The sequence below is a fragment of the Rhipicephalus microplus genome, chromosome 2, assembly GCF_043290135.1.
Source record: "Rhipicephalus microplus isolate Deutch F79 chromosome 2, USDA_Rmic, whole genome shotgun sequence".
In the NCBI taxonomy this organism is placed as follows: Eukaryota; Metazoa; Arthropoda; class Arachnida; order Ixodida; family Ixodidae; genus Rhipicephalus; species Rhipicephalus microplus.
The window spans coordinates 158,721,101-158,840,555 of NC_134701.1; the positions used below are offsets into that span (position 1 = coordinate 158,721,101).

At 45.6% G+C, this 119,455-nt stretch overlaps 2 protein-coding genes, 1 non-coding gene and 1 pseudogene across 3 annotated transcripts; 1 reads left to right on the plus strand and 3 right to left on the minus strand.

Moving 5' to 3' along the window:
- Window positions 1-24,578: 24,578 nt before the first annotated feature.
- On the minus strand, window positions 24,579-24,660 carry TRNAL-UAG (transfer RNA leucine (anticodon UAG)). Its single transcript has one exon. It is a non-coding gene; the product is annotated as a tRNA-Leu (tRNA).
- A 13,613-nt stretch (window positions 24,661-38,273) lies between these two features.
- Window positions 38,274-43,304, plus strand: LOC119185541 (sperm-specific sodium:proton exchanger). The gene is made up of 2 exons (XM_037434518.2): window positions 38,274-41,390; window positions 42,951-43,304. The coding sequence occupies exons 1-2, from the start codon at window positions 38,274-38,276 to the stop codon at window positions 43,302-43,304; spliced, it is 3,471 nt and encodes a 1,156-aa protein (XP_037290415.2).
- An 18,155-nt stretch (window positions 43,305-61,459) lies between these two features.
- On the minus strand, window positions 61,460-77,291 carry LOC142792393 (glutamate receptor-like). Its single transcript, XM_075885635.1, has 5 exons — window positions 77,172-77,291; window positions 66,610-66,771; window positions 65,837-65,978; window positions 64,158-64,381; window positions 61,460-63,520 (listed from the first exon to the last, which is right to left on the minus strand). Exons 1-5 carry the CDS (start codon window positions 77,289-77,291, stop codon window positions 63,233-63,235), a joined length of 936 nt encoding a protein of 311 aa, XP_075741750.1. The 3' UTR covers window positions 61,460-63,232.
- A 319-nt stretch (window positions 77,292-77,610) lies between these two features.
- On the minus strand, window positions 77,611-80,575 carry LOC142786513 (uncharacterized; annotated as a pseudogene).
- Window positions 80,576-119,455: the final 38,880 nt, after the last annotated feature.

Genomic DNA, 119,455 nt, shown 5'->3' on the forward strand with positions numbered 1-119,455 from the left:
TAACGCGCACACTGCGATCCTCATTAGCAGCCATTGGCATGTACTTGAGCACTATCTGAGAGGAAAAGGTTGCTACGTTATACTCTCTGGCATAAACTCCTTGGTTTTAGAAAGGTTTAGCGAGCGTTGGGCCGCAGCGCCATGAATACAGCAAACTAGTATGTACCATGAACTCGAGAGGGCTAAAGGTGGGAAGTAGACCCGAAGCGCAAGCCGTAAGAAAGTGTGCGTGTGCCACCTCTCGTTTAGTCCTTGGAATGTCCGCTGGATGGTGGTGCTTCTATATGGGAAATATATAATGGAAAGATTCGAGATGGTGGTACCTGGAGTGTTCAACAGAGATGGACGAACGGACATACAGACTGATGCATGAATGGACGCATGAACGGACGCAGGGGCGGATGCATGGATGAACGAAGGGACGGACGCCCAAACAGACGCATGCATAGACGGGCGGATAGACGCATGGACGGTCACACAAACGGACGCATGGACGGACGGACGCAAGAACGAATGGATGGACGAATGCTTCGCCCCACTCTCCATCATTCACTCCGTGGATATGCTGCCATTTTTTTTTACTTCTGTATTCATATGACAGGCTTTGGGTCTCAGAGAGCAGGGTGCTCTCCTGAAAGCCAGAAAAATAAGAAACGATTGTTTTTTGATAGCGTTTATCAGTGTTGATTGATTGATTTGTGGGGTTTAACGTCCCAAAACCACCATATGATTATGAGAGACGCCGTAGTGGAGGGCTCCGGAAATTTTGACCACCTGGGGTTCTTTAACGTGCACCCAAATCTTAGCGTTTATCAGTGTACTGCCTCAATTCCTCTAGCATGCTATAGGAAATATGTACTGAATATGACTAAATATTGTGAGCATTATTCATGCGCGTCATCTTGTCATATGTACATACTCATTTTCATCAGTCTGACCTGTGTTGTGGGGCAGAGGCTCGGCTAGTAAAAGAAGTGTCTTGCAGCAAAAACGTTGTCGCAGACGTACGCTTATACAAGTCTTTAAAGGTTCAGCACTAACAAACTCTACAGAATATCGCCATTTATTATATCCCTGGCGAAGAGACTTTTGCCGCACTCGAAAACAAGAAGTAGCTATCACAAGGCTGCATTGCCGGGTACCAAATCTAAATTTCTATAAACACAGGTCTGCTCAGGCACCTTCGCCACTGTGTGCATTCTCTGATGAACTGGAAACAATAGACCATTTTTTTTTACCTGAAGGCGGTTTAACACATTACGAAAAACCGTATTAGAAATACCTTTACGTGGTATTGGTGTGGACTTATCTCTGCCTGTCATTTTGTCTTTTGGAGCTTCCATTTCTGGTTTCTCTAATGCGACAGTATGCGCGGCCGTCCGGAACTATATTGATGAAACTATATTGATGGTTGACTAATTAACCAGTTTCATTATCCTAACAGGTCCACATAATTATATACGTATAAAATCAAATAATTGCTCTATTCTAAGAATAAATTCGTTTATGTAAACATTTGTACCCATTACATTTAGCACCACACTATCCTAGGCTATCGGTAATGTTTCTGTTAAACCTCCATCATTTCAAATCTGAACAGTAAATTTTGAAACCACTCGATTCTTGGCCCATCCCCTACAGTGGGTATGCGCCATTAACAATAGGAGAACAACAACAACAACAACAACGTTGTCTTAAACCTCCATCAATCCGAATCTCAACAGTAAATTTTGAAACCACTCGATTCTTCGCCAATCCCCCACAGTGGATATGCGCCACTAACAATAGGAGAACAACAACAACAACAACAACGTTGTCTTACAAGTGGTGGAGAGTGCTTTCCGGTCCCCTCGTCCTCTCCCTGCAGCGATTTTTCGTTATCTTCGACTACCAACCATCCCTGGAGCTCCGGTCGGGTCGCCGTTGGCACAGTCAGCCCACGGTCATGTCGCAAGACAAGCACAACAACAACACGGCTCCATCCACCCCACCTACACCCCTGGGCACGCCTTCATGGACTGTCACCGCCCCTCAAAAAAATCCCCCGATGTTCGCTGGCCTTCGCGGTGAAGGCCAGCGAACATCGGGGGAACATCGGAAGACTGGTTGGATGAGTACGACCGTGTGAGTGCGCTTAACTATTGGCATGATTCTGTGAAGCTGTCCCGCGTGCCGTTCTATCTGACGGCGGTCGCTAAGACATGGTTTCTCAACCATCAGCTGGATTTCCCAGACTGGCCTACCTTTAAGCAGCAGCTCCGTCAGATATTTTCCAACCCTTCTGTGCGTGCAGACATCGCCAAACTGAAACTTGCTGAACGTGTCCAGCACTCCCGCGAGTCCTATACTTCGTACATTGAAGATGTCCTCGCCCTATGCCGTCACGTCGACAGCTCGATGGCGGAACATGACCGCGTTCGTTACCTGCTCAAGGGCATAGGCGCCGTCGCATTTAACGCTTCGGCAGCAAAGAACCCCACCACGGTCGCGGATTGCATCAGTACGTGTCAGCGACTCGACGACCTTCAACCTATACGTTTACAACCTGACATAGGAGATCTCAGGCCAACGCATGACAATGAGCTCCGTGCGTTGATACGGTCTATGACTCGCGAGGAGCTGCAACTCCAGGCCACCTCGTCATCTTATGAGCTTCTGCAGTCAGCCTCAGCAACATCGTGAGGGAGGAACTGGCATCCATGACGTGTGAGCAAGTCCCGAGCTCGCATACCACTCCAAAGCCGACATACGCTCAGGTGGTTGCAGCGTCACCTTCTCAGCAATCACCGCAGTACGTGTCAACTACGCAGCCCTCCCTAAATGTCCTCGCCCCAAGGGCACCGCCTCCTTCTTTCCATGCCTGGCGTCCATCTCGACCGATTTGCTATTATTGCGGAATACGTGGCCACATCTCACGGTTCTGTCGTCGACGTCAACAAGACGAAAGGCGGGGCTATGGTGACTACGAGAAGGATGAGTTTGCCCCTGCTCCACAACATCGCCACCCATACCAACTGTACCAACGCCGCTCACCATCTCCGCAGCACTTCGATGCAGCCAGTACCTTCCGCTCCTCGCGCCGTCGTTCCCCGTCACCTATGCGCCGTTCCTCGTCACCACTTTGTCCGGCTACCACGGCGTCTGATCATCACCCGGAAAACTAAACAGTGCAGCTTCAGTAGGGAAAGCTGCATTTGGCGGACTGCATCGAACTCCTCCGGAACGCCCTTCAAATGTACTTTCAGTGTGTGTTGAGGGTATATGGACTGAAGCCTTGGTGGACACAGGTGCATCGTTCTCAGTTATTAGTGTGGACTTGTGTTCCCGTTTGCGCAAAGTGAAGACACCGTATGATGGCCCTCCCCTTCACTGTGCTAATGCGGTTTTCGTTCAGCCTTCTGGTGTTTGCACAGCACGAGTTTTTATTGAGGGCATCCTTCACCATATACAGTACCTCGTTCTGTCATAGTGTACTAATGCACTCATTTTAGGATGGGCCTTTCTCTCTTCAGCTTCAGCCGTGATATCTTGCCGTCAGAGGGTCATTCGAATGTCAGATAATGCGCTTTCGTCCGATAAAGATGCTCATAGCCAGAGTTTCGTCACCGCTAATGACTGTTTTATTCCTCCAGGTAATGAGCATATTCTGACCCTGACATCAGACTCAGTACTGGTGATGTGTTCCTGGCACCGTGTGGACGCTACATCTCTGGTAGGCTTACCATCGCTCCTAGCCTGGTGCGCTTTTATGATGGCAGAGCATTAGTTACGGCAGCTTTTTGCACTGCCCCAGGGCACCAGTGTAGCTTGCTTCTTAGATACCAAACCACTTTCTTTGGTGCCCCTTCACGCGGACGCGTCATCTTTCTCTACGAGTAATGGTGACGATGCTACAACGGCTGCTTTAACAGCCACAATAAATCCCGATCTTACGTCAGCGCAAAAACAAGAACTTTTAGGTATCCTTCAAAAACACAGTGCTTCATTTCATGTGAATTGCAAGCTTTTGGGTCGCACTTCCGTCGCCGTACATAGAATTGAAACGGAAGGCAATACAATTGCACGCCGCCGCCCATATCGAATGCCATTCGCAGAGCGGAAAACAATTGAGAACAACGTTGCTGATATGCTCAAATGAGATGTTATCCGGCCTTCGTCAAGCCTGTGGTCATCATCTGTAGTGCTCGTCCGAAAGAAGGATGGTTCGGTGCGATTCTGCGTCGATTATCGAGCACTTAATAAGATCACGCGCAAAGACGTGTACCCGATCCCACGAATCGACGATGCACTTGACTCTCTGCATGGTGCTGAATTTTTATCCAGCCTCGATCTACGGTCTGGTTATTGGCAAATACCTGTGCACGAAACAGACAAAGAAAAAACTGCCTTTGCAACACCAGACGACACCTTTGCTTGATACAGCCCGCAAGACGACACCTTTGCTGATCGCTCGAACACGCAAGTAGCTGGTCGTGCTTGCTCTAGGGTTTTGGCCTAAGTTTGTGTAGTGGCTGTGGTTTCTTTGTCTTTATTAGGTGTTCCTATAGTGCGTTTACAGCTAAGTAAGCGCTTTTAGGGCTAGAAAGTTCACTTAGATGCAGTTTTCTTCACCTGGACCAGGGGCTTGCCTCTGGTCTGCTTCACTTCCGCCACAGGAAATACCAGTGGATCAGTTTCTACGCAACGGCATTCCCGCAGTTCCTGTGGCCCTCGTCCCTAGCAATGAAGGCTTCATTCGGATGAAGAATCCGAAAGTGATCCAGGCGGAGCTTAGAGCTGCGACGTTTCACTTTCACAGCATCACAGAGGTCCACCAGTTCGGCAGAGGTGGTATTCTATGTTTTTCATCTGATCAGCTCTGTGTCCAAGACCTATTGAAGTGCTCGAGTTTCGCGACCAATCCGGTGAGCGCCTTTATTCCCCCGCATCTGGCATGTGTGAAAGGTATTGTTCGCGGTGTCGATGTTAACTTGACCCCGTCTGAGGTATTAGAGATGTTTGCCGTGACTGGCGCTATTTCCGTTTATAGGTGTTCACGACTAGTAGAGAAGCAGAAGACGCCGACGGAGTCAGTAATTGTAACCTTTGCTGGAGCGAATCTCCCAAGCGAAATCAAGGCATGGCCACTAATATACAGAGTGGAACCGCTATCACCGCGACCACTCCAGTGTACGAAGTGCTGGCGATACGGTCACACTATTAAAGGATGCAGGTCAGAACTCAGATGCCGAGTGTGTGGTGACAACCACGAAACAAATTACTGCAAAGCTAAAGAAGAGAAATGTTGTCTCTGCAACGAACAACACTGTGCAGATAATCCTGATTGTTCTGCAAAGGCTCGAGAAATGCAAATTCTTGAAATTATAGGGCGTAGGCGCTGTTCTCGACGAGAAGCCCTAGCGGAAATACAGACTAGAACTCAGGGGTATGCCAGTGTTGCATCACGACATCTCTCGGAAATAAATGGGTCGATTTCCCTGAATATAGCGGAGGCCATAGAAAAGGCTCTAGAAATAGCCATGGAACGACTGACTGCTAACATTTGCGATTCTCTATCTCAAATTTTGGCTAACCAGATGACTCGCATATTTGGTACAGCGGGAGAGTCAGGCCTAGTATCCCAACATGTTGAGAGTTCACGACCAATAGCTGATGGTGAATCTGAAACTGCGCCATCGTATTATCAGCCCGCAGGAGCCTCTGCAATAGGCGTCCACAGCCGAAATGAGGAATTTGAAACCGCACCATCGTATTCTCCGTCTACAGCACCCTCTGCAGTAGATATACAGAGTGTAAGTGAGGACAAAGCTGCATATACAATAGATTCTGATGACATGGATTTGGACCCTAGGTCCCTGAAGAGATCTAGATCCCCTGTGTCAAAGAAAACTAACTCACCGAAACAAACAAAGAACAAAAAATATCTGAAAGACAAGGAGAGCCTTTCAAAGAGGGATTTCTTGAAAGAAAACATTCTATAGAAAGCTATAGCGGAAGCAGCTCTTTCGAAACCATAGGGTCGCTTAACATTCTCCATTGGAATTGCCGATCAATCCATTCTGCATCTACGGATTTGGTATACTTGACCTCTAAATTCGCTCCTGATATTATAGCATTACAAGAGACATGGCTATCTGTACATAATTTGTTCCATTTAAATAACTTCCAATCTTTTCGATTAGACCGTTCATCGAGAGGTGGGGGTCTAGCTCTCTTTATTAATAATAGCATTAGTATGAAAGTCAAATGCTCATACAAACATATGTCGCCAGAATGCGAAATTTTGGCAGTAGACATTACACTGCCCAACTGCACTCCTTTCACTTTAGTTAATATGTATTTTCCGGATGGAGTTCAAGACACACGAAGTTTGGATCTAGCTACAAAATCGTGGTGCAAAGACAAAGTTTTAGTTGGAGACTTTAAATCCCACCACACGAGTTGGGGTTTTAGAACTGATCTTAGCGGGAAACGCTTGTGGGAGTGGACAATGGCTAATGACCTGACGTGCCTCAACGTCAGAACCCCCACATTTATTCGTAATCACTCCAGGTCGGCCTTAGATTTAAGTTTTGTCAGTTCAGCCATTACTACTTCTTCTTGGAAAGCGCTGGACTGTGCCGCCAACAGTGACCACTTACCGATAAGTTTTGAAATTTCTTGTCCGATAATTCTATCTTGTTCAAATGTAAGAGTATTTGTAATTACACTAAATTTAGGAATGACCTGAAGTCAGCACTGGCTGTTCACTCGGAAGAGAGCGATGATAAGAAAGCACTGAAAATAAACGCAGTCATTAAACGATCCTACAAAAGAGCCGAATTTACTATTGAATCCACAAAAAGAGTATATAGCCGTTGGTGGAATGATGAATGTACAAGAGAGCACCGACGACGTCAGGCAGCTTGGAAGCAGCTCTTACATAATCAATCCCCACAAAACTGGGCCGATTATAAATTCATTGCTGCGGGCTTTAAAAGAACGGTAGCTCAAGCTAAACAAGATTATGACAGAAGGCATTATGAATACCTGTCGAAGCCTAAACATATGAAAGCACTGTTCTGATATATGAGAGCTCGGAAAATCTTGCCATCACTAGTTAATGTAGCTTGTGATAATCTGTCGGCACAAGAAATGACCACTACCTTAGAGGCAATCGGTAAAGGTCTGGAAAGCAGATTCACTTCAGTAGTGCCAAACCAGCACTACCAGCGCCGTAGACTACCTTTTTTTTCTTTATTGCCTTCTTGACTACAGGTCAAGCTAATATGACAATCACTATCACACGTGTTTCATGCGTGATAACGCGTCAAACAAAGATATTACATATTCAACACAGTCGGTAGTCTTATACACATCTCGCACTTTTATAACAGCTTCCACGAAACACTCATTAACGGATAGAACTCTCACATCACAGTGTCTGTACTATAGCATACTACGCCAAACCGAATGAAGACCAAGTAAAAATATAACATCCAAATTTTGCACAGAACTATCACAAGGCAAAAAACGAATTCCATATGAAGTAAGAGGTAAATCTTTTTTTAAAGTCCTCTGTAAAACGTGCCAAAAGAAAATAGCATTCTAACAATCAATAAATACATGTTAAATGGTCTCAGGTTTGTTACACAGGAGACAGCTGCTTCCCCATGGTACATACATCCCTCTCTCTTCAAGCCACGTTTTTACTGGCAAGGTTCCCGTATGAAGTTTAAAAAAGAAGGTTTTCACATTGGGTGGTATACACATGTTTTTCACTCGCTTCAGTACGTCATGACCATATGATTTTTCATACCTTGAACGGTACAGGGGCACAGGAAAAACATTCTGTGTTAGGTCTTTCATAAGGCGCTTTCTTTTCACATTAGTTAGGTAGTCTATCGAAAACCTCGCCCTTAAGAAACGATATGAGAACACAACTTCGCGCAAGAACGGTGACAAGGTGTGTCGTTCTCGCCTGTCTGAAGATACAAAGAAGTCTGCCATGTGGTGTAACAGCGTTGTTTGAAATAAAGAACGTAAAAAAGAGTCTCTCTGGTCTCTAATGAGCAGGAAACGTGATATTACTTGGTTAAGAAATGGATGGCACAGAGACAGCCCTCCTTGCTTAACTCGCCGAAACAAGTTCGTTCTGGATGTTCTCTCCCACGTAGAGCTCCAGATGAACGTGGCGAATATCCTGTGGACTTTGTGAATGCTTTTACGCTTGCAACTAAGTACTTGCGAAAGGTACATAATTTTAGCAGCCAGAAACACGTTGCATACAGCTGACCGAGAGAAAATTGATAAGTCTCGACTGCCCCATCCTTCGGCGGTCGCGCGCAGTTCTTCAGTCTTTTCAAGCCAAAATAATTCACTGTCTTGATACATGTCCAATGGTACCCCTAGGTAACGACTAGGCGTCGTGAGCCACTGAATATTTCCAAAGGAACTGGGCGTAAGGTCCCAATCACCATGCCATAAACCAAAGCTTTTTTCTTTGTTCATTAAACTTTCACTCGTGTCACAACACCTTTGACTGATTTTTAATAACGAAGTGACACTCTCTCTATCAACAGCAAAAAAAGCAATATCGTCGGCGTATGCCAAAACACGCACTTTACTTGACTGCAACCTGAAACCATTAATCCCTGCATGGTGAATCACTTTCTGACACAATGGTTCCAAAAATAGAGCGAAGAGAAAAGGACTTAAAGGACACCCCTGGCGCACGGAGGAAAGTACTTGTAGGCGCTGTAAGAGTTCTCTATTTACAAATAAATTTGTGGTTGAACTTTTGTATGCAAATTTAATACCTTTACATATGATCGCACCAAGACCAACGTACTCAGCTAGCATGAAGAGTATATTGTGTGGAACCATGTCGAAAGCCTTGGCTAGATCAATTTGCAACATAGCTACTTTTAGAAGCGCAGCATCACAATACTCCAAAATGCTCCTGACAACATGAATATTCGTGAATATTCTCCTACGCTTGATGCCACAAATCTGATGTAACCCGACCAACTTGTATATAACTCCTTGCACCCTCCTAGCCAGAACATTCATAAACACTTTATAATCTACGTTTGTTAGCGTGATTGGCCTGTATCCTGTCACTTTGCGTAAAACATGTTGCTCTTTCCCTTTAGGAATCAGCACGGTGTGTGCTCGATTAAACGATGGAGGCAGAGTTCCGCAATCTAAAGACTCTGAAAAAACCTCATGCAATGCGGCGGCCTATCCTCCTTGAACGCCTTGTAAAAGGCGGCATTAATGCCATCTGGACCAGGTGATTTGCCCATGCCGAGATCATCGATAGCCTTCTCGATTTCCCCTATACTAATAAACATTTCCAATAAATTTGTGTCCTCAGCATTAAGTGTCGGCATTTCTATCAAGAACTCATCTACAAAACCCGGCTCCTTTGGTTCGCGATAAGAAAACAAGTCCTGATAATAGTTTTCAAAAACTTTCATATTATCTTTATGTTCTTTCAATATTTTACCATTCCATTCTATCTCTAGTATGTCGTGAGCTCGCGCATATGCCTTTTGATCTGACAAGGCTCGCTTTGTCGGGGCTTCACCCACGAGGTATCTCTCAGCTCTTGCTCGTATAATTGCGCCTTTATATTTATCTTCTTCAAGACATTCAATTTTTTTTGACAACCTGTAGTTGATGTGTGAATAAGCCCGGGTTTTCTGCTTCAATATTCACGAAATCATTTAGCTCTGCCCGTAGCTCACGTTCCTGTTTTCGAGCTTGATACTGCATGTAGCAACCACGCTCTATTGCGTTCATTTTTTTCTTTTGCTTAAATAATTCCCATCTTTCCGTGGCACTCCTTTCTGCGTTTTTGAAAAATTCTCGATTTCCTTCTTTGTCTTATGTACAAACCCTTCGTGCGTAATTATCTTAGTATTCAGTTTTCATGTTTCCCATACAACCTTCTTTTTGCACTTTCAACCTATCTCAAACGAAACTAAGCAATGATCACTTAAGGAAACAGCATAAACGTCATAGTTCTGACATAAAGGTACTATCTCAGAACAGACATATGCTCGATCTAGTCGTGCGTGGCTCGAACCTTGAAAATGTGTGAAGTGTTGGCGACTGCCACCCATCACAAACAGAGCTACGTCATGTAAAAAGTACTTATTAAGGCTGTCTCTAAGCAAACCAACGCTTTCATTACCTAATTTAGCAGTATACGTGCAATCTTCTTAGGTCAAAACACAATTGAAGTCACCCAACAGATTCACACATTTCTGGCATTCAAAGTACGCTTGCATTTCCCGAAAAAACAAACACCTGTCTCTCGAATTTGTATGTGCGTATACACAGACAACTCTAAATTGAGTGTTCCCGTAACAAAAGTCACACAAAACAAAACGCCCATGTAGGCAACTTTTGACCTCTTCCACTACAATACCAAGAGAGTTCTTGACAAAAATAATACATCCGGCTGATGCTCCCACTGCATAGCTCACACACGCATTGTACCGCAATGAAAATTCTGCTACCAAGCTATCAGTCGCGTCCTCAGTACTAACTTTAGTCTCCTGGATCGCGAGCAAGTCAAGGTCTTTTAGATGCGGAGCATCTCATACTCGCGCCTTGTAGTGCGCCGTCCGCACCGTCCGCACCGCTTCTCGAACATTCGACAGCTGACGCGCGCGCATGCGCCGTCGCGCCGTCGCCCACTCTTCCACCATCTGTGCATCCCTTCCTCCTCTACACACCGCGCGCGCTTCACTCCTCCACCATCTGTGCACCCTTCCTCCTCTACACACCACGTTCGACATCTACAATTCTCCTGATTCTCCAGTGGACGCGCATGTGGCGTCGCGCTTCGAGAACATTCAACAGCTGACAGTGCATGCGCCGTCGTGCTGTATATATACTCAAGGTCGGCGCTCGCTCGCTCAGTTGCCGCTCGTCGGTTGGTTTGTGCGGCGCGTCGACGTCCAAGGTCGCGGTGAAATGAATTCCAACGAATCCACAAACACAATGATCGACGTCCCTTCGACCAGCGCCGCCCTTTCGCATACGTGTGTACGTGTTCACTCATTTAACACCCCCTCCTACAACCACGTTAACCAATTTAGCCATCGACCCAAGTAAGTCGCAATTTAACACCCCATTTCACAACCACGTTAACCAATTTAGCCATCGACCCAAGTAAGTCGCACTTTAACACCCCGTTAACCAATTATATGGTCCGCATCCTCCTCAGTGTTCCCCCGAGGGAAGCTGCGGGCAATTTTTTTCTTGCATCAAGCGTTTCAACTGGTACTGTTTGCGACGTGTTCCTAGACCACGTACATTCAGCGTACCAATGCGTAAAGGCGCAGTCATGCTAGCCATGTTGATGACAAAGATGAAAACTACAATGCTGCACTTACCGTGTCTCGTATACCTTGCAGTGGGAAAACCGGGGTCTTACGCGTCTAGATCCTGTCCCCGAACCGACGACGATGACGCCGACCGGGTTTCGAGGGCATCTTTTTTACTCTAAGCGCCCGTGACGCGATGCCACAGACGCTCCGGGTGTTTCAGGTTGCGTTCCGTGCTCTCCACTCGATAATGCTTGCCGCGTCCCGTGGTCGCTTCCGGAGACTTTGTGCTGGCTTCTGGCGTAGCGATCTCGCCACTGGTACCCATGTCTTCCTCCATCGATTCTTGAATGTCCTGCTGGCCGCCTGTTGCGGCCAACTCCTCGGATTCTTTCGTTGAGTCTTTGCTATCTTGCGTTGTCGCGTCGGCTGTCTCTTCTCCAGTTGCCTGAACCGTGCCGTCGTGAAGTGTGGCAGCTTGGGCTAGTTGGTATGGCATGACGATAGTTATAGCGCGAGAACAAAACGACGACACAGAGACAAGAAGGACACGAAAGACACGGCATTGCTGCCAGAGGCTAACTTCTCAGCCTCTTCGGCGTCCATTAGATTATCTTGGGCGTCGTCTGTTGGCAGCACGGTCTTCGTAACTCTGGCATAACTCCTGACGCAATCTTGACTTTCAATGCCAAACGCTCGGCATACACCATAGCGGGGAGTCTGGCAGTCTCGTCGTATATGTCCTTGCATGTGACACCTTAGGCAAAGCGGTGCCCAACCCGGGGCCACAAGAAAGACGGTGCTCCCTCCAATCTTAAAAAGGTGCGGCAAGTCTTCTAGCACCACGCCTTCCTTCAGTTTCAGTCGCACCACCCTCGTCGTCGATATCGCGTGTTCAAAGCCCGCGACGGTCCAGTTGTCGTTGGAAACCTCCAGAACTTCACCAAACTCATCTAACGTTTGTCTAATGCTCTCATTCGAGACCGCAAAGTCAACCCAGTGGATTTTCACGGTTACATCATGTTGGATAGGGTCGATGATAGCACAAAAGCCACCCTTGACTCGGAGTCCACCTGTCTTGAGTAATGCATCTTTGTCATCCTTGCTTCGCATCTTCACCAGCCAGACGTGATTCATCTGGAAGGCTCCAATGCCAGTGATCGCCTTGATGAGTCCCACTTCTTCCAACGGGGCCCGAAAGTCTTCCAAGCGGTATGGTCTTTTTTCCAAATCCCCGTGCAGAAACACACACTCTTCCATACTGTCACCCGACGGCAATGTAGTCAACAAAAACCGGTAATCTGATGGTGCAGAAGGAAACCTAACACCGCGGCCAGCAGCGGCCGCCGAAGCACCTCGCACGGAGCGAGCCATCACACGTCCGTCTCCCACCGAAGCCGAAAGTGGAGACTACTCGGCCACGCTACCAGGTGTGCCAGCGACACGGCTTTGCGGATAAAAAACACAACACTGCAGCCAAAGCATGGGCACTGTTTCTTTCCTAATTCAAATGCTCATGGCATATTTTTTCTTAGAATGCCATACAATAAGAGCACTTTAATTTATACTTCACGGGGCCGTGAAAAGGGCCTAATCAAAAAAATAAAGCCGAATCATCCAAAGTATTATGAAAACAATAAACAGATATCTGTTGAATCAATGCGCATTTCTTTTCTTGAGGTATATATAAATGCAGTATTTACATTGCATAAAAGCAGCGTGTAAAGGTCGCGATTTCCTCAGTTGTACCTTTGTTTATTATATAAACGGAGCGAGATTCCTGTGTCTAAATTTGAAGCATGCTCTGAATGCACACCTCAATGCGTACCAAACTTATCACGACGGCGCCCTTTCTGAAATCCCAGGGCGTTTCGGCTGTCCGCAAACAGCCTTTCTTTCCTCTGTGCCGCACATTTGCGGCGCTTCTCAGCTTCGACAGTTCAAAATACGTAAGTCGCGGCCAAATATGACCTGTTAACTGGATGTGGTAAAACCGTTCTATCTTGAAGCATAAAGCAGCTTGCCCTGCTACAAGCATTATTAAACTGCGCGAGGGTCTGATATCACTGAGCAATGTATATACGTTGGAATTATCACATTTTATGAACTAGCGAGTGTCAAACGAACACGCTTTTACTGCATATACATTTAAGCGAAAAGCAATTCATAGCTTCCCATTCTCGTGATCAGATCAGGGACGTAGCGAGAATTTTTTTTGAGGAGTGGAGAAGGGGGAGAGGGTGTTTAATTATACTTTATTCCATGAACGCACGTGCGTTTGTATTAGTGCGTTTATATATACGCAAGCAAGCAAAATTTAAAACCTTCAACATGGCTCGTGTCACGTCGAGCAGCACAGGAAAACTCTCATGTGCGTTCGTTTCACGTCAAACAATTCTAGTAGCACCACTCACTGAACTGAGTGTGTGATATTTATCACTGCAGCAGAAAAGACCACTGCGATGGAGCAGCTCCTCCTTAGCGATTAAGAGTTTGACATCACTATATCTAACATACAGTCGCATGAGCCCGGGTGAAACGATTGCAATAAGGAAAGTAATTCGAGTTTTTCTACTGAGCGAGGAGAACAATACTTCGTGCTCCATGAGAAGCATTATATATTAAAGTTATTTTTTTTAATAATCGTGAAGTGGCGAGCTAGCACTCTCGTTGTTCGGTTTGTTCTTCGTCCAGCCCCGCCGCGGTGGTCTAGTGGCTAAGGTACTCCGCTGCTGACCCGCAGGGCGCGGGTTCGAATCCCGGCTGTGGCGGCTGCATTTACGATGGAGGCGGAAATGTTGTAGGCCCGTGTACTCAGATTTGGGTGCACGTTAAAGAACCCCAGGTGGTCTAAATTTCCGGAGCCCTCCCCTACGGCGTCTCTCATAATCATATAGTGGTTTTGGGACGTTAAACCCCACATATCAATCAATTGTTCTTCGTCCATATTTTTCTGAGCACCTATTTTCCACCAAGATAAGTACCGACTATCCCAAACGTCCCTCTTCTTGATGATAAGTTGTAATGGCGAAATTATGACACTGCAGATTCTTACTTTGGTTCCTGGCCAAAACGATAAAGAAACGCATGCGTGTTGGGCACGCACTATTTAGCACTCGCAGCGGCCGCCACAGCTCCGGAGCTATATTTAGCGTCACGTCACACAATAGGCCGATGTACGCGACGAATGCCTAGTGCGGGTGAATGTTTCCTGATTTGTGGAAAGTTCATCGCTACCCAGACAACAGCCACATGCTTGTAAGTGTTCCTGTAGTCCCCGGTATTATACCCTTCAGCCAGTAGTCCTTCTTGGAGATGGGACGCACTATTTGCCAAAATTGAAAACTTCTAAGGAACAGTAAAGCGGGAGAACATCTTTTGCATAGCGATTATTGAGTCAAGCTGTAAGGGTGGTGAAGAAGCGTGTTATTTTTTTTTCGTATTGGGCAGCTGTGAATAACGTAATAAGCGAACTTCAAAATCAATCACAATAGTTGCCTCTATTATTTTATAACCGTTTTCCTAATAAATTGACACGACGTCATTGCTTTTTCTACCAAAGAAATCCTCTTTTTAATTGAGCTTCATAGCCCAGTGCTCTCTTTTATAACACTGGTTAACATCGGCTGTGGCTTGTATAACGCTACCCTAAATCTTAAAACTTACGTTTGCAGCAAAAAAAAAGTCACAGCTTAGTCGGAAAGGCGAAGCATTGAACACTATAGCAACAAATTGGAAGGTCACGCGCAGAATGGCAAGCAGATTTAAACGTGCCCCGCGTTTCTTCTGCACAAATAACGCACAAAACGTACTCACAGGTAAAGATTAACGCGAATAAGCGTCTCTGTTGTGACTTCGCTGTGTCTTAAAAGCGCGCCCTTTTCGCAAACGGAGGCTGTTAAACAATTGCAGCGACCTTTTTTGCACCCCGTAACTACCACATATACGTTCCAGTGCAAGCCCAACGCCAGCAGAGACGCATTATCCTCCGCACCGGTAAATAAGGGCGCGCGAGAGGTCGTTTACTCCTTTCCTCTGCGCGGGCCAAAGCATACGCATGAGAGATGAGAGCCGCCGCCCGCTCATTGCGCCATCTTGCTGATAATGCTGAAAACATGATAGTTCCCCCACACCCCTCAAGATGCCCGCCAACAGCGGAAGTAGTAGATATAAATAGCTCTCCGTTCGATCTTTGAAGGAGGTACTCCTCGGTGGCTCAGTGGTTAACGCCTCGCGTTCACGACGCGGAGGTGTCACGTTTGAAACCGCGCAATGAAGCCTTGTTTCTTGATTTTTTAGGAGCGAAGCTCCTTAAGGCGTGCGCTGTGCGTCCCCTGTATGTAGCCACCTCTCGTTCAGTTCTAAGTATTACGCTAGCCACCGCCCGATCTAAAGGGTACAGCCATATCCATCCGTCCATCCGTCCGTCCATCCATTCATCCATCCGTCCGTCCGTCTGTCCGTCCGCCCGTCCATCCGTCCATCCGTCCGTCCGTCCAAAAATGCAAGATGTTATAAACTAGACGGCGGTACGTGTAGTTGATTATGAAAGATGCGAGGTGTTATAAAATAGGAATGATGCCACATATGGCGCGTGTCATCGTTCGATATAGTGCGGCGACGTACGCTAGGGGGAGCGTTGCAATAAAATCGAGTGGGCAAAATGTACGAAGGATTCATGGTTTACCAGGTTTACCTCCGGAGCTTCGCCCACTCATCATCATTCACTTCGTGGATATGGCGACATTTTTTTCTTTCTTGCATTTATATATATATAAATACGTACACATATACGGTGCACGACATCGATGCGTACGCCGACAACAGCGGCGAAATCCAACCGAGAGTGTCCCTATAAAACTATCACATTAAAATAACAACTCTGGCAGTTGTGGGATATGAAGCCACGCCCCCGATAAGACTAGTGCCTGAAACCAGCGCCTTAGACCGCTCGGCCATGCTACCCACACAACGATCAGCTCTGCCGCTTCCATTGTCACTCGACGGCGCTTCGCGTAAAATTTATACAATACCAAAAAAAACAGGCGCTCTGTCAGTTTCCTGATCAGGCGCTGAGTGGATAAGTTCTCTTGCTATACTATATAAACAGCGAAGCAAAAAGCAGTTCACAGTTTTCTAGTATCGGATAAATATGTGCGTGGAATCGAAAGACATCGCGCTTAAGAGGTTTTCGCAGACGCAACTGCATATCTCGTAGTATGTAACAGTAACAATCATAAATAAATAGATGAAAAGAAGGGAAGCGATGTGTCTTCTATGATGACCACCAATGATCTTTCACTAGTGCATCTTGTTTGAGAGGGAGGTAGAAAGAGCTTCAATGAAAGGAGGTTTTTCAGTTAATGCATTTTGGCAGCACCTTTCGTTCAGACCCATGTTTTCCCAGTACATTGGCGTATACAATAATCGTTTCGTCATACAGACTTTACGGTTAACTGATATTAAATTTTTAACTGGATAAGGGCCCATGGATTTATAAATTTTATTTTAGACACATGTGACAGAGGTCTTTTCAAAAACGTACTCTTGTCATGTTATTCATGTTTGTATGCGTGCGGGCGTGCATGAGTGCATGCGTGTGTTCATCCGTGGGCGCGCAATACGTTTTCTGGTTGCACCACTATGTGTAGGATAATGATTATCAATTAAGCATATGAAATATGCTGCGATGTAGTGTCTCCTTCGTGTTATTCTTAATGCTCCCCATTCACTCTCCTGTACTGTGGAAGAAACAAGTGTAAATGCAAAAGCTCGTTGTTATTTGACAGACACAATATTATTCAGAACAAACAGACCATTATTTCAAATAAAATATAGGGATGTTGTGAAAAGTACTTCAAATTTAAATGTGAAAACGAAAAAGGGATAGAAAGGTAACCCTGGAAACTAATTCACGTTTTTGTCTTGGGCGAAAAAAACTACACCATGTGTTTCATGAAGAACCGAACGTTTTTTTCAATAACCGTAACGTTAATGAAAAAAAAAGCGAGCTAGACTCAGCATTTTTCCGAGTATCATTTTTCCCCAAGGTAAGTAAGTACCAGCCACCCCAAACGTCCGTCTTCTTCATGATTAGGCATTGCTCATTCGACAACTGAAAAATGTACCAGTTTACTAATTTATTTTGTCTATGTTAACCTGTACAATTTTACGTGTATGTCTTTTTCAGTTTTTTTATTTTTACAGCACATATTTCAGGTATCGCAGTCGCCTTATATGTAATAAGATGCATACATTCTTCCACTCCATAAATTTATTATTAGTATATATAGTATAATGGTTACAGTGTAGTTGTGTACTGCTGTGAATATCGATATAACTGATGATAATATAGTTGTTGAAGAATACTTACCCCCGTATTCAAGAACGGCCCTTCACTCAACGCTCCAACTCCACTTGAGAAAGCCGATGGGAGCACCATCTCTAGGCAAGGCAAGTCACTGCATATGTGTGGTAATATGCAGCTATTCTAGAGTAGCGCACCGCCATTTTGAGCCGACCAGCGGCGCCGTGCTCAACTCTTTCAAGTGAAGGGTTAAATTCGAGTCAAAGAGCGTTTGTGAATACGAAGGTTAAAGTGTGGCATGCCGTTATCGCTTTCGTTGTCGCTTTATTTTGCGTAGTATACGTATCTCTTCATATCGGCGTGCAAAAAAAGCAGTTGCAGCGTTGCATCGCCTGATGGATTTCGGGGAAAAATAATCTGATAATCATGTGGCGATTCATCTACGTCCTTGGTACTACAGTGTCTAGAGATATACTGCCTAGTGTGCTGAGCGCGTGCATTCCGTACGAGAGAGAGTGGCCCCACATGGGATGACTGCACTCAGATGCCACAAGCGGCGCTGCCACATTCAGCGTCACCGCGTGATCATTGCTCCAGGTCACTTCAGCCTCGTCGCTATTCGTCACCCCACCCTACTGGACGCCTTTACTCGGAAGTCTGGGCGACGCAACTCCCGGAAGTGACACCGCATTGAACTTCCGACCGGAAAACCCTCTGCTGACCCTGACTACGGACCAGAACATGCTTTTGGAGAAGCGGGTTGCCTGCCTAGTACAGCCCTCACTGTCACCGGTGCGCCTATTTCAATTATAGGCTCCGATTTCTTCGCGCGGCTAAATAAAGTCCTTACGCCACCCGAGTCCCTATTTGTGCGTGTCGCTAGTGGAGCAACTCCGGCTGTGCTCCGAATGTGCTCCGCATGTGCGAGATTCGCCGACTACCAGAGGTCTATTCTATTTCATGTTCTCACTCATTGTCCTCATGACGTCAACCTTGGACTCAATTTCTTGTCTGACCACTCTGCTGCAATTGACTGCTCTGCCAGCGTCGTGCAACTTGACTTGCCTACGGCCGCCGACACGTTGTAGATGGCTCAGAACAAGCTTTCATGAGCTGAGTTTGTTCGCCTCCCACCACAAGCCCTAACTTGTGTCACTGTTGAACCATATTCCACTGTGCTGAATGAGGATTAAGCTGTCTTTCCGTCGCCCGTCGTTTTACTGGCCCGCAACGTCTCCTCTCCGTACACCGTCTTAACTGTTACAGCGAACAAGATGCGTCTTTTAGGAGCGAAGCTCCTTAAGGCGTGGGCTGTGCGTTCCCTGTATGTAGCCACCTCTCGTTCAGTTCTATGTATTACGCTAGCCACCGCCCGATCTAAAGGGTACAGCCATATCCATCCGTCCATCCGTCCATCCGTCCATCCGTCCATCCATCCATCCATCCGTCCATCCGTCCGTCCGTCCATCCATCCATCCGTCCGTCCATCCATCCGTCCATCCGTCCGTCCGTCCGTCCGTCCATCCATCCATCCATCCATCCATCCGTCCGTCCGTCCGTCCGTTCGTCCGTCCGTCCATCCATCCATCCGTCCGTCCGTCCATCCATCCATCCATCCATCCGTCCGTCCATCCGTCCGTCCGTCCGTCCGTCCGTCCGCCTGTCCGTCCATCCGTCCGTCCGTCCGTCCGTCCATCCGTCCATCCGTCCGTCCGTCCACCCGCCCGTCTGTCCGTCCGTCCGTCCAAAAGATGCAAGATGTTATAAACTAGACGGCGGTACGTGTAGTTGATTATGAAAGATGCGAGGTGTTATAAAATAGGAATGATGCCACATATGGCGCGTGTCATCGTTCGATATAGTGCGGCGACGTACGCTAGGGGGAGCGTTGCAATAAAATCGAGTGGGCAAAATGTACGGAGGATTCATGGTTTACCAGGTTTACCTCCGGAGCTTCGCCCACTCATAATCATTCACTTCGTGGATATGGCGGCATTTTTTTTCTTCTGAACTTGGGACTCAAAGCTTAAGTCCTACCACGAGGCATTGTTATCGCCACTCTGTCGCCATCGAACAAGCGCAAGATCTCATCGGTGTCACCTAAACTGTCCGCAGTCGTGTATCAAAGCCACATAGTTCTGACGCAGCAATATATTCTACACTGCCCAACAACGTAACTAAGGTGATTGCCTCAGAGCTATCGCCGTCTGAAGTCAAAAACCTCAGTGATATTTTTACGACCTACTCAGACATATTTGACTTGGACGTTAGGCCCTCAGGTCAAACCTCGCAAGTCAATCAATACATAAATACACTTAATGCATCTCCGATTCACAAGCATTTCTACCGAGTGTCACCACCAGAGCGCCTAGTTATCCAACAGAACACGATGCTCCCAAAAGGCATCCGTGAGCCTTTTTCGGGTAAGTGGGCGTCCCCTGTGGTCTTAGTTAAAAATAAAGACAATACCTGGCGTTTCTGTGTGGACTATTGACGTTTAAACATGGTCTCCAAAAGGGAGGTCTACCCGATTCGTCGTATCGATGGTGTCATGGACTGTATTTATGATGCAAACTACTTTTCTGCAATATAACTACGCTATGGCCACAGTAAAATCTTCGTATATGACTTTGACCGCGAGTATACTGCCTTCGTAACGCCTGATGGTTTCTAACCAATTCAAACTCAAGCCGTTCAGGTTAAGCGATGCGCCGGCCACATACGACCGGATGATGGATGCACTTTTGCACAGCTTTTATTGATCTATCGGTCCTTGTTATCTGGACGACGTCACTGTGTTTGCCCCAGCCTGTGAATCTCACCTCAAGTGACTTTCATGCATTCTTTCAGCGTTTCGTATGGCCGAGCTACAACTTTGAAATGTCACTTTGGGCATCGCCAAGTTGCTATGCGATGGCATCTAGTGTACGTATCTGGCACCCACCCTGATGCCGACAGAGTTCCTGCTGTCCTCCAATTTGCCTAACCAGCTTGTACCATGGGCGTTTGACGTTTTGTGGACGATTGCTCATATTTCTCAAGATTCATAAGAAACTTCGCAGAGGTTACACGCCCCTTCCCTAATCCCCTAAGGAACGATGTGCCATTTGAGTAAGGTTCTCATCAAGCCACGGATTTTTGCCAGCTTATAACACTTTTGGCCATACCACCCATTCTCATCCATTTCGACCCATCCACTAACACTGAGGTCCGCAATGATGCTATTTGATGCGGTATTGGCGCGTTGTTTGTCCAGCGTCAATACGGTCATAATCGATTTCTTCCATATGCCGGTCGGCTTCTTCTCTCGCCGAACGCAAATACACAAGTGTCTAACACTCGTATGGACCATTGGTAAGTTGCACCCCTATTAATTGGCCGAGCTTTAACTGTTACCACAAACCATCCCGCTCTACGCTGGCTTCCAGCCCTCAAGGATCCTTATTCGTGGGGATCTGTGCCTCCAGGAATACACGTACGCTGTGGTTTACCAGTCCAGCCGTTTACACCAAGAACCCGACTGCCTCTCTCGGTACCTGGTTGGCACTCCCGATCTCGTAACGGTTGACACGTCTATCTATTTCTTCACTCTCCGCTTTCGGTAACATAGGCGGTGAGTACTGGCGTGACGCGTCCCTACGAAATTATTTCAACCGCCTGAATACTGGATCAAATGAGAGTTTGCTTCGACGTTGTCATTGACGGTACCTTATATCACAGGAACATACACACCGGGGGACAGGAACTACTCGTAGCACCCACTGATGTGCACTCAACCATACTTGAGCAACTACATGATGTCCCAACAGCCGACCACCTTGGTGCTGCAGAACGTACGATCGTGTCCACCAACGCATTTTCTGGCCCGGCCTCTGCCGTTCCGTATAATGTTATGTTGCTTCTTGTCAATCGTGCCAACACCGCGAAATGCCAGCTGCACACACTGCCGGGTTCCTTACTGATCGACATACCTGCTGATCTTTCTTTCGTGTCCGCCTCGACCTGCTGGGCCCTTTTCTCTCTTTCTAACAGTAGTAACAGGTGGGTCGCCATCGCTGCAGATCGTTCCACCCATTTTGTCATTACGAGGCCTCTCCCGAGCAGCTGAGCTACAGACGTCGCCGACTTTTTGATACACGATGTCATCTTACAACGCTGCGCTCCTCATCAACTTGTCACGGACCGTGGTCACTACTTTTTATCTAAGGTGATCGATGACCTACGTTGTTCTTTTGCAAACAAGCACAAGCTTACGTCGGCCTATCGGTCCTAAACGAACGGCCTCACAGAACGTTTGAATCGCACGCCCATTGACGTGCTCGCCATGTACATCCCGACTAATCAACGTGGATAGACTATTGCGCTATATACCCTTTGTCACTTTCGCTTAGAATAGCTTGCGCAGCGACACTGCGGGATATTCTGCTTTCTACCTTTTGTATGGAAGAGAACTGACCTTGCCGTTCAACCCGCTTTTACCAAACCCTGCCCACCTGTCCATCCACGGCATATGCTAGCCACACTATTAGCACAGCCCACTGGGCCGTCAGATTGCCCGTCGGTGCCTTTCGGGCACGCAGCTCCGTCAGAAACCTAGTCTTGACAGTCTCTACCGGATCGACCGCTTCAATCCGGTTCACCTCGTTTTTCAGTGGTCTCTGTCTCGGCGTGTCGGCCTGGCCTAAAAGCTTCTGTCAAAGCACTCAGGGTCTTCTCATGTGCTGCGGCAGGTGACTGATGTTACCTACGATAAAGATCCTCTAAACCCTTCAGTGCTCTCCTCATCTTCACACATCATCCACGTCACTCGCCTGAAGCTGTACCTTTTGTCCAACACTTGCCAAGGAGTGCCGCGTCGGCGCGTTTGCCGCTGGAGGTCAATGTTGCGGTGTTGGCGCTATGACAATGCTGTGGTGTGCGAAGAGGACGACGACATGTTGGTGTTCGAAAAATGCAACAGTCGCCATCTTGATTTATGAACTATTTTCATACCGCAAAGTAGTAAATATATGGACAACATTACATACGCAAGCAAAATTTTAAAATTTCAGGTTGGGTTGGAACTCCCAAATGCCCCCCACTCTCCCTAGGGCTATGTCACTGAAGCCCAGATATGTGAAATCAAAAAAGTATCACACTTGAAATGTTCGAGATGACAATTTTACGCCTTATTTCGTAGCATGAAGCATTGCTGAGGAGTAACAAAGAAAAGGAAGTAATGCGGAGTGATAGGAATTTTATGATGACAACGAATTGTCACATTCAGATAATCTTTTACTGAAAATTCCAATCTTACGTTGTGACTGCTTGAAGAAATTGGCAGTGTGCCCCACAATATATAGTTTCTAGACACTCTATGCCACGATTGGCGTTTTCGGCAGGGTCTCCAGCACACGCCTATGGTGTTCATATAGGGTGGCCCCCTCTGTCCCAATAGTGAGCACACCGGTGTGTTTCAACTATATCGAGTACAAAGATGTCAAAAAATAGGAGGGGGGGGCAGTAAGCGTTTGTAACATGGTGCAAAATGTTTCCCGTACATTGTTGTAGTGTCCAGTCACGTGCTTCTCTTTGCTTAGATTTTACTATAAATTCATATTAAATTTCGTCATTCGAGAATTACCCCCATACTTACCAAAGTTTAAATGAGAAATCTCTAGGCATATTTCTGAGAGATGTAACCAAACTGTATACAACAACGTGTGCGTGTGTGTGCGCGCGCGCGCGTGCGTGCGTGCGTGCGTGCGTGCGTGTGTGTGTGTGTGTGTGTGTGTGTGTGTGTGTGTGTGTGTGTGTGTGTGTGTGTGTGTGTGTGTGTGTGTGTGTGTGTGTGTGTGTGTGTGTGTGTGTGTGTGTGTGTGTGTGTGTGTGAACACGTAAAAGAATTACTGGCTGCACCGCTGGCCGTGTGTGAGATAATATTTTTTTCATTTCTTCATTACAACAGAAAATACCGCTGCGATTCACCAGTGTTCCATGCTATTTATAACTATGATATGACTGTTTCTAGACCTTAGTCGCATGAACCCCAGTCAAGGTTTTGCGCAATGAAACGTAATTTCAGTTTTCTTGTCTTGGTCGAGAACGATACCACGTGCTTCATAAAAAAAACTTTATATTTCTTTTCTTTTTTCATCAACCATGAAGCGGCAAGCCAGCATCAGTATTGTCTTTTTCCTCTTTCATTCATATTTGTCTTAGCACCTTTTTCCGTTAAGATAAGTAAGTACCCTCTATCGCAAACGTGCATCTTCTTTATAATAGGTTATAATGGCGAGATTATATAGACACCACAGATTCCTACGTTGGTTCCTGGCTGAAACAATAGGAACACACTTGCGTGATGTGCATGCTCTTTTCATGACCTGACATCTATTTACCACTCGCATACATGTGCAGCTGCAGCTGTGGAGCTATTTCGATTTACGCCACACTAGGCCTGTGTGGGCAGCAAATATCTTGCACGGGCAAATATTCTTTCATTCGTGGAAAGTTGTTCGCAACTCAGGCAACCGCTACATGTCTGTGGGTGTCCTCGTAGTACTCGAAAATATTTAACTACTGACTTCAGCCAGTAGTCACTCCTGGAGAATCAATGACTCACTAACTGCCAAGGTTGATAATTTCTAGTGAAAAGTAAAGTGAGGGAAAATTTTTACATACCTATGATCGATTCAATAGATTGGGGAGGCGAAAAAGCGTGTTCCCTTTGGTAATGGGCACCTGCGAATAACGTAGTAAGCTAACCTTGCAATCAAAGTATATGCGTCTAATATTTAAAAACAGTGTGGCTAGTAAGCTTACCAGACATCATATTCTACCAAATATTGTTTTCATTGGGCTTTGTACCGGATTGCTATCTTTCATACCACTGGCCACCAACGGATGTTGCTTCATTGCATTAAGATAAATAATAAAACCCTTCAACGCAATCAAGAAAAAATATATCCTGGCAGCGGTGGGATTCGAACCCACGCCCCCGAAGAGACTGGTGCCTAAAACCAGCGCCTTAGACCACTCGGCCACGCTACCTTTTTTTTTTTTGCTTTATTGCCTGTTTACAGGCGCATACATCAAACCACAAGCAGAACAAAAACAAGCAGCAACAGTCCGACAGAAACTTAAAATTCCCTAAGTGCTGCCAAGGGCTCGACCCTCGACAACCACTCAGGTACAATCTCCTGAGTTTTCTGCAGTTCAACATACTTGGCCATACATTCACGGAAATACATTCGTGCAGGCCGTGCATCCTGATCGCGATAGAAACCCGCCATACGGGCCCGCCATAAACAGTGAAGTCCACATAGCATAATCAAATCAAAAGGCATTCCCTCTTCGTCCACTATTGGCAGAAATCTTATACCATATGAATTTAAAGGTAATTCTTTTTGTAACGTCCTTTGAAGTACATCCCAAAAATATACTCCTTCCCAACAATGTAAGAAAACATGGTCAATATTTTCCGGTTTTTTACAGATAAGGCAATTTGTCCCCCATGGTAAGTAAAAACCACGGTCTGCTTGAAATGTCCTGACTGATAGTGTACCTGTGTGCAGCTTGAAAAAGAAAGACTTCGCGCCAGGAGCCACTTGCATTCTCTTCACTCTTTTAAGCACATCTTTCCCTTCACCTCCAGCGTACATGGCACGGTACAGCGGTTCAGGTAAAACAACATCGCATACATCTTTGTACAACTTCTTTCGAGTCACTGAAAACAAATATTCGTTGGAAAATCTAACAGATAAAAACCGTACACTTAGAATAACCTCTTTAAGATACCCGCGCACAGCACCGGTCATGTCATGCGTGCTAACCACATATCCAGGTAAAGCCCGCGTCAGTCTCATTTGGCACACTGTACGTAAGAAAGGGTCCCTTGTGTAGCGAAAAAAAAAGAACCTATTTACAACTTGGCGTATGAAAAGATGTGTTAAACCAAGCCCTCCGTGTTTCACTTTTCGAAACAGATTAGTTCGACTGCATCTCTCCCAGTTCGAAGCCCACACGAACACTGCGAAGATACGATGGAACTTCTGTATGTTTGCCCTTGAACAATGCAATACTTGCATCACATACCAAAGTTTTGAGGCAAAGAAAAGATTACAGACAGTCGCCCTAGCAAACACTGACAGATGATTACCGTTGCATCTATTAGCTTTCGTCCGGATTTCTTTCGCTTGTTCTTGCCAGTAGTTCTCATTATCTTTATAAAATTCCAGTGGCACCCCTAAGTACTTGACAGGTGTGGTCACCCATTTAACATTGGCAAAATAGTCTGGTTTTGATGACCACTCTCCATGCCAGAAACCCAGACACTTTCCCCAGTTTACTAGACTGCCAGTTGCCTTGCCGAACCTTTTAACCACACTCATGGTAGTGGTAACACTATCTTGATCGATGCAACAAACAGCCACATCGTCGGCATATGCCAAAATTTTAACTTCGGATTCTTGTAATCTATAGCCACGAATGCAACTGTTTTGAACTATTGCTAAGCACAACGATTCTATATATAAACTGAAAAGTAGGGGGCTCAGCGGGCAGCCCTGACGAACAGAACGCTTTATGTTAATTGTATCTCCTAGCGTCTTATTGATTACCAGTCGGGTTGTGCAGTTCCGGTATGCCATAGATACTCCATCTCTGATTACAAAACCAACGTTGACATGGTCAAGAATGGCAAGCAGAAGGTTGTGGGAAACACAATAAAAAGCTTTCTCGAGATCAATCTGTAGAATGGCTACCCCTACTTGATTGGCATCGCTGCACTCGAGCACACAGCGCATCTTGTGTATATTAGTCACAATGGAGCGTCCCATAATCCCACATGTTTGGTGAGGCCCTACTAATTCTTTGATTACCCCTTGAAGTCGCCGTGCTAGTACTTTCATTAAAATTTTGTAATCACAATTAGTTAGTGATATCGGTCTATACGAAAAACTAATTTTAACTTCTCCGAGTGTTCTGTCTTAGGTATCAACACTGTATGTGCTTCACTAAAGGACCTAGGGAGGACATTAAGTTTATAAGCTTGATTGAAGACATCTGCAAGTACTTGGGATAATTCATTTTTGAACTCCTTATAAAACGAAGCACTAAGCCCGTCCGGCCCTGGAGATTTACCAGGATTCATTTTATCTATAGCCCTTTCTACTTCCGTCGGCGTTATAGATAGCTCTAAAGCTGATTTGGTGTTATCTGACAACTTCGGCATTCTGCTGAGGAACTCCTGCTTAAATTCCTCTGAATCAATGGGCGTGGCAGCGAAGAGTCCTTCGTAGTGTTTGCCAAACGCTCGTCCTATGCTCTCATTGTCCGAAACTTCGATACTGTTGACTTCAATGGCATCTATGTGATTTCGTCTGGCATGACTCTTCTCTAATCCAAGCGCTCGCTTCGTCGGGCGATCATCCACAGTCATTGATGCTGCTCTGGCTCGCACTAGCGCTCCGCGATAGCGTTCCTCCTCATATACCTCTATCCTCTGTTTACTACTCCGCAAATCGTCACCATATACTCCAGGTTTTTCACATTCAAGAGCTGTTAGTCTCTCAAGTGTTCGTCTAAGCTCTTTCTCATTCTTCTTAGATTCAAAAGATAAAACGCTAGATCTCTCTATTGCTTTTATTTTGATTCGCTGCTTGAATAGCTCCCATTCTTCTCCTATTTTGTCCCTACACTCTTTGTTAATATTACTTATTTCTTTATTAACTGATGCGCTAAACGACTCATCCTTTAAGAGGTTAGAGTTCATTTTCCACTGTTCCCAAGAAAAGGCGTTCCTTTCTTTTTTTGACCCGATATTGCATTTTACAAGACAGTGATCGGAAAAGGAAACAGGGACAACATTATAACTGCTACACTGGGTTATCGCATCTGCCGTAAGGTAAAGTCGATCCAATCAGGCATTACTTGTGCCTTGAAAGTGGGTATACTTCACATCTCGGGAGCTATGCAAACACTCCGCAACATCTACTAATTCGTGTTCAATAATCACCTGTGCCAGGACATCACTGCTTCTATCTTTAACGTTGCGCCTGCTTGATCTATCACTTTCATTCAAGACACAGTTGAAATCACCCACCAATAAGAGTTTCCTACCAGTACACATATGTTGTCGTAAATTGGAAAAAAAAAACCCGATCTTTCCTGGCCAATAGTTGGAGCATAAACACATATAATGCGCCATTCAGTGTCACAATAAACAATATCACACCATACTACTCGGCCTGAAGAGCAAGAAAAGACTTTTTCTATGACTAATCCTGGCAGTTTTCTAACAAAAAGAACACATCCCCCTGATGTGCCTATGGCCTGGCTCACAGTGGCAAAATACCGTGATGTAAACTTAAGCACCATGCTCCCAGTCTCCTCCTCGCCTTCAACTTTCGTCTCCTGCACTGCAAGCACATCCAGATTTTCTTCCAATAACAACCGGTAGACTTGGCTTTGCTTCTTCTTTGAAGCCAAGCCTCTAACATTCAGCGTGGCGAAGCTAAATGATACTTGAGGCGCCATTACAACCATGTGGAGGAGTGAGGCCCGGAGCATGGCGCTTACATCGCACGTCTAGCGCTACGCTAGACGCCTCCAGGCCCATCCGACCGCCCGGTTTCACTGCACAGTAGAAGAGAATTGTTTACAGCTTTTTTGTCCGTGGTGCCACCAGCTCTTGCTCTCATGCTGGTGCGTCTGCCAGTCGGCGTCTTTGCCGGTGGTTCTTCCACGCTACTTGCACTGTTCTTGTCTGCCGTCTTCACAGGGTCTTCCACTCGGCCACGCTACCGTCACGTCGCGCTGCACGGCTGCTTCTAATGGGACTCCGTGGCGCTTCGCGGAAAATGTATACAATGCCTACGAAAACAGACGCTCTGTTGGTTTCCTGATTAGGCGTCGTTGGACACGTGTTTGATATGAACATTAAAGCGAAAAGCAGTTGACAGCTTCCCAATCTCGTAATTATATGTGCATGCAATCACAAAGCATGATGCTTACGAGGTTTTCATTGACGTTACGTCATATCTCGTAGCATGACACAGGGAAAGAGATAGAAACAGAAGAAAAAAATGGTGAAGAGACGGGTCTCTTATGATGGCAACAATATGACTCTTCTCGATAACATTTTGTTTGATAGGGACAGAAAAACAAGTTTAATAAAATTAGGCTTCTCGGTTAATGTGGGTGAAACCACTTGCCCACTGCCGTCGGCAAGTAATCTTTTCGTCAGTCAGATCTTATTATTAGTTTATATTAATCATTTGAAATATATGAGTACCAATTGATTTATAAAATGTACAGTAAAAGAATTTGACGGCAACCTATGAATTTCATGTTTGTTTGTGACTGAGTGAGTGAGTTTGTGTGTGTGTGTGTGTGTGTGTGTGTGTGTGTGTGTGTGCGTGTGTGTGTGTGTGTGTGTGCGTGCGTGTGTGCGTGCGTGTGTGCGTGTGTGCGTGCGTGCGTGTGTGTGTGTGTGTGTGTGCGTGCGTGCGTGCGTGCGTGCGTGTGTGTGTGTGTGTGTGTGTGTGTGTGTGTGTGTGTGTGTGTGTGTGAATTACCAAATAAGGCACTCTTTACAAAGGTACACCTAGCAACTAAAACCAGGGACCCTAGGCTTAAAGTTTTTCAGCCTTTAATATCTTACGTCACTTGCATGACCATAATTTTGTTATTAAAGTGAAACAGCCATGCTTTCATACGTTATGAACATTCACAATAGCTCTAGAACTCTCCCTCGTAAGTTTTCATGGCTGGTGTGTATTAAAAATACAGGCGTGATCAAAAGCTCCCGGAGCTGTGTCCCATCTAATACTGTGCAAGGGCGACCTGGGAAGGTTTAAAGAAATTTTGAAGTTTTTGTGTTATTTTGGAATGTAGCTTTCGTGTGTGACTGGAAAGAGGGAACGATGTGGCCAGGAGCAGCCCAGTATGAAGGATCAGAAGAGTGAAGATGATGTTTAAAAGTACTGTTCACAGCTCCTCAAAAAAAGGGCTACGAAAACTACCCACCAAGCTTCTTCCCTTCCCCTCTTTCAATATTCTCATTCCTCTTTTTTCATATTATAATTTTTCTGCCTGGTGGCCTAGTGCATGACAAGCTTTTAATTACATATATTTAAGACGTCAGGGAAACAGCACCTGCTCCGAATCGTTCGTAAAGCTGATAAGGCACAATGGCGAGATTACGGACTCTGTAGTTCTTGCGTTGGATATTTGTCAAGACGTTCAAACGTGCACGTGCGTGTGTTCGAACCCGGCCGCGGCGATTACATTTCAATATAGCAGAAATGTATAGGCTCGTGTAGTGTCCTATGGTGTTCTAGTACACTGTGACGGTGCAATATTAGTGCCCTTGAAAGAACACCAGAAGGTCGAAATTTGCAGAGCCCTAAACAACAACGTCCCCTCATAATCGCGGCGCCGTTTTGTGAATTAAAACCCCGAATATTATCTGAATGCACTCACATATAGTGCATTCACACTCATTTTGTCTCCACGCCATGACAGTTTACCACTCGCAGCCGCAGCTCTACAGCTGCGTAGGCATACTCGCGTCACTTCCACATCGTTAAACACCTGCACTCCCGCTTGTGCACGACATTTTGTGTGTGCGACGAATGCCGGGCATGCACGGGTGACAATATGGTTATTCCTTGAGTTCTGCCAAACAAAAGAGGCAAAAGCTATACATGTCTGACAGTGTTGCTGTGGTCCCCGAAAACATGGGCAGTCAATATTGAGACCATGTACTCATTTCTGGAAAAGCCGCGATGCAATAGTTGAGAACATTGACAACTCCGAGCAAAAAAAAAAAAGTAGCACGCTTAGGCAAAATAGTTACATCTTTACATCACATCTACGCACAATAGCAATTTTTTCCTTTTTGGATGTAGCGCGAAATCGGTGACAACGTAATGGCATAATAATTTGACGCAATTTTTAATCTAAAATATAATTCCTCTTTTTTGTTCATTTTTCCAGTAAGTTGCTCTCTTTGTGCACAAAACTCAACCAGCTTAGGCTTGCTTGCGCAGCGCTACATTTATTATAGAAAGGCAAGTTTGTAGCTAAGAATGTTGCTCTAGCAGCGGTGGGACTCGAGCCCATGCCTCCGACGAGACTGGTGCCTAAAAGCAGCGCCTTAAACCACTCGGCCACGCTACCGACACAAAGTGACACTCAGCCGACCTTGTGCGTCGCGTAGTGCTGCGCTGTAGATTTACACTGTCAATGTAAACAGGCGCACTGTTTCTCATTATATATTCGTCCCACACGTTGCCTTATAGAATGCTATATATACATCCAAGCGGAAAGCATTTCTCAGCTTCATATTTGTGTAATGCAACGTGGAATCAAAAGGCACTTTAAAGATTCCGACAGGCGTTGCTAGAGGCATTGGCCCTATGGTGATAACATGATTTCTTTTAACCTGAAGAACTCAGAACAAGAAGAAAGGATAACAAAAGAAGAGGGGCAGAGGGTTCCTCATGATGTGAACCAATTGCACTGGCTTTCAGTGCGATTGCGTCAACAAATATACACAGAGCGACGTCACACTAAGCAATCCCGGTACTTATTATTGTCAGTACACTCTAGTGCAGCAGTTTCCTTCAGGGTCAATTTTTGTGCATTTACATTAAATTTTGTAACTGAACAAGAACCTATCTATATACATCAAATTCTCATCTCTTCTAGTCAACTTTCAGATGCATATATCCTTGCTATTTTAGTGATATACAAATTGTGCGATAAATTTGTGTGTGCCTTTGTGGCTGAAGAAAGCCCTTCGAATGTGAAAACACCCCGCAAATGAAATGCTACATGCATCAGAGAGTGCCTCTGTCAGACATTCTTGCTAAAGAAACAGGCTGTATTCAGGCAAAAAACGGGGAAAGAAGACGCGATCACGCGAGTGTACTTTGTATGCCACGCCACCGCAATACCACAGAGTCGCTTTGGTGTAAGAGTGAAATAAGCTTTGACAGCTCTTGTAGTGGTGTGTCGATAGAGTGCTAGAACGATTACGCCTTTTTTTAACCACCAGACATTTCACCTCAAAGCCAAATAGACAAAGTGTTTGTCATAACAGCACCGCGGTATTACGTTATCATTTGGATCAGTTTGCTGAAAAACATATAGTGATAATGGCGTAGAATGGAGTTAAATGAATTCTGCCTCGAGCGGTGAACAACAGGCAAAGTCATTCCATATCACACTTTTCGTGCTTAACAAAACTTACATGAACCATGCCGCAGAATGTTAAAGTAGCGGACACACTCCCTGTCTGTTGGATCATATGTTCTGGTCGTGCCCAAACCAAGGCCCTTCGGATGTAAACAGTTAGAAAGACTGGAGTCGGCGCATATCGAACAATAGGCTTCAAGGGAGACTCCCTTCCGTCCAGAGTGCTTCTGGAATCATGTAAGCGTTTGACCAACCGGTGCCTACGCGGGCGGAGCTACCGACCTCACCTGGAGCTTCGCCCTTGGGATAAGTTGGGCTCATGTCGGGGCAACGCCAGTGTTAGTTACGGTTTTGGCTATATATTTACTGTTACAAGAATCTGAAAAGCATATGCTTGGTATATGTTCCTGTGACTCAGCAAGATATAGTCAAGAGTTGCTCGAATACGGCGTAAACCACAAACGTAAATTTCCATCGGACATAATAACTTGAGATTATCCTAATAACCTCATTCCTACTACAAAAGTCACACACGCTGCTGCACCCTTAAGGCCACGTAGTGGGTGCCTAGCGAATTCGGAAAGATTACACCAAGTGTTTGAAGTACGCACAAGGCAAAGAACATCGCTATCGCGTTCAACTCCTGAAGTAGAAACTTAAGGGTCTACCAATTTTCCATATGCGCATCACCGCACAGTAACATGCACTTCAGATTGATAAAACTGACATCTGTTTTCTAAGGTGAGTATCGACGCTACGTCGTATGATAAGATACCTTTGGGCCTCACTAAATTCGACGTGCTTGGTAAGCCAATGATCAATCTCATAGCCTGAGGAGTCGACAGCAGGAGGGTCCTATGAATCTCTCTGAGCTCCAAATAGTTCCTTTTTCAAATATTTGCAGCAAAATGAAGAGCGGGTATAGTTGGGCTCGTGCTGTTCAGATATTCTTTGTGATTCGTCTCTGCGCTGTTCTGCTACGAATTGCTCAAATAGGCACATTTCTCAAATACTTCTCCCCCTTCCGAAAAAGTTCCCCGCTACACACGTGCCCCCGACATACGCATGGCCATTCAAAATGCACAAAGAAGTCGGTCCAACTCACAAACTTAACTCAATAAGTAAAAATACTGCACAATTCTCTAGGAAGAGAGAGAGAATAGATTGAGAGAAAATGAGGAACGTCAATCAGGATTGCAGCATTCGGTGCGCCACCCTGCTCAAAGAGGAGGGGGATTGGGGAAGAAAGATGGGGAGAAAAGGCCACTACTTGTCCATTGCTCCGCGTGACACCGACCACCAAAATGGGTATATGAACTTCTTTTTCAAGGGCGAAGCTCCTTATGGCGTGGTTTGTGCGTCCCCCGTATGTTGTGCGTAACCGCCGGTGGCGCATACGTGAGAGAGCTGGTATTTGCCATAGGGTATAGATGGGTGGTATGTGCCACCGGGGAAGGAGAGAGGCGATCGCGCGACTACGATCGCGATGAAAATGTGCGAGATGGCGGTACTTAGAGTGTTTACCAGATGGACGAATGGACGGATGCATGGACGACAGCCAGGCAAGCAGATGGAGAGACGAATGGACGCACGGACGGACGCATGGACGGACGGATGAACGGCTGGAAGCATGGATACGCTGACGGACGGATGAACGCACGGATGGACGCAAGAACAGACGGACTGATGCAGGATGAACGCACTAACGGACGGAACCAAGAACGAACAGACAGATGGAAGCACAGACGGACTGACGGACGCTTCGCCTCACTCATCATCATTCACTCCATGGATATGCTGCGATTTTTTACATACATTTCCTGGGATTTTTTTTACCAGCTGAAAAGAGTACTCATCTCGCACGTTCCTAAAAAAAGCTCAGCCTGAAGTTTCTAACCATTCCTGTTATTTCTCATTTATACTTTTGCAAATAATTAGTGAGCCCAAGAGATGAATAATTCAAGCTGAAATAACCGTGAATCGGAGGTGGAGCAGAGCAAAAGGGCGCACAAAAATAAACTAGCTACATTATAACAACTTGAAGTTTGTATGCGCAAGGTTTATTCCAGCATTATACTACCGATTAGAATAAATTTAGCTCCACTGATAATGTTTGGTAAGGTGTGTGTCCAGGCGAATAACTATCACTCTCTCAACGGGTTCATGTTGGCGGCGCTTCAGGTTTCCTTTAACTTTAATAACGCTGGCCGCTTTTTTTTCATTTGTACTCGATAACAATTTCTAAACCTTCCGTGATATATTCTTCTTTCATCTGAGAATTCTAGAACATCAGCTTTTGAATGACAAGTAGTTTTACTAGTTCCACTACTATTAAGTGTCGTGGGTCCTCACTAAAAGCACAAATATCATTTTTGTAGACAAACATTAGGCCTTGTACATGCCAGAACTAAAAATACGGCTCTTGAAAGAGTCTGTACACACTTAGGCCAGCAATAGCAACACAGAAGGTATCATGATGATGATGATGCGCCTTCAGCTTTGCTGGCACTCGCCCACAATGTGGGATCGGCAAGAACGGGGCGGCAGGATCATCAAGCGTAATAGTTATAAGTCAGGCATTCACACTCAGGTAGTCTCGTAGCCATAAATAATAATAACAATAGACTAACAAGGTAATCATTTTCTTGCCATTATGAACGCACACACGGCAGAGTAAACCTCCCTGTGGGTATAACCTAATGTAATCCCTCCGAAGGATAAAATTACTTCCACGTTTATTTTTAAACCTAGCTTCTCAATCGGTTCGACCAGGTATCTTTTCCATTGATAAGAATATCGTTGACAGGATAAAAAGAAATGATCTATTGATTCTGATTCCTTGCAAAAGAGACATAGCGGAGATGCTGGGAGTCCAGCCTGGGGTTTTAAAACAGATTTAAGCGGAAAACGATTATGGGAATTGGCTATTGACAAGAATTTATCTTGTTTAAATTCGCAATCTGCTACTTTTATCCGAGGTCTGTCTAAATCTGTAATTGACTAGACATTTTCAAGCTCATCTCTAAATATATGTTCGTGGCAAACTTTAGACTGTGCTACTAACAGTGACCACTTGCCTATTAGTTTTGTACTGAACTTTCCAAAACTACATGTCGCCGAGAAGGCCCGCTCATTCCTCAACTATAGAAAATTAGAAAAAGACTTGAGGGCTACTTTTGATCACCGCAAGGACATACAAAGGGACATTGGGGCTATGTGTCTGTGTGCAGTGTTAAAAAGATCAGTAAAAGACGCAACGTTTAAATTAGACTCGGCCACAAGAGGTTCTTTTAGTCCATGGTGGACTGAAGAGTGCACGAGGAGCTATAGAAAACAGAAATCTGCATGGAAACAACTGCTGGTCAACCAATGTCCAAAAAATTAGTGTGATTATAAATTCGCAGCAGCAGACTTCAAACGCACAGTAAGTACAGCAAAAGATGGTTATAATATGAAACTACATGAGTATCCTTCTAGGGCTAAAAACAAAAAAGCGCTCTTCAGATTTTTAAGATCTCAAAAGATGTTACCACCCGCTGAAAATATTGACTCTTCTGTTCTTTCTCCCCGTGAGCTCTCTGATTTAGTATAAAATATTGCGAAAGGGCTCCAAGATAGATTTATGTCAACTCTAACACTGCACATTGTGAAGCCAATGGCTGGCGAGGATTTCGAGGAGGTTACTTTAGATGAGCTGGCAGAGATAATAAGGCACTTATCTCCTTCGGCACCTGGACCAGACGGGGTAACAAATTCAATGATAAAAGTAATATTCGAGATTTGTCCAACTGAAGTACTTAATCTGGTGAATTTTTCTTTGGCAAAAGCTTGGATACCTGCGGAATGGAAGCTGTCTAAAGTGATTCCACTTCTTAAAAAGCAGGAAAAAGGATTCGCCTTGGACAATGTAAGGCCGATATCAATCACGTCAAATCTGGTTAAGCTAATTGAAAGAGTTTTGAATGCCCGGGTAATGAAATATATTAATAATAACGCAATATTAAACCCAAGTCAAATTGGTTTTAGATCCGGTTGCTCAATATGGTGTGCGCATGTTGATTTAGAGAGCCGAATACAACTGGCTTGGCGTCAGCGCCAATACTGTGCTTTAGTTACTTTAGATTTGGCTAAAGCGTACGATAGAGTTGAGCATTCAATTTTATTAAAACAGATGGAATATCACCACTTTCCCAACTGCATCACTGCGTGGGTGTCGGAGTTTTTAAGAGGGAGAGAATATTACTGCTTTAAAGATGGGTACTCGTCGAATAGATATAAGCAGACACGTGGCGTACCACAGGGGGCTGTCCTGTCGCCAGCTTTATTTAACATTTTCTTAAGCTCCATTCCATCAACTAAGGATATTCAGTTATATGTGTACGCGGACGATATTGCTCTCTTCGCAAGTAATACCGACCTTCAATCATTATACCAGAGTCTACTAAATTATCTCAATATGATAGAAAGATGCCTTAAAATATTCATATGACCCTGAACGTAAAGAAAAGTGTGCTCCTTGCATACTCTTTTCTGCAGCCTATCAACATCTCGTTAATGTACAGTAATGAGCTCATTCCGCAGGCGAATTCCCTTAAATATTTGGGCATCATATATAATGACACATTAAATTGGAGAAGTCACATTGATGATGTGTACTCCAAGGCAACACGGGCCATGGGGTGGCTACGGAAGCTTGCAAACCGTAAAGCGGGTTTAAGAAGAGATGTGCTAATAATGATATATAAACTTTATGTGCGGCCCATCATGGAATTCGGATGTGTATTATTTTCTGGCAGCGCAGCCTATAAAATGAGACCCCTAATACTGCTGGAAAGAGAAGCGTTGCGTTTGTGTCTGGGTCTACCGAAGTTTGTTGCAAATAACGTGTTGTATATGGAAGCTCGCCTACCTTGTCTGCTAAATAGGTTAAAAATTCTTACTGTGCAAGCATTCTTAAAGATATACAGTTCTCCCAAAGACTCTCATTTTACGCTCTCATTCAAGAACCGACTTTATTTTTTGAAACCCATTGGTCGCGACTACACACCCCGCAAATAGTATTTGCACAAGCACTACTAAAGCAACTGAATGTAAAAATTAGACATATTGGTCCAATACACAACCTAAAGTCAATGCTTAGCATACAATTCAATTATATATTTTCTCATAACGCGAAACAATTGGCATATAGGTATTTAAATGACCAGTTAGCAGATTATCAAGCCCACCTAGAGATAAGCAATATCATAGCGACTGATGCATCTGTGTCAAAAGAAAAGGTTGGGGTTGGCATCTTCTCTCCTTTTTTGCACTGGTCCTTTTCGATTCGACTCCCAGATTATACCCCGGTATTCATGGCAGAATTATTGGCCATTGTCTTGCCCTACGCAAACTACCCTCAAGCGAATCATTAGCAGTTATGATTACAGATTCGTTATCAGTTTGTAATGCACTTTCTGCGGCAGTAAATTCAGAGCTGATGAATACGTTTCGGCATTTAGTACCGAAAAACGTAAAAAAACTGCATTTGCTATGGGTACCAGGCCACCGCGGATTATATTTGAACGAAATGGTGGACTCTTTAGCAGCAGTATCCCTGGGTGGGCCCACCATCCCAGTTTTGCCAGATACGGCTTACGTAACCACACTAAGGTTCCGAAATACTTGCCTGCAATGGGGAAAATGTAATTTGGATAAATTCAAAGATTTCAAGCATTTGAGCTATTGCTGGAATAAACAGTGGTGTGTATCTCGCCAGTTAGAGATCACTTATACCAGATTGTGCTGTGCAGTTCCACAACTAAATTATTACCTTAATAAAGCTCAGCTCAAGGCGTCACCGCTATACATTTGGTGCAACAAAATTGAAACAATTGAACATTTCTTTTTATTCTGTCATCGTTATTCTTATCAGAGAAAAAGATTTTTAGTAGCCCCATTACAAAAGCTAGGAATACAAGTAAATTTACCAGTAATTTTATCACTTGGCGGGAACTTCATTTGGTTACTGCCACAGGGATGTATGCTCCGCTGTGTTTGATTACATCAACGCAACTAAAAGATTACCATGCTAGTGAACCACTACCTTTTCAGATCTTTAGTTTATAATTCATAGTTATGTCTTTCAAAAACAAAAGATGGTTTGACCGCTTGCTCAGCACACATTTTTGTTTTTTGGTAGTATTATTTTAAACTACTTTTTCAGATTGGCTTCATTTTCAGTTTAGTTTCATTTAGGTATCCTGCCGCCCGGTTCTTGGCCCATCCCCCTTTGTGGGTAAGCGCCATCCATCAGAGGTCTTCAGCATCAGCATCGTATGTCAGTACACGACATTGCAGAGAATGAAGAAGACACCCTCGGACGCACGGGTCACGCGAGCACGGTTCACGCGGAGGCCTTCATCGCGATCTCCAGGCCTCATTCTTCGTCGTAGCCAGTCTACAGACGCAGATGTGCAGAGATGAATTCGATGATCGGCAAGCAAGGCGACGTCGAGTTCAACCTGCGCGACAGGCAGGTGAGCGTGATCATCCTCCTGCTTGTGGCCATCGTAGCCGGCGTGTGTCGCGCGCTGCGACGCTTCTTCAACATACCCGTCGTTGCCGTGGTTGCGGCGCTGGGCTTCGGTGCAGGCCGCCTCGTCAGTGGCTACGACGCGAAAGAGAAAGTCCTTCCGGTTACTGACCAGCAAATTCGCGAGCTGCTGTTCCTCTACCTGCCCGTGCTCACGTTTACCGGCTCGATCAACCTGCGCAGCCACCTGTTCAGGCAGTGCTTCTGGCAGTGCGTGCTGCTTGGTTTCGGTGGTCTGCTCTTGAGCACCATGCTCTTCATGCTGTACATGTCGGGTATGCGCGACGCCGAAAAACAGCACCTGGCCGAGACGGGGCTCATCAGCTTGCTCACGTGCTGTCCAGAGCTTATGTTCGTGTCCGACATGAACGCGCTGTCGTTGGCGCGCTCGCACATACTCGAGACCATCATCATGGGAGAGCCGCTCATTGGAGCCACCGTTCTCTGGATGGCCTACCGGTTCAGCACGCTGCCGGAGAAGTTGACTATTTACGCTTTCCTGAGGACAGTCACGTCTACGCTGTTCATCGGGCCGTTGATGGGCAGGGCGCTGGGACAAGCACTCGCGATGGTTATGATAGCGTTGGCACAGGACCTTCCCGTCTGCTTCATGGTGAGTGCTATCAGTGTTATAGCAACGTGGGCCTTCGCCGAGCAGTTTATGTACGGTGCTGGCATCAGCACCATCCTCTCGATGGGTCTCGCCGCTAGCTCCCATGCAGATGCCACTGTGTACAATCCGATATCGATCAGAAAGTTCTGGATGCTCATCAGGTACGGCTACGAAATCGTCATCATCTTCCTGTCTGCTTTTTGGATAGGCCGAGACTCGCGAGAGTTTCTGTCGTGGCACGAGATAATGAGCCCAGTCAACGCGTACGTTGCCAAGATCGGTGTCCGGTTTGTCACCATAATCGTGTTGTATCCGCTGTTGGCATCAGTGGGTTATAGCCTGAGTTGGCAGCAGTGCTTGATTGTGGCCTGGGCGAACTTCAAGGGCGCCATAATGATCGCCCTGGACTTGACCAGAGCTTTTCCGACCATCAACCTCAAGCACGCCCTCCAGGAACAATTTGTTCGCCTGGGCACGCTCTTCCTTGTGCAAGTCCTGAATACCACTACACTGCCAAAGCTAATGTCGATCCTCGGGCTACTGGCACTGACGGACGTGGAAAGGGCCAACATGAACATGGTTATAATCGCGCTTCGAAACACAGCGAGTTCATCAACTAACTTTCAGCGACGAGACAAGAAGTTCTCGGGTGCCGACTGGAAGTGGGTTCAGATGCACACGTGTATTGAAAACCCTTATGAAGACGTCGACGAAGACGACCACGCTGAGCAGACAGACTTGCCGGCACTTGCCTACAGGAATGCTGCTGCAAGGAAGGCCAGTTGTTTCATCCTTCGGCTTCAGAAGGTTTGTTGCAACAAGCAATACGAGGATGGCATGATTCACAGCAAAACTAAGAGCAAGATACTGGCCGCCCTGCAGTATGCTATGGAGATGGAAGTCTCCCTGGATTACACCATGATGAAGCCTTTCGTGACCGTCCCCAGTTGGATCTATGGGCTTAAGGACTTGGTGCAAAGATTCGCCGGTAACGAAGCCATCAAAAAGCGCCAATACAATACAAGACGTTCCACCCACTTACGTACGGAAGATGACGAAGAGGACATAGAGCACATTAGCCTCCTGTCAGCCATGCTCAAGGAAGGCTGGTACCATGCGCTAGTCGGATTCGTTGCTTTGGGCTTCGTCTTGCTGCTCAGTGGCCTGGCTTTGTTTATAATCAAAAAGCGCTCGGATCCGTCCCAGTACGAGCTACTCCTGTCGATCACCACGTCAGTGCAAGCAGCTTACATTCTGCTCTACTCGATAGAGATGGTCATCCTGGTGTACACCCTTGGCATGCTGCGCATGGGTAAGAATCTTTGGAAGCAGCTTGATGTTATCATGTACTTCCTGGTCGTGATCGAGTTCTTTCTCATCAGCATGACCTCCGTGAGCGGCGGCACCAAGCCTGACGCCACTTACACCAGCGTCCTGCAGATAAGCTTCATCACAGTAATCTCGTGTCGGATCGTGAAGATGCTGCAGAAACGCGTCGTGCTATTCCTGTGGATATGGGACATGCTGAATTGGCTGCTGAACCGCAAACTGTTCTACGCGTATGACCTTAGCTGGGCCTACATCACAGCTGAAGACGAGGCGATGAACAAGGTATCCCGTTTCGTCGCCATACCCCAGTTGGCGGCTTCCATACGCGAGAATAGTGGCTTGAACAAGCTGCACACGCTCAAAAACGTTGTGGACATCCAGCAGCGCTACCCCAATATCGAAGTGGCAACCAAGACTCGCCAGGCAGCTCGAAAGATCCTTAACAAGGCGTTCGACGGCCTCAGGGAGCTGCACAAAGGGGGTTTACTGGACGACAAGCAGTTCAGCCTGCTCTTCTCCAACCTGTCGTGGATGATCCAGCGCGCCGATGGCATGCCCGCCAACGTGACCGTGGGCAACACAGCATTCAACACGATGCTCAGCGTGCCGTGGCTCTCGTGCGACGTCGTGCCGCAGCTGCTCAATTGCTTCTACCAATATCTGAAGGAAGGTGAGCTAGTGGTGGAAAAGAACAACATGCATGACTGTGTCTTCATCATCTGCTCGGGTATCGTCCGGGTGAGCGGCTGCAACGAGGAGCCCTGGGCGAACCCCGTGCAGCTCGCCAACTCGGACTCTACGCGCTTCTACTTCTGCGAAGGAGCCTTCCAGGACTACCTCGTGGCGCCCGACAGTCTCGGCCTGTTGGGCTTCCTGACGTCGAGGCCGTCGGTGTGCCAGTGTGCGTGCGAGACGGACGTCGAAATGTGCTGCATCCCTATGGAGGAGATGACAACGCTGGTCGAGCAGCTCCCGGAGGCACCGAACCTCGTCTACCGCATGTGGTTCAGCGTCGCCATTCGCATCGGGCTTGCCGTGCTCGTGAAGCAGAAGCGGTACCAGGTAGGTCTGTAGCTTTGATAGATTCAAAATTTCCAAATTCATAATAACGCCTTAGAACTAACAACAGCGTGCGCTGTTCTTCAGGCGCATTTTTCGGTACGAGAAATCACCTGGCGTTAAACGCAACAAGAGATAGACGTTGCCTGCACTGTTGTGTAACCGATTTTAAGAACAACGCAGGTATCGGAAGTGATGTACTGGCAATAAGTCAAAGTCGCGTTGCTAGTTGGGTGAGAACACTACCGTGTCAACTTGGCACGATTCGGTGTAGTGAAAAACAAACGTTTGCACTACCGATCTCGCCTCTATGTTCTTCAATAAAGTGTTCTTGCCTATCCGCTTTCCACACTTATGACCTACTTAAAGAGTGCACCACTAATAAGATGTTAGTTTCTAACTCTTGTACAGTCTATCATGAAGTTAACGGAATATCTGGAGGTTCTGAAAAGTGTTATTAGACTGTAAAAGCTAACAACTGTCAGCAAATAAGTTCAATTATGTATTGTAGGAACGTATTACGTATCTGTGTTCAATGATTGCGGCAGCGCTCCACTGACGACCGTTTAAAGGGCCGTGCGACAATTTTGAGACAGCTTTATATAATAAGAGAACGCGAGTAGCAATGAATGCCGAGACGAGTTCGAGAATAATGGTACAAATTTCCGCCCGAGAAATTGTCGTGAAGACATCACGTCATGATGTCAAAATAACGTCACAAGTTCTTACGATTTGTGACGTAATAAGGACGTCTTCACATTGCGTTGGCTTTTTGCATCACAACATTTTGACGCCGAAGACGACTTCACGTTTGTGAGCGCTCCAAGGCTAATAACGCATGTCGCACGTCGGCCTTTTTAGGATCTCAAACATGCAGCTCACAGACATATCGAAAACGCCCCCGCACCTTCATGACTGCCTTTTATTGGCATGCTTTAAATTTCCTAATAAGTAAGTTCATGAGCTACACAAATATGACTTGTCTCAAGCAGCTTCTGGAGGAACCCCATTCGACCGATATGCTTTGGAACATAACTGTACAACGGAAACTCTGTATTTCATAACTGGGGTTGACATTTAAGGTGTTGTGGGCATCGATATCCACTTGTTTCTGATGTCGAACCCCTTAAAATAAACCATATATCGTATGTGAGAAATACTTTCGAATGGCAACGTTAGCTGACATTTTGTTCAAAATGTGAGCTTAACGGTACCTTCGAGAGCTTCATACAACTAACGATGTTTTACATTGCCTCCATAATCAGCATACCTTAAACCAAGTGACGATAGTATGTGATTACGTCATCAGGTAACGTCCCGTCATGCGACTTCATAGTGACTACATCATTAAGTCATGAGTATTGTCAATCTGCGACTTTTTCGACGACGTATATGTTGACGTCATGAACAGATAGCGAGTACTTGTTGACGCTGCCACTCGTGTTGACGCCGCCAGTACAGATGGTGAGTTTTTGCGTTTCATGACGCATCGAAGGATTTCGACAGTTAAAAAACAAACTGGTGGCACTGCGGACTCACGCATGTGCTTCTCCCGCTCGGCAGGAGTGGACGCACGACAAGCTGAAGCGCTTCCTGGAGAACGGCATCATGCCCAACTTGTATTACGCCATCGACTTCTCGCTCGACGAGGCCGTGCTGGACGTGATCCTGGTCCAGGGCGTTGTCCAGTGCTCAAAAACGCACGAGCTCTACACGGGGCCCTCGTACATCCCCAGCACGGTGCGCGAGATGACGCTACCGGGCATCCCTTCCAACAGGGCCCGGCCCATAATGCTCATCACCACCATGATGCGCTACCACCTGCCGAGCGACCTGGACTGGTTCCACCAGCCGCTCACGCACTACGACTACAAGAAGCAGCGCACCCTCTCCATGGCGGTCGTCAGAACCGGCTGAACAATGTGGCCCGCTCGAAGGCACGACTTATGTGCCGCCTTCTCGCCATCGGAACAACCACCACATGGCGATGCAATATTCTTTGAAACTAGCTACACAGACTGTTGTGCCATTTAACTTCAGTATAGTTAAGTAGTTTTTGTTTTGCACACTAACCTTTTTTCGAAGATTGATTCTCTCTTCACCAAGTTACATTTACAATTTTTATATATTTATTTCGTTGATATAATTATTTCGTCGTAGTTTTCATAATCATCCACCTTGTGTAGAATTTGCTATCAAAACGTATTCGCCACGGAGACTTGCTGTTACAGCAGCATCTTACCGATTACGATTGGACTCGAAATGCTTGCTACTTATGAAGTGAAGGACGCTGAACTGAAGCACTTAGAGTTTCTTTTAAATTTGCTTCTGAATCGCTCATTTAGCGCTTTGTTCGTCTTCCCATCGTACGGCGACGACACTCAGGCCTGCTTTAGGGCTCGTGAAGGTGCCGTGTAGTTAGGGAACGGTGTCGCTACAGAACGTGATGACAGTATGCAGTCAGTGCAGTAGACTGCTCTGGCTCATTGCTCGAGGCGGATGCACTGAAGTTCGTGCTCTTCAGTGGTGGTTGCAAAGCCAGCTGTAGCGTACTTTGCCATCAGAAATTTGAAGTCGTATTACTGTGAATAATTGTACGAAAGATAACTTTTGCCACATATGACATTTCGATGCTCCTGATCTGCCTTTGATCAGCACATGCGATCACTTGGCCGTTTCTTGTTCTTCATGTACTATATACAAGAGCTTGGATGTGGGTCTCTCGTGTAATGTGAACCGACACAAGGAGACTTGGCAACTTCATTACAGAGCTGTAACTCATTCCTCACGCTCATTCTGAGCCGCGACCAATGACGTTCATATAAAGCGCATGTGATCTCCACCGTGGTGTATCGCGTGCGTAAACTTGAGAAACGCGGCTGTGGCGGTTCATCGCTGAGCACACCCGCTTGCTTACAATTGATCTCCCAAAACAGCCCAGCGAATTATTATATTTATTTGTGCCTGGAAAGCTACATCGCTTTCGGGGTATAAGGGGATAAAGATCGCAGCGATCCGAGCAAGGCGCAAACTGTCTTATAACCGTAAGAGTTGTGCGCATCGCTTAACAATTAATGCGTCTCGTGTCGCACGTGCTAAGGTGCCCTACTTATTTCTGCCACGCAGTATAGGCTGGTGGGCTGGTCTTCTAGAGTCGCAGGCGCCTGTATCCTCATCTATGCCTGGCTTTCCCATTCCCATTCGGGATCAGCGAAGTGTGTTAGATATGCCGCGACGGCCTGGCACCCATACTGACACCACTCTACGTGAATTTTAAGAGCGAGAGCGGTCTGTCCGACCTCGCACCTCTACCCAGATATATGCGACAAATGCAAAAACTGGGATTCTTGAACCACTTTCTAGAATCGCCTCCGCGAGTGCTTGTTGCACAGCTCTGCCCTTGCGACAAACTTGGGCTGTCCAGGCGCGGGCCGAGTAAGCCGCGAGGAGCCGAAAACTCCTAATAACGGCTGTAATCTAGATGAGACCTTTTGCACATACCACTAACATTAGGGACATTCCAGTAAAGTTGCTTTTGTGTATATACTAATGTGAATGCATCCCACAAGACTCGGCACGAGTAATCGAAAAACAAGATGTAGTACCGTCCACCATGAAAAAAGTGGACGGTACTACATGTGGTTATGAAAAACTGCATGCATATTACCTGCAGTGTGTCAAGAAAAGCCAGAACTTTCAACCACCAGAATGGAGGCGGAAATGTTGTAGGCCCGTGTGCTCAGATTTGGGTGCACGTTAAAGAACCCCAGGTGGTCTAAATTTCCGGAGCCCTCCACTACGGCGTCTCTCATAATCATATAGTGGTTTTGGGACGTTAAACCCCAGATATCAAATCAACCACCAGTGCCCTTATGTATATACAAGCCACCATGATTCCGTAAGATATTGAAACATCTGTGCACTCGGGAAGTGGAGGAGACTTTACCTACTGCCAATCCCCCCGTTGGGTATGAGCCATACATATAGACCTTCAAGATCATCATTCTCCCATACAGACCGCGAATCACTCAATATAACAGCCGAAATATTTACTGAAATTTTTTTAAGGGATAGCAACTTTGCGAAGAGCTCTGCTATACGAACATGGCAGTATACGTGCAGTCCACGATGCGATGCGCACGTCACAAGGATACGGTCTCTCAAAAAATAACCACTGCCCTTCTACCCGCATGGATGCATCAGCGGCAATTACAGTGTCACTTCCGTATTGAAGTAAGTGGTCTTCAAACAAGCCTCTTAAATATCAACAAGGTGGGAGTTAGGCAGTAGAAGTTAATATATAACCCATTTCATTTTTCATACTGGTCAATTCTTTATCTGTTAAATTATTATCACTCATCTTAACCCTTGAGGATTGTAAATGATCCTGGAGAAACAAAACTTCAGGATCATATGTGCGTGAGAGCAAGGCACCATAAAAAAAATGCTCTCGATTCACAAATTGAAACAAACTGCGTTCGCTTTTGTGAGAATATGTACATTCTAAAGAGTGTTTTACTGTGACAATCTGGAATCTGGAGATTCGGGCTTCTTGCCATTAAATATTGTTCGCAGTAAATTTTGGTACCTCATCAAAACTTAGAACATCCTCTCACTCTAGAGGAACCAGACAATCCGTATTGCGTGCCACCCACAATTGAGAGCATGAAAACGTAGCCAAATCTTATAAAACCGACAAGCAAACATACAATAATTCATAAGCAGATTGTCTCTACGTACCCTGGAGGGTTGTTGACCAAGTTTACATAACAGCCACAGTGCGTGTTGCCTACAGCGCGCGTGCCTTCTTCTTGCACAGTGTGGTTTTGCCAACTTGGCTTTGCATCGTAAAGTACCCCAGATGTTCAGTGCAACCACCTTGGGCAAATATTCATATTTATCATTGCCTATACTGAAAACAGATGCTAACATCAGCCGTCAAAGTAGAAATCATCATGGATCTCTTGAAGCCTGCTTACCAATCCCGAGTCCTAGGAGCAGCGTCAGCTTTTCCAACGGTCACGTGACCTGGCGAGCAGTCACGCTTATAAACACGCTCTATGGGGAATTAAAAGGACTCACACTTCTGCAAAGAAAAGGCCGTTCTATCTTTCTCTGCAACCGGGGCGTCTGGCATTATATATTATTTCATACCTTGAGCATATATTACACGATCGTTGTATATATCTATCCATTGGCAAACAAAGCTAATTCTGTCTGATTGTTAACGTAACGCTTGAAATAATTGCGGTGAATGTCTGAAAAAAAGACAATTTTTCAAGATTGTACACGAAATATAAATTTAAGGTACCTTTATTCACATGATTTGTTTCGATTATTGCTATTTAAACTAACTCCCTATTCGTCGTAGAAGAAGGAGGAGGAGGAGGAGGGATAAAAATTGGGGGATCGCCGAGTGTTGAACGTGGTAGCGATATTTTATTCCTAGCTCGTACTTTAGTACATGAATTTTTTTCCAACTTGCTATGCACCCACTCTATGCACCCACTACGAGGCCTTAAGAGTGAAGTAGCGTGTGTGCCTTTTATAGTGCATGACTGGCTTAAAACGCTGAAGTCATTGTGATAATCCCGTGTTCTAATGGCAATGCACGCTTGTACTACGCATAATTACGTCAATATTTCATGCTGCATTGCGAAGTATGCATACATAACGCGTGGTTTTAGGGGCGAAGCTCCTTATGGCGTGGCTTGTGCATCCTTTGTAATACGTAACCACCAGTGGCACATACCCGAAACAGGTATAACATTTGACCTCCAAGGTGATGCCGGTGAGAGATTTCTTCTGTGCGTTGTTTAACAATGAAAAATAGTGCTCAATGTACATGCCAATGGCTGCTAATGGGGAATGAGAGACAGGAGCATTCGGCTTTTAGTCAACGCGCACGCTGCGATCCCCATTAGCAGCCATTGGCATGTACATTGAGCACTATCGGACAAGAAAGGGTTGCTACATTATACTCGCTGGGTGTAACCTCCTTAGTTTTAGAAAGGTTTAGCGAGCGTTGAGCCGCAGGGCCATGAATACAATGAACTAATATATACCATGAATGAATTCGAGGTGGTTAAAGGGGGGAAGCAGATACGAAGCGCAAGCCGTAAGAAATTAGAAGCTGAATCCTCCTGTCTCTCATTTCTCATTAGCAGCCATTGGCATGTACTTGAGCACTATCTGAGAGGAAAAGGTTGCTACGTTATACTCTCTGGCATAAACTCCTTGGTTTTAGAAAGGTTTAGCGAGCATTGGGCCGCAGTGCCATGAATACAGTGAACTAGTATATACCATAAACTCAAGGTGGTTGAAATGGGAAGTAGACCCGAAGCGCAAGCCGTAAGAAAGTGTGTTTGTGCCACCTCTCGTTTAGTCCTTGGAATGTCAACTGAATGGCGGTGCTTCTATATGGGGAATATATGATAAAAAGATGCGAGATTGTGGGACTTGGAGTGTTGAATAGATGGACGAACGGACACACAGACAGATGCATGGATGGACGCATGAACGGACGAAGGGGCGGATGCATGAACAAACGCAGGGACGGGCGCACGAACAGACGCATAGACGGTCACACAGACAAACGCATTGACGGACGAGTGCTTCGCCCCACTCTCCATCATTCACTCCGTGGATATGCTGCCATGTTTTTTAAAGCATGTGTCACTTCAACGACATTCTCAAGCAGAGGAAGTTAATTTCAGTGTAGTTGAAAGCAGAGGTGTGGCTGTGTGATAGAACGCCTGGTTTTAACGCGAACGACTCAGGTTCAATCCCCACTCATACCCAGAATTCTTATTATTTATACGTCTGCATTTTTCAGGAATTTTTGGTCACGCAAGAATGATATTTCGCTTACAATCAACGACGTGGACACAGACGCCGGAATTTAAAATTATTCAGAAAAAAAGGATACAATGCAATGGATGGAAGGGTGGGCTAGTTGGTAGTTCATGTTGGTTCAGCGAACTCGGAGCGCGGGGGTAAACACAGACACAAAGCAAATAGGAGGCACACAGCACGAGCGCTCAACTGACAACTGGTTTATTCTCCCGTTCGAAGCCCATATAAGTACACAAGGGTGCGCATGTCAACAGGAATAAGATGATAGTGTGAGCAGCAAGCGTGGCGTTCATTCGAAGCACTTGTCTACGAATCATCAATATAGTTAAACTCACAGTAAAGCAGTGATAATGACGGATGGCTGATACACTGATTCGTATTTCTAGAAATGTGATAGGCTTCGGAAATTTCACGCGTGGTTTGAAGCGGATGCCGGAAAAGTACACTTGTCTTTTCCAAACAACCGTTGACAACTGCAGGAATTGCAATGTGAAGCTAAAACGGAAAACGGGTACCCGTCGTATCTAATCGCATCGGTGTGTGAGAGACTTCTGCGGATGGTGAGAAACGGGGATAAACGTGCGTGTGTTTCTGCAGAATGCAATAAAGGAAACAAACGCGTGGCCGTCATCCCTTACACTCATAAATTGACGCATGGACTGAAAAGTGTGTGGAACCGGTTCGGTGTGCACGTAGTTTTTTCTGCACCCAATAAATTGGGCCGTATATGCGCCATGGTGCATAGATGGGCGCAGGGTGCGTCAAAAAGCAGAGGATGTTTGCAGAAACATACAAAACAATTTGTTAAGTGTTCTTTAGTAGTGGGGTATAGCATACCGCTAACGTGCGGTCGCATGTACGTCTGCCAGACTGGGCCATGTTTGAATATACGCCTCAGGGAGCTTTTGAGTTTCTTAAAAGGTAGTCCTTTTTCCGTTTTAGCTTCACATTGCAATTCCTGCAAGTGTCAATCGTTGTTTGCAAAAACAAGTGTAATTTTCCGGCATCCGCTTCAAACCACGCGTGAAATTTCCGAAGCATATCACATTTCTAGAAATAAGAATCAGTGTATCAGCCATCCGTCATTATCACTACTTGACTGTGAGTTTAACAATATTGATAATTCATAGACAAGTGCTTCGAATGAACGCCACGCTTGCTGCTCACACTATCATCTTATTCCATGCGCACATGTTCACGTGCGCACCCTTGTGTTTTATATGTGCTTCGAACGTTAGAATAAACCAGTTGTTAGTTGAGCGCTCGTGCTGTGTGCCTCATCTTTGCTTTGTGTCTGTGTTTACCCCCGCGCTCCCAGTTCACTGAACCATCATGAAAAAAGGATAAATGCAGGTAGTTGTGGTTGGGCCTTCAGTCCAGGGCTCCGCTGGCATGAGTGGCTCGCTGGGCCTGGCCAAGCAAAACTGTTTGGCTCTCCTAGGATAGCCGTCCACCAGATAATTCCATGAAGTCTTCTCTCTCTCTCTCTCTCACTCTGCTTGGCCTCATTCGCAAGCCGTGCCTCCGACTTCCTGGGCGATGTGCGGATGGTTAGTAACGTTCGCTGTACATATACACGTGGTGTCAAACAACTATGAAACTCTTTGTGAATTTAAATACAATCATGTCACAAGTCACTTCTACGACGTCAACGAAAATGACGATACGTCTGTTGATTATTTTTCACGTTCTGGGCTGGGACAAGGAAACGAGAAAGAAGAAGAGCACGAGCGAGGGACGCGGGGACGCTCAAGTGACAGCAGAGCGCTTCCGAACGCAGTTAAATAAACAAGTATTTTTTGCCTTATACCTTAAAGATGGAGTTTTGAGTCTAATCGCAGTGTCTGGAACGCCATCGTCTAAACACGTCAGTTCTCCGCCTTCATTTCACCTCTTTTTCCTCCTCTCTCTGTCTCCATTTTTATTTCTCTTTTTTTCCTATATTCTACTGCCGCACACTTCGCTGCTGATCCCATGTTCTGGGTTGTGCCATTCTTCCGAAAATCATCATCATCGTTGCCCAATTAGCTCCCTTCCCCCTTTCTGCATTTGTAGATTGTTATAGATGGCTGTCTCAAGGACAAGAAGATAAAAAAGGTACCTCACGCCAATTTGCGCATCCGCTCGAAGTTCATACGTCGCTTCAATATATTAGCTCAATTTAGCTTCCACAGCCAATGCTGCAAGGATAATTCCTGAAAAGTTCTCTTAGTACTCGGTGAATCCCTGTATTGGGTACGGGCCTTGCTTTAGGGAGGAGAAGCAGAAGAAGAAAAAGGCTGATTCATTCTTTGGTTCTGAGTTCGAGACGCCTGAACCACATAGAGGTGAGCCAGTGGACCTTCAGCTGTCCTGCATGCTGTCACGTAAACCCTGGTAGCTGAATGCAGCGTTGACGTGAGAGACACCACTGGTGCTATCAGAAGTGGCGGCTGAACATCCAAGAATACCTGTGAAGCCTACCGCCAACGACCTGTGGGGATGCGAGGCTTTTACTGAAAGCATGCGCCTACCTCCGGCAACGATACCTTGAGATGAACTGGGCTCTTTACGGGACCCGCTTCAGACGCGGCAGCAGCTCCGCGCGAAAATTTGCCAATAATGAGGGAACTGCATTGTGTTGGCATGGTGGCGACAATGGCCGAATTTACGCAGTCTCTCTTGCGCATCAGAACCAGCAGCCCTGATGTTAGCACTGACGCTAGAGAGGTTCATTTCTCAATCAATGAACGCGAATCGCCTCACAATGTCAGCAGCGTAACAGCGGGTGAGAAGTCGCAGGCTAGACACGGCATACATTGCCGCAGCAGCAATAGCATCTGCAGCAACAACAACTGCTACAAGAGAACCAACCCCTTTGAAGTGCCCTCAGAACAGCTCAGTCAACGACTCTGTTCACCATCAATGTTTCGTTCCAGAAGCCCTGAACAGCCGTCATCATCACGCTCGTTCAAATGGTCAATCGAACAGATGGCCGAGCTTTTCCCGGTTAACATTGACGAAGAAGAGCTAAGTTCTGTCCAGCCAGAAGAAAGCTACGACCCGTTTGAGGAGCAGTTGCAGCAGGCCATCGACCTGTTCTTCTCTTCCCAGCAAATCGTTCCGTCACCATCGGAGCCTTTATTGCGGGTGTGGAGTGCAACTCAAGCGGTCGTTCGTGAAAACAGTGGCATGCAAACGGGACGAGAGCTTCACACAGCCACAGTGTGGAGCCGAAGGACACCTTCAGAGCTCCCAGAGGTTGACCTTTGTGCAGTTTTGAAGGACACGGCTGAAAACAGACAAACAGACCGCGAAGAGATCACTAGCCGCAGATCCGTTAAGCGTAGGCTGTTCTCTAACGCTTTTGAAGAAGAAATAAACAACGAGAGTTGGAGCTGTCAGCCACTAAGCCCAACGACCGACGGCTCCATGGAAGGGCCCTCTTCCACGATGCCTCTTCACATGGTCCTGCAGTCGACTCCTATCAGGGATGGCGGTTTCATGCGCAGTAGTTGGAATCGGCCTTGTGATCTAGAAGACAGAATCACACGGCTGTCCCCCATATGCGCCATACGTGGTTCAAGGTCACTGCATGCGGTGACACCATCGGACCACTAAAGCCTGAAGCTACTCGAGCTTGACGAGCATTTGCGGTTTGCTTGTGGGCTTGTTAGCCTGACGGTCCTTGATAGCCACCTCGACGTGCTGGAGCTCAAGGACGGATGTCCTTGCACCTTACCTCAGGTGACAACGCCCTTGCTCTAGTGCACCGTGGCAGGGCGAGCCTGAGGCTGTTTTAACCTCATTAAAAAATTTCTTCGTCCTCGCCGATAGCGACAAGCGCACTGACACCTTCTTGCTAGTGGTCGAATTTAGTATTTATATTAGAATGTGGCTGATTACTGGGAAGTTCTCGCGCTTGTTTACAAAAGCGAATAAAACGTAAATATAAGCGTTAAAGAAAAAAATGCGTGAAAGCACTAGAAGCGCTGTGCTTTAGAGACAGCCGAACTGGTCGACACTTAAGCAATTCTGGCTGTAGCTGTTTAGCCGAGTTAGGATATCATTTTCCTCCCTCTATTGCTTAGTGTTTAAATGCAAGAGGAACGTCTAAAATTACATATGTTTTAAAGGGAATGCCATGATAGCCTTATATTTGCTCATAGCTGAGTAAAATATCTGTCTTATTGCTAACATAGGTCTTGAAATGATAGTAATGAAGTCGGCTGTTAATAATATTGTAACAGCGAGCTGTGATAAAATGGTCTTATTTACAGGAGGTGAACGATGGTCGTTTGCGGCAGCACACTGCGATCGTGCCAAGACTCTTCGTCTTCTTATGCTTCTCTTCTCCACCTCCTTCTAGTCTGTTACATTCCCCCGCAAGCAGACGAAGCTCGTAGGGCGAGTTATGTTGCACAAGGAGGGTGGAAAGGTTTCAGGCGAGCCACGTGAGTGAGCTGCGTTCTGCTCGATCGTCGGCCATTCGACAAAAGACGAGCTATTACGTAAGTGAGCTGGCTTAGACGCTCCAAAACTACAAATGGGCCTGAATATCATGACAGAAGCTTTTGACACAATCCACGCTTGCGTTGCGGTGTCCAAAGTAACACCAAGTCACCTCTTTCGAATAAAACTGGTTCGTGACGGTCGTCGTATCGTTCCTTCGAACGACGTTGAGAGGCCAGAGTACGAAGACGAGCGATTCGACGGGCTTCTTCCGCGAGGCACAGGGTGTTTGATACAGAGTCGTCATTGTGTAGAATGAAGGGTAAGAAAGTGTCTAGAGGGCTTAGTGGCAACCTTGCGTACAACAGATAAAATGGGCTGAAGTTCGTTGTTCCATGTTTTGCCGTGTTGTACGCGTACGTGATAAAAGGCAGCACTTCATCCCAGTTCTTATGATTGGAAGAAACGTACATGGCAAGCATGTTGGTCAGCGTTCTGTTTGTCCGTTCAACGAGGCCATTCGTCTGTGGGTGATACGGGGTGGAATGACGGAACTGTGTCGTGCACATCCGTAGTAATTCTTCAACAGCATCGACAGTGAACTGGCGGCCACGTCGCTGATAATAACACGCGGTGGGCCATGGCGAAGGACCACGGAGTGAATCAAGAAGTCCGCCACGGATGCAGCGGTAGAAGAGGGAATAGCTGCGGTTTCGGCATACCGCGTAAGATGATCTACGCAGACGATTATCCAACGCTTCTTATTGTTAGATAACGAAAATGGACCCATAATGTCAATTCCTACTTGTTCAAAAGGTGTGCTGGGTGGTGTTAACGGCTGAAGGGGACCTGGTGTAGCGGTGGCTGGGCGCTTGTGACGTTGGCACGTCTCGCAGCTAGCGACGTAACGCTTCGTCCTTTCGTACATCTTGGGCCAGTATAAGCGTTCCTACGTGCGGTTTAGCGTTCGTATGAAGCCGAAATGACCGGACGTCGCATCGTCATGCATGGCACGTAGGACATCGGAGCGAAGGCTCTCGGGGACAACTAGAAGAAAACATGCTCCAGGTCTGGAGTAGTTAGTTTTATAGAGCAACTTGTTTCGGATAGTAAAGCGACCGCTGTGTTGGGAGGCACTTGCGCGGCAAAAAGAGGATCCAAGTTGAGATCATTGCGTTGTTCTCTCTGGAAATCAGCCGCGTTGGGGAACCTGCTTGTAACAGCAGCAAGGCAGTCGTCAAAATTCTCAGCATCGCAGTCAGTATTCGCAAGAGGAATCCGGGAGAGGCAGTCTGCGTCAGCGTGACGACGGCCGCTCTTGTACGACACCGTAAAGTCGTATTCCTGAAGTCGCAGCGCCCAACGTGCGAGGCGGCCAGAGGGGTCACGCAAACCGACCAGCCAGCATAACGAATGGTGATCGGTAATTATCTTAAATGGCCTCCCGTAAAGATAACAACGAAACTTCTATACGGCGAAAACAGCTGCCAGACATTCCTGTTCCGTAACTGTGTAATTGCGTTCTGATTTGCTCAGGCAACGGCTGGCATATGCCACGACATGCTCTGCGCCATCGTGACGTTGTACAAGCACCGCGCCTACACCGATACCACTAGTGTCCGTGTGGAGCTCAGTCGGGCAAGATGGATCGAAGTGACGCAACAGTGGTGCTGACGTTAGTACAAACTTAAGTTGTGAGAATGCGGCGTCACACTCTGGTGTCCAGTTGAAGGTTGCATCCTGTCGCAAGACGTCAGCGGATACACGATCTCCGCAAATCGTGGAACAAAACGACGAAAATATGAGCATAGGCCGACAAATGAGCGAAGTTCTCGTGCGGACTGCGGTGATTTAAAAGAGCTCACTGCTTCTACCTTGCGAGGATCGGGTATGACGCCATCCTTGTCGACCAAGTGCCCCAGCACGAGAGTTTGACGTTCGCCAAAGCGACATTTTTTAGAATTCAGAACCAGCCCGGCTTTTTCGATGCAGTCGAGAACAAGACTGAGACGGTTGTTATGTTCCTCAAACGTACGGCCAAAGATCAGAACATCGTCAAGGTAGCATATGCATATCTTCCATTTTAAACCAGGTATTACAGTGTCCATAAATCTTTCAAAGGTGGCTGGAGCATTACAAAGGCCAAAAGGCATGACATTAAATTCAAATAAGCCATCCGGAGTTATGAAAGCAGTCTTTTCTTTGTCGCCGGGTTCCATAGGTATTTGCCAATAACCTGACCGCAAATCAAGCGTTGAAAAATAGGAAGCGGCATGCAAGCAATCTATGACGTCATAAATCCGTGGTAAGGGATATACATCTTTCTTCGTCACAGTGTTTAGACGCCTGTAATCTACGCAGAGTCTCCAGGAACCATCCTTTTTCCTGACAAAAATTACCGGGGCTGCCCACAGGCTGGACGACTCCTGCACGACCCCTTTGTTCAGCATTTCCTCTACTTGTTCGGCGATAACTTTGCGCTCAGAGGATGACACTCGGTAGGTCTTTTGGCGGATGAGGTGTGCAGAGCCAGTGTCTATTCTGTGACGAGCGTGGGAAGAGGGTAACTGAAGGGGTGCATCTCTATGTTTGAAGTCGAAAGCAGCAAAATGCCGGGAAAGGACCTCCACCAGCGCTTGCCGTTCCGTCGTACTGAGAGTCTTGCTGATCATAGCGAGCATTAGATCTTCATTTTGGCGAATGTCACAAGCAGAGGAAGAGGGGGGGAGGTCCGTATCTATTGCTGCTATCGAGTTGCATGAGGCTTCATCAAAGAGAGCTATCTTCATCCCGCGAGGAAGCACAACCGCAGTGGCAGAACAGTTCAGCGCCCACAATGTTGCTACTCCTTTCGTCATGCACACAACAGAACAAGGCACAAGTATGTCCTTAAAACAGTTCTTGCGCAGAGGCCCCACTACGAGGTCAACACAAGCATCATCAACCGCTGTGGAAGAGACTCGAACGGGTGTCAGTCACCAAGATGGTGCTATAACTTCATCAATCACACTAAGTGTGTTCCTGTCTTCGCCACGGTAGTCTTCTTCGGAAAGCGACGGTAGAAACAAATTGTTTAGTGATATTTCCCTACTACCACAGTCAACGGAAGCACCGCATTGCTCCAGGAAATCGATACCAAGAATGACATCGTGCGAACAACGAGATAGAACCAGAAATTCCGATACAAATACTTTTCCAGCCAATGAAACACTGACAGCACATACACCAAGAGGATTAAGCCACTCGCCGCCTACACCACGAAAGGTGATTGTATCGTCCCATAAAAACATAACTTTGCCACCTAAGCGGTTTCTGAAGGCGAGGCTCATCACAGACACAGTCGCCCCAGTGTCAACTAATGCCATCGTCGGTATTCCACAATCAACACATTCACTTTGTTTTTGATCATAACAATAGGCAGAAGTATATCTTGAAAAGACCGTCCGGTGAACTAACCTCCATTGGCCGCGGATGCTAGTTTCCCGGCGGCGGCGAAGAACGACGCAGAGGAGACGGCGAGCGACGAGAACGGTTGGATGGTGGTGTCAAACTCCGCTCGGATGCTGGCGAATGACTGCGTCTGGTCTCGTGCAAAACACGGTCCCTTGGAAACAAGTCGGTTGTCCGCAGGTCATATGAAGCACTGGGTCTTAGTGGCGAAGACATGGCTGGCGTCTTTCGTGATTGGCGGCGTTGTTGGCGGCAATACCGAGCAATATGCCCAGTAAAACCACAGTTGTAGCACACGGGAGGGTCACGGTTTATACTGTATTCATCGGAACGAATCCTGGGCCGCTGCTGTCGGCGAGGAAATTCGTTATCAGGCGAAGAACGGGTTTCTGCCATTCTGGAATCCACTGTATTCGCCGTAAGGCGCATCTTGGTAGTAGGGTCGGTACTTTCCTTGCCGCAGCGGGACGTAGTCCGGCTGAGAACCCTGAGTATAAGAATGTGGCTGTGCTCGTCGTGATCGCGCGTCATAGGCAGGGCTTCTATCGTATAGACGTGGCTGATACTGAGGTGTGGCATCAGAATCCTCAAAGCCCTCGCCACTCGGTGCGAGGAGAATGAAGCAACGTTTCGCTCGAACTCTGGTGGCTGATAGGGAGGATGAGTGCTTGGGCGGTTTGCCACTTGCGCGTACAGGCCGAGTTCTTCACGTACGATCTGCCGGATCGTTGTTGCAAGATCAAGCGCCTGGTTGCTGTCTATGCTCGCAATGGTCGTCACATTGGGCAGCCTGCCGAACTTTGGCGTGACGCGCCTCATCTTTAGTTGCTCAAAATTGCGGCAACGACGAATGACATCGGTGACAGATGTCAAGGTGTCTTTCGCGATGAAGAAACTGTGAACATCCTCGGCGATTCCTTTTAGAATTTGCCCGACTTTGTCTTCCTCAGACATTCCGGAGTCAATGGTCCTACATAGCTTTATGACTTCCTCAATGTAGGTCGTGCAAGTTTCACCTGGTATTTGAGCGCGTTGCATTAGCGTCTGTTCTGCTCTTTCCTTTATCGTTGTTGGGTCGCCGAAACGCTCTTTGATTTCAGAAACAAATGAGTCCCACGTCGTTAGCGTTTCCTCCCGATTCTCGTACCACATTAATGCAGTATCGGTCAGAAAGAGCACGACGTACAAAAGCTGAGAAGCGGCATCCCATTTGTTATCGGCACTCACCCGTTTGTAATGGATGAGCCAAGCCTCGACGTCTTCATCTGGTCTGCCGGCAAAGGGACGAGCATCTCTCAGTTGTGGAGCCAAACTGGTCGGCGCAGAAGTTGAGAGGGGTCGGTGTTCATGTGCGTTGTGGGACATGTCCAGCCCAGATGCATTCGGTGGAAGTCCAGCAATGCGATGGCTCCGTCGAAGAACTTGCGGTTCACCTTCCGTCTTCGGGTGTCGATTACCCAGCACGTCCACCACAACTGTAACAGCGAGCTGTAATAAGATGGTTTTATTTACAGGAGGTGAACGATGGTCGTTTGCGGCAGCACACTGCCATCGTGCCATGACTCTTCGTCTTCCTCTGCTTCTCTTCTCCACCTCCTTCTAGTCTGTTACAATATATATGTGTGTGTGTGTGTGTGTGTGTGTGTGTGTGTGTGTGTGTGTGTGTGTGTGTGTGTGTGTGTGTGTGTGTGTGTGTGTGTGTGTGTGTGTGTGTGTGTGTGTGTGTGTGTGTGTGTGTGTGTGTGTGTGTGTGTGTGTGTGTGTGTGTGTGTGTGTGTGTGTGTGTGTGTGTGTGTGTGTGTGACGTAGAAAGGCAGTGACTTGTAGTAGACGCCGAGAAGGAAGAATCAGAATGAAATAAACATGGCGTATGAGCCAGGCCACTTCACCCGTTCATCATAGCGTCATACGAGTCGACAGGATGGAGACCTGTCGATGATGAGTGACTGAATAAGGGGCAGACAGGTCTCCATCCTGTCGACTCCTGTGACGCTATGATGAAAGGGTGACGTGGCCTAGCTCATAACCCATGTTTATTCCATTCTGCTTCTTCCTTCTTCGGCTTCTACTACAAGTCACTGCCTTTCTACGTCAGATATATAGATATATAAATAATATATATTTATATATATATATATATATAAATTTATAAATATATATATATATATATATATATATATATATTGACAATACGTTCTAGCGAAAACGACGATACGTTGTAGCATTAATAAGCAAATTGAAATTGTAAATGTTAAGTTTATTCGATATTAGTGTAACTTATAGTCGAAACACAGACTACATATACTGTCTGGTCGGAATGGTAAAAAAGTATTGCGCTTTTTGTTTTTTCAATTACGTTCCTTCTTTTTGCTTGAGGATTATTTAATACTTGAAAGGCCTCGAAATTGATACAACCAATTCTTGCCCAATCCCCTCAGCGAGTATGAGCCATGGTTGAGGCTTCAACAACGCCATCATCATCAGCCCTTGCGGCCCCGTTAGCAGCGCCACTTCACGTGCCCGACGGGAAAGCCGACGCTGTCCCTACCGTTCCAAGTTCGACACGTCAGAACTACGTCAAGGTGGTCCAGTCTATCTTTAGCTGTTCCACGTGTTATCACGTCCACCTGGGCGCCACAATGCACCGCTGACGTGTGAGGGACCACTGGTGCTTTCATAACAGACAGTTGAACGTTCAAGTCTACCTGCGAAGACAACCGTCAACGTCCCTCACAGATTCACTCAAACCTTTCCTCTGACAACGAAGACTTGAAAGATGCTGTGCTCTTCGCAAGCCCCATTTTATATGTGGCATCAACGCAGCACCAAATCTGCAATATCAAGGGGACTGCATTGAACTCAAATAGTAGCGACAATGGTCGAATTTCTGCAGCTTATGCCACGCAATACCACCAACAGCAGTGATCCTGGCCCCGATGATGAAAACGCTGGTTTTTCGCTCAGCAAGCCCGAATCCAGTCACGATGTGAGCAGCGTAAAGTGGGTAAAGAGCCACGGGCTAGACACGGAAACGATCGCAGCAGCATGCAGCAGCAGCAAAACAGCAGCAAGCAGCAGCAAGCAGCAGCAAAGTGCTTTGCTGCTGCTGCTTGATGCTTTAAAATATCTAGGGAAATTCATCGCCGTCAGCAGCAGCAGCGGCGGCAGCAGGAGCGGCAGCAGCAGCGGCAGCAGCAGGAGCGGCAGGAGCGGCAGCAGCGGCGGCGGCAGCGGCGGCAACAGCGGCGACAGCAGTGGCAGCAGCGGCGGCAACATGAGGAGGAGCAGGAGGAGAAGGCACGTCATACAAAACCTAGAAAGTTCAACTCCTCATGCACTATTAGTGATGTGGCCTATCGGTTTTGTTGAGCCGGCCCCTCGTGCCTTTTTCTCCTCCCCCTTTTTGCTTTTTATCCTTTCCTTTAATTATTACCTCGGTCTTGCAATTAACCTTCAGTTGATATCAGTACCGACTTGCTAAACTAGCCATTCTTCTGAATTACTGTCATTTATATGTATATCATGACGCACATGGCATGCATGATGTGATTTTTGTGCTGTGATCTGTCATTTGTCTTCATTGCACATCCGTGTCATGCTTTGCCTATTTTGGCAATTACCAACCTAATGAAACTGCCACGACAGCACCAAGACCTCGCCATGTGCTGGTAGATTATGACGTACATCAGATGCATGACGTTATTTTCAAGTTATGACCTACCATTTACGTTCATCTCGCGCTCCGCTCATGCCATGCCAATTTCGGCACACATCTGGTCAATGAAATTTCCGTGTGAACACGAAGACGTAGGTGGTCATATAGGCACACACTTGCGCCCGAAATGACTTTCGTTTGCCGAAGAATGCTCATGCATTTAATTACAAAAAACTCCCAGAACGAGTTGTGAACTATATGTGCTCAAACCATACCGTCAAAGGGATAAAATGAGCCCTATTTCTGAACATTTTACTCAAAGCCACCCCCCCCCTTTCACTACATGCAGGGAAGCGCCAGAAAACGGGAATTTCCAAACCAAATGACGCCCGCAAGAACCTATGTCTCCACTCTGTAGCGCAGGATTCGAACACATCTAGGTGCTTGAAATCGTAGAGCTAATCACTGGAATGTCTGGTATTCATTCATGTGGCACAGGCATTCAGAGGTGTTCCTCGAAGCCGTTCACTTTGAACCAGCTTCCAGCGCTAGAAAGGACGACGACGCAGACCAAAGACATGGCGGCACGAGCACTGTTTCTCTCAACTAATGTTATCAGCTGCAGTAAGCTCATCAAAGATGACTATTACCAACTAGTATAGATTACCCTTCTCGTTCCTAGAAGGGCTCGTCCAAATCTCTGAAGTCTCCATGATTTATTTCTCTTCTCACGCGTGCGATCTGTAATGCTAAAAAAAGCGCATTTGGCTTTGTCTCTCTGTCTCTGATCCTTTCCCTAATTAGGGCACTAAGACTACAGAAGTTTGAGGAGGAGGATGTGTACAGGGGAGGTCACTGTAATGTATAGGAAACCCCTCACGCCAACCCTACGTAACACAGCCTCAAACTTCCTACGACTTCATTCTATTGCCTCTACTCTAGCGCGGCGCAGCCTTTATCCAGCGCCGCCGCAGCCTCTCCGCGGGCAGCTTTCTAGCATCCAGGAAGTGGGCGAGGTTCTCGAGGAGCAACACTACGGTGGCAAGGCCTATGCCGAGACCTAGCAAGAGAAACGTTGCAAGGGAGTGTTCCCGGCTGGCGGATGCCTCTCCTTCGTCTGACTCCGTCTCCGGTGACGACGCTTGCACCACGACGGACTCACAGCCCGGAGCGGAGATCTCGGCCAGCCACTTGTCCAGCAGGCCACCCTCACGCATCTGGCCTAGCCTGTGCCAGTGAGGCGAAAGAAAATCAACTCGAGGGGTTTTGTTTGCAGTTGTAGACAAACACAACTGCTAAAAGATCCTCGTCTGTGAACATTTCTGGAGGAGTTTAACATTTTCATCCCCTTCTTTCGGAATGGTCGGAAGACACTGAAACTGTATTTATGAGAAGCCCATCTGGTAAAGGTAATGTGCTCGTAACATTTTCACTGGCCTTGGACCATTCAAAGAGTATGAATTTTTTATACAACTTAAAATTGTGAATTACGTGTCATTTATGGGCACGACAACAAATCATCTCAATGTGTGCACTTAGGACACATAATTTGATCATGTACATCAGTCGTAAGCGATCACGCATCGGACTATACCTGAAACATCATAAAAACGAATTTGGTATAGTATACTATACTGAAGTCATAACATGCTATCAAGAGGATGTGTAATAATTATCAAAAGCCAAACATGACGTACCAATACTGTCAAACATGTCAACGACTGCACTTCATTTTTCCTCTTGGGACTCAGAAGCGGTTGAAATAACCTTCTATTTAATTATTAAAGAAGGAAGATGCCGTTTCATAAAACTTGCACGATCGCCCCTTTTTAACGTTCTATGCAGCAGTATTACTAAAAGCAGTGACAAACAGTTTTATGACATACATTAGTCGCTGGCGAAAAGCCCCCGCTGGAACTTCCCGCTGACGTGCTACGCAGTGGAGGTTAGGCAATGGAAAGCTTTCTACTACCTTCTGTTTATTCGGATGAAAAATCTCTTGTTTTTTTTTCGCTTTAACCAAAGTAAGCTCTTCTGAAACTTTCTACATGTTGTACTCAGAAGCAATACTATTCAATAATACTGAAGTGATATTTTTACTCTCAATGCTACATTGAGCAAATTAGGCTGCGATGTGAGTGAAAATACTATTTTTTTCCTGCTTTGTCACAATATTCTGGCAATGTACTTGCTTGATTCACTCCTAAGGTAGTGTAATCATATAATATAGGAGCATATACAAAATAAAATGCAAGTACATTACACGTGAAAAAAAGAGTGCTTCTTATAAGAAGCACCAAACACGCAGCATATCGCAATTCTTTGCCAAGGTGAACACGCAATAAAGTTGAAAGAAAAATGAATGAACTATGGTGAAAGTGCAGTGCCTTGACATTAAAGAAAAATATTTTAGGGGTAATTGCTCAAACAAGTAATATTGTTTTTAATATTTAGCATCACACATTTTCACTTGGGTGCCGAACGTTTGAACTTTTTTTGTGAAATAAATCGCCTCAATAACTACTTCTCACATTCACGCATACCCGCATGATTTTTTTTCAGCATGAACGAAGATGGCCGGAAATATGCGGGGTACACTTGATAGAAATAAAATGACTTATTATATATATAACAGCTTTCATCATCCTGTGACTTCATTCTCAATGTGACCACAACGCCATACTCCCTTGTTGTTATTGCCCCATGAACCGAATTTTAAAAGCATGAACGGGCATAAACAGTGCCTTGTGAAGTAGGTGCAAGAGAGGATGGCGAATAGCACGTTGACGGTGAATGAATGGTCACTGCATGAAGGAGATCGTTGAGTAAAAATGAACAAGCAGAAGAAAACATTATCACAGTTCAGTATCAAGCAGGCCACGGGGAGCAAAAGGGCTCACAGTCCTCAATTCACTGAAGAAGAATGGCGATTTGGGCTAGTTGGTTTGAATTCATGATAATACGGGTTGCAGCGCTCGTGTTGTCCTCTTTGCCTTCCGTACCTCGACATTCGTCTGTTTCTTCTAGCACATTCGTGCTCGCACTGCAACCCGTATTATCATGAACTCAATTCACTGGCTTTCACAAATAAGGTACTTATAAATTTTTCCAGCGACTAAAGCTTTTTTCCCGCATTATCCAATCTCTTTTTCCTCCATATTATTCTATACATTAATTAAAATGTACGTTGGCTTATAACTTTACATTTCAAAAAGATCTTTCTCTCTCCATCTCTCTTCAGATAACAGTATGTTCTCACGAACACTCGTCACGCCTGTCATTTTAAACCCTTTGATATACTCCCTTGCATAAACACAGTATAAGGATACACAGCTCTAACAAAAGTATTCTCCTCTGCAAAAGCCGTTCCCCAATGCTGGAGATCGAGCTACTTCGGCGGGACACCTGTATGCGGCCTGCCGGTTCGCGTGGTAAGGCTTTATTGAACGAAGTCTTACTTGGCGTCCAGCGTACGTCGTACGGCCCTGGGCAGTCCCTTCCGCACGAACATGGCCATTGGCACCTGGGTGACCGGATGCCGGGCATAGTAGAACTCGCCGTGCAGCATCGGGCAGTGACGGTGAAGCCGTCGATTGATGGCCACACGTGTGAAGAGCATTGCTGCACGCTCAGCTTGGATATCTTGCAGCGTCGACAAGCTGAACAGCTCTGCGGCAGGCAGTGCGCCGCCCTGCTCCACCAGACGTCGGTAGACCTTCTGGAACGCCTCCACGTGTGTGAACTAAGCACGTGCGGGACAGAGTTTGAACCGGTGACCCAGATATGACGGAAGCATAACTACTATAAAAAGCAACATGCAAAGCAGCGCTGCAACATCTATTTTCTGCGCGGGCTCTCCACGGACGATATAGACTAGATCTAAAAGTCGGTCTGACGAAAAAATGCATCAAGGCACCGTTTCGCGTCCGCGTCAACGTGGCAAATAAATCTATTTCGTGCTTTTCTTTTTCACGTTTTCTTTCTGCTTAGCTGTAACTACCTAGAAATTGCAAATATTTTCGTTGTCAGCATGATCTTCCGAATATCGCTTCCAACCTCCACAAGCTGATGTATTAGTTTCACATCTCTTGATTCTATACTGCCTTTTTTCATTGCGATGAAAACTATATGTACTCTCGATGTGCATTCTTTCCTACGACATCGTGTTCCGTATGAGGTCCAAAGAGATAAAATTCCTTTGGACTTCATATGGAAATCCCTTGCTCTATCTCTATCAGAGTCTACCTACATTCAAGGACATATATAGTGTTGTCAACTTCTTCGCCTTGTGAGATCATGAAGATATTAGAACCTAATACACATTATCTTCCATTCGATTTTTTGATGTTTGATGTTGATATGACGAACCCTGTCAGTACCTTTATGGCCTGGTAGAATCCAGACCCACGCAGCAACACCGGTTTTATCTTCTCCTCCCGTGCGAGGTCTTCTATGTCCCAGATTCGTTCGACATCTTGCTTGACCAGAAGACTGGCTTTCATGAACGCCGTAAAGAAAGTGGTGACCAGGATGACGCTTATCAGCCAAAAGCACGTCACGACACGCTGGCTGACGGGGTTTGGCTTGCTCCAGCAGGGCACGGCTGCCGCGAAATTGAAAAGCGAGAATGTCAACTTTTGCCTCCGCAACGCAGGTCTTCTTCATAGCACCCTTATAACAAGCTGTGTGACGTTGGACACGTTGGTGTCGGCCACTGTTCTGTCGCCTGTTGGGCTACCATGATAGTAGATATGTTCGCTAAACGTTCATGATGAGCACCTGCACTGATGATACAGTGGAGGTCCGCCTTAGTGCCTACAATTATGTTGGGGTGTGTTGAGGTGAGATAGGAGTCCGGTACAATATACCGCATGCGAACGGCACACAGGCCACCACCGCTTATGTAGCGTTACGTTGCGCAATACTTACTAAGAGCATGCCCGCGCTTAGAAAAAAAACAAAGATCAAAACAGGACACTATAATTCAATGCAGTTAGTAAAGGGGAAACCGTGCGGGAAAATTGTGTGCGAAACTCGCAAGGCTATACCTGACCTATAACATCCTAAACTTAACGTGCAAACCATCGAGCCTAGATGAGATGTCACAGTGTTCCCAAAGTCTTTATGATCAGTGGTTCACTGTGGTGGGCAGTGCCCCAGTGTTTGCATGCGACGCGTATCTTCAATAGCCGCCCGTTGCTGAATCTTGGCAACTTTCTATGTATACCTTAACTGTCCGCCGCTATAGAACTTTAGTGTGACCACATAAAAGCTTTACCATTTTGATTTGTAACTTTAAGGACAACCTATGCGCAATGATATGCTCTTAGTGACATTGATTTCTTAACTGACGCTTAGTAACATTCCTGTTTATGCGACCGACACCGGGCATCGTATTTTTTTTCTCATGGCCCATAAAAGACAACCGCATTTATATATCAGTTGGTACTGCCTCCCCCCCCCCATCCTCTCGGCCTCTTTTGATCCTTTCTGTAACTTATCCGCTGTTGCGGTTCTAACTGTTGTGTATGCATCGTGTTCACGCCGTCGACGCAGTAAGCCCACTTTTTTCACGCATGAGCCGTAAGATTTGTTGGCCTTGGTAACTGTTCGGCTGTGAATTCCTTGTGTACATATGCATTCACATCACCGTATTTTTATGTATGTTTTCAGAACTGGCCTTCAACCCATCCCTAAGCTTTCCACCAAGAGTCATATCCGAAGCTGGGTGCTAAACTATCTGTCTGTCTGTCTGTCTGTCTGTCTGTCTGTCTGTCTGTCTGTCTGTGTGTCTGTCTGTCTGTCTGTCTGTCTGTGTGTCTGTCTGTCTGTCTGTCTGTCTGTCCGACCGTCCGTCCGTCCATCCGTCCGTCCGTCCGTCTGTCTGTCTGTCTGTCTGTATGTATGTCTGTCTGTCTGTCTGTCTGTCTGTCTGTCTGTCTGTCTGTCTCTTAGCTTTTGCGACAAATAAGCCAACATACTTTAGCCTACCTGGCGTGGAACACCATGTGCATGGGAAAATAGAGTGCTGAACAATATGGCTCACTTTTGTACTCACTCTCCGAAAGAACGCTGGTGACGAAATGCCAGATGAAGTATCCCAGGTGGCGAGATTTCTCTGAGCCGGATCTCAAGGCTCTTTCGATGATGTAATGTAGCAAACCACAAGCCAGAAGGCTGGTAACGATCAACATCCAGACCTGAAAAATGAGATCGCGGAAACAAACAGTCGCGCCATTCACACTATATCCAGTTTGTGACTGCTTTCCTACAGGGCCATATAGTCTCCGCAACAAATTCAAATCTGTATTAATACAACATATATGTATGACGTCAAGAGTGGAGAGTTCAGCTCGAGATATAAAATTGAACTGATCTGAAGTTAATCGTCTGAATCTATCTATGCGATCATTAGAAAAGTGGGTGTGTATCCATACGTGAAATGCGAAAAAAAGGTAATGCAAACCGAGTATAGGCGAAATGTTAAACAAAAATATTTACACGCCACGACAAAAAATTACAATAATTACACACAACTAATCATTTCTGCGAGCAGAGTACCCAAACACCAAAAGAAGGAACAAAAAGACAATAAATGCGAAAGTAATAAATACATATCCAGACAAAAATTTACAATGTTACGCATACCTCTTCATTTCCACAGAGTCTACAAGAACAGCAATCTACAGGCGGCCAATTAACAACAGTGAACTTATTCAATGCTTCGTGCCGCTAAACTCGCAGTGAGTTAAGGACATAGAAAGGTCAGTGGCGATCGTTTGTATTATTTCTTCCAGTGGTCGGAAGTGTAAGCTATGATGGTTTCATCACCATCGGTGAAAACGTGAGCGCGATGCTGAAGAGGTTGTTGCTGAATTGCTTGGGCCTCCCTCCTAGGATGACCATCTCCTCGTACGAGTAGGGCACTGTTGGGTCGGCCACTGACACGCGCTGGGCAGTCACCACCAATGGCCCGGGAGCGATGTCTGCCTCCTGTATATATAAAAAAAACACACACAAACGGGGAGGTAACATATGCATTGGACTGATACTGAATGATACTGAATAAGCATTTTTTTAGTCCCTTTGCTGTTAAGGCATTTTTTTTTCTTTGTTCAGTTTCTTGTGATTCTTTTTTAAATGTTTACTTTCATCATTTTATTTGTTTACTGTTACAGAATGTTAGCGTAAGAATCGTGGGTGGAAGCAGCCTACGAATCCCCCCCCCCTTTTTTTTTCTTGCAAGCAATACATAGCGTGCTCTTAAGGACAGAACAACGATCAAATGGAAGAGACCTGACATAAAACGCAACGCATCTGCCGACTGAGTTCACAAAAACTGAGCGTCAAAACTTAAGTAATTGGAACCTAATCTCCAATCATTCTTGTCCTTTAAAAAAATATACTGGTAATTTCAACCGAATAGTTTAATATCCTTATGGCAATTGAGTTTACAAGGCAGAGTGAACTTACGCTAGTATATTCGGTCATCTGTTGGAGAATGTCCTTGTGTCTCTATTTCTTTAATTTCTTTTCGTTCTATATATATATCAAATTCTCAATCTGCAGTTTGATTCATTTTTTCACATGTTCTCACTTTAATATTTTTAAGAAAATATTTGCAAGAAAAAATATACCTGATTTACCTTGAATTAAACTAAATAATTACATCAACGAGTGAGCCAAAACATCCACCAATATCTCGTAGGCGAATTTTGGAGGCCTATGATTATCATAATCGTTTACATGGATATTGTTTCATTTGTGTCGCACTCAGATGACTCACACTGACCAGTTGTGACCGGCAGATTTTCTAGAGCCGTATATAGCGATTGGTATGAGCTGTCCACTTTTCAAAACCTGTACAAAACTATTGCTGCACCGAAATTCCACTCAATCTCACAGCGTACCGTCTGTAGGCACACATCTTTATGCGTTATTTATACGTACACTGGCCTTGTCACAAGTTATGGGCTCTTCAGGGACAGGTGAGCAGGCGTACAAGTGCCGATATCCCTAAATATTTGGTAAAGCTTTCGTTTTTTAAAGACAATAGTCTTACTTGGAGACCTTCGACGCAAAAATTTTGGTCTGTCTGTCTGCCCGTGTGTTTAGAAAAAGTTTATTTTATCGTGAGACGCAACAAACCTAGAGAACGATCATCTATACAACAAGCACAATTACAAACAATTAACAAGCCACAACATACATGACACATTTAAACACAAGTGTCCAAGTTCGTAGGGTGTCCCTAACCAATGTTTCTAATGACTGCATACACAACATATATAAACTAATCACAATATGGACAATGTACATGATGATATATGTACAGAATTCACAAGACTTGGTGAAGATGTTAGCAAGTATATACAACAGGTATGAAGATTCGTGAAATTTACATAATTTACAGACTTAGAGCGAAGTGCATAGGCACAACAACTTACACCCATATGGGGCACAACAAACACATAGAAATAGTAAACACATAAAGATTACATACACTAATCAGACACTGACAGGCGATCTAGGTATAGGAATCAGGCCAGGTGGAAGACTAATCGAACAAGTCTGTCAACTACAGACAGAACGCGGCACGACATTTGTCGTAGAAATTCTTCCTCCCCAAGAAACTACAGTTTCTCCGACAGAAACGATAGAACTTCAGAGTATAAGCGTTCCAGAATCGGAAAGAGAGCAAGCACGATGACGATGACCTGCCGCAACAGCCTCGCACCTATTACGCCACAAACAAAAAGCTCCCGCAGCTATTTGAAGGCGTGCAAAGCGACTACGCGAGCAGCGACCATATGTGACAAAGTGATTAACACCTAGGCCACGAAAACTAATGTTAAAGTACTTTCAAAACACCTTTGCAATCACACATTGCTGCAGCATATGCTGGTTGGACTGCTGTAAAGGGGCACTAGGACAAGTGGAATATGGGACATTGCCCCACTTCTCCAGTCTGTCCCCTGTTGGGAGTACTCTCCATCCAAGACGCCACATGAAGTCCTGGAGGTGGCCAGGCAAAAACAATGCCGTTATCGCGCTCCACGACATCGTGCTAGACGGGCTGGATCAACTAGAGAAAGCAGAAGAGCCGCCGTTCTTTATACAATGCGGCTTTCGAGAATGTCCACATCGGGACAAACCTGCTGCGCGTGTTAATAAAATGTTATTGCCGTTGAGTAAAATGCAGGCACGTTAAGTGTTTGCGGTGCAGCATTAAGCCGTGCGTCTGATAGTAAATGGCGTATCTTGGTGCCTAATAAATAGCAGGCAAGATGACACACGGGACACTGATCACCATGGAACAACCGCAGTAAGAATCGTAGGACAACCAGCTGGCAGTGAACAGAGACGGATTGGAATGCGAATCCACCGCAGTTTTTCAATTGCCCAAGTGCTGCTCGGCAAACCAGCTCCGTTCCGCCTGACCAGAAAAATGAGTCAATATGAGGGATTGCAACGACCTAGTTATGCGTAATGGGGGCTGTACGACATGAGGTATGTACCATGCACGGCCGCAAAACACAGTCTGTGCTAAATACCTTCTTTCGAGCATCGGTAAATCATATTTTTTACATCCTGGACGTGTCGTCTTACAACTTCGACTACTGAAATTTACAAGGAGGCTGATTCGCCGTAGCAAGTATAATCAAGCCCCAGAATACGAATGGAGTCACTTTTTTGAAGACCGAAAACAGGACTTAGGCAGGCGTCTGGGAAACCAATGAATAAATATCGACACTTCGAAACATATAACGCAGTGCCTGAAATCGTGCCATACGCAGCAAAAAAGCCGTCTACGGGATAAACTGTCCTCATTCTTCAAATGCAACGTGATGTCATCAGCAAATGCTGTCACCGTCACGGTACCACTACCTGGTAGAGGAAGGCCTCTAACGTATAGATCAGCGAGCGAAGGAATGGTTCGAGGCTGAGTACAAAAGGTGCAAGGGATAAAGGACACCCCTGGCAAATACCACGGGTAACAGGAAATGGCGCACTTTCTAAACCTTCAAGAAACAGCGGGCTGCGTATATTTAGGTATGCGTTTCTGAGAATCTCAATAAAGCTTTGGGAAAAGCCAAAGGCTGCCATTACGCTAAATATAAAGCTATGTTCGAGGCGGTCGAATGACTTTTCTTGGTCAAGTGAAACCAAGAGTACCCGAGCTGATCTTGCTATTGTGTACGCAATTATATCACGCGTAACAAAGGAGAGACTGTGGATTTCTCTTCCAGTAATAGAGCACTCCTTAAGATGGCCTATTAAGGAAAGCATCAGGCTTCTCAAACGCCGAGTGATAACTGCTGCGAAAGTTTTATATTCAACCTTGTGGAGCGTTATTGGTCTTCACTCCACTGGGTTAACCGACAATGGGTGATTTAGGTATTAAAACAATTCGACCTTCGCGAAAGCTGTCAGGGAAATCAAAGTTCTCAAAACAGCAGTAAATAACAGAGGTGAAAAAAGAGCAATGTCGTCCTAAAACGTTAAATAAAACTCAACATGCCACCCGTCCGGTCCGGGGGCCGAGCCACGCTTCATGGAAGACAGTATATCTTTCACTTCGTCAGCTGATGGACTTGTGCAAAGTTGTTCAGCTACTTCTGATGAAATTTGAAGGAGCCAACTTAACATTGTGGCTGTCTCAGTAGTGCCGCAATGTGACAGTGCCGTACCAGCCATGTTGGCAAAGTGAGCCAAGAAAACTGGTTGATCGCGTGTCTGCGGCAACGCAGTTGGTAAGGACCTTGCGGCCTGAGTTCCTAGTGGACTCGACGGGTTGAGAAGCGAGCTTTTCGCAAAGCGCAGAACCTCAGGGTAAGCACATGGATTATGTCTGCAACGCCAAGCAGCTGCCGTCAACGACGACGCTGCAATAAGGCGTTGAAAACGACCCCGTAACTCTCGCTGCCATGCGCACATCAAGGGAGTTAGCCGTTCAACCCGAAGAGCAATACGCAGCTTTGTGACAGCGTCCGCTAGTTTGTCGGTTGTATGACGTCTAACGGCACGCCCTACTACTGAGCAGTGCAAACGCCACTGTTTCTTGAGCCCATCCCACACCTCCGGATCGTATTCCAAAAGAGAGGTTCGCAAGATTCTAGATAAACTGGAGCGTGAACGCGCTTCGTGCAGAATGCGGATGTTGTCACACCGGTCTCGTTATTCAGGGAAGCGATCACCGGGCTAATTCCAAGGGCCGAAGTATCGGCCCCCCGAACCGCACCACGAAAGCGTGGACAATTTAGAAGTGGTCCTTTTTGGCGCGCCAGCGGACGCCGGCTGTGGCCCAAAGAACAAGTCAGAGCCGAGAGTTGATAAACAAACAAAATTATATTCTCAACAATGGCAGATCGAAAACCATACACAAAAATGCACACTCCACAATAGTTACATACAATACGTCACCAATCAAACAACGTACTACACAGTACAATCAGCCACACTCAAAACAATGGACACAGACAACGATACGCTCTACAATGCAGTCGCATGCATTGGACAACCAAGACACTTAAAGACTAAAGAGATAGAAACCCTATCCAGTCCAAAGTTCTTGGAACAAAAGTCTGGATGATACTCTTCCGAGAATCACTCACTCAAAGTCCAGCGTTGTTGTCGTTCCGCGCCCTCGAAGTTTCTCTTCCAGGAAATCTCGCGTCTTCCATTGGCCACTCTCCAAGCTTCAAACTTCTTCGCCCGAATACGTCGGCTTCACACACGCAGCTGTCGCCACGCGTCTTCGCTCGATAGCGGTAAACACACTCTGTTGCCTGTAGCTCGGGCCTTCACCCCTCAGGTGGAAATCCTCTTCATCTCCTGCTTCGTCCCTACGGAAAAAACCTTCGCCGACTACACGGCGGAATCCCTTCGCACTCTGGCGTTAACTTCCGTCTTCTCCTGACCTCTCATCTCGGCTGCTCGGTTAAATACCTTGCGCGCGACATTCCAGAAGGTCCTCGTCATTTCGTCGGCGCGATACGCAGCGAAGGCCGGGAAGAGGGCGAGACGGTTGGAATGCCCTCCGCGGCCGTTGACTCAACTCGGTATGACCACGCCCCTTTCGTTCTAGAACTTTCGCGGGCTATCTTGGCCGCCGATGTGGGGTGAGGAGGTTCGTCGGCGAAACCACGCTTCCAAGGGGAGAGCGCGCGCCCGGGGAGCCTTGGATGTTTGTTTTCTTTTTTTTTCTTTTGACATCCCGGCGTCTCTTCCGCGCGTTACCGCAAGAATTTGGCGGCGCGCCAATTTTTAGCGCTCGTTCTGTGACAGATGTCAAGACGCCAAGGTCCCACTGATGATATAAAAATTGGCAGCATATCCACAGAGTGAATGATGGAGAGTGGGGCGAAGCATTCATCCGTTAATTCGTTCTTGCTTTCGTCCGTCCATGCATCCGTCTGTGTGACCGTCCATGCGTCTATCCGCCCGTCCGTGCGTGCGTCTGTTCGTGCGTCTGTCCCTGCGTTCGTCCATGTATCTGTTTGTGTGTCCGTTCATTCATCTATTCAACACTCCAAGTCCCACCATCTCGCATATTTTCATCATATATTCCCGATATAAAAGCACCGCCATCCAGCGGTAATTCCAAGGACTAAACGAGAGGTGGCACACGCACACTTTCTTACAGCTTGCGCTTCGGCTCTACTTCCCACCTTTAACCACCTCGAGTTCATGGTATATACTTGTTCACTGTATTCATGGCACTGCGGCCCAACGCTTGCTAAACCTTTCTAAAACCAAGGAGGTTACGCCCAGAGAGTATAACGTAGCAGCCTTTTCCTGTCAGATAGTGCTCAATGTATATGCCAATGGCTGGTAATGGGAAATGAGAGACAGGAAAATTTGACTTTTACTTTCTTACGGCTTGCGCATCGTATCTACTTCCCACCTTTAACCACCTCGAGTTAATGGTATATACTAGTTCATTTTATTCATGGTACTGCGGCTCAACGCTCGCTAAATCTTTCTAAAACTAAGGAGGTTACACCCAGCGAGTATAACGTAGCAACCCTTTCTTGTCAGATAGTGCTCAATGTGCATGTCAATGGCTGCTATTGGGAATCGCAGCGTGCGCGTTCACTAAAAGCCGAATGCTCCTGTCTTTCGTTCCCCATTAACAGCCATTGGCATGCACATTGAGCACTATTTTTTATTGTTCAACGCGCAGAAGAAATCTCTCACCGGCACCACCTTAGAGGTCAAAATGTTATACTTGTTACACACTACTACAATGGCTACGAGAGGCGAACGGGTGCCGCTATAAGGAGCTTCGCCCCTAAAAGGGAAAGTAAGCCTCGAGCGTCACTGGTCGGTGGTCTGATATATAAACAGAGGTTGATGGTAATGTTACTACATCGGAGTGTGATACGTAAGAAGCTAACACGTTCGGCACATAGAAACGATTCAACCGACTAGGCGACGTGCTACGTCGCCAAGTCCAGCCATACTGTGGTCCATGCACTAGAGTATGTGAGTATCTATCAAAAAGAAATGTTGGACCAGGCGACAAAGCTCCCACGCGTTCCAATCAGAGTGAACCCATCCTGGATCTTGCACGTCAGCTCGCGTGTCTAATACAAAAATAAAATCTCCAGCGAGTATGACATGACGACCGTCTAGAAAATGCACGTCCAGGTCACGGAGAAAACCGTTAGACATCACTGCTTGAGCTGGCGCATAAATACAGAAAACGCGCAGCTTGAAGGATGATAGGATGCAGTCAAAAGCCAAAACACGTCCAGTCCCGTCATGATGATTGCGTTGAAAACCTTGGTGAAAAATAGTAATTTTAACTCCACTGAATTGAGATGTCGCGAAAGAAAAGTAACAGCCTAAACTAAATGCGCGTTTGTATGCACGAACGTGACCAATGGTAATAAAATTGGTTTCTTGTAAACACACTGTTCTCTGCGGGCGATAACTTATGCTTGCTTTACTGGTTTACAGAACCCTTGAAGATTCAAAGAAATAATTTTCAGGGTGTAAGTCATATCGAAATGATTGTGAGTGACTGACCTGGTCGTGTTTTTCGATTCGGTCTGCCGGGGATCTGTTCGAGGGAACTGGAGTACACACACTACACAGCACATTTCGACCCTCTAGAAGAGGGTCAAGATTTCTCCGGTATCTGGGACTCGGAGCGGCTATCCTGAGTGCCGTCCGCGATGGTACCAGACTTGTGAGTGCGCTGGACATCTCGCAGGGCTTGCATTTCCACGTCACATCCGTCTAAGCTAGAAGGGAGTCTGATGCTACTTTCGACTCCGAGGCTGAAGCTCCTTTCTGACGAATCAGATAGTGGTAGGGCTGCAACGTCAACGTTGTCGCCGCCTACCAAAGACCTTGATCACGGATTGCTTGTCGATACGCGTCAGTAAAAGCTCCCATGGCGTCTTGCTACTTGTTAGAGGAAGTCGCGAGCCTGGCTTTCGGAATGAGCCAATGGTTTTTGCTTAATTGGTTTAAATTCTGTTCCTGGCGAAACATCAGCGCCCGTAGACCTCGCGACGTCGGCGTCTACTGAGCCGTCGCCTGCTAGATTTCATTTTTTCATTCATTTTATTTACCCTCAGGGCCATATGGCATTATAGAGGAGAGTGGAAATAAAGTTTACAAGAAAAAAGAAACTACAGCATGCGAATATAGAGCATAGAAACTACATATTATACAACAGAATGTACAGCAGAGAAAATACAGCATGAGAATAAACAATGCAACAAACATAAAAATAAAAATGTAAAGAAAAACTTCTGATTATACAATAGTAGCTGTGCAATGACAGTGAACATAATACAATTTTGAGTTACGTTTAGCTCATACAATACTGAGTAAGGTTTGACGAAAAATATTGTTATTAGTAATAGTGACGATGTCTTCGGGAAGGTGGTTCCAATATACTGATGTACGAGGTATAAATGATTGAGAAAAACACTGGGAGTTGCAGGATGCGATTCCAACCTTATGAAGATGGTCGATGCGAGGGGATATGTACTGAGGATTGAGGATTAATTCGTTATGTAGGGTGGGATGATGGAATAGTTTGTGAAATGTATTCAAACGAGATATTTTCCGACGGGATGCAAGGGAAGGAAGGTCTAGGCTGGATTACATTGAACTGATACTGGCGATGCGATTGTAGTTAGAAAGTATGAAACGGGCGGAGTTATTCTGTACGCGCTCGAGTCAAGTAACCAGGTTATCGTGGTAAAGATCCCACACTGATGATGCATATTCAAGTTTGGAACGTATTAATGTTTTGTACAACAGAAGTTTTAGTGCAGAAGGTGCTTTTGAAAAGTTACGACGTATGTAATCTAACATGCGATTAGCATTATTAGTAATGTATGCGATGTGGGGTGCCCAAGATAAGTTAGATGTGATAAGAATGCCAAGGTATTTACACGAGGACTGGATCAAGCGGGCAGTCGCTTAAGTAGTATTTAGGTGGGGTGTTAGCAGATCTAGTTACGCGCAATACCTTACGTTTAGCGATGTTTAAGTCCATTCGCTATGTGCTACACCAAGCTGTTACTTTGTTAAGATCAGATTGGAGGCTTAAACTGTCATTATTACTAGTTATTTCACGAAAAATGACGCAGTCATCTGCAAAAAGATGAATGTTAGAAGAAAGTGAAGACGTGAGGTCATTAATATAAGTTAGAAACAAAAGTGGACCAAGAACTGACCCTTGTGGTACACCTGAGTGGACCCCAGCAGATGACGAATTGTGATTGTTAGCAGTAACATATTGAACACGGTTAAACAGAAAACACTCAATCCACTTGAGTAAACTATTGTCAATATTTATTAGGCTCAGTTTGAACAGCAGTAGTTGATGACAGACTTTATCGAAAGCCTTACTGAAGTCTAAAAAAACGCAATCAGCACATGATGAACGGTCTAAAATGTGATGCAGTTTGTGAGTGAAATATATGAGCTGTGTTTCGCATGAAAAATGTTTGCGAAAACCATGTCGTGCTGGTGTAAAAAAAGAGTTCGATTCAAGGAAGTTCATGAGGTTGGTGAAAATGACATGTTCTAATAATTAACAGGAAGTACTTGTTAACGAAATAGGGCGATAATTTTTCGGAGAGTGTTTATTGCCTGACTTAAAGATTGGGACCACCCTCCCGATTTTCCATTGTGTAGGAATGGTTGATGTATCTAAGGACTGTTGAAAGATTTTTGTTAGTATCACTGAACTGTAAGTAACGGTGCTTTTCAGAAATTTGGTGCCAATATTGTCATGGCCAGGGGATGAGTGAATGGGCAAGTTATCTATGAGTTTAGCGATGCAGGAGTGTTCAATGGAAATTGGTGGCATGGCAATATAATTGAAGTTTTGCACATGGGGTTGGATGACGTTAACAACTCGAGAAAAGGTGTTTTTAAAAGTGTCATTAAGTAGATCGGCGCACATGTCAGTAGGAACTGGATTGTCCAAATCATCTACTAGAACTATGGTTTTATCTGGTAAAGGGTTAATTAAGCGCCAAAATTCACGTAATGTTACTACATCGGAGAGATTTAACGATGAGTCCGGTGAATCGGGGTCTACAAGCGTTTCTTTCTCGGATCGGGCCGACGTCGTTCATGGCACAGCATGTTTGCCTGCGACAGACACGGAGTCAACCACGCTGGTGGTTCTTATCGCTGAGATTGGCAAACATGGCGCGCTCGGGTTGGCCAAGCTGCACACTTCCGTCTTCGTCGTTTAATTTAGTTCTCAGAATCGAATTCTGACGTTCTTCCACTACAGCTCCGGGTTCTCGTTCATCTGTTGCTGTTGGTAACATGGATGGTATGGCAGGAAAGGTCCCCGCAGCAGCATCTGAATATGAACGACGCACAGGCCAGACGGTGGTAGGGTGGCCATCTCCACAACGTCGGCAGGGGTGGTCGCAGCCATCACTTTCGTGTCCGTGCACACTGCAGTGACCGCAGAATGGTGCTCTGCACTGTGCTCGATAATGACCACTAGAGCCACACCGACGACAAACACGTTGCAGACCGCGGTAGTCGAAGGTGACTTGATGACCAGAAACGCGAAGATAGTTGGGGACGGAATTTGTGGAACTCATTTTCATTCGGACAAAGCGTGTGCCTATCAGAACTCCATGTCTTGCGCTCATGAATCCAGCGGTCACCGTCAATACCTTGCCGTATGGAAATAAAGCCTGGACGAGTACCTCGTTGGAGACGAAGACTGGTAAGAACAGGCAAGCAGCGTTAGTTACCTGTGCGCCGACGGGAACGACAGGAATACGCTCGCCACCAATGGTCAGGCAGTCAGTATAGACGATGAGAGTTATGGAAGCCGTGCTCTTGACAGTTACTTGGATGTTCATGCCTCCCATGTGCTGAACGCAGTGTACCTCTGAGAGGCCAACTATTAAGGCCGTAGCGTCGACGACCGTCTCCGGAGTGGTCCCCGCAGTGACAACAACCTCGAAGGCCTGCGCCTTCGAAGGTGTCCACGACGTCGTTGGCGCCATGGTTAGATAAGGAGGACGTCCCTGACGTGGAACACGCAGGCACGTCTTGTCTTGTCGCCTAGAAGATCTTGGCTCATACCCACAAGGGTGATTGGCCAGGGACGTCAACGGGACCACTTTTTCTTCGTCTTCCACCCTTAACTGTATCCTAAACGGCACCTAAGTGACCAAACCATACTCCAAACGGCCGACCCCATCCGTAGCGCCAACCAATATTGCTCAAGGTTCAGTGTTCATACTTGTGCGATTGTCAATTAAATATCAATTATTGCGCATATCTGAGGCACCATAACAACACGACGTTATTAAGTATGTGTATTTCTTACTAGAAAAGGCACACATAGGTAATTTTAAGGATCGTAGCCTTAATAACGCTGCGCTGGTCATGCAACGCTTGCACGAAACAGCAAGTGTTTCCAACGCTTTGCTAAGATGACATGGTGGTGAGTGAGTGAAAAAAATGGCAGCATATCTACGGAGTGAATGATGGAGAGTGGGGCGAAGCATCCGTCCGTCCATTCGTCCGTCTGTGTGGCCATTCATGCGTCCATTCGCCCGTCCGTGCGTGCGTCTGTTCGTGCGTCCGCACGTCCATCTGTGCGTCTGTCCGTGCGTTCGTCCATGCATCCGCCCCTGCGTCCGTCCATGCGTCCATTCGTTGGTGCAGCCATCCATGAGTCCGGCCATGCATCAGTCTGTGTGTCCGTTCATCCATCTTTTCAACACTCCAAGTACCACCATCTCGCATCTCTTCATCATATATTCCGCATATGCACTGCCATACAGCAGACATGCCAAGGATTAAACGAGAGGTGGCACACGCACACTTTCTTACGGCTTGCGCTTCGTGTCTACTTCCCACGTTTAACCACCTTGAGCTCATGGTATATACCAGTTCACTGTATTCATGGCACTGCGGCCCAACGCTCGCTAAACCTTTCTAAAACCAAGGAGGTTATGCCAAGCGAGTATAACGTAGCAACCCTTTCTTGACAGATAGTGCTCAATGTACATGCCAATGGCTGCTAAGGGGGAATGAGAGACAAGTGAATTCGGCTTTTAGCTAACGCGCACGCTGCGAAGTTTTTATTGTTCAACAACGCACAGAAGAAATGTCTCACCGTCACCACCTTGGAAGTCAAAATGTAAGACTGGTTACACACTACGACTACTACTATGACTAGGATGGACAAACAGGTGCCACTATAAAGAGATTCGCCCATACAACATTTATGAATAGAGAGTTTGCAGGTCCATAAGGGCCTTTTACACTGGGGGAGTCCTTATTCCGGGACACCACTGGACAAGGCCGCTACCCAAGCCCGTTAGACTAAAGCTCTTTGAGCCTCCAGCCCTGAGGAATTGAGTAGGGCTGCCTCCCATGCCTCTCTATTTGGGGAATGGTTAGGAGGAAGGGAAGGATGCGTTTGACATGCCCACACCATGTGAAAGCTATCGGAAACTTCCCCACAGTGAGGGCACCACCCATCGACTTTCGGGTCAAAGTATTTTACTACTGCAGGACACAACAAGGTTTTGGTCTGCAGGCGCTTTAGGGTTCGTTCATCGGCCTTACTCAGGCCCTTAGCAGGCACCAGGTGAGAGTCGATGTTGTTCGCAATAGCACACCAAAATTTCTCTAAATTGTAGAAGTGGTTGGCTAGTCTCTGAGCCGGAAAAGGCTGGGTAAGGAGTCCTGTGGTTAGGCGCGCGGGCGGCCGCATCCGCAGCCTCGTTATCTCCGAGGCCCTGGTGGCTTGGAGTCCAAACAATGCGTTTTGGTGAGGGGCCTAAATCCCTGACGGCTCGCATTAGAGTATCGTAGGCTAAAGGTGATACCTTGCCCGCCAGATAACTTTCACAGGCTTGGCGTGAATCTGTAACGATTATCCCATACAGTCCGTGTGCGAGGCGGCAAGTGCTATTTCTAGCTCCTCATTGCGTGTGGATTTTCTTTTGGTGTTTTGGTGAACGTGTTTGTTTTGGTGAACTACAGCGGCGATGTAGTATCCAGCAGGCGATGGTTCTGCCACATCAATGTAGTATACACCTGGCTTAGATCCATATTGGTGTTCAAGGGCCACAGTGCGCGCCCCTCGTCTGCCTTCGTGTGTCTGCGAGTGCATTTTTCGAGGAAGGGGAGGAACCCAGAGCTTGTGGTGCCACAGCTTAGGAAGTCTGCATGTCTCCTCTGGAATGCAGTTATGTTTTATGTGAAGGTGGCCTAACAAGCGGCGCCCAGATACCATTCGCGAAAGTAGCGTATATTGCGTATACGAACGTAGAAGAGATGTACCTCCTTCATGATAAGAGTTTAGCACCCCCAGAGCCGACAACCAGGCATTTGAGGTAGTTACCGGTAAGTCTAAAGCTCGCTTTATAGCCTTCTTAAAGATGGCGTCGATGCGCTGGTCGTGTTGCTTTTTAGTGCGAAAATAGGGTACGGAGTAGAGTATCCGGCTTAGTACAAAGGCATGAACGAGTCGAAGCGTATCCCTGTCCCTCAACCAGCCGCGTTTATTGGAAGCGCGGTGGATCATACGTCCGACGTGTTCGCCTATGCGTTTCAGTTTGGTAATGGTAGAGTCCGGTCAGAGTCTGTTATGAATGAACAGGCCCAGGATCCAGATCTCCTCGACTTCTCTGACAGGAGATCTCATCAAAAAGATATGTAAGTTTGTGTCGTCTTTGGGGAAGCTCTGATTTTGCAGGATCGCATTGGAGACCTCAGCCGTAGGCATAGCTATCGACTATAGAGGCGGCCTGCTGGAGGCGGTCCTTCGTTTCTCCAAGGCTGCCTTCAGTAGTCTAAATTGTTATACCATCCGCGTAGAGTGCGTGATCAATTCCTTCCTTCCGGGCCAATTGATATGGTAGCTGCATCATAGCAATGTTGAAGAGGAGTGGTGACAACACCGCTCCTTGGAGAGTACCCTTTGTGCCCGTAGTGTATTGGCCGTATTCATCATCCTCAATTTTAAGGAAGGCCTGACGCTTCGAGACGAAGTCTCTTACGTAGGCAAATGTCTTGTCACCACAATATAAAGCGCTCAGATTTCCCATAATGTTACCATAACGAATGCTATCAAAGGAACATTCAAGATCGAGAGCAAGAATGGCCTTGTCGTTGCGTCGCATGACAGTGGGTTCTATTATATCACGGTGCAAGTGAAGAAGGACATCCTGAGCAGACATATGTGGGCCAAACCAAAACATAATGGCTGCTAAGAGGCCCTTAGCTTCCATGAATAGAGAAAGGCGTTCCCGAACTGTTCTCTCCATAAGTTTACCCACAAATGAAGTTAGCGAGATAGGCCTCAGGTTGTCGGTATTCACCATCTTGTTTGTTTTAAGAGACATGGAGGTGGCACCTACCCGTCGCTTTGCGTTCTACACCTTATCACTTCAGAAACGGGTGCGCACAGCGCGCGCCCCGTTTTCCAGGATAACTGCCAGATAGCGCTCATGTCTCACGTGTGATGTAAATCGATGCGCTCGTTCGCCTCCGCTGCACGCTCGAGGCACTCCAACGCAGTGCCTCCAGAATACTATTCACCGATTTTCTTGCGCAGAACATCACATAAACGTTTTGTTCACTCTCTCCAGACGCAAGACTATTGTCTTTCGACGACATTTTTGGTGTAACGTGCAGATACGGGGCCCAAGTTATTCTTTCAAGCAGGTGAGCACTGTCTTCTTTTCTCCTGAATTTAATCGTACTCAATCGCAGTTTTCTTTTCTCCTAAATTGAATCGTACTTGAAAGCTGTCTCCCTTTCTCCAATATTGAACCGTACCATGGGTGTGAAAGTACCTATGACGTTTGTGAGAAAACGAAATTCTCAGGAAGCGTATAAATATAGTACATAGTTTATTGTCACAGTTTCCAATATATTTTGAGACCTGTACACTCATTCATTAAAGCAGAAGAGGCATACAATAGCTGAGCAGAAAGCTCGCATTTGCTTTGAAGCTCATGTCCAGGAGACTTTTGGGTCCACATTCACGAAAACCTCTAACACATTCCGCAGAAAACCTTTCAGCCAATCACGATGCAGGGCATCTCAGCAGCGAAACCGGCTTACCTTCGGGAAGACGCGCTTACGAGAGAGAAGTTAGAACTGTGAATTCGTCCCCTGTCTTTGGGAGTGTGTCTCCCATTTCGTGAAGAACACGTTTTGTTTCGCAAGGCGGCCTGCTGTAACTTAGTAGTTCACCAAGGCTACGAAGTGGCGTAAAACTTACCTTCTTGACCAACATTCCGACGATGCCTGGCCAGCTGTTGTTCACGGACTCACCACCGAAATTGCCGTATCTAGGCTTGACGAAGGTAACGCTGTTTGAGAAACGAGTATTAGTGGTGGGTCGAGGGGAAGAGTGGAGGCAGAATACTTAACACTTGAAAAATACTATTACGTAATAGCATGGGCTTGGTTTCCACAACTCACTTCAGTCGGAGAGAGTCTATCGTCGCATGAGCGATCTTTCCGATGAAGCCCAGAAGCCTGACGTGGCCATCTTCCTCCTTGGCGTCGATGTAGGGAAGGTACTAGAAGACAATGCTTACATGAAAGTCATCGTTATGTCAAGACGCTATCAAAGAATAAGCTCAGACCATCACTTGCTTTCGTTAGTACGTTCAAGATAGCCAACTGCAGCGAACTAAATATAAACATGAAGTCTGCATAAGGTTCTTGAGCTACCAACGCCGCTAAAAGTGCTAAACTGACGCTATGTGTGCGTGTTAATTTAAAGTCATAGCTGCTACATATTACGGCAAAAGCTGTTATAAGATCACAACACGGATCGCGTGCGCGCCGTGGTTGTCCGCCGCCGGTGTCCGTACCACTATCGCACGAAACACATAAAAAACCTGAAGGACACATTGGGATTCGAACTTGGGTCCCCTGCGTGCCAGCCGAGTAGTCTACCACTGAGCCACGCTGGTGCTTGGAACTCTCTTGCAAGCTGGCTCGATATCAGGAAAGGAATCGCGGTTATATGAGTAATAAAGCGTTTTAGAACAGGAAATGAACAACGAGGTGTCACATAATGCAAATTATGCAGCGAGCAGGACATATATCGCTCCATCTCTTTAAAAAAAAAGCTTCTTCACCTAATAACTGTGGCGCACACCCACTTTGGGGGATTGTGGGGATTACAAAAGCTTCTGCCACAATTCTTCATTGTCGTCAGCCACAGCTAAAAAAAGGTGCACAATGTTTCTTGCGAGTGTGCATCGGATATAGTAAGCTTCTCCGAAGAATGACGAAGGATGGCATAGGGAATGTTTGCCTACTACACAATGATTAATGGTGTAGTGGGTACCCTCAAATGTACTTGCAGTAGCTACCCAAAGAGTGTTAAAAGAAGGCTCAGAAAGGCTCCTCTTCCAGCTTTCACTGTGGCAGTGCTGAGCGCTCCGAACAGGCCGGGGGGCTTTTGAAAAAGAGAGAAAGTTACTTATATGTTCTTGAATCCCGGAGGCACCTTATCAGATCGCAAAAAATTTGTTACCTGGGAAGTTTAAATTTTTGCATCACATTTTGGATTGCCCATCAAAACTTGGAACAAAATTACAGAAGTCTCGAAAAGACTGAGCTATCTTAATATAGAAAGCTATCGTTTTTAGTGCTCTTGCCTTTCCGGGCGGGATTTTAGATTTTTACTCATTTCTGTTTTCTTGTCTGTAATTGTCACCTGCTAATACATTCATATTTGCGATGTCAGGCCAGCTTTTTAAGTTATTTAGTATTTAAGATTGAACTACCACAGCCTACCGACAAGTACGCAAACTTCCAGTGCCTCTTGCAGAGATCCTCCATTTTGAGTCCAGCGTGGTTGGCGTTTTGAGTCGGTCTACGCTACGGTGGACTCGCTCATACACTGCGAGAAACCTGGTTTATGGCGCAGTGTGTGCTATATTGATTTAATTACCGAAATGAGCGCTATTCACTGTTCGAAGCTTTCTAATGACTCATAGGACTACCCCAGATAATCTGGTGCTCTTATGCTAACATTGCAGGTGCCTACGGGAAGAAGCGATACATTAGGCATCGAGAAATGGGGTCATAATCTGTCCTTGAACGCAAGATGAAAGTTTATTGTGTCGAACATGTCCTCAAAGAGGACCTCATATGTACTGTGTCAATACATGAAATAGCCCGAAGAGACAGAGTCAGCATAAAGCAGTCTATTTACAGATTAATCAAATTCATTAGTCCAACCCGCTTTCAGAACTTAATTGGATGGAAGCCTGCACGCATTTCGATTGTTTGTCTTATGTGGTATTTTTCATTGCGCACTGATCGAACGGTATACTCTGTATCGTTATCAGCGAAACCACAGCTTTCAGATGGATTAGAGAACTGCAGACCGTTTATATTCAGTTAAAAAAGCACAATAGAAAGTAATGGCCTCGATTTAATTGGACATTGCGTCTGTCGCTGCATTGAGATGCCGGAACCGGTCGCAGTATGTAGTTGATGCAAGCACACAGACTCTGTATTAATATTGACTTACGGCCAGCTACAGATGCGCAGTAGGCCATCGCAATTCAGGGCTCTGAAACCGGATAACCCTTCTTCCTTCAACATCTGTGAGAACTGACGATTGTAAACCCTGTTATATAGTAAACAACAACAAAAAGGAGTCCTTCCCCTATCGGGCAAATGCGGGCAAATAAAATTTTTCAGCCTGACCTACTACTTTTCTTTCTTTCTTTCTTTCTTTCTTTCTTTCTTTCTTTCTTTCTTGCGTATTCCACAATGTTTCCCCCCAAACTTTTTGCTTCCGACGTGCTGGGAATGGGATTTTTCCCGCATGCTTAGCAGAGCAACACTTCTGTTGCAAAGGCAACATAGGCTTTTATTCATATGTGAAACAATGAAATGAATCCAATGCAGCAATGCAAGGCAGCGAATAAATGTGGCAACGTTAAATGATTAATCCACCTCGATGACAAATCAGATTGTCATATCTGAAACATCTGACCGCCGACAAGTCCACGATCGAGAGAGCATCAGTTATTGGAAAACGGTGAGCGCTTATAGGCACAGAGTTATTTCGTTCCCTCACTCGTTCAATGCGCATGCGCCCAACGCACATTCGAGGCCGCATCTGCGTACACTTCTGTGCACTCTCCGGCGCCGGGTTTATCGCGAAGCATGCTACCGCCACCACCGAAATCTATATCCGTTCTTAAAAAATACAGGGCGTGCAAACACGGACGCAAGAAAGAAGATCAGGACACCTCAGAAGCACTGCAAAGGTGCAAAACGGTGGAAAGAGAAAGAAGGCAAGAACAATGATCTGCGCATGCCCATTCAATAGGCGAACCCATCAATAGGCATGCTTGGAGTTCCACGCGAAAGATAAATGTTGCGGCACTTGATTTATTTTTTGTATAAGTTAATCAACGGTTGACTCACGTATGCGCTACCACTATTAACGATATTGCGAGAAAATTATCCGACGCAACCACCGAGGAAGAAATAGCCGATAGTAGAAGGCGTCATTTACGCTTGCACGAGCAACTTGCACGGCTTATATATATTAAACATTGGACCCACATGGCACCAACGCGGGACATAAGATGTTGATAGGGCGGTCCTTTAACTGAAAACTCCGCCGAGTTTAAAAAGCCGTAGCTCTCCATACTGGTGCTTTGAGTGATTTGAATGTCGCGCCAATAGCGTCATGAATGGCTGGGTCAGTGTGGTCACTCTAGCCATGGCCCATTAGCCATGCAAGCTATATGGGGCCATGAACATGGCATTGGACCAAGGTAATTATAACTTTAGTGAGAACACATAACCTTTTTTGAACTGGAAATGGCGTCATAGTTTTTGGTGCCGCACACGTGCCTTATCGTTTAAACGTGACAAAAAACCGAAGACCAGATTGCTTAATGTTTTTTACGCTACTTTCATCAACTCAATGCCCTTTCTCTGCTTTAGTGTGCGGCTAAAAAGAGGCTTGTACCTCTACTGTTTATTTTAAAAGTATTTTTGTTGCAAATGTGTTGTTAGTGATCACTTTGTAGCTTGTTTCGGTTTTGTTTTGTTCTTTTCTACCACGTACCATTTCTGTTGTTGGGGCCACTGGAACCACTAGGACGTACTGGTTGGCGCTACTTTCGTTTGACTTTTCAAGTTCGTTACCTACCCTGAACTATGGTGCTACATTTTTTGCAAGAGAGAGTTTATTCAAAGGCACTGGTTTTACCATTAAGAAGAGCAACCAGTACGACGTACCGGCTTCACGTAACTTGGTGAGAGAAACGGGGGCAACTTTTCGACGAAGACTGCACGTTCACGATTGGCGGACTCTACTCTGCTTGTCCGCAGCATATTGAAGTATGTTGGGAAAAACTTAGCGCTTGCGTTTGTCGCCGTGGCGCATATGTGTAGTGGGCTGTAGTACGGATAATCCTCTTGCGGGCTTCCGTTGAATGACGAAAAGATATAGTCGGGCGTCCGCAGAAGTTCTGCAGGCTCAGCCTGCCAGCCTTAATCAATTGCAAGCTGCGTCAGGTGAGTTGTTGCGGAGGTGAATTAAGTTTGTCGAATAGCAGGCGACCGCATCGAACTCTGTCTTTGCGCTTCTAAAACTTCTTTGGCAGGCGAAGCGGTTTGGCTCTCTGAGTGAGTGTGATGCTTCCCACATGCGCGCGCGCACGGGGGAGCACGAGGAGGGGGGCGGAATCACTGATATACATTGATTGGGGCAACTCTCGGATGACCCTCCCCCGCTGATGGGGATACCTTGCGCTTGGCCATGACTCTCGAGCACGCACTAAACATCTAGGCGCACTGCAGTTAACGTTACAAAGAAGACACTGGCGCCAATTCTGGCTAAGACGTACAGATGGTCATCTATAAGAACATTTATATTGCATGGTGTCATTGTTTCGATCCTTTGCTGCAAACACTCCCAATAATACGCACCTTTAGCTTAGCGATTACAATTCGCATCATTTGGCCCTGGGCATGCTAGTGATTTTCACACAAACGCATAGAATGAACAGCATATAGCGCTTGTGCTGAACAATTGTGCGAGCAGCAAAACATAGAGCCTATCTCTCGTTCCACCTATGAAGTCAATGAAATGAAATGTGAATATGCGAACACTTGGTTTCCTTGTCATTTTGCAGCCAAGCTGACCTCGTGTCAGCAAAATGCGTCTGTCAAAAAAGCAAGATCTATGAAGGTCCTCACACCAAGCTTGGACGCAACATCTGCGCGTGGCTGGCCATAAGTGATATTCACCAAAATGTGCTTATTAAGTACTGGCCTCAGGAGCAACAGGCACGAAGAACATCATCGTTTAAAGGGGCCCCACCCCGCATTCTGCACCGCTGGAGTTCGTGCGATGCCAAATACTAAGATGAACATAAAAATAATTATCGAAATTGCTACACGGTAATGGAAGGTATACGCCTTCAAACTTCAAAACCCCAAAAGATGGTGGTAAAAAAAGTTTCCTTTCACATTTCACTCTCCCACTGATGTCGAAGGCTGCATCCGATCACGGCACGCCTCTCTCAAAGACGTACTGGACTACTGGCCTCGTGGTTGCAGTTGTGCAGTGCTCCTAGGTTCGTTTTGCAATTATTTTCATACTTTTATGTTTAAAACAAATTTTTTGTATCTGAGGAAGTATAAAAAGTGCTTTTATAGTTTTTAATGCACAACATTGTGGCCTCTCTGGGACCGTATGAATATTACGCATGATTTGTCACATCGAACTAATCAAAACGCACGGCCCATGTGGTCACTCCCGCGTAGGGACGTGTCAATTTCGACGAAAAGAATAGCCGCCGTGTGTCGCTCTACTCTGGCAACAGTGCAGTTTCTCTGGAGAAAACGAATTATAACAGCTTTGTTTCTGGAGTTACCACTCTCACAACCACATTGGTGCATTCTACAGTTTGAGAAGTGATGAAAACGGCACGCTTGATTTGTGTTGCAGGGTTCTTAAACACGGCTCACTTGTGTCGCCGGAAGTGTGTCACCCGCCATCCATTGAAATTCACATTATTGCTCCTGTCTGAAATCGGTGAAACCGTGCATATGAAGACTTGCCGTAAGTGTTTCGTCATACGCATCTACTTGAAGTGAGCGTATGTCGTGAAGTCTAAGACTGTTTCTGCTGAAGGAGCGCTGGCCAATGTGCAAGATATAGCATTTGTACCTATAGGGTACCTAAAGCCCTATCACTTAGTGCTCCTCACTAACATGGTGCTCATCATACTAAACACACATGCAGAAACGAAAACGGGTCGAACACTCGCACAACAGACTCAACAAACCACATTATTCATGATTGATTGATTGATTTGTGGGGTTTAACGTCCCAAAACCACCATTTGATTATGAGAGACGCCGTAGTGGAGGGCTCCGGAAATTTTGACCACATGGGGTTCTTTAACGTGCACCCAAATCTGAGTACACGGGCCTACAACATTTCCGCCTCCATCGGAAATGCAGCCGCCGCAGCCGGGAATCGAACCCGCGACCTGCGGGTCAGCAGCCGAGTACCTTAGCCACTAGACCACCGCGGCGGGGCCACATTGTTCGAGAGAGGAAAGTGTTGACAGCCTCTAGCAGTTATCAAAACAAAAACTGAATCACTGCTGTAAGTCTTATCATAAGCGTAAATAGTAATGCATGTTCTTTCATCCTCTACCACAATAGGCTAAATCTTGCTTTTCCTTGTCGTTCCTGAACGTTTGCAGTAACTCGTAGTACTGAAAGGCAGCACAAGATAAGACGAACTACACACGAGAAAAGTAGTAATGAGTACGGTATCGAGCATAGTGGTTCATTTTACTTTATCAGCATAAGCAGCCAGAACCTAAACACGGGTGGACTTTTAAACCTTCAAATGGGTATCAATGTTGATTTCCTACGCTGTAAGAAACTGTTTTGGGACAGTTTTAAGTTTTTAAAATGTGTTTTCAAGGGCACAACAAAAAAAATGCCGCCATATCCACGAAGTGAATGATGATGAGTGGGCAAAGCTCCGGAGGTAAACCTGGTAAACCATGAATCCTCCGTACATTTTGCCCACTCGATTTTATTGCAACGCTCCCCCTAGCGTACGTCGCCGCACTATATCGAACGATGACACGCGCCATATGTGGCATCATTCCTATTTTATAACACCTCGCATTTTTCATAATCAACTACACGTACCGTCGTCTGTTTATAACATCTTGCATCTTTTGGACGGACGGACGGACGGACGGACGAACGGACGGATGGACGAACGAATGGATGGATGGATGGATGGATGGATGGATGGATGGATGGATGGATGGATGGATGGATGGATGGATGGATGGATGGATGGATGGATGGATGGACGGATGGACGGATGGATATGGCTGTACCCTTTAGATCGGGCGGTGGCTAGCGTAATACTTAGAACTGAACGAGAGGTGGCTACATACAGGGGACGCACAGCCCACGCCTTAAGGAGCTTCGCTCCTAATAAAACAATTAAGGTGGGCCAAACTTTGTGTGGTTCGTCACCAATTGCATGTATATGTAAATAACCACTGTAACGAAGCAAAAGCAGGAACCCTAGAGGTTCATCAGAGCTTTCCTTGGAAGCAGGGCTCAAGCTCACAGCTTTCCTCTGATTGTCTGCTCATTAGCCACTTCTTACACTCCACACTGTCACTCTTTGTCGCTGATATAACCTCATCCTGTGGCTCAGGAAAAGCAAAACTTGGTGGCGGAGACCACTAGCAAAGGCTGCACTGATGTTGAAATGTGAATGTCCCTAGCACAGTATGTGGAATTTGATAAATTGTTTTTGTGCGGTGTTCATGCATCCACACTTGTAGACACAAGGGCCACCATATGTGTTATGAGTGCGAAACTTTGCCACTTATATAGTGCCTTCAGAGAGTTATGGTGCCACTTCCTAGACTTTCCTTCCGCACATCCAGTGCTCGTCTTATTCCCCATCGCTTGTCCCCGTCTTTTCCTTCGGCCTTGTTTGCTTTTGTGTAGTATTCCTAGATTGTCCAAGTTTCAAGAAATTTTAGTAACTGACCTGACATCTTAGATTTGGCCTTCAAGGCACACGCTGATTCTACCAAACTAGTTCTTTTCTTTTTCTTCTTGCTACGTTATATCCATCATGTTGCTAGGTTACCAAGAAGATATTTCTTTTTGAGAAAAAAGAATCGGTCAGAGTGAGACAACCCAGATAGCTTCTATACCAGCATGTTACCATATAGGTTTGCTGAGTGTGCTTTAAATTTTAGGCATAGATGTTTATTATAGCATTAAAGGAGCTATGTTGTAAGCTTTCTGTCACAAAATGTAGCCAAATGTCATTAAAAGAAGAAGAGTGAGCCACATGTGATTCATCGAGGCGCATCGAAAGTCAGATGCGAGAACTGCAACTGGAAACAGCGGGGCTGTCAATCATTTTGGCACAGAACGGTGGTGGCCCCATTCTGTCCAGTAGAACAGATGCAATATGGTCTCCAGACAACTTGGAGACAACTTGGAGGCCGAACAATCAAATTAGCCTGCTTTGCGCGTGGTTTACTCTAGTAAAAACCACAGAAGATATCTTTGGGAAGGTGCGATATTACGGCAATGAAGAATCGCAGAGCAACATTGTTTAACTGAAATTGATGCAGCAAGTACTCTGGAAGGAAACTACAACCCGTAACAACACGAACTAGTTGTGATAATGGCCAGTTCCAAATGCAAATGCTATTCAAAACTACATTTCGCATTGTATGGATATTTTTAGACCTGGTGATTTCGCTTGCACCCCTGTTGGTGTCTGGTAATACTTTGTTGCCCTCGTTCTCTCCCTAGGCACATCTTGTCAAATATTATAAGATTGTGTGGTCACCGTTGGAAGGAGAGCATTGAAATATGAACGCCTGCTGTCTACCTGTTTTTTGAATATGTTGCTACTTGTTAATGGCTGTATCTTGTTATTATCTTTCATCAGTGCATCTTGTTTCCTCTGTGGTATCCTATGGCAGGAGTGTACTTTATCTTTTCTCTGTTACGCCCAAGTATTCATTCTCTCTAGGTTCTAGCATATTCAGTTCTTGAAATTTGTCTGCTGTTATGTAGTCAATTGACAATTCGCAAAGGACTGTGAGACGACTTTTCTGCATGGTGCTCTTGTTTTCAATTAAGCACTCTTGTTCATAGACCACTTTTCTTGCTCGATTTTTGCAGCACCCAATTCTAGCGAAAGCGCATCTCACGAACTGCAGGTCTCTCGTTGTTCATGCCCAGGCTGAAAGACAGCAGTAAGGCATCGTGACAGCTCTACGGTAACTTTTTGAAAGCGTTTGTGGTGTTCACCTACCTTCACTAGAATCAAGAGCGGCAATAGCACGGTGAGAGTTAGTGTATGAAAGTTTCGGTTGAACAAAAACCTTGCAGGAAAGCCATCTTGCAGGTTTTTGCGGATTTTCATTCGGGGTAGGTGATCTAAGAAAGTGCGGTTCACTTTTATTGAATGTTTATGTGGTGAAGGTATTACCTGTTACCAATACAGCTACTTAAAAGCGGGAACGTGATTAACCCGCCATGGTCGTCTAGTGGTTGTGGTTCGCGATTGCTCCCGGCCGGGTTGGCCTCATTTTCAATCAATGGAGGCGAAGATGCTTCAGGGCCATGTATTTAGGAGCATGTTGTAGAACCCCAGGGGGCCGAAATTTCCAGACCCCTTCACTGTGGCATTCCTCGTAATCATATCGTGGTTTTGCAGTGCTAAAACCTAGATAATAATCATTTTATTAGGAAAGTCATCATTTGAAAGCGGTCACTGATGCTGCCTGGTATTTCTTAAAATTCACTCTTCGGGGGAGGGGGGGGGGTATTCTTTTTTTTTGCATGATTGTTCATAGTGGCTTTTAGAGTAGGCATTCATTTGCTCTTTCTTTAATAGTGTTGATATTTGGTGAGCACCACTAAATATATTACTGACTAATGTTGTCACGTCGCAACAGTGTGGAAGGTAAACAAGTCTTAAGGATCGGCAATAAAAACAACTATTGGTCAAACTGTACCCAGCAGATACAAGTATGGCAGTAGCAGCAAGTATGGTCACCAGTCGCCATAATCTTACCTTTTAAAATGTGCCTGCTTTCTGTAGACCTACTTTGTGTTTGTAAACAGCGATAGGCACTGTCGATACATGTGGGTTTGTAGTACCGATGTCACGGCAGGTAGGCTCCGCCCAGCCATATTGACCAGAAGTGCTTAATACTCTCTATTATTACGTGACAACTGGCGCAGCTGGTGCAAAACCTGCCTCCGAGCACGGCCTATCGGGGCAACTCCCTCATTTTTACAAGCGACAGCCACAGCAGAGGAAGTTGCAGTGGCTGTAAGAGGGACTTTAAAATGAACATATCAGCCTCGCTGACGTGTAGCGCTAGCATTCAGAACCTAATCAAAGTTATCTTAATGGTGGGAATGTGGCTAATTTGCGAAGTGCTCCACAACCAGAACAGCCCTACCCAATACACGATGTCACGTGTGATCGCAGCGGCATATAAACAGGAAAAGCGCAGTTTAAGTCATCCTTCGATTCGCTCGCATTAATCAACTGTGTCCACACAGGTAGAAACACGTGCTTCATGACTGAATGATACCTTTAGTTCGCGTGAATACAACGCAATAATTTTGACCCGTCTAAGACCTCTGCAGTTATATCAACAATGGCAACCACGAAAAATTCTTCGCATATGTTAGCGTATTGCAATGACATCCACAACGTTTACATGCCTTGAGATAAACATGCTCACTATGCCTCCAAACAAGGCTTACTCCAAAAAATGCTGTGCGGCACATTAGAACAACAAACGCTTGACAGAGATGCCAATTGTTTTTGCTGAGTAAGCTACCCCAAAACATAACTGATGAACCAGTGTCAAAGGCAACTGCTCATGCGGCTTATCTTCTTGCGAATGGTAAGCTACTCCAAAACATAACTGATGAACTGGTGTTAGAGGCAAGTGCTTATGCGGCTTATCTTCTTGCGATGGTTTGTGAACAAAAAGACTTTTAACAAAAGACATAGTCTAACTTTCTGGTGCTTTCCTGCGCAAATAACCATGACAGATCATCAGTACACCATTTTTTTTCTTTTCTACACAGTGACAAACAGCACACACACCAGTGAAAACACAGCAGCTACTGCACTAGGTACAGCGCCATTGCCTACCATGGGAAACTAAACACCCGACGACAAGTGTGGCAGCTTGGGCTAGTTGGTATGGCATGACGATAGTTATAGCGCGAGACCAAAACGACGACACAGAGACAAGAAGGACACATAGCGCTCGTGTCTTTCGTGTCCTTCTTGTCTCTGCGTCGTCGTTTTGGTCTCGCGCTGTAACTATCGTCACCCGACGACAGCGCCGCTGCATTTTCATAACACATGTCCGATGGAATTCGCTTATGGACCTTTTCAATGGAGAGAAGGATCATCTCCTTTCTGAGCCGTTGCAGTACAAAAGTTCACGCCACACCTCTTGGCTGGTCACGCATGTCAACAACAGCCTAGAGATGACCATGGTGGCACTTGGTAGCCTTTGTTGACAAGGCGTATTCATGCATCATTGTAGATTCCAGAGTAATCGTATACCCTTTCACATTATTGACATATTTTAGACACGAAGTAACACAAACACAGAGTAAAGAAACAGACAAGGACACACAGCTATTTTAACTAAATTAGACTGAGTGCAAACCCAGAAATATACAACATACTGACATGCACAGTCTTTACAGCCTTATGCTATCCAGCTATTGAACAATCTTTTATTTTCGATAGATACGTTACTGACGTGTCGTAGATACGCCTATCTCCATTATTTATTATGCAACAGGCTTTCATCAACTTACGTGCAGTCTGATGCCTACTTGTGCCTAGACTTTTTATCTCTTTAAGACGTGGTTGACACTTGCAGGTTTTGCAATAAATGGGCAGATGCGCCAAGCCATCCTTCATTACATATGCCATTAAGCAAGCACCAACTAGGCCAGCAAACAGTCTTGATACCCTTTCACGTGTTCTATAACGTCTACAGTGAAACAACAGACAACTCATTAGAATGTCAGACATTTTAGGAAACAACGTGGAAGTTAGCGTTGTGTCCGTAAATATGGCTTTCTAGTGTGGCATGGTAGAATGTTTTACTTGTATACTTATACCATGTTATGATCTTCAGGGACTAGCAGCACAACAGGTCTGTGAAAAAAAATAGGTGGAAGTCTGCACCCTTGTGGAGCATATACAGGGACAGAAATCGTATCAGAGTTTAACCATCTTTGTTTTAAGCTATGCCAAATTAGTGCACGTCGTAAAGTTTACTAGATATCTTGAGCAACAAAAAGCAGAATGTGTCTCATTGAGGTGTTCCAACCACAAAAATGTACAGGCTGCGGTATCTTCGCAGTGAGTCTTGTAAACCTTTTGAGGGGCTTTTCGCACAATTCTTTGTACTCTTTGTTTTGACTAGTCGTCTTGACTGGTAGCAAAAAAAAAAGGTTTAGGTTTAGATGAACTATACGTCCTGTGTGATAAACGTCTTTTTATTCGATTTCACTTTGGAGTGTACTGTTGCACATTATCACTTTTATGAAAGCACGACTCCGTTCTATTAGTCATTCGACGCGCTGCTTTCTAAGAGCCACGTCAAAAGTATAATTTTTCTTTGATCAAAACTAATGTAGCTGATAACAAAAATGCACTTTACTTCGTCTGATATCAAATTCTATACAGTCGAGCCCCTTTGTAAGAATCACTGATATAAGAAGCAAATCGGTATAAGAGGCACCAGTGTGCCTACAGTAATATATGGGTTGATAAGAAAATGCATACGAGGTGCTCTGCTTAAAAGACACATCTCATATAAAAGACAAGATTTGCTGCCCGGACCATGCCTCTTACGAAGGGGTTCAACTGTATACGCAAAAAGCATAACAAGAGTGGCTTCAAGATAAACAGGCATAAAATTACAATTTCACTAAAACTCATTATTATAAAACGTCTAAACAAACGTATTACGATGTGTTTCTGTGGCAATAGAATACAAAGTGCCGTAGAAAAAAAGTGTGTAAATGTATAAACTATAGTTCGGATAACAAAGCTTGCTCAAAATTAAAATGCAATTGAAAGCTGCCCTACATATAGAAGAAATATTTATAGTCCAGATTATCTTGCTTGTTATTCTGCCCACTGTAAATGTTAATTCCCTTTTTTTTCTTTCCTTATATAGATCCTGAAGTATCAAACAACTCCAAGGTTGCTTCTGGATGAACAACACGTGAACATCTACTGTCTGCTTTTTTTTTTTTAACTTGTGACGTTCCTTATCGTTAACAGTTGTATTTTGCAGTTGTCTGGCACATTTGCAACTTATCCCTCTGGTGGTTGTCTTTGTTTTGTAATCATCATGCATTTGTTTCCCATAGGTTGCTGTATGATCCCTTCCTGGAGCTTCTTGGTTATTACTCGAAGAACGGAAAAATACACAAATTTGTAGCACAAAGTCATAAGTCCGTACGATTTGCTCTGAAAGAAAAGTTTCATAGGTGCTGAAAAATTTGTCCTGGTCCCGGGATTGATTCCGGGACCAACACTTTTCGGGGGAGGTCACTCTACCAATTGAGTAAACCAGGGAGCAGGCAAATGGCAGCATGTGGGTGAATTCATCGCAGCTCGAAGCACATGAACGCAAGTAAATAAAAGAGACACAAGTAAACAAAACTCGCGTCCATGTGCTTTGAGTTGTTGATGAATTCGCCCTCGCGCTGCCGATCGCTATATTCCTGATTAGCTCAATTGGTAGAGCGACCAGCCCGGAAAGGCGTTAATCCTGGGTTCGATCTCCGGGCCAGGGCAAACTTTTCGGCAACTATGAAGCCTTTCTTTCTGAAGAATCCATACTGGTTTCCTTGTGGCTTTGTGCTACAGACGGATGGTTGCGTATTTTCCCTTTCTAAAGCCTTTCACCACCTTGCAGGTCACCGCAGAACTCATTTACATTACTTTTATAATTAGTCTGTATATACCTTTAATGCCTCTACAGAGCAGTGTTGATTACACCTCAATGTTTATGTATTCCAAAGTAAGTATAGTTCATGAGACGGCTTAAAGGAAAGTAAAACCAATGCTAAATTGTCTTTGATTTTGTCAATTATTTTCAAATTTCTGTCTCTTCATACTTCTATTCAGTTGGTGCCATTCGGTTCACTTAAAGAACAAAAATCAGTGAAGAATTACATTGAGCTCTGCTAAATATTTTTTTTAGTTCTCTCTTCATATTCTTTCCCTCGGTTTGCAGCCCTTGCTGCTTTTTAAAATAGACATTTCTTTGTTCCTTCAGCCTTAAAGCTGCAGAAATAATAGCGTGTTCTTCATCACTTGTTCTTTGTTTTCCACTGCATGCTTTCATGTTTACTGCGTTCTAAGAAGTGTTTTTATTTCTAAATGCATGTCAAAAATCTAAAGGTTGGGTGCTTTGAAAAAATAGCAATTAAGAAGTTGTTTTTTGTATTTCCTTAGTAACAGTAAATTTGTGTTTCGCTAATGTGGTCACCTAGCAATCGCATATATGTGTATCCAGATGTAGTAAAAAGCTGCAGATCATATCTTTCTTTCTGAAATCGCCATGTAGATATTTTTTTGACAAAGTAGAGTCAGTCATCACTAGCCTGCAGGATTTCATTTCTTCGACACTTCTGACTAACAGTTGTCGTGGCTGCATTTCGATGGGGGTGAAACGTCGAAGATTTCACGAACTTGGAGTAACTTAGGTGACTGTAAGGATTTCAGATGTTCCCACTACGGAAACGGCTCAACATGCTAGAGTGGTATTTACGTGTTAAATCTCAGAATCCAAAATTTATTGTTCTACGAATTCAAAAGTGACACTGTAACCTGTCTTTCTTTCACGTCCACAGCATCGCGGTCTTCTGGTCATCCAGCAACCTTGTGTGTTGGGAAGCCATGCGAGGGACGTCGCCACCGCTGCAACATCTGCGCCCATGAGACTGCTCACCCGGGCAATCTGAAAGCCACATGAGACTCCACACAGGCGAACAGCCATTTCAATGCCATATGTGCCCTCGAAGCTTTAAACACAAGTACGGATTGGATTATCACCTGCGTATCCACCGAGGCGACCGTCCATACAGTTGCCACTTATGCCCTCGGAGCTTCTCAGCTATGTCCTCATTGAACGTTCACCTGCGAATCCACAGAGACGAATGGCCATATGAGTGCCCTTCGTGCGCCCAGGTGTTTCGGTATGGAACCAGTTTCAAAAGGCACCTGCGTACGCATGAACGCCACTGAGTACTTCAAGGGAATTCACGCTGTCCAAGGCTTTTTGTAAAGGCACATTTAGTGAGTCTTTCTAGAGTGTGGTGGCAGGGCTAAGTTACGTAGCGAAACAATGAAGCGCTGGGTCTCGTCGATAATGATAAAAGGAAGTTTAGTCTTGTTGAACACATCCCTAATGAAAACCAGTGAGCAATGAAGCCAATATAGGAGACGCTTTTTCCCAGTTTTTCAGCTCTGTTGAAGTAATTACTGCGTAATTGTGAAAAATTAAAGTAAATCCACTTTAGTTTCTTTTTGTATGAAAACGAATAGATAAATACCACCAATAGCATCTTCTATATCATCCTTGGCTCTATTGTCAGCTGTTTTCTCTAATGTTAGGTCTCGTAATGATGTCATGGCGTCATAACTTTAGGTTTCACAATGATTTCATGGCATCATGAGTGGCGGTACAACATTGTTATGCATCCAGTAAAAGGTTATGACTATGCTATATACATTTTTCCTCATGGTGTTATTGACAGACTACTTAGGTGTTCAAGATCTTGAAAGCTCAAGTAAATTTTAATTCGAAAACATATACAGCTTTAGCAAACGAGGACGTAAGGAAGACGGCACCACAGTGTGCTAATAAAGAAATTTTTGGCAATACTAAAGTTTGAACAGTCATACTGATTTGCAATCAAGCCTTTGTATTGCTGAGTACAAATCTTCTGTGAAAATAATTGACTTGAACTCACATCACATGATACCATTATACCACCAAGCCGCCTTTGAACTGGAAATCTGAATGCATACGCAATATGTTCTTTGGGATTTTGATTCTTGATAAAAGTTCAATAACTCGTTGGCTTATATTGGTATTTTGAAGACTATTTTGCGTTAGGAGATATCTACGCGAGTATAAAGAAAGCTTATTACATAATGTTTTTTCTAAAGTGGAAGTATGTATGCTGAATTGTAAGGGAAACAATTACATCATTGAAGTAGAAGAAATTGTTTGTCTTGCTGTATGTAAGCTAAGCAGTATATCCATGTATTTATGAAATCAATGTTCGGGTATGTTGAGCGTTGATTTGTTGATCATTCAGGTATGTCGAATGTTGAGGTGTGTTGTGTCTCTTGTGTTTGCTGTATTTCTTTGAAATATCTTGCAGTTTTTTTCTCATACTTTTTAATGTTTATGATGTTTTATAAAGTGTAAGTGTGCAGAATTCTAAGAGAAACAATTACATGGTTGAAGTAGAAAACACATTTAGTCTTGCCGTGTGTAAGCTAATCAGTATATGCAAGTAATATTCTTGAAATCAATGTAAAGGTATGTTAAACATTGATTTGTTAAACGTTGATTTGTTGATGTCACAGTGTCACAGAACGAGCGCTAAAAACGGGCGCGCCGCCAAATTCTTGCGATAACGGGCGGGAGAAACGCCGCGAGGTCAAAAGAAAAAAAAGAAAGCAAACGTCCAAGGCTCCCCGGGCGCGCGCTCTCCCCGCAGAAGCGTGGCTTCACGACGAACCTCCTCACCCCACAACGGCGGCCGAGCAAGCACTCGATTTTTCCAGAACGAAAGGGGCGTGGTCATACCGAGTTGACTCATCGGCCGGAGAGGGCATTCCAACCGTCTCGCCCTCTTCCCAGCTTTCGCTGCCTATCGCGCCGACGAAATGACGAGAAGCGTCTGGAATGCCGCGCGCAAGGTATTTAACCGAGCAGCCGAGATGAGAAAGCAGGAGGAGACGGAAGTTAACGCCAGAGCGCGTAGGGATTCCGCCGTGTAGTCGGCGAAGGTTTTGGTCCGTAGGGACGAAGCCGGAGATGAAGAGGATTTCCACCTGAGGGGTGAAGGCTCGGGCTACAGGCAAGAGCGTGTGTTTACCGCTATTGAGCGAGGACGCGTGGCAACAGCTGCGGGTGTGAAGCCGACGTGTTCCGGCGAAGACGTTGAAGTTTGAAGAGTGGCCAATTGAAGACGGGAGGTTTCCTGGAAGAGAAACTTCGAGGGCTGCGGAACAACAACAACGCTGGACTTTGAGTGAGTGATTCTCGGAAGAGTATCATCTCGACTTTGGTTCCAAGAACTTTGGACTGAATAGGTTTTCTATCTCTTTAGTCTTTAAGCGTCTTGGATGTTCAATGCATGTGACTGCATTGTAGTGCGTATTGTTGTCCGTGTCCGTTGTTTCAAGTGTGGCTGATTGTATTGTGTAGTACGTTGATTGATTGGTTTGATTGGTGACATATTGTATGCAACTATTGTGGAGTGTGCATTTTTGTGTATTGTTTTCGATCTGCCATTAGTGAGAATATAATTTGTTTGTTTATCAACTCTCGGCTCTGACTTGTTCTTTGGGCCACAGCCGGCGTCCGCTGGCGCGCCAAAAAGGACCACTTCTAAATTGTCCACGCTTTCGTGGTGCGGTTCGGGGGGCCGATACTTCGGCTCTTGCAATTAGCCCGGCGATTCCCTCCCTAATTAACGGGACCGGTGTGACAATTAATCTGGCGTCCGCGACAGGACCTTTTGGTGCACAGTGTGTCCAAAGTAGTGAGAAAGAGCCTCGAGTTGTTGATAGTGCTATCGGAACGATTTTGTGTGTTGTTCAGTGTTCTCGTTAACGAGTGTAGGGGAGTGTTCCGATAGACTGATTTAGGCAGATACTTTTTGCACGCGGCAAGGTTTTATTTGAGAGTTGCGAGACACCATGGATCTCGAAAAGTTAGTTGCTCTGGGTGAGAAGATGGGTCTTTCTGGCGCCGAACTACGGAAGTGGGTCACCCAGAGGGAAAAAGAAGAAAAAGAGAGGGTCAAAGAGGAAAAGGCAGCTGAGCTGGAAAGGGAAAAGCTGGCGGTCGAAAGAGCCAAAGCGGAAAAAGAAGCTGAGTTGGAGAGAGAAAAGTTGGCAGCCGAAAGGGCGAGAGAAGAAAGAGAAGCGGAGATGGCTGAAAGAAAACGGCAGCGGCAGCACGAGATGGAACTCGAGCGGCTCCGTTTGCAACAGCGAAGCGAAACTCCCGTCCAAGCTAGAGTTGAAAGCAGCGAACGGGAAGATCACGGCTTCCGCTTGAACCCAAGCAAGCTGCTCGTGGCGTTTGATGAAAGGAAGGACGACCTTGACGCGTACCTTCACCGATTCGAGACGATTGCGAAGAGCCAGAATTGGCCAGAACATCAATGGGCAACTGCTTTGAGTACTTGCTTGAGTGGTGAAGCGCTCAGTGTTTACGGTAGGCTGACGCCGACCGATACAGCCAACTATGCAAAGGTGAAAGCTGCTTTGCTGAAGCGATTTAGATTCACTGTAGAAGGATTCCGGGACAGATTTAGGACAGGAAAGCCAGCTGATGGTGAGACGGCTACGCAGTATGCCGCCCGACTTTGCCATTATTTCGACAGATGGATTGAACTTTCAGGGACAGCGCAGGAGTACGATGAACTTAGAGAGCTTCTAATTAGAGAACAATTTCTTACTAGTTGCCACCCAAGCCTGTCGCTGTACTTGAAAGAGAGGAAGGCTGAGTCACTTGAAGGAATGCTTGAATTGGCTGACCAATTCTTGGAAGCGCAAGGTGGCACTAATTTGGCCAAGGTCAAGAAGGATTGTCCCGATGATTCGAAGAAATTGGCTCCCGAAGAAAAGAAGCGTGCACCAGAGAGCATTCCGCGATGTTTTCTGTGCAACCGAGTGGGTCATCGCGCGAAAAACTGTCGAACGATCTTTACGAGCCCTACGGCAGTAAAATGTTTCAAGTGTGGTCAGACTGGGCACAAAGCAGACGCTTGTCGGAACGGAGTGAGTCAAACTCACCAGGTATCTTGTGTGCAAGCGGCACCCAAATCTGATAATAATGCCGTCACCGATGGATTCGTAGAGTTGAGGAATGGGGAGAAAATTCCTATTGTGGGTGCTGTAATGTCAAAACAGCCAACCGGTGTTACGAAAGGAATGCCAACGCTGCCTGGAAAAGTTGCGGGCAAAAAGATTACGGTGTTAAGAGATACCGGCAGTTCCACTGTTATCGTGCGGAGAAATTTGGTACGGGAAAGTGAGTTGACAGGCAGAACGAAACCGGTTTGCCTAATTGACCGTACAGTTCGGCTGCTTCCCGAAGCAGAAATTGAGGTTGAAACCCCGTACTTCAGCGGGAAGGTTACTGCTTTATGCATGACGACCCCCCTGTATGACCTTGTCATCGGAAACATCGACGGGGCGCGAGGGCCAAGTGATCCAGAATGTTTGGAAGAAGACCCGAAGATAGAGCCCTCGCCAACACAGCGGCCGCGAGATACAGTGGAGGAACATCCCGTGACGGATCTCACTAGAGCCCAAGGTGAAGCTGCGGCGCAAGAGACAGCGAAGGAGAAGACGATCGTGTCGAATCAGTTCACGGGCCGAGCAACCGGACTTACGTCGGCACGACCTCAACCGACCGATAGTGTAAAGGAGACGGAGTTGGCCAGCCGGGCAAAATGTAGAGGCATGATCAAGCGGGTAAATAAACAGACAGGACCCGTCGAATGTAATGAGGCGTTAACGGTGTCGGAAGAGACAACGATGGCTGAGACGCCGCCTCAGATATCGTCGTTGGAAAAGGCTCGCCGAAAAAGAACGTGGAAACACAAGAAGAGATCGAGCGAGCACCGCAAAAAGGGGCGCAAGCGCTGCTCGAAGTACTCAGGATAAGTGCTGAGGTCGAATCAGAATGTGTTGGGCAGTACTGAGTGCCATATGTTGTGTTAATGTTGTGTTATCCTGTGTCACAAGTGTCGAAGTGTTGTGCTGTGATGTGATGTATAGTATTGTACCATTGTTGTAGTGAGAGAACTTTGTACATTTGTATATTGGGAATGTGTGGTGGAGTGTTGTACTCATGTGCTTGTGGTTGTGTTTTCACGTGTTGTGTAATTGAATTACAATGTACAATTGTATTAAGTGATCTATTGTGAATGTGACGAGTCATGAGCGACGGACTATGTTACAGTCTGTGAGAGTGTGGGGTGACTGTTCGTGCTCGTTTGTGTGGTTTTGAATACTATGAGATAATATTCTTAAAGTGGGGGGCAGTGTCACAGAACGAGCGCTAAAAACGGGCGCGCCGCCAAATTCTTGCGATAACGGGCGGGAGAAACGCCGCGAGGTCAAAAGAAAAAAAAAGAAAGCAAACGTCCAAGGCTCCCCGGGCTCGCGCTCTCCCCGCAGAAGCGTGGCTTCACGACGAACTTCCTCACCCCACAACGGCGGCCGAGCAAGCACTCGATTTTTCCAGAACGAAAGGGGCGTGGTCATACCGAGTTGACTCATCGGCCGGAGAGGGCATTCCAACCGTCTCGCCCTCTTCCCAGCTTTCGCTGCGTATCGCGCCGACGAAATGACGAGAAGCGTCTGGAATGCCGCGCGGAAGGTATTTAACCGAGCAGCCGAGATGAGAAAGCAGGAGGAGACGGAAGTTAACGCCAGAGCGCGTAGGGATTCCGCCGTGTAGTCGGCGAAGGTTTTGGTCCGTAGGGACGAAGCCGGAGATGAAGAGGATTTCCACCTGAGGGGTGAAGGCTCGGGCTACAGGCAAGAGCGTGTGTTTACCGCTATTGAGCGAGGACGCGTGGCAACAGCTGCGGGTGTGAAGCCGACGGGTTCCGGCGAAGACGTTGAAGTTTGAAGAGTGGCCAATTGAAGACGGGAGGTTTCCTGGAAGAGAAACTTCGGGGGCAGCGGAACAACAACGCTGGACTTTGGGTGAGTGATTCTCGGAAGAGTATCATCCAGACTTTTGTTCCAAGAGCTTTGGAGTGAATAGGTTTTCTATCTCTTTAGTCTTTAAGTGTCTTGGTTGTTCAATGCATGCGACTGCATTGTAGTGCGTATTGTTGTCTGTGACCGTTGTTTCGAGTGTGGCTGATTGTACTGTGTAGTACGTTTGATTGGTGACATATTGTACTCAACTATTGTGGAGTGTGCATACTTGTGTATTGTTTTTGATCTGCCATTATTGAAAATATAATTTTGTTTTGTTTATCAACTCTTGGCTCTGACTTGTTCTTTGGGCCACAGCCGGCGTCCGCTGGCGCGCCAAAAAGGACCACTTCTATATTGTCCACGCTTTCGTGGTGCGGTTTGGGGGGCCGATACTTCGGCCCTTGGAATTAGCCCGGCGATCACCTCCCAAATTAACGGGACCTGTGACAACAGACATGCACAGTCTTTACAGCCTTATGCCATCCAGCTATTGAACAATCTTTTATTTTCGATAGATACGTTACTGACGTGCTGTTGATACGCCTATCTCTATTATTTATTATGCAATAGGCTTTCATCAACTTACGTGCAGTCTGATGCCTACTTGTGCCTAGACTTTTTATCTCTTTAAAACGTGGTTGACACTTGCAGGTTTTGCGATAAATGGGCAGATGCGCCAAGCCATCCTTCATTACATATGCCATTAAGCAAGCACCAACTAGGCCAACAAACAGTCTTAACCCTTTCACGTGTTCTATAACGTCTACAGTGAAACAACTGACAACTCATTAGAATGTCAGACATTTTAGGAAACAACGTGGAAGTTAGCGTTGTGTTTGTGAATATGGCTTCCTAGTGTGGTATGGTAAAATGTTTTACTTGTATACTTATACCATGTTATGATCTTCAGGGAGTAGCAGCACAACAGGTCTGTGAAAAAAAAAAATAGGTGGAAGTCCGCACCCTTGTGGAGCATATACAGGGACAGAAATCGTATCAAAGTTTAGCCATCTTTGTTTTAAGCTATGCCAAATTAGTGCACATCCTAAAGTTTACCAGATATCTTGAACAACAAAAAAGCAGAATGTGTCTAATTGAGGTGTTCCAACCACAAAAATGTACAGGCTGCAGTATCTTCGCACTGAGTCTTGTAAACCTTTTGAGGGGATTTTCGCACAATTGTTTGTACCCTTTGTTTTGACTAGTCGTCTTGACTGGTAGCGAAAAAAAAGGTTTAGGTTTAGATGAACTATACGTCCTGTGTGATAAACGTCTTTTTATTTGATTTCAATTTGGAGTGTACTGTTGCACATTATCACTTTTATGGAAGCACGACTCCGTTCTATTAGTCATTCGACGCGCTGCTTTCCAAGAGCCATGTCTTTTTAAAAGTATAATTTTTCTTTGATCAAAACTAATGTAGCTGATAACAAAAATGCACTTTACTTCTAGTCTGATATCAAACTCTATACATTCGAGCCCCTTTGTAAGAATCACTGATATAAGAAGCAAATGGGTATAAGAGGCACCAGTGTGCCTACAGTAAAATACGGGTTGATAAGAAAATGCATACGAGGTGATCTGCTTAAAAGGCACATCTCATATAAAAGACAAGATTTGCTGCCCGGAGCATGCCTCTTATGAAGGGGTTCAACTGTATACGCAAAAAGCATAACAAGAATGGCTTTAGGATGAACAGGCATAAAATTACGATTTCACTAAAACTCGTTATTATAAAACATCTAAAGAAACGTATCACGATGTGTTTCTGTGGCAATAGAATACTGAGTGCCATGGAAAAAATGTGTAAATGTATAAACTATAGTTCGGATAACACAGCTTGTTCAAAATTAAAATGCAATTGGAAGCTACAACACATATAGAAGAAATATTTATTCATTGTCCAGATTATCTTGCTTGTTATTCTGCCCACTGTAAATGTTTAATTCCCCTTTTTTTCTTTCCTTATATGCAGTTCCTGAAGTATCAAACAACTCCAAGGTTGCTTCTGGATGAAGAACACATAAACATCTACTGTCTGCTTTTTTTTTAACTTGTGACGTTCCTTATTGTTAACAGTTGTATTTTGCAGTTGTCTGGCACAATTGCAACTTATCACTCTGGTGGTTGTCTTTGTATTTTTTGTAATCATCATGCACTTGTTTCCCATAGGTTGCTGTATGATCACTTCCTGGAGCTTCTTGGTTATTACTCGAAGAAAAGAAAAATACACAGATTTGTAGCGCAAAGCCACAAGTCCGTACGATTTGCTCTGAAAGAAAAGTTTCATAGGTACTGAAAAATTTGTCCTGGTCCCGAGATTAAATCCGGGACCAACACTTTTCGAGGGAGGTCACTCTACCAATTGAGCTAACCAGGGAGCTAGCAAATGGCAGCATGTGGGTGAATTCGTCGCAGCTCGAAGCACATGGACGCAAGTAAATAAAAGAGGCACGAGTAAACAAAACTCGCGTCCATTTGCTTTGAGTTGTTGATGAACTCGCCCTCGCGCTGCCGATTGTTAGCTTCCTGATCAGCTCAATTGGTAGAGCAACCGGCTCGGAAAGGCGTTATTCCTGGGTTCGATCTCCGGGCCAGGGCAAACTTTTCGGCAACTATGAAGCATTTCTTTCTGAAGAATCCATACTGGCTTCCTGGTGGCTTTGTGCTACAAACGGATGGTTGCGTATTTTCCCTTTCTAAAGCCTTTCACCACCTTGCAGGTCACCGCAGAACTCATTTACATTACTTGTATATTAGTCTGTATATATTTTTAATGCCTCTACACAGCAGTGTTGATTACACCTTAATGTTTATGTATTGCAATGTAAGTATAGTTCATGGTACGGCTTAAAGGAAAGTAAAAGCAATGCTAAATTGTCTTTGAATTTGTCAATTATTTTCAAATTTCTGTCTCTTCATACTTCTATTCACTTGGAGGCATTCGGTTTACTTAAAGAACAAAAATCACTGAAGAATTACATTCATCATCATCAGCAGCAGCAGCAGCCTGACTACGTCCACTGCGGCACAAAGGCCTCTCCCATGTTCCGCCAGTTAACTCGGTCCTGTGCTTGCTGCTGCCAATTTATACCGCAAACTTCTTAATCTCGTCTGCCCACCTAACCTTCTGTCTCCCCCTAACCCGCTTCCCTTCTCTGGGAATCCAGTTAGTTACCCTTAATGACCAGCGGTTATCCTGTCTACGCGCTACATGCCCGGCCCATGTCCATTTCATCGCAGCTCGGGATAGGCAAAAGTCGGATGTATGCACTAAGGGACAAAGAAGGCTAAATAACTGCCAATATGGATAGGATAGTTAAAATAGCGGAGGAGTTTTACAGAGATCTGTACAGTAGCCGAGACAACCACAACCTTAATACTATAAGAACTAGCAGTAACCCAGATGACACCCCACCAGTAATGATAGAATAAGTCAGAAAAGCTTTGGAGAACATGCAAAGGGGCAAAGCTGCTGGTGAGGATCAGGTAACATCAGATCTGCTGAAAGATGGAGGACACATTGTGTTAGAAAAACTAGCCACCCTGTTTACGAGGTGTCTCCTGACGGGAAGGGTACCAGAGTCTTGGAAGAATGCTAACATCATCTTAATACATAAGAAAGGAGATGACAAGGACTTGAAGAATTACAGGCCAATCAGCTTGCTCTCTGTAGTATACAAGCTATTTACAAAGGTAATTGCTAACAGAGTAAAGAAAACATTAGAGTTCAATCAACCAAAGGAACAAGCAGGATTTCGAACAGGCTACTCAACAATTGACCGCATTCATACTATCAACCAGGTAATAGAGAAATCCTCAGAGTATAACCAACCACTATACATAGCCTTCATAGATTACGAGAAGGCGTTTGATTCAGTAGGAATATCAGCCGTCATGCAGACACTGCGGAATCAGGGCGTAGATGAAGTATATATAAACATTCTGGAAGAAATCTACAGGGGATCAACTGCTACCATAGTGCTTCATAAAGAAGGCAAGAGAATACCAATCAAGAAGGGTGTAAGGCAGGGGGACACTATCTCCCCAATGCTATTTACCGCGTGCTTACAGGAGGTTTTCAGAACCCTAGAATGGGAACAGTTAGGGATAAGAGTTAATGGAGAATACCTTAGTAACCAGCGCTTCGCCGATGACATTGCATTGCTGAGTAACTCAGGGGATGAATTGCAACTCATGATTATGGAGTTAGACAAGGAGAGCAGAAAGGTGGGTCTTAAAATTAATCTGCAGGAAACGAAAGTAATGTACAACAACCTCGGAAAGGAGCAGCGCTTCGAGATAGGTAATAGTGCACTTGAAGTTGTAAAAGACTATGTCTACTTAGGGCAGGTAATAACCGCAGAACCTAACCACGAGATAGAAGTAACTAGAAGAATAAGAATGGGGTGGAGTACATTCGGCAAGCACTCTCAAATTATGACAGGTAGATTGCCACTGTCCCTCAAGAGGAAGGTATATAACAGCTGTATCTTGCCGGTACTTAGCTACGGAGCAGAAACCTGGAGACTTACAAAGAGGGTTCAGCTTAAATTGAGGACGACGCAGCGAGCAATGGAAAGAAAAATGGTAGGTATAACCTTAAGAGACAAGAAGAGAGCAGAGTGGATTAGGGGACAAACGGGGGTTAAGGATATCATAGTTGAAATAAAGAAGAGGAAATGGACATACGCGCCCTGACCCGGAGATCGAACCCAGGATTAACGCATTTCCGGGCCGGTCGCTCTACAAATTGAGCTAATCAGGAAGCTAGCAATCGGCAGCACGAGGGCGCGAGTTCATCAACAACTCAAAGCAAATGGACGCGAGTTTTGTTTACTTGTGTCTCTTTTATTTACTTGCGTCCATGTGCTTCGAGCTGCGATGAATTCACCCACATGCTGCCATTTGCTAGCTCCCTGGAACCTGAACCTACGGTTGGAACCTGAACTTGGCAACGTTTAACGCTAGAACCTTCTCTAGTGAGGGAAGTCTAGCTGTACTATTCGAGGAGCTAGAGGGTGTTAAATGGGATATAATAGGGCTCAGTGAGGTTAGGAGGTCAGATGAGGCCTATACTTTGCTACAGAATGGGCACGTCCTTTGCTATCGGGGCTTGGCAGACAGAAGAGAACTTGGAGTGGGGTTCCTAATTCACAGAAACATAGCTGGCAACATAGAGGAATACTATAGCATTAATGAAAGGGTGGTAAGTATTGTAATTAAACTGAATAAAAGATACAAGATGAAGGTAGTACAGGCTTACGCGCCTACATCCAGCCATGATAACGCTTCAGTTGAAAGCTTTTATGAAGACGTGGAATCGGCAATGTGTAAGGTAAAAACACAGTATACTATAGTGATGGGCGACTTTAATGCAAAGGTAGGGAAGAAGCAGGCTGGAGACCAGGCAGTAGGAGATTATGGCATCGGCACTAGAAACGCCAGAGGAGAGCTACTAGTAGAATTCACCGAACACAATGATTGGCTGATTTTGAATACTTTCTACCGAAAACGAGAAAACCGCAAGTGGACATGGAGGAGCCCTAAGGGCGAAAATAAGAACGAAATAGACTTTATAATGACTGCACACCCAGGATTCGTGCAGGATGTGGAAGTGGTTGGCAAGGTACGATGCAGTGACCATAGAATGGTACGGTCTCGAATTCGCCTAGACTTGAAGAAGGAACGACAGAAACTGATACGCAAGAAGCCAATCAATGAGCTATCACTGAGAGGGAAAGTACAGGAATTCAGAGTGTCGCTGCAGAACAGGTACTCGGCTCTTAGTGAGGAAACCAACCTTAGCGTAGATACAATGAATGATAATCTAACGAGTATCATTATGGAGTGTGCAGTGGAAGTTGGAGGCAGGGTAGTTAGACAGGACACTGGCAAGCTTTCCCAGGAAACGAAGAACCTAATTAAGAAGCGTCAAAGCATGAAAGTGTCAAGTACAACAGACAAAATAGAACTGGCAGAGCTATTGAAGTTGATTAATAGGCGTAAAGTATGCGATGTAAGAAGGTATAACATCGAGAGAATTGAACACGCTCTGAAAAACGAAGGAAGCGTCAAAGAAGAATTACATTGAGTTCTGCTAAATATTTTTTTAGTTCTCTCTTCATATTCTTTCCCTCAGTTTGCAGCCCTTGCTGCTTTTTAAAATAGACATTGCTTTGTTCCTTCAGCTTTAAAGCTGCAGAAATAATATGTTCTTCATCACTTGTTCTTCGTTTTCCACTGCATGCTTTCGTGTTTACTGCGTTCTAAGAAGTGTTTTTATTTCTAAATGCATGTCGAAAATATAAAAGTTGGGTGCTTTAAAAAATAAAAATTAAGAAGTTGTCTTTTGTATTTCCTTAGTAACAGTAAATTTGTGTTTTGCTAATGTGGTCATCTAGCAATCGCATATATGTGTATCCAGATGTAGTAAAAATCTGCAGATCATATCTTTCTTTCTGAAATCAACATCTAGATATTTTTTTGACAAAGTAGAGTCAGTCATCACTAGCCTGCAGGATTTCATTTCTTCGACACTTCTGACTAACAGTTGTCGTGGCTGCATTTCGATGGGGGTGAAACGTCGAAGATTTCACGAACTTGGAGTAACTTAGGTGACTGTAAAGATTTCAGATGTTCCCACCACGGAAACGGCTCAACATGCTAGAGTGGTATTTACGTGTTAAATCTCAGAATCCAAAATTTGTTGTTCTACGAATTCAAAAGTGACACTTCTGTAACCTGTCTTTCTTTCACGTCCACAGCATCGCGGTCTTCTGGTCATCCAGCAACCTTGTGTGTTGGGAAGCCATGCGAGGGACGTCGCCACCGCTGCAACATCTGCGCCCATGAGACGGCTCACCCGGACAATCTGAAAGCCACATGAGACTCCACACAGGCGAACAGCCATTTCAATGCCATATGTGCCCTCGAAGCTTTAAACACAAGTACGGATTGGATTATCACCTGCGTATCCGCCGAGGCGACCGTCCATACAATTGCCACTTATGCCCTCGGAGCTTCTCAGCTATGTCCTCATTGAACGTTCACCTGCGAATCCACAGAGACGAATGGCCATATGAGTGCCCTTCGTGCGCCCAGGTGTTTCGGTATGGAACCAGTTTCAAAAGGCACCTGCGTACGCATGAACGCCACTGAGTACTTCAAGGGAATTCACGCTGTCCAAGGCTTTTTGTAAAGGCACATTTAGTGAGTCTTTCTAGAGTGTGGTGGCAGGGCTAAGTTACGTAGCGAAACAATGAAGCGCTGGGTCTCGTCGATAATGATAAAAGGAAGTTTAGTCTTGTTGAACACATCCCTAATGAAAACCAGTGAGCAATGAAGCCAATATAGGAGACGCTTTTTCCCAGTTTTTCAGCTCTGTTGCAGTAATTACTGCGTAATTGTGAAAAATTAAAGTAAATCCACTTTAGTTTCTTTTTGTATGAAAACGAATAGATAAATACCACCAATAGCATCTTCTATATCATCCTTGGCTCTATTGTCAGCTGTTTTCTCTAATGTTAGGTCTCGTAATGATGTCATGGCGTCATAACTTTAGGTTTCACAATGATGTCATGGCATCATGAGTGGCGGTACAACATTGTTATGCATCCAGTAAAAGGTTATGACTATGCTATATACATTTTTCCTCATGGTGTTATTGACAGACTACTTAGGTGTTCAAGATCTTGAAAGCTCAAGTAAATTTTAATTCGAAAACATATACAGCTTTAGCAAACGAGGACGTAAGGAAGACGGCACCACAGTGTGCTAATAAAGAAATTTTTGGCAATACTAAAGTTTGAACAGTCATACTGATTTGCAATCAAGCCTTTGTATTGCTGAGTACAAATCTTCTGTGAAAATAATTGACTTGAACTCACATCACATGATACCATTATACCACCAAGCCGCCTTTGAACTGGAAATCTGAATGCATACGCAATATGTTCTTTGGGATTTTGATTCTTGATAAAAGTTCAATAACTCGTTGGCTTATATTGGTATTTTGAAGACTATTTTGCGTTAGGAGATATCTACGCGAGTATAAAGAAAGCTTATTACATAATGTTTTTTCTAAAGTGGAAGTATGTATGCTGAATTGTAAGGGAAACAATTACATCATTGAAGTAGAAGAAATTGTTTGTCTTGCTGTATGTAAGCTAAGCAGTATATCCATGTATTTATGAAATCAATGTTCGGGTATGTTGAGCGTTGATTTGTTGATCATTCAGGTATGTCGAATGTTGAGGTGTGTTGTGTCTCTTGTGTTTGCTGTATTTCTTTGAAATATCTCGCAGTTTTTTTCTCATACTTTTTAATGTTTATGATGTTTTATAAAGTGTAAGTGTGCAGAATTCTAAGAGAAACAATTACATGGTTGAAGTAGAAAACACATTTAGTCTTGCCGTGTGTAAGCTAATCAGTATATGCAAGTAATATTCTTGAAATCAATGTAAAGGTATGTTAAACATTGATTTGTTAAACGTTGATTTGTTGATGTCACAGTGTCACAGAACGAGCGCTAAAAACGGGCGCGCCGCCAAATTCTTGCGATAACGGGCGGGAGAAACGCCGCGAGGTCAAAAGAAAAAAAAGAAAGCAAACGTCCAAGGCTCCCCGGGCGCGCGCTCTCCCCGCAGAAGCGTGGCTTCACGACGAACCTCCTCACCCCACAACGGCGGCCGAGCAAGCACTCGATTTTTCCAGAACGAAAGGGGCGTGGTCATACCGAGTTGACTCATCGGCCGGAGAGGGCATTCCAACCGTCTCGCCCTCTTCCCAGCTTTCGCTGCCTATCGCGCCGACGAAATGACGAGAAGCGTCTGGAATGCCGCGCGCAAGGTATTTAACCGAGCAGCCGAGATGAGAAAGCAGGAGGAGACGGAAGTTAACGCCAGAGCGCGTAGGGATTCCGCCGTGTAGTCGGCGAAGGTTTTGGTCCGTAGGGACGAAGCCGGAGATGAAGAGGATTTCCACCTGAGGGGTGAAGGCTCGGGCTACAGGCAAGAGCGTGTGTTTACCGCTATTGAGCGAGGACGCGTGGCAACAGCTGCGGGTGTGAAGCCGACGTGTTCCGGCGAAGACGTTGAAGTTTGAAGAGTGGCCAATTGAAGACGGGAGGTTTCCTGGAAGAGAAACTTCGAGGGCTGCGGAACGACAACAACGCTGGACTTTGAGTGAGTGATTCTCAGAAGAGTATCATCTCGACTTTGGTTCCAAGAACTTTGGACTGAATAGGTTTTCTATCTCTTTAGTCTTTAAGCGTCTTGGATGTTCAATGCATGCGACTGCATTGTAGTGCGTATTGTTGTCCGTGTCCGTTGTTTCAAGTGTGGCTGATTGTATTGTGTAGTACGTTGATTGATTGGTTTGATTGGTGACATATTGTATGCAACTATTGTGGAGTGTGCATTTTTGTGTATTGTTTTCGATCTGCCATTAGTGAGAATATAATTTGTTTGTTTATCAACTCTCGGCTCTGACTTGTTCTTTGGGCCACAGCCGGCGTCCGCTGGCGCGCCAAAAAGGACCACTTCTAAATTGTCCACGCTTTCGTGGTGCGGTTCGGGGGGCCGATACTTCGGCTCTTGGAATTAGCCCGGCGATTGCCTCCCTAACTAACGGGACCGGTGTGACAGTTGATCATTCAAATATGATGAGGTGTGTTGTGTATCTTGTGTTGTTTAAAATATCTTCCTGTTTTTCTGATGTTTTTTCGTGTTTTATAAAATGTAAGTTTGCAAAATTGTAAGAGAAATGATTGAATTGATGAAGAAGAAGAAACATTTTGTCTCGCTGTGTGTAAGCTAAGCAGTATATGCAAGTACTATTTATGAAGTCCACATTGAGGCATGTTAAACGTTGATTGGTTGATCATTCAGGTGTGTTGAATGTTGAGATGTGTGAGGTATCTTGTGTTTGCTGTTTGCTTTAAAATATCTTGCAGTTTTTCTGATGTTTTTAACGTTTTATAAAGTGTAAGTCTACAGAATAGTAAGAGAAACAAGGCATAGTTCAAATAGAAGAAACATTTTGTCTCGTGTGTAAGCTAAGCAGTTAATGAAAGTACTATTCATGAAATCAACGTTCAGCTATGTTGATTTGACGAATGCTCAGATATGTTGAATGTTCAGGTATGTTCTGTCTCTTATGTTTGATATTTTGTTTCAAATCTTTTTCAGCCCTCCTGGTACATCATTTTGTCATTTACGTCAAATACATTTTCACGAAACACATGTAAAGATTCACAAATATGACTTGTCCAGCTTTCATTTGTCATATGCCTTTCTTATAAAATAAAAATGATTTCTGGTCTAAGGATCAATGCACCATCTCAGAAATTTAAGCTAAATAAAAACTTTTATAAGAATTTCGATCCTCGTTATCAACACCACATGACACCTTGTTGGTGACAATGCTTATTCTATCCTTCATAGCTTTTATTACAAGTTCCTCTAATGAAATTTGTGGTGTGTGTTCTGTTGATATGTCATTCTTTACATTTGTTTTATTGTGGTACATTGATACCATGCTCAGATAATCTTCCTGTAGCCTTCATGTATTCTTCAGTAGGTTTCCTAGAATTGCTCTGTAATATCCACTGTTTTTCAACTTGAGATAAGTTGAATAAGATTACCTAAAGATTGCATTTTCACCTGAGATTACCTTAAAGAGGTCATACAACTCTTCTTCAAGTAACCGTAAGATGAATTCATTGAAAAAGCTTATTGCCTCACAAATTGAGCGCTGCGAAAATTTTCAGAATCCATGCAGTATGAGCAAATTTACAAATATTTGTCGGATACTGCAATTGCTTTCTCTTTCCTCTCATCCCGACAAAAGTGCTGAAAGGTAAGCAGTTTTTCTCTTTTTTTTTTCGAACATGAGGCTTTTCAGTGCAATCACCCGCATGCGCACGGACACCTCTCAGCCTCTCGTGGCAGCCCCAGTCATTCCCGAGCACGCCATGCTCAAATCAGCCAATTATGTGGAATTTAAACCTGTGACGCAATGATTTTTGGGTATACAGCATCAATCTTTTAGAGAAGAAAGTGTGATCTTTAGCTGACTTTGAGAATTCACTGTAAATTCCAGGCTGCATGCTGTGCAATAACGTTTGGCTCACTTGTTCTCACGAGCCTCAACTACGGATCGGCATGATTTTTTGACTACACTCAAAAAGTGTGTTCCGGGTTCCTCTTAAAATCAGTGTCGGCACAGTGGCTGCATTCATTGGCAGTAAACTCAAAACAAAAAAACACCTGTGTACTTGGATTAAAGTTTGCGTTAAAAAACCTTAGATACTTGTAAAGTATACCAAGTTTTTCTACTACAGTTTGGCTCAAAATTTTGGAGTAGTGCTACTGTATATCACCCCAGAATTAAGATTCATAAGTTTCTAATATGAAAAGCAGTGTTTTGTTGATTTGTCATTGTTTTCTTTGTGCAGCAGTGGGATTTTCCCGTCGTCCGCCAGCTATGAAAAGCCCAAAACGACACTCCCAATGTAACACCTGTAGCTATGCGACTTATGTGTTGTGCTATATGAGACAACACATCAGGGTTTATACAAGTTAACGGCCATTTAAATGCCACTTGTGCCCTCAGAGTTTTAAGATTTAAAGCTTGTTGAAAGATCATCTGCGCATTCACTCTGGCAAGCGGCCGTATAAGTGCCACAAATGCTCCCAAAGCTTCTCGCAAAGAAGCTCATTGAGGAATCACCAGCTCACGCACTCGGATGAGCAGCCATATCGGTGTCCCGTATGCCCTCAAACAATCAGCCACAAAGGCAACCTCAGAAGACCCGTGAATCTCAAGAGACACGTGCTTAAAACATGAGCGATGATTCCGAAGCTATTTCTGCTGTTTAGAAGTTTCACAGCATGAGAAGAAAAAGTAAGTTTTGTGCTGGAATCGTACTTTGCTGGGACCCGCGCACAATTTGCTAGATTTGACCCGTGCTTTTCAATGAAAGTGACACTGCAGAGATGGGCCACTGATGACACCGGTGGCGGGGCCTATTCATCACTGCCACCCACTTACTTGTTGAACAGTACTCTGAGCTTTCGGCGTTTAGCTTGGGTGATAGCACTGATAGTATTTCAGGGCATGATTGTCAGTTGTAGCCTAAGATTTCACCTAGATGAAGATGATGAAAATTGTGTTCTGAAATTAAGCTTTCTTTTCACTTTTTTTCTTTCTTTATTCACTGTTTGGGCAGCTGCTCAAAAACTGTACAGTTTGGCATAAACAATCAATTACATTAAGGCAGCATCCAGTGTGACTTCACTGTGTGCTCGGCACACTTTTTGAATTTTTCTAAAAGCTTGTTTGACTGACTATTCCAGAGCACTGGGGTGGTGCTCAGCTATCACAAAACGAGCGCTCAAAAAAAGGTGCGCCGCCCAATTCTCGCCACGAGGTGCCGAGAGGTCAACGATAAAAAAAGGGGGGGAAGAAAACAAGCATCCAAAGACTCCCCGGGCGCGCGTCCCTCTCCCGTCAGAAGCATAGGTTCACCAACGAACCTCCTTGCATCGGCGGCCGAGCAAGCCCTGGAAATTTCTCGATGGAAAGGGGCGTGGTGATGCCGGGTTGCGTCATCCGTCGCGGACGGCCCCTGTATCGTCTCGCCCTCTACCCCAGCCTTCGCTGCGTATCGCGCCGATGAAATGATGAGAACTTTCTGGAATCTCGCGCGGAAGGTACTTAACCGAGCAGCAGACATGGGAGATCAGGAGAAGATGGAAGTTAGCGCCAGAGCGCGTATGGTATTCCGCCGTGTAGTCGGCGAAGGTTTTGTCCGTAGTGACAAAACAGGAGAAAAAGGAAGTATGCGCCAGAGTGCGTAGGGTGTTCCGCCTTGTGGGCGAAGCCTTTTGTCTTCCGTTACAAAGGAGGAGAAGAAGAGGATTTCCACCAGAGGGGTGAAGACTCGAGCTACAGGCAAGAGTGTGTGTCTACCGCTATCGAGCGAAGACGCGTGGCAACAGCTGCGTGTGTGAAGCCGACGTGTTTCCGGCGAAGAAGTTTGGAGCCTATAGAGCGGCCAATTGAAGACGCGAGGTTTCCCGGAAGAGAAACTTCGAGGGCAGCGGAACGACAACAACGCTGGACTTTGAGGGAGTGATTCTCGGAAGAGTATCATCCAGACTTTTGTTCCAAGAACTTTGGACTGAATATGTTTTCTATCTCTTTAGTCTTTAAGTGTCTTGGTTGTTCAATGCATGCGACTGCATTGTAGTGCGTATTGTTGTCTGTGTCCGTTGTTTCGAGTGTGGCTGATTGTACTGTGTAGTACGTTGGTTGATTGGTGACATATTGTATTCAACTATTGTGGAGTGTGCATACTTGTGTATTGTTTTTGATCTGCCATTATTGAGAATATAATTTTGTTTTGTTTATCAACTCTTGGCTCTGACTTGTTCTATGGCCACAGCCAGCGTCCACTGGCGCGCCAAAAAGGACCACTTCTAAATTGTCCACGCTTTCGTGGTGCGGTTCGGGGGGCCAATACTTCGACCCTTGAAATTAGCCCGGCGATCGCCTCGCTAATTAACGGGACCTGTGACAATTATTCTGGTGTCTGCGACAAGGACCTTTTGGTGCACAGTGTTTCCAAAGTAGTGAGAAAGAGCCTCGAGTTGTTTATAAGGCTATCGGAACGATTTTGTGTGTTGCTCAGTGTTCTCGTTAACGAGTGCAGGAGAGTGTTCCGATTTGCTGATTTAGGCAGATATTTTTTGCACGCGGCAAAGTTTTATTGGCGAGACACAATGGATCTCGAAAAGTTAGTCGCTCTTGGTGAGAATATGGGTCTTTCTGGCGCCGAACTACGGAAGTGGGTCACCCGGAAGGAAAAAGAAGAAAAAGAGAGGGCCAAGGAAGAAAAACCAGCTGAGTTGGAGAGAGAAAGGCTGGCCGCTGAAATGGCGAAAGAAGAAAGAGAGGCAAAGGAGCGACAGCTGAAAGAAGAAAGAGAGCAGCAATTCAAGTTGGAGCTAGAGAGAGAAAAGTTGGCAGCTGAAAGGGTGAGAGAAGAAAGAGAAGCAAAGGAGCGACAGCTGAAAGAAGAAAGAGAAGCGGAGATGGCTGAAAGGAAATGGCAGCGACAGCACGAAATGAAACTCGAGCGGCTCCGTTTGCAACAGCGAAGCGAAACTCCCGTCCAAGCTAGAGTTGAAAGCAGCGAACGGGAAGATCATGGCTTCCGCTTGAACCCAAGCAAGCTGCTCGTAGCGTTTGATGAAAGGAAGGACGACCTTGACGCGTACCTTCACAGATTTGAGACGATTGCGAGGAGCCAGAATTGGCCGGAACATCAATGGGCAACTGCTTTGAGTACTTGCTTGAGTGGTGAAGCGCTCACTTGGTATGGTAGGCTGACGCCGACCGGTGCAGCCAACTATGCAAAGGTGAAAACTGCTTTACTGAAGCGATTTAGATTTACTGTGGAAGGATTCCGGGACAGATTTCGGACAGGAAAGCCAGCTGATGGTGAGATGGCTACGCAGTATGCGCCCGACTTTGCCATTATTTCGACAGATGGATTGAACTTTCAGGGACAGCGCAGGAGTACGATGAACTTAGAGAGCTCCCAATTAGAGAACAATTTCTTACTAGTTGCCACCCAAGCCTGTCGCTGTACTTGAAAGAGAGGAGAGCTAAGTCACTTGAAGACATGCTTGAATTAGCGGATCAATTCTTGGAAGCGCAAGGTGGCACTAATTTGGCCAAGGTCAAGAAGGAGTGTCCTGAAGATTCGAAAAATTAGGCACCCGAACAAAAGAAGCGTGCACCGGAGAGTGTTCCGCGATGTTTTCTGTGTAACCGAGTGGGTCATCGCGCGAACAACTGTCGTACTAACTTTACGAGCCCTACGGTAGTGAAATGTTTCAAGTGTGCTCAGACTGGGCACAAAGCAGACTCTTGTCGGAACGGAGTGAGTCAAACTCACCAGGTATCCTGTGTGCTAGCAGCACCGAAATCCGATAGTGATGCCGTCAATGACGGATTCGTAGAGTTGAAAAATGGGGAGAAACTTCCTATTGTGGGTGCTGTAATGACAAAACAGCCAACTGGTGTTACGAAGCGAATGCCAGCGCTGCCTGGAAAAGTGGCGGGCAAGAAGATTACGGTGTTAAGAGACACCGGTAGCTCCACGGTTATCGTGCGGAGAAATTTGGTACTGGAAAGTGAGTGGACAGGCAAAACGAAACCGGTTTGCCTAATTGACAGTACGGTTCGGATGCCTCCCGAAGCAGATATTGAGGTTGAAACCCCGTACTTCAGCGGGAAGGTTACTGCTCTATGCATGACGACCCCCCTGTACGACCTCGTCATCGGAAACATCGACGGGGTGCGAGGGCCGAATGATCCAGAACGTTTGGGAAAAGACCCTAAGATAGAGCACTCGCCAACCCAGCGACCGCGAGATACAGTGGAGGAGCACCCCGTGACGGATCTCACTCGAGCCCAAGGTGAAGCCGCGGTGCAAGAGACAGTGAATGAGAAGATGGTCGTGTTCAATGAGTTCACGTGCTGGGCAGCTGGACTTACGTCGGCACGACCTCAACCAACCGACAGTGTAAAGATGACGGAGTCGGCCAGCCAGGCCCAATGTCGTGACATGAACAAGCGGGTGAATAACCGAACAGGATCGGTTGAACGTTATCACCCGTTAAAAGCGACGGAAGTGACAACGATGGCTGAGACGCCGCCTCAGATACCGTCGTTAGAAAGGGCTCGCCGAAAAAGAACGAGGAAAAACAAGGAGAGATCGAGCGAGCACCGCAAAAAAGGGCGATAGTGCAGCTCGAAGTACTCAGGATAAGTGCTGAGGTCAAATTAGAATGCGTTTGGCTGTGTTTAGCCTCAATATGTTGTGTTAATGTAATTGTTATCCTGTGTCACAACTGTATGCCGAGTGAATCAAAATTTTTGTTACGGTGATGTGATGTATAGTATGGTACAATTGTTGTAAAGACAGACCTTTGTACCATTGTATTGTTTGGTATATGTGATGGAGTGTTGAACTCATGTACCTGTGGTTATATTTTATGTGTGTGAGATTGAATTACAATGTACAATTGAATAGAGTGATCTATTGTGAATGTGACGTATCATGAGCGACGGACTATGTTACAGTCTTTGAGAGTGTGGGGACTGCTCGCGCTCGTTTGTGTGGTTTCGAATATTATGAAATAATATTCTTAAAGTGGGGGGGGGGGCAGTGTCACGAAACTAGCGCTCAAAAAAGGGCGCGCCGCCAAATTCTCGCGACGAGGCGCCGAGAGGTCAACGATTGAAAAAAAGGAAGAAAACAAGCATCCAAAGACTCCCCGGGCGCGCGTCCCTCTCCCCTCAGAAGCGTAGGTTCGCCAACGAACCTCCTCGCATCGGCGGCCGAGCAAGCCCTGGAAATTTCTCGATGGAAAGGGGCGTGGTGATGCCGGGTTGCGTCATCCGTCGCGGACGGCCCCCGTATCGTCTCGCCCTTTCCCCCAGCCTTCGCTGCGTATCGCGCAGACGAAATGATGAGAACTTTCTGGAATCTCACGCGGAAGGTATTTAACCGAGCAGCAGAGATGGGAGATCAGGAGAAGACGGAAGTTAGCGCCAGAGCGCGTAGGGTATTCCGCCGTGTAGTCGGCGAAGGTTTTGTCCGTAGTGACAAAGCAGGAGAAGAAGAAATTATGCGCCAGAGTGCGTAGGGTGTTCCGCCTTGTGGGCGAAGCCTTTTGTCTTTCATGACAAAGGAGGAAAAAAAGAGGATTTCCATCTGACGGGTGAAGACTCTAGCTACAGGCAAGAGTGTGTGTCTACCACTATCGAGCGAAGACGCGTGGCAACAGCTGTGTGTGTGAAGCCGACGTGTTTCCGGCGAAGAAGTTTGGAGCCTAGAGAGCGGCCAATTGAAGACGCAGGGTTTCCTGGAAGAGAAACTTCGGGGGCAGTGGAACGACAACAACGCTGGACTTTGAGTGAGTGATTCTCGGAAGAGTATCATTCAGACTTTTGTTCCAAGGACTTTGGACTGAATAGGTTTTCTATCTCTTTAGTCTTTGT

Bases quoted from the DNA above. Each gene is read 5' to 3' on its own strand.
- LOC119185541 (XM_037434518.2), top strand. From the start codon at position 38,274: ATGAATTCGATGATCGGCAAGCAAGGCGACGTCGAGTTCAACCTGCGC. The intron at 41,391-42,950 runs GTAGGTCTGTAG...CCCGCTCGGCAG, and splicing joins TGAAGCAGAAGCGGTACCAG to GAGTGGACGCACGACAAGCT.
- LOC142792393 (XM_075885635.1), bottom strand. From the start codon at position 77,291: ATGGCGCCAACGACGTCGTGGACACCTTCGAAGGCGCAGGCCTTCGAG. The intron at 65,979-66,609 runs GTGATGAAACCA...CTCATTTTTCAG, and splicing joins CGCTCACGTTTTCACCGATG to GTCTGGATGTTGATCGTTAC. The intron at 64,382-65,836 runs GTGAGTACAAAA...ATTTCGCGGCAG, and splicing joins CACCAGCGTTCTTTCGGAGA to CCGTGCCCTGCTGGAGCAAG.